At 34.1% G+C, this 144,179-nt stretch overlaps 2 protein-coding genes across 4 annotated transcripts; both read left to right on the top strand.

Moving 5' to 3' along the window:
* The first annotated feature begins 6,516 nt into the window (after nt 1–6,516).
* LOC132563272 (glycine receptor subunit alphaZ1-like) lies at nt 6,517–35,965 on the top strand. 2 transcript variants are annotated; one of them, XM_060228041.1, is made up of 9 exons: nt 7,080–7,093; nt 21,343–21,413; nt 24,752–25,120; nt 29,130–29,197; nt 31,533–31,759; nt 32,199–32,281; nt 32,809–32,943; nt 33,290–33,654; nt 34,592–35,965. In XM_060228041.1, the coding sequence occupies exons 4-9, from the start codon at nt 29,195–29,197 to the stop codon at nt 34,769–34,771; spliced, it is 993 nt and encodes a 330-aa protein (XP_060084024.1). In that variant the 5' UTR covers nt 7,080–7,093; nt 21,343–21,413; nt 24,752–25,120; nt 29,130–29,194; the 3' UTR covers nt 34,772–35,965. The 2 variants fall into 2 exon arrangements, with proteins under 2 accessions (XP_060084017.1, XP_060084024.1); XM_060228034.1 differs by lacking the exon at nt 24,752–25,120 and having other exon boundaries at nt 6,517–7,093.
* A 12,557-nt stretch (nt 35,966–48,522) lies between these two features.
* On the top strand, nt 48,523–105,616 carry LOC132563204 (glycine receptor subunit alpha-2-like). 2 transcript variants are annotated; one of them, XM_060227967.1, is made up of 12 exons: nt 48,523–48,764; nt 68,860–68,969; nt 70,640–70,835; nt 89,482–89,562; nt 93,121–93,293; nt 96,989–97,053; nt 97,830–97,897; nt 99,219–99,445; nt 100,141–100,223; nt 100,661–100,792; nt 101,332–101,717; nt 102,757–105,616. In XM_060227967.1, the coding sequence occupies exons 5-12, from the start codon at nt 93,199–93,201 to the stop codon at nt 102,958–102,960; spliced, it is 1,260 nt and encodes a 419-aa protein (XP_060083950.1). In that variant the 5' UTR covers nt 48,523–48,764; nt 68,860–68,969; nt 70,640–70,835; nt 89,482–89,562; nt 93,121–93,198; the 3' UTR covers nt 102,961–105,616. The 2 variants fall into 2 exon arrangements, with proteins under 2 accessions (XP_060083950.1, XP_060083942.1); XM_060227959.1 differs by lacking the exon at nt 70,640–70,835.
* Nucleotides 105,617–144,179: the final 38,563 nt, after the last annotated feature.

The raw sequence follows: 144,179 nt of genomic DNA, 5'->3' as shown, positions 1-144,179 counted from the left end.
GTTCGTATCAACAACGGGAAATATATTAAAATAGTTGTCCGATAACGAGTCATGTGACACTATCGAGTGACATTTTAATTTATATAACATTTCATTATCCGGGTTAGTTTTTCTCGATGGGTAATTTAATTAATCATTCGATATCGTATGGTAATTCGTGCTTTTAATTTCTTAAATGCACATTTTGATCTAGTACAAGTGTTTCTGACACCGACAAAATTATGTTAACTTTACATCACAAAACCTAGTTCTGTCAATTAAAGGATTTTACCTACTCTAAATGTTTGGAGAAGGATGATAGCCTAATCGTTCTCATGAATTTGAATGACGCGGAAGTGTTATGATCGTCATAATGATCTCATTGGGAAATATTTTATTTCCTTATGCAATATGGTGTTGGACGTCTTTGATGTTCGTAAGTATAATTCTTAGCTCTGTCGTATATAATGTTCATTTGGAAACGTAACATGACTTGGATTAACCAAGATTTACATGAAAGGTGTAGTCGATGAAGCAGATGACGCTTACTCTTCCGAAACATTTTGTCTAATTATCCTTTTACTTTACAGGAGTCTCCGTCTTATTTTGTCCGAGTTTTCAGTACGGATTTTAATTCTGTTGACATGTTTTATTTGTTTCTTTGTTATTTTTTTTTTCACTTGCGATAGTGATCTGATTATATCATTCCAGTTTATCACCAAAATCTAGATGTTATATACATTTTGTATTTTCAAAACAACTTTTTTAGACTTAAAATGACCAGATTTTCTGGTTTCCACTGAATGCATAGTGTAAGCATATAAAATTATATGTAAAATTCAATGCGTACGGTATGGTGTTGCTAGTAAAATGAACATCAAAAACGGCTACAGGACGTAGTACAACCGACACAATAATCAATGACTAAAGCTCAGTATCATGATTTTGTGATCGATCGTTATCTGATGAAGGTTTGTGATCGTTGTCCAGATTTTATTTGAAAATAGTCTGTTACCTTGTGAGCTATCAAGCTCAAACGCTTATTGTAGCTGTCCATATTGATGTTAGAAATCATTTACTGATTAAAAAATGTAACAATCCATGTTATCTACATATAGATTGTCGCTACATGTGTGATCAATATAGCAATGCACTCTAACATCAGTTTGCACTCTTCCGGGACATATGTTCTCTTAACATTAGTAAGCTATGATACTCTTGGGTTGTTTCTGTAGAGAGCGATAGTGAGTGTGACCCATGCAGTATCGAGGAAGATCATTATTCGTGTGTTAGGGATACCTTTATACATTTCTATTCATTTTTGCCTTGCTTCTACACATATTGGGCGCACGACCTATCTAAGTAGCCAATATAACGGTTGAAATATATACCAATGTGTATTGTTTCAAGTGAAAGGTGCTGAAACGTTCATAAGAGACATGTTAGATGAATATTTCATTGTCTTTAACGTTTTCTTAGCTTTTTCATATATTGCCTGTCTAGTGTTCAACGATGTTTTAAACACTGTCCTTAGAAGAGCATGCCAAGTCAGTTTGTTGCACTCAGTCCTTAGAGGAACTATTGAGTACAAACAGAGAGAAAACAAACGTATCAATATAGACGATGGTGCAAATAGTTCTACAAAATATCGTTCGAAGTAGGATCGCGTTACCGCACAATTTATCTCAAACATCAAATATATCTATTTCCCTTAGTATGACTTCGCATAGGAAGTACGTTTATCGGCCCCAGACAACAAATATTGCTGATAAAGATCTACAAGATGATAACTGCTGCACTGTTTTGCCATTGCCACAGAAGAAAGGGAAAGAGCCTTTGTATCGTGTCATCGAGTATATATCAGTACTGCGTCGTATTTGAAGCCTTCCTCTTGAACCAACGGTATGTGATCACGGATATGATAACTTCTATTGTTATTTCAGTTTGAGAACATTAAAGGAAATCCAAAGTATATTAACACAGTCTGCGGCTCATTCAGCATTCAATGTCTCTGGAGTATTTCACCCAGAAGGTACGGCTCCGTTTTATATGAACCAATGAACAACTTTTGGTAAACTAGGTTATCGTTTCTTTATTAGAAAAAAAAGAAGGAAAGAAAAAGAAAAAAATGGCAAGACCGGTATTTAAGGTATTTAGATAATATCATACACATTGCTAATCATGAACTGGTGTACCCCTAAACAGAATGAGACACCATAGTTTATCTGAATGTCCCCACCAGCAAATTGTAGTGTACACAGTACATACTGCTGAAAGTATTGACGATGAATGTGCTAATTATGACAGTATTATAAACTGGAGAAATGCTTGGAGAAACTGGTGTTGACGTTCTTGGCAGCCCGTCCTAGACACGTGTACACTTTCCCGTTGTAAGTAGTGTTAGTGTCATTGTCAGGAAACCTCTTGTATTACAGATACCAACCTGATCCACCGATGTAATCTCGTCTCACCCTACAGTGCTGGAATTACGTCATATACATGTACATAATGGCTCTGGAAGCGAGGCATGTTCTCCAGTTGTCTTGAGCTGTGCCTTTGTTTAAATCTCGGGAATGATAAAAGGCGTACAGGCATGCACATGCATGTTTCCTCTCATGTAAAACACTCGCCAGATATTCTAATCATGATACAGATATTAAGTTCGGTTGCTGCTGCGAAATGCCTCTTCTTTATATATCTATATGATACTCACCTTATATAGAAGCTGCATCTATCGCTGTGTTTCATTTACAGTGAAATTAGAAATGTATCTAATTCAATGACTTATTGTCTTCCTTTCCTTCTATCAGTCCCATCTAACTATTTTATTTTCATTCCATATACATAAACTGGAATCATATACCAAACCGTTATCGTGACATTGTTGTCTTCGCTGCGAAGAAAAATGCCCCATGAGACAGAAACTTTATAAAAGAGTATACACTGTGCACACATCACCCAATGATGTCAAATTTTCCTCACTGGCACCAGAGCAAAATTATCCCCCACCCCTTCCTCCAAAAAAAGCGAAAGAAACATTGTTTTACACCCGACTTGCATATAGTTATAGATATTCATTTTATCAATAAAATTATTCTTTTGTCGACATTTTAGAATTGTCAAATCTTTGCATGTAGATAAAAACTGACCAAACGCCATAAGCACAGACGTGTCGAGTGGTATATCAATGTATGCTGTATGACGAGTTGGATAATAAGATTGAAGATTTAAGACGCATTGCACTAATGTTTGCGATCCGATCTTATTTTAACGGCATATGAACTAATGGCAACGCTGCGCAGTTCACCTTACAACCTTTTGTTAATCTCATAAAAAAGTGACATTTGGCCAAAAATAATACGAAAAGATTATATGATAGACATGACAACAGTTTAACGAAAGACAACAAAAGTAAGTAGTTACTTATACAGAGATAACAACTAATTATTGTCTCATATCTGGTTGACTTTTTTAATGAAATATTTTACGTATTTTAATCCTATTTTGTCTTTTCCCCAAGATCTGCATTAGCAAATGTTGTTCATGTCGTTATAGACAATTGCAATAAAATTTTGATAAGGAAACACAAAACAATGACTATTACAAAGATTTTCCAAAATCTAGGAAGTTTTCAAATAGACACAATCATAGCAATGAGGAAACTGCTCGGTATCCTTGTATAAAAACTTTACTGGTAATCGTAATACTTTTACTCTGTAAAGGACATACTTTTAGTGATATTGCGTGGTGATATAAAACACAACTTAATCGATTATTTATAAACATATAGGTAAATTGATGCAACAGAAAAAATATCTTCCGGTTGTTTGGAAGCTAGATTTTAACATGCCGGTCATGTTGGGGAAATTGTAGATATGTAGGCCGAATAATTTTTAAGTGATATATATAAAATGCGGTTTTTATAAACGATATCTTAAAAAAGATATCACCGAAATTTTTGTGCTATTTTAATTTTATTTATTTTTATTTTATTTATTTATTTTTGTTTTTGTTTTTCGTTTGTTTGTTTGTGTTTTTGTTTTGCTATTTAACGTGACCGCCTCTATTGAAGTTTCTCATCGGCCATTATTGGCGTTATGGGATAACCTTGACATTTGGACATTTTTTGAACACTGAAATGTATAATCGGGCTTGTTAACAGTGTTTATTTAATTTCCTTTAGTTTAATTTAATGTCATTGTTATACAGAGAGTGTTACAGTGAGATACTAGAAAATCACTTTGATACAGATACATTGAGGACAATCAACAGGGTGAAACCTTACTAACAACTGAAGGCTATAGTCAGTGACAGCCTAGTACAACAAAATTTTTCAGTGCTGCCTTCATAGAACCTGTCTGGCCAGGACATAGATATATATTTCCGTATCGTAGGACAACACTGTGTACAAACTATATACCCACGAAGAGAACCCGATGCATGACTTATCGAACCCGGCACTCAAGATCTGTTACTGGCACATAGTGACGAAAGGGAGTATCATATGTGTCCCGATCTCTGCTGTGACTGTAACAGGGAACTTCGCCAAGACCAAACACATAGGTCAGTCATACAATGAAGTTACAGGGTTCCTTTCCGTCTGACAGGTTTGGTTCTAGTGTTAATTTCACTGAGCATTTAAATATATTTGGCGTGTGATTTATGCTTCATATAAATGTCATTGAAATTACTTAGTTTGCTTAATGAAATAATGTATAATTAATTTAGAGCAATGTTAATTCGTGTAATCACCCTACCCGCGTATTGACACCTTCATAGACCGGTTTATTACAGTCGACATACTCCCATTTCTGGCATACCTTAATAATCATGAGCTTTTTTTAACAAATGAACCAAATTGCAGTTGACTAAGCATATCGGTTCTCGTTTATATTTTATATAAACGCTTATAAAGTGTGGTAATCTTACAGTATCTGGCTGATATGTGGCATATATATAGTTTGTATTTCATTAATAGTGAGGACCCAGATTCAGTTAGGTGACACCCTTGAATCATATGCTGTATCCAGTATTGTGACACTACCCTGAATCATATCCTAAACTCAGTATTGCGACATTACCTTAAATACTATGCTATACTCAGAAGCGTGACACTACTTTGAATCCTGTGCTATACTCAGAAGCGTGACACTACCTTGAATCATATTCCATACTCAGCAGCGTGACACTACCTTGAATCATATTCCATACTCAGCAGCGTGACACTACCGTAAATCCTGTGGTATACTCAGAAGCGTGACACTACCTTGAATCCTGTGCTATACACAGAAGCATGACACTACCGTGAATCCTGTGCTATACACAGAAGCGTGACACTACCTTTAATCCTGTGCTATACACAGAAGCATGACACTACCTTGAATCCTGTGCTATACTCAGAAGTGTGACACTACCTTGAATCCTATGCTATACTCAGAAGTGTGACACTACCTTGAATCCTGTTCTATACTCAGAAGTGTGACACTACCTTGAATACTATAAAAGAATTCTAGATGGAGTAGATAACTGTTATTAGACTTGAGCTATTCATCACAAAACAATGCATTATAGATAGCCTCGAATAAAACTCGGTTTCTCAAAATTAAAACGATTTTCTCTGCAGCACAGTGGTATCAGACCTTTACCTGGGTAATAGGACATTTTTAGTGATAACTTTAAAAACCTCTGAGATAAAGCAGATGAGAACTAAAAAGGAAAAATCGCCTGGAGTAATAGAGTCCACTTTGTGTCAAAACCTCTATAGTGAGTTAAATCTTCAAAGACAGTATTCAGTTAGAACAGGAAAGACCAGAATCACTGGTTTTCTCCCAATCTAGAGAAACGAGACACTTATCCTTTATAAAAAAAATATGTATGTGAATATGTAAGGTCCGGAGAATGTTATCTGTGTGTGTAACTGTTTAACTGTTACTTTAATTGTCCTACCTGTTTGTATACATCACCATTATACTCGGAAAAAGATTAATCTCCATATAAATATTCTAAGCCAATCTTATTTGAACCAGTCACGTGATGTTGAATGTATAGAATTATAAAGGTCGACTTACACCGACAAGTAAGTGTAGACAGGTGTAAGGTAATTACTTATAACAATATCCGGAGACCGTTAGGTATGAACGTTATCCGAGTAACTCAGATATAACACTGACCCAGCTCATATAATTAGGAGCAGATCTCGTGATGATCTTTTATACATAGTAATTGTAAAGTAAACATGGCCTTTGGTGTTACTGTTATTTATTCACACAATATTTCCATGTATAGGTGATGATTTATTAACCAGGTTTATCGACAGATAGCAGATTTTTATTGGTCCCCTGCCGCCCCTCTTTGTATCAGTTCTAGTGTTATGTTATATGGTTAAAGGTGTTGCTTAATTACACTCCCCTAGGCAGTTTGTGTATTACGGTTAGAGAGGTGTGTAATTGGTGTGTGTTTTTATCCCTTTGTATCCAACATATCGATTACCTTCACACACTCTTGGGACAGCATGGGGCGCGGATTCGTCACGCTGTAAGCTTGTCTCCAGAAACTAGAAACTGTGCTTAATTCAGCTGCTGACAAGACATGACAGCTTCAGCGGCTGACAAGACCGAGCAGTATGTGCGGTTGGAGTGTATAGATATTTTAATCCACGTGACCACGGGAAAGATAAATATAGAAATACCACATGATCTGTCGACTTAACAGGAATGCTATAATATGCATATGCACATCTTGATTTTGGAAGCCATGCTCTGCTATTCCCGAGTCTGTGATACTAGTGTGCTGATTACTGTATAGACCTGAAGAGTTCGATTTCTACATTGACTGTCTCGCGAGGACAAAAAATGTAAACATTGTGTTAAGTCTTACGTGCACAGATCGTCTTGCACGTGCTGGAGATACATCATTGTTTATAATATATTTGTTTACTACGTAGTTGAAAACCTGATCAGACTGTGAGGAACAAACAAATTAACGGCTACTGTGGTATTTACTTAAAGCGATCGGTCAGTAAGTGATACAGAACCATGGAGTGGACACTTCTCAGCGTAGCCATTACTTTGGTAATGGTCGGAGAGCTGGTACAGGCAGATCAACAACTTTCAAGGTAATTCTCAATTTAACGCTCACTTAAACACTGCATTTCTTCAATATGTATTTGATAATATTAAATGGCTTTAGATGACCTCTTTTCATTTACATCAAATTTTACTTTGTATGTAAGTGTCAATGTAAACATTCCTATTAACCCTGTTCATTTTTCTGTTGTTCATATCATACCCAGTTTCATCACATTTGTGTATGGATGATTCTGTTATGTCGATATTGTACTGTTATAAAAATCAATGCAGGAAATCTAATGCGATTGTATCGAGATAAGTGAATGGTATTTATAATGTATATTTCGACTTCCTGGTATATGTAACCTGACAAAAAGCTATGATGGTATATGGTAGTAAATTTCAGTGTTACTTTTAAATACAGTTTGAATTATCTGAAAAGTGGTTGGTACTTAAAGCTATGGATCTAGACAAGAGTAAGATGTATAGTTAAAACAGGTATACATTAATACAATAGAGATATTGGAAATAGAACTATCTGTGTTAATCTATTCAAACGCATCTTTACTATGGCCGAACGTTTACAAGCAACTGCACTTGATGGCAGAAATTTAAGAAAAAAAATAACGTAGAGATTTTACAACCTGTTTTGAATCTGGCAAAGATTCATGATGCCAGTTGCAAGCAGTGAATCGAAATGATCGATATTTCACAAAACACCAGTTCTCGTATGTCACAGCAGAATGTGTATTCTTTAGAATACATTTCAAGGAGCATACATAAATATACATACAATGAATATGGTTGATTATATCTTTCGTAAACTTCCATAAAATGTTTTATACAATATCTCAAATGGTGATTCTATTCTATACAATAATCAGATTTGTCACATAATCCACTTGTTAGTAAGTGAATTTTTTGGATGCATTTTTTTTACACATATGACATTTGTGTCATATACCCTATAACGTCTTCTTCATTGGCAGAGCCAATCAGAAATCGATGGAGACGTCATAATAAAGACAACGACATAACAACATAAACTAAATATGGCACAATAAATTGGCTGTGTCCATTTGATTTTATCCTGGTTTCATCTCAATGTTTTAATTCTTGCCAGTCAAGGTTGGCAAAGTTAAAAAAAGAGACTTGTTCAATTTTTTCTTATGAAATGAGAGATTATTTAAGATCTTTTATATATATAATACATTGTGTATCCCATGTCTTCTTTTTAGATTAATGCGAAATATAAGTATTCAATATTTCAACAAAAGATCTTCGATACTATGTCAGCATATATACAATTCTTTAAGTATATAAGAATCACATACAAAAAAACAACTGAACACTTGTCTCTATACAGCTTTAATGAAGTTACATTTTTCTCATACCAAATACATTATTGGGCAAGGTAACAGAGAAGAAAATAATTTGTATCGCTACAAAAAAGAAAGACAAGATGTTATTGATAAACTCTTTTGTGAATAGCGGGTTCGAAAAATGCACTCTTTAATGTTTTGTCAAGTCAAAATACTCGCTTCACCATGAATGTTTTTAGAGACAGACATTGTTGATTAATATCAGTTCGAACAACTAATGAAAATGCATGACAATTTGACATCCTATGAACGTCGGAGGGGGTTTTCTGCTGCTAGTGTATTCAAAACTGTCCTAAACGTATGGTTTGAGGACCAAACTGAAGACTTCTTTCACAAAAGAATAGTCCGGAGGAAAAGTGAACTAGGCTATCCGTGTGGTATTTCGAAAAAGATAGTAGCATCATGCATATTGTCTGATGTTGAAAATTTGCACATCACTTTATACATAACCATCAACTCAAAATAGAAGTAAACCACATTTCTATATCTCCAAGTCTGCTCCAGCTAGGATGCTGTGGTAGTTATCAGAAAGTTATTTACAATGCAGAACTCTTTTCCCGCACTGCGATATATATCTATAGACTTGTAAATACCACTGTGCTGGACATTACCATGGACCGAACAAGAGGGATCGAGTGTACACATTTAGGATTTAAACGTATCTAGAGGGAGGCTTTGACCTGAGAATGGACTGGGGCTAGAGCAGATCATTGTAATTGGTCTATAAATAACGCATTGGTTAGTTACTAGTGTCACTTAATGGACGGAAGAGAACCCAGCTTGTCATAAATAGAGTCTAGACCAATTCGTAAATGACTTCCACTTAATTAAACATGTCATTAATGTTGTGGGATTGATGTCGGACGTTAAATATTCTGATAATGTAAATAATGCTTGAATCATGAATAATAGAAACCATAGATATAGTTATATAATGTCATACCAGCTATCATAGAAACCACATATATTGTAACATGATGTCATACCAGTTACCATAGAAACCACAGATAATGTAACATGTCATACCAGTTACCATAGAAACCACAGATGATGTAACATGATGTCATACCAGTTACCATAGAAACCACAGATAATGTTACATAATGTCATACCAGTTACCATAGAAACCACATATAATGTAACATAATGTCATACCAGTTACCATAGAAACCACAGATAATGTAACATAATGTCATACCAGTTACCATAGAAACCACAGATGATGTAACATAATGTCATACCAGCTATCACAGAAACCACATATATTGTAACATAATGTCATACCAGCTATCATAGAAACCACATATAATGTAACATAATGTCATACCAGTTACCATAGAAACCACAGATAATGTAACATAATGTCATACCAGTTACCATAGAAACCACAGATAATGTTACATAATGTCATACCAGTTACCATAGAAACCACATATACTGTAACATAATGTCATACCAGTTACCATAGAAACCAATGATAATGTTACATAATGTCATACCAGTTACCATAGAAACCACAGATAATGTAACATAATGTCATACCAGTTACCATAGAAACCACATATAATGTAACATAATGTCATACCAGTTACCATAGAAACCACAGATAATGTAACATAATGTCATACCAGTTACCATAGAAGCCACAGATAATGTGACATAATGTCATACCAGTTACCATAGAAGCCACAGATAATGTGACATAATGTCATACCAGTTACCATAGAAACCACATATGATGTAATATAATGTCATAACAGATGCCATATAAATCATAATATACATACAAATACTGTCTGAAAAAGTAATAACATAGACCAAAAAAACGTATACTACATTCACCAAACAAATTAGAAATAATTTAAATAGCATCACAAAAAGAGTAAATATAGAGACCAAGTATAGTGCAAATAATAACCACTTTTACTTCAAATGATGTAGGAAACGGTAACAGTAGGATTCACGGATTACGTACCTATAACAACCGTGTATAATGTAAATAGATAGTATCAATAACGTCTGAAAGAGTAACCATAGCGACAACTTAACATGTATATAAGGCCTGAAGGAGTAACCATAATAATGGCACATACTGTAAGTAAATTATGAAACATTAACCAAGGAAACCACAGTTATATAACTTCTGTGTCAAACATAACCATAGTGATTGAACATACTGTAAGTAAATTCTGAAACATTAACCAAGGAAACCAGTTATATAACTTCTGTCTCAAACATAACCATGGTAACCGAATATAAACCAAATAACACGTGAATTCCAAAGTAACCGAATATAAAAAGCTGACAGAAAAATTGAATATCAACCCCGAAAAATGTGTGCTATAACCATACAGGTCATATATTATGTTTATAACGGATGAACATATCATCACAGAAACCTCATTTTATGAATTGTCGCTGCATATATAATAGCATGTGTGTAACTAGTTATAGTCTATTGACAATTTGTATGCTCTTCTGTAAATATTGTCAATAGAACATCATTTCTATTTGAAGCCTTTATTTGTAATAAACATCATTGATCATTTTCACTCTTAAAGCAAGATTTTTATGTGTCTTACACGTGAATATGTATAGCTAATGTGTATGTTTATACTATATTTTAAAAACGCTTGAAGCACGTGAACGGTATCCGATGGTAACTGCTGTGCCATTTTGTTCTACTTAATCAGGTTATGTTATTTCATAGTTATCAACAAAATATGGCACTATTCGTTAACGTATGGACACATCTACATACCCATAACACCTGTACAGGCGGAAATAATATGCTGGCTGTATCTTGCTGTATTTCAATGTATGTTACCTTGGAGGCGGCTAAGAGTGACCTCTCTGTGTGATAGTGCTATTTATTGTTTGTTCTATTGAATTAAGATCTAAATTTGAAGGTTCTATTTACTAGTGTGTCTTTTTGCACATTATTCGATATTGCTGGTGTTAGACACTGCTGTGATCTGCATGCCACGTTTTACGGGAAAATGCAAAATCTGTTGATTTAATTATGGGCTAACGCACCTCACCTTCTAGACTTTGGCATGGTACACATTATACACAGGTTTGTTCTCAATCGACTCAAATGTTTCAAAAGTTCTTTTCCTTCTTTGCTTCTTCTATATAGAATTTTGTGTTCGACAGTGCTATTCACTTGTGTATCTGGTCCGTGTTTACTTGCAAGTGGACATTGTGAATACCAAAATAGATCTGCTGGTCATATTACAACATCAGGATTTTGATATTCTTTCATTTCGTGTCAATTTGTTTCGATGCTTCATTTTCTTCTCTCTGTCTCCCTCATCACACCCGTTCTTATATGACCCTGACTATTACTGGAATGTAAAATATGAATACCTAGATAATATATTTATTAAATGGTGAAGTCTTTCTGTAGTGTTTTCCTGTTTGGTAATTGACGTTTAGCGTCAATTATATTGTTCTCATTCTAGAAAGATTATAGGATTTTATCTCTAAGCACAGAGGTTTCTCTACTGATGAAGAAATGTAAATATTTTCCGTACTGCAACCCCTTGGATATTACGTTGTTTCATGAAGACATCTCTGTCATTACTTATGTTGACAAATCCCCTTATCAAATGCCGCCTTTGTATATACACGATGCCAGAACACTGGCATTCGTTGGTGTTAGTGAGACAACGCCTAGAGATTGGAGGAGTCATGGAGACGGTAAACCTGTAACCAGCCACTCACTCAGGCAAAACCCAACCAACCAACTAACCAACAATAAAAGTAAATAAATAAATAAATAAATAAATAAATAAATAAATAAAAATAATAAATAAAAGAATAAATAAATAAAAATAAATAAATAAATAAACAAAAAACAATTAACCAGCAAACAAAACAACCAACCATTGTATATTCATTTACATGCAGTATCTCAGTTGTTACATAAATGAAATTCTGGAACTGATTATGTCTTGATTCCTCTACAGACCTGTTGACGTTCTCGTTCAGTGATAAGACAACTGGACGGTGCTTGCACTGATGAGTCATATTACCTTACAGATAGATTACAGTTCTTCATGGATATTTAAAACTTCAGAATTATTAACACAGCAAAATTACACCTGGAAATTATGATATAAAAAATAACGACCATTAGGATAACTATGGTGAGTCAAGGCTATTGGTGTGTCCTACATTCAGATAAAAGGATCGAGTTGTTGGTAAAGACTCGGGTACTTTACATTGAAAGGCAAACTGTGCAGCATATGAGTTGTAATGGAGACCAGAATAAAGCGACAGGAAACAGCTTTGCTATCACTTGTGGCTGTGTAGTTTCTGAATTTATTTGAATGAATTCAAGGCATATTCTTTTTATAACGTCGTGTCGTATGCTACATGCCCTATAAATGATATTCTTGTATGAAAACGTGAATCCAAAGATACGTGGATATTTTAAAATTTCTTAATTCAAATATAAGGACCCAAGGCTTTTGACCATCAAAGCAAATATTTTTAATAAATAACATATCGAACTGTTCATTCCATTAAAAGATACGAGATACATTTGTGCCATAGTGTAAATAGTTTATTTGTTTTGTTTCTAGCAGTTTATCAGAATTTACAGTCTTCGTTGTTTTATCTATCATTACAATGAGTTACATACTGCTGGGTTTGTAATTGTCAATACACAGGAATCAGATCAATCAATAACCCCTAGTGAGATATTTAAATTATACAAGTCCCTGTAGACTCTTGTTATCGTGTTTTGTTGGGAATCGCTTACATTGACATTTAACATGGTATTGTATGAAATCATTGGGCATAGTAAAATATTTATAAGTCTTTACATGGAGGTCAATGTGAACATTAAAACTCGTTTGTCGGAAGCATTTAAGTCCTCTTTTCACTCGATTGCCGTGAGCATAAGTTGAGTAATGGACACGGTTGTGTTGTTCTGGATGTGAAATGGACCTCCTTAGTTTGAAGATATTTGTATGTGTGGTGATCTACCTCATACTACTGTCGTCTGCAGCATCATGGGAAAATGAGGCACAAATAAGGTACGGTTCATATATTTTACCAAAACTATATCTGACGGACCGGAAGTGGTTTTATCACCATTCTGTTGCGGTTTTTGCATGTATTCATATACACATGAACGCTGAGAGGATTTCTCAGGTCTCAGGTCAATTGTTGAAAGATAATTATGTTGAATTGAGTTTCAAAATGGCCACCACGGCAATAATATTGTTGACCGCTCGTAACCGTACGAAAATGCCCCCTAGACAAAACACTGCTTACTATCAGTATATTATTTAAGATAATTGAAAAGAGCGTTTCATTAATCATAATAAATACTGTCATCGTTATTGTATGTAGGGCTTCTAAGCTGGTGTTTTAAAGGGTATTGGAAGCATGCCATTTCATTTTTACCGAATTTTTTAAGTCTTGAAAGCTATGCATATAATTTAATGTATACTAGGATCCACTAGTAAGATATACCATGATTACCAATTGTGTCACATGTTTTTGTTTGTATTCAGTTGTAAATCCGTACCTATTTCTACTGTTATCAAAGTATATGGTGAAGACGATAATTTATGGAATCATTCAGAGTCGTGAATTTTAACTGTCTCAATTTAGTTTGTGAAAATTCAGTGCCTAAAATTGTGAGAAAAAATCACAGTTTTCCCATTCTGTAGTCTATCACTTGGAACTGAAATTGATTGCAATGGATTACTCTGCAAAAAATATTAATGGAAATCACGAAATAAAAACTCATTCGTTTTAACCGCGGAAGTATGTGTTAGAGACATTACTGTTTTATGTCTGTTTGCTATTTGTAGAGTGAGAGAGGTGTCTGCCAAAGCCACTCTACCAGCGGGCTTCAATATTGATTTCTAAAAAACTATATACTTTCTACACTGGTAAACAAAGTGTCTGCATTTTCAGAGTGTCCTTAGAGTACAGATCCAGAATATAAACATCAATGTTGTTTGAAGGTAGGCTGTTCAGTGTCTTTGTACACTCCATCTACGGCGAATCGCATTAACTCATCTGAATTGCAGACATGATTGAAGTTATGTTAAATATTGAAACTAATTATGTCTACTTGAAGATTACTAAAACTATCATAATTGCCATCTGTTATCAAAGTTATCAAATTCGTTTACGATCAGTCTGATCTATCTTTTTTACACAATGTTTTTTATAGTATTTATTTGTGCTCTGATTTATTTGATCGGACAGAGTCATACGTAGATATTTAAAGGTATCGACGCCATTTTTAAAGACTTAGTTAATGTTTTGTGTTGTTCCCACAAGCTTTTATAAATACCTTGTGGTATTTCTTGAACTGTACCACCGGTAGGGCAACCTAACAATACGACAATCATGCTACGACTAGTTTTAACACTGCTTAACAGTTTGTAAATTGTTCTGTTTATATAATATATATAACCTGATTGATATATTTTTATCCGAATCTGAATAGGCGAAGCTGGTGATTGTAAAACACAATTCCAAAGTGTTAAAATCGATTTATGATTGTTAGGGCCATGTTTTAGGAGTGAACATTATAACGTGCTGTTGTAAAAAATTCAGGATGAACACTATTTCATCAAGTATTAGTATATCAATCTTATTCCATTATCCCTTAGTGCAATATTCCTGTAATATCGATTTAAACGACAAGGATCAGTAAGGAAATATCAGTAAGGGTTAATCTGATGCATTTTGACTGGCGAATTGGATAAGCTGAAGAATTTTCTCATGACACAAAAGCTCTTTTTATCAATTTAGTATATTCGAAAGTTTTTCGTGCCTGCACATTTTGTAAAAATAGTTCGAAAATATTGACTTGTGAAAAATTTGTAAATCAAACTCTAGATCAAATGGTAGAGGACAAAAAAGAACATATGAAATGTTTACACGGAGTCCTACGTACAATATATCAAGACTAGGAAATTCAAAATGGGTAATGTATGGTTAGGGAGTACAGTAGTATATGGTGAGGGAGTACAGTAGTATATGGTGAGGGAGTACAGTAGTATATGATGAAGGAGTACAGAAGTGTATGGTGAGGGAGTACAGTAGTATATGGTGAGGGGTTACAGTAGTATATGATGAAGTAGTACAGAAGTGTATTGTGAGGGAGTACAGTAGTATATGGTGGAGGAGTACAATAGTATATGGTGAGGGAGTACAGTAGTATATGGTAAGTGAGTACAGTAGTATATGGTGAGGGAGTACAGTAGTATATGATGAAGGAGTACAGAAGTGTATGGTGAGGGAGTACAGTAGTATATGGTGAGGGAGTACAGTAGTATATGGTGAGGGAGTACAGTAGTATATGGTGGGGGAGTACAATAGTATATGGTTGGGGAGTACAATAATATATGGTGAGGGAGTACAGTAATGTATGGTGAGGGAGTACAGTAGTGTATGTTGAGGGAGTACAGTAGTGTACGATGGTGGACTTCCTGTCACTAACTGTTGTTTAGTGACCGTCTTGTGTGACCGTCCGTGACTCATTCACTACTTATTCTTATCGTATGTTGAGGTGAGGTCCTGTGGTTCATTCAGTTCCTGTAGTGATATTGGTGTCTTGGATCCTTTTGTTAGATGTTCTGGTATGTTCCAGCCACTCCGTGTAGAAATCCTTTTGTTAAATGACCGTCTTGTGTGACACTTACTACCTTTAAGACTCGTACTGTTTGGTGAACATCTTGTGTGATTGTCAATACATTTATATGTAAGGATAGTAGTGTTTAGTCAGCGTCTTGTGTCACTCTTACTACCAGTTAGAATTGTTGACTTTTGGTGAGCATCTGTGTAGTCTCTTCCCGTAAGGGTCCCAGATTTTGGTGAGCGTCTATAAGACTAGCTACCTGTAAGAATCGCAGGGTTTTGGCGACCTTCTCGTATCTTTGTCATTTCTCGTAGATATCATAGTGTAGGGTTTATATGTATATAAAGCGGTTACTGAAATATCTCCACCATCTGTTTCCAGTAAAAACAACATTAACGCTGTTATGTAATGCTTACAAACGTCCGCAGCAGTTTTCATCATCTCATCCACCTATTATATGAGTTTATATTGTTGTTTATATCATATCATACTTGCACAGCTGTGTTGTTTCACAATTTTGAAGCAGTCCCTGGGCTTGTTAAAAACGGTTTGCTTATTATTGAAACTAATTTTTGATTGAATATAATAAAAAAAAGTAGGTGGTTACCATGCAACTATGACCGAATCCCATTTTACTTATTTCTTTCACCTATTCTCAATTGTTGATGAAAAAATTGGATTTTGCCAAATTCGTATGTAAAATAAATGGCTTGCCCAATGATGAAATAAGGACTTTTGAGAACGAAAAATGGTTTGTAACTTTAATGTAGCCATTCATATCTGAATAAAAAATATTAAATGATCTATGGGATATCGTTGATGTTCGTACGTTATGCTGGTAGTGCATATGACATAGTAAGTTAAACATTGAGTGTCTGAGTTTTCTTCATTTTCTGCATTTAGCAGAAATTAGGATCATGGGATATATACTGTGTATAAACAGACGAAATATCTATTGTTTTGAAACACTAGGTCTTCTATATTTTTAAAGATATTTATTTCATAGTCAAAATGTTATTCTAATATCAAAGTGATGTGGTTTATTTGAAAATATAAAGTGTCAGATACAGCAAAATCGAAACAAATTGTAATATTTTGAATTTCACACATTTGCTTTGCTTGTGCTTTGTTTTACGAATATCAATGTTATCCGAAATTGATGGTGTGATGATATGGCAGGCATGTGATTGGTGCTTCAGACTGACATAACTTTGGTAGGGACGGTATATCTACGTTAAACTATCATACACCTCGCACATGTAATACATAATTCAACACATTCGTGGTGCTTAGTAGGTTATTAGTACCCATGGGGTTTTATGATGTCTGATTACATGTTTCTGTTCTTTCTCATTTACATTAACATGGTCAATAGACAGGGTATATTGAAAATTCTTGTAGTCGTTAAGTGTGAAAACAGGCCAATGGGTTTCTTACGTGATAAATAATGCACAGCTACTAGTACTTTGAAGTTGAAGTAAAGAATAACAAACAGTAGATAGCGACATGCCAACAGTTTTTTCATTCTAACTCAAATTCGATGAGATTTGGGTAAAAAACAAAAAAGATTTAAATGGCGACCCCTGAAAAAGTACAAGGTTGATAAGAACAGAAAAAGTGCATCAAGAATAGGAACATTTTCGTGAAGAAAAAAGTAAAAACCGATACAGCTGGTATATATCGTGTTAGTGCACGGTTTATCTACACATAATTAAAATCCCTTTTTAATATCATCAGCAAGCATTCTGATCATATCAATTAAATATGGCTTAGTTGTCTACTGTAGTAATGATGTTTAGATATTTTTTGGCGTGTTTCATCAATAATTTGCTCTGTTTAAGATATCCACCTGACTGACGAGCTAATTATAATACATATTATAACCTATAATTGGGACTGGTGAATGCTTTTCAGGTACCAAGAGATTAGGGGAAACATGTTCTGTCACGCATTTTGCCTATAGGTACTCTCGTCTTCCCGATGGCAAAAAGGCAGTATAATGTTAATGTAGGCTTCACTGGTTCTACATCACTACAACTGTTTGTGGAGTCTTTATGTTGTCTGCATGACAAGCGTACCATTGGGAGATAAATAATTAATTATATATATTTACTTATATTTACAGGTAAAATGTTGGCAAGCATGCCTCACTATCTAAATTACCTTATCTTTGTGGCATATGCATTCTTGTCGTAGCAATATGGGTGGGCCATATGGGAAAATAATTGCTGAACAGATTGTTTATACAATTGTTGAGAGCGGAAACTGGAATTCTAAGAAAGATTTTATCATCTGTAAGCAACTTTAAGCCTTAAATTTTCACACTACGAACGGAAAAGTAGAGAAGAATTAAAAGGAAGACAAAATCATAAAAATGATCCAATTTCTGGTTGACAATATCTTCGTCGACGTAAGTGGTATGATCTGGCAACAGACCTTTGGTATACATATTTACCAAAGGGACCTAACCGCGCCTCTCTGCTGGCTAATATATCTGTGTTCATACGAGGCTGAATTTATCGAAGAGCTTATAAAATCAGGTAACAAAGACCTGTGCAAATTCCTTAATTTCTCTTTCTAAAAAGTACATCATTTTAATTAATTTATCTTAGTAATTTTCGCGCTGATAATATTGTTTTAAAATATGATAAGCTAATTCAGTTTCTGTATCCTGTTTACATACTAGCAAAAGTTATGGAAGCGCTGTTTTTTCTTTGCTGTTATATGCCCAATTCAATATTGCTCTTAAGTTCGATAACACCAACTTCAAAAAATGTTTAGAGTTTATTGATATGGTCTTGCCTTTGAGATGTTGGTATTTTTTACATGAATTAACAAGATAAGTTTTCTTCAGTTTTCTTCAGGCCCATCGTTTATGCCAATTAGATATATATGTAAATCAAGAATACGACACAACATCGACCGCTTTCAAAATTACGTCAATCTTTTACTGTAACAAAACCAGCAGGGAAAGTTTAACACCAAGCTGTTTGATATGCATAATGCTTTCAATTTTCCTATTTTGCATTTCCATTTCTGGAAAGCAAACATTCTGCATGCCCAACTATATTATGTCACAGTTTATTTATTCAATTGCTTGCTACATATATCACGACTGTTGTGCAAGATGTCTTTAGCTGACAGGCTGATCTAAAAATAAGCAGGATTTCGAGAGTTTGACAAACATCGCACGAAAGACACCTTTTTATGCAAATGCATGCGATTTATTTTCATTTCAACTTAAGATCTAAATGACAAATATAATTGGGCAACAGAAATAGCCATTGAAAGCCTCCAATAACGAACAAGTACACAGACAGATCAATCAAACGGTCAGTAGAATATGTTTATAAATACAAGGCGAATTCCTATATGATAATAAAGGTTGAAACTCGTGCAATTTACACTACATTCTTGCTTTGTGAATATTAGTTCCGTATATCACATGTTCTAATGTTACATGAACATCATAGAAAACTGACTGCTATCAGAATTTTAAACCAGTCTAAAATTCGATGAAATCAGGTCGAAATATAGACAGGATTTGACACAGATACTCATTAAAACTCGAGTATTCATACAGACATCAACGTGTATGATATATAGACAATCCTATTGAAGGAAATTGACAGTGTATTGATTCAGATCCATACTTTATACAAAGAAATGACGATGGTATCCTATGGAGACGAAACTTTCGTTTTATGTTAAACAATAGATCAGATTTAGATATCGATATTGCATAGGTTTAGGGCTAAGAGGGTCTGACTTAACATGATGTATGTTACCACAAAAGACACCAGGTGCTACATGAATGTAAATCATATAAAAACATCATGTCTATTCTCTGTTTTCCATACAGAATAGGCAGTAATTTTTTGGTACTTAGTGAAAAATAATTCAGGGAACCTAACACATATTTAACAAGCGACAAACAAAGGAATGGCAACTTTAAATTTAGAATTATGTAGAGTATAGCTAAAAATCGATTTACCTATAAAACACGGGTTTGTTTGTCTTTCTCGAATAATGATACTAGGTCCATAACACTTTGGAATAGAGGCGACTGAGTAAATCACAATTGGTTACATTTGTCAACATTTATAAGGGTAGGATTACTTGCCCCTATCAAATAAATTTCATAATTTCTATATTTCGGGTACTAACGTCAATTATCAGAGTCTACCACATGCACTCTAAAAGATTTGTACCAGAGACACACAAAAGAACGACACCTTTCAATACAAATTTAGAATTGGATACAGCAGAGACAAATAATGAACCAAACTGCAGCATCCTTGTAGGACTCATCAGTGATCTGTTTTAAAGTTAAGTTGTTAACATATCTGAAAATTCTGAAATTTTGTCAGAGTTGTTAACATTTTGGCATGAACACAATAGTTAATATACACCTGTTCTATATCACGGAAAAGGAAACAAATCCTTTGATTTCTATTAGTACATTAACACAGAAATAACTGATGGATCAGCATTTAATCAATTGATATAATATCTATAAATAACCTGGATCATAAATAAATAAGCATTGTCAGCTGAAATTTATCTACGAATAATTACATATACACAATGTATATAATGAATTTCTGAGTTTTTTCATACCAGTGTACGTGTGCTCCATTTTGTTTGTTTGTTTGTTTTGTTTTTTTTTTTTTTTTTGTTTTTTGGATAAATTACATACAAACATAGTCATCCACAATATCAGAGACCTTTTTTCGTCATCAACATTTTCCACCAGTATTAACAGTTCGAAAAACTTTGTATACTAGCACTAAAAATAATTTAAATTAAGAATTTTCGAAAATCAATTACATTTCAGCTCTTTGAGGCTAAGAACTAGAATGAAAAACCTCAGCTGTACATTACACTTCCTATTAACGAAAAATACATTTCTCGTGCAGCTCGTTTTCCCTCATCAATATTCATGAGTTATCTTACACTCGTAACAAACAGATACGTATTTCAAGTTTTACTAAGCATCGCATGAGATTTTAAGCTTTTGCGACAAAGAAAATTACTAATAGAATATCCTTGAGCTATCAGGTCTAAAACTGGTCGATTATAGACATGTTCATTTTGTAACATATGATAATTGTTGTGAATATATAGGAATCATTATATAACACTGATAAAGATAATCGTGTGACATTTACGCCTGAAGATAACCTGTTACGTCAGAGTCGTTACAGTAATTAGCGTGTCAAATTGTTGCTCCACAGTAAATATCATAATTTACGCACGAGATTCGTCATTTATGTTTGCTTATTTGCTATTTTTTCAGACAAGATGTCCTCAATCACCTCCTCAACACTTCTCGGTACGATTCGAGTATAGCTCCAAACTTTGAGCATGGTAAGTAAAAGTATTAGGATTGTTTTAAAATTGCATGTTGGTAAATAATTTCAGGTTCCCCCAGGAGTAGTCCGTGAATTTAAGCACGATAGGTAGACAATGCGGGGTTTTCCTTGAGTAGTTCGAGAATTTAAGCACGATAGGTTGACAATGCGGGGTTTTCCACGAGTAGTTCGAGAATTTAAGCATGATAGGAAGACAATGCGAGATTTTCCCAGGAGTAGTCCGAGAATGTAAGCACGATAAGTTGACAATGCGGGGTTTTCCTGGAGTAGTACGAGAATTTAAGCACGATAGGTAGACAATGCGGGGTTTTCCTGGAGTAGTTCGAGAATTTAAGCACGATAGGTTGACAATGCGGGGTTTTCCACGAGTAGTTCGAGAATTTAAGCATGATAGGAAGACAATGCGAGATTTTCCCAGGAGTAGTCCGAGAATGTAAGCACGATAAGTTGACAATGCGGGGTTTTCCTGGAGTAGTACGAGAATTTAAGCACGATAGGTAGACAATGCGGGGTTTTCCTGGAGTAGTTCGAGAATTTAAGCACGATAGGTTGACAATGCGGGGTTTTCCACGAGTAGTTCGAGAATTTAAGCATGATAGGAAGACAATGCGAGATTTTCCCAGGATTAGTTCCAATTCTCAGGAGCGGCCCTTAGTTAATATGAATTATGTAACCATGCTATGTTTTCTTAGAAGCAGCACGGAAGTTTAAGCAGGGTAGGTAAACAATGCGAGTTTTCTTTTTTCAGAAGTAGTCTGAAATTTTAAACACGATGGTTAAACAATGTCAGGTTTTGTTAGGAGCTGCAGAAAGTTTAAGCACGGTGTGTATGTACAATGTTGTTTCCAAATGAGAGACCCGTACATTCAAGCACAGCATTGGGCAGGGAACTGAAGAACGATGAATACTAAGAATGCATGATTCTATAACCTTAAGTACCGTGTACTTAACGATATCTTAGATTAGAATACAGTCGAAGCATTGAGCATATTTAATAAACACTAATAATCAATTCGCGTTCTGCCAAACAAGAATAACATCAATATTTATGCGGGAGGAGAAATATTTTATCTCTCAATCATAGGTTTTTACCATGGTTAAAACATCGTAACATAACAATTTATTATTTAAACACCATTTTTTTTTTATCACAGCAAGTAATAATTACATCACGACAGACACAACTGTAACACAGGTGTTCAATAGACGTAGGTCAATGAAATTAATAGGGAAGTTTTCACGGTTGTCATAGTGATCCCAATGAGAAATATTTAATTTCCTTGTGCGATATGGAGCCGGAAATGTATTATGCTCATTAGTTTGCCTGTTGGTTTCGTTGTGACATTACTTACTTGGATTGACTCATGGTGTATTCGATGAAGCTTACTCTTCCGTAACACATGGTCTTATTCTCCTTGTTCTATTTCAGGAGTCCCAGTGTAAATCTTTTGATTATAATTTACCAGAGTTGCATTGAATTAGAGTTTGGATAATGGTTATGTTCGCATGTTTGTATGTTTTCTTTGTGGTATTGCGCACCGTATGCAGATAAATATCAATTATTTTACGAAAGTATTTCTTCAATATAGTAATTATTCTTAACCCGGTGTTAAAATACGAAAAAGAAAAAAAAATTTTTTATATTTGGATCAACATGAATCGTCGCCGTCGACATTGACATTTTTTTTGTTGTTGTTGTAAAAGAATGCACCAAGTAGCTGCCTTTTGAGTTCAGTTGGTGTCGTTCAGTGTTATATCGATTTCATAAGATGAGATCATAAAATTTTATTTGATCAATATTGCCGTAAAAATGAACCATTTTTTTTCTATTTGAATATCGTTTATCAGGAGACCAGGTGTTGTTAATGATGTAGTTTGAATGACTATAACATTATGATTCACTATTAAACCGAATATAGCTTGGAAACTGAAAGTTTTTTCATTAGCATGGATCAACAGATAAACAGTAGAGAGTCAGGTTAAAGCTTTTTCAGTTTGTGTTTGTCTCATGCTGTAAAGATATTTCTCCCGCGGTGTTTGAGAAATGCATATTAATTTTAAAACATTATATCTTGTTTAGTAGTACGTTTTGGAGTAATTTTGATGATAGACTGGCATTCTGTTGATGATTGTTTCCGTCATATATAGAACTGCTTTACAATCAACTCATAATGTCATGTGTCGGTCAACTTTTGTTGACTTATATATTCCGTGGTGTTTTCTGGTGTATCGTCACATGGATAATTTTTCATGTATAAACTTTGGACGAATTTGCCATACAACCAGGATGGTTACAGTTAAGGAAGCAACATTTCTTTCAAGACAGCTACGAACTGTTTGTATGTAGAATGAAATGATAGCAATTATTCATTCATGAAATATGTTATCAGTAAGGCTGATCATACAAATATCCCATGTATAGAATCATACTGCATTAGATATATTTTTAACCCTTACTTTTGGTTCATTCAGTTTATCCACGAATAAAACTGTTTTGTATGCAGTGCTATTATTCATCAATTGTTTTATGTCTACATTGTGTATCTACATTGTGTATAATTGTTCCTACAGATGGTATAAAACAAAATCAGCTATGGCACAAAATAACCAAGAGTTTCCATGAAAACATATAAGTACTATAAAGAACGGTAAATATAGGTCAACAATCTATTGGTTACGAGAATAAAACACGTTCGGTAAATGAGGCTGTTTGATATCAGCAATTCAAGCGCTTAGAGTACTTTAGATTACATTGTTGAAGTGTTGGAACTGATCTTGAAATGCCAATCAATGGCAGGATATTTGTGCAACGTGTTTCATTACATCACTTCAACATTTTGTTCAAGATGAAGATAAGATCACCAGTTTAGCAGATGGTATTCCCGACGAGGATATTATTGTGTCACGCGCACATGACGACCTTTCATTTGGGACCTATATCGGCAGTACCTAACAGACTCCAATGTCCTGATCTGGTCTTGCTTAGGGCCAATAAGTGGTTATCGATTGGTCCCTCGTGGTATGTGTACAGTAGTTTTATCGGGAGGTCGAACAGCCAGCAACTGACTAATATTACAATAATATATACGTTACAAAGTAATGTGATTGGAATATATGTCGATATTCACATTTCATTACGACAAGTTCATCGTAATACAATCAGGAAGAGTATTGAAGTCGTTAATAATGATCATATCAATTGAAATACCTAACACAATTCGGTATAATGGCTGTATACTTTCCGGCTTTTAAAATTGCATTGCTTTTTATGATCCCTAAGGACGGTTGAGTGATTTTGTTATAGATTTCTGACCTTGACCTTCGCTCTGCTAGTATTTTCAGTTTCTCGCCTGACCCGATTTGTCACAAACTAATCTACATCCATGACGAATGAAGTATGACCTAGAAACGTAAGTGACAATCTGTGATGTTGTTACGGGGCCTGATCATCACCTTATATTCCCAGGACAGGATGACCATGATTGATAGCCAATTCCGGTCAATTGGGCGTTAGTGAAACACGATTTTTCAGTAACTGAAGCACTTCTCTATCAAGCAGACAGATAAAGTGAAACCACAGAGTACGTGTTAATGTCCACAGGATAAGCCTGATGTCGTTATCCAAGGGTGAAAATAAGGCACCAAATGCAATTTACAAAATGACGACGTGGCAAACTCCATTTGTATAGTCATCGACTAGCAGTTAAGTACCTTTCCCTTGTGATTTGGTAATATCTTATTTTTTTCAGATTATCCTCGAAATCATTTATTTTTCGTGGGAATATTTTTCTTCTCTTCCATATAATATTTCAGGGATGTAGTGAAATCGACATCCTCATCTATGAAGAAAATCTAGGTTCCGCTATAACGAGAAAAGCAGCTTGACATATTTTTGCATTTATATTAAGTTGGGAGTAAAATATACGTCTTTTAGACTACAGGAAGTTAAATATACACTTAGTCCTCAGATAAGCTAGTATTCTCATTTCTGTCAATGCAGTGCTGTTGGTAATTATTTGGAAGTTCACTCAACCATAACATTCGAGTCATTGTTATTTTATGGCACATGTTTGTATCCAATTACTTTTAAAGTCTGAATAATTAGAAATAACGCTTCACAACTTTACTGAAAGTAGGATAGTGCACATAAGCACTTCCAGTTTCTGCAAGCAATCTGACAAACAGAAAAGAAAAAAACACCAATAATTGAGGATGCATCTTTCGTTATTAAACATAAATTTTCATCGACTGTTAACTGTTATCTCTTTCTTTTGATTGTGATTGCCTTTAGTAATTGAACTGAATTTGTAATAGTGACTGCTGAAATGGCGTTAAGTATCTTTTAAGAGCGAACGCAGCGAGCGTTTTATGGTTTCATGTGTGGAAATTTAAATTGATAGAAAACAAGAGGCCAATAAAACTAATAAACAGCTTAGGGCATCTGACTAACTGGAAATTTTGTGCTGCATGGACGGTAAACATCTGACTTGTCAAGATGTTAAAGAATATCCAGGTTAACAAAATACCCCCTCTCGCATGCTTGTTGAAATTCAGACATATAACCAAAATGTTCAAATATTTAAAACAAAATTAACAGGTATTTGTTTCAAAGAACTTGATCACCAACCTGTGGTGCTTGTATGTCGCAGCTGATTTAGTATTCAGCGATTTTCGTCCTCAACAAACACATAAAGCTGGGTTTCAAGAAATGCAAGATGATGAAAATTATTGGGAAAGATGATGCTGGACGTGTAGGATACTGGTAAATTGGTTCCGTTGCGGTATAATTTGTTTTATATGAGAATGTAACAATGCTTCTTTGTATTGACCAAGGATTACATACCGAGTATAAAAGCAAAACGACGTTAACTCTTCCGGAAAATCTGGTCAAATTCTCCTTGTAGTTTTTGAGGGAGACTCCGAGTAAATCTACGTTTTGATTACATTTTGTAATATTTAATTTGTGTTTGATTATGGTTATATTGACATGATGATCTTTTTATTGTTATTTTGCCGAATCAGGTTCATAATATATTCGATTTCCTGCTTATCTAAGTGTCGGTTTGAAGAGCAGGTTATATCAAAATTGCAGCAGTATGACAGGTTTATAGGTACCAAGCGTATCTAACATTAAATGTGGAGTCAGATTTACAAATATCGATGTATCGACAGAAGATGAATGGAGAAACACAAAAGCATTGACTTTAGGTTTTTAATGTTAGTTAAATTTACATTTTATGGTATTGAACACACAGTAGGTTCTGCTGCAAATTATTGTCTCAAACATATATCAAAATATTACCATTTTAAAATAATTCAGCAATTTTAAACATGAAAATTGTTAAAGTTGAAATAATTTTAAAAACTTACCAAATACATTCATTAAAAATTTGAATTCCGTAATGTCAAAAACTTCATTTACCAATTTACTTGGAACTTACATGTCACAGTTAATTCAATATCCAAGGGTCTGTTTTCAAAACTTTCAGCATTAAGGACCGCTTCAACTCGATAACAAAAACATAAATTCAGCTGTGGAGAATTTACAACTTCAATTAATTTCAGGACGACAAAAAGATGCAAGCATGCAAAACAAAAAGCGTCAGAGAATACATCAAAGAGTTGAATGCTTTCGTGAAATTAAAGTTATAGGACTCGAAGAGGGAAGGGAAAAGATGTTTCCGCTAGATTAACAACCGTCAAAGCTTTAAAATGGACAGAATTGATTTTACTTTGTAGATTGACTACTGGTGTGATTTAAAACAGAAATCAAGGAAAATAATGTATGCTTTACAAAGCCCCATTTCAATGTAAAACTCTTGTTATTCCCTATCGACTGAGACGTAGGAACATTACCTAGAGCCAAGTTCAAAGACCAATATCACTAATAATTTTTTTGCAAAAAATCCTGACCGGCGCTCTAGTGTTTTCCCTCCAGTTAGATTTTGACCATGCATAACGCACTAGACCGTCTGTCATTTCGTGTGAATTCTGAGAGGATTCCTACCGTTCGCGCTGCTTGATAGTGTTCATGAAGTTGTCGGTCAATTGTCGATATCTCATGGAAATCGTGATATTTTGAGAAATCCATTGCAAATCGAATACGTTGGGATATTTAACACCTTATTGAGGAATAACTTGGCTCTTGGCCATTCCCTAGAAATGGTAATTCTACAATAAGAAAATCGAACAATACTCTTATCACATCGCTAAGTAAAAAGCTGTACTTTTTGCTTTTAGTTGAACATGTCCTGTTATGCATTCCCAACTGCCACATAGATAATTTAGGTATAATATAACAAAGGTTTCTTAACGTATAGACGTAGTACCCCCAATCAGTTTAAAATATGCATCGAATTTCTCTTCGAGTAGTAATTTTGAACAGTCGTGGAGGCATGTCCCAAAATACAGCAAAGCTATTTATAGATCAGAGGAACAAATCTCATTCTTAACTGGAGTAGCAAATCACATTCTTCAGCGGAGGAACAAATCCCATTCATGACCCGGGAAACCACTCCATTTTTTCTCATTAAAGTGCAAAACAAACCCAATTCTTAACTGTAAATACAAATCTAAACCTAGTTTATCGTAAAGAACCTATTTAAAACCTTTGATGTTTTTCTGTAATTGTAAATATGTCTATACCAATGAGGAATGTCATCCTTTGCTCGTGTACATTACATTAATGTGCTTTGAAAAAGTAATCCATGTGCATGTTATATACAAACTAAAAATATGGTTTTAATTATTTGGTATCATCTATAATCTGTTGGTGATCCAACATCTAGAACAAACATGACACATACGTTCTTAGTCTGTAATCTACTTAATCCAGCATAATTACTATTGTAACAACCAGCAAGAGCGTGATGATTACTGGCACTCAATGTTAGCCTCTGTAAGATCTAGTGTAAGATTAAGGTTGATCCGAAAACTTCTATGCACGCGAATACTCTTATGCATAATGCAATACTACCTTATCATAGCTTAGTTTCGACTGTAAAGTACGCATTATTCTATCAATACATAATGAATAAGGATAATGATATAGATGTGTTTATTGTTCAGCACATTGAGTAAACGCACTGCCTCACACGAAATTCATCATAAAATTTAAGGATGAATCATTGATAATGATCCAGAATAGAAATTGAAATCGTGCCACCGCGTGCATTCTTATTACCTCCTCTTCATTGACTTAATCATGTTTCTACTCGCAGAAAAACTAAACCATCTCACTATTAAAGGTTTGGGACTTTAAACTATAAAATGCAGCTTTTACGTACACGTGTATTAATGATGAAGTATTACAACATTCTATTTACAGTACTTATAATGAGTATTTAATTATGAGTACGTAACTAGTCCAACATATATGGTATCTAACAAAGTATTCTTTTGTTTTCACTTTTGTGAGTGATAATAAAGATTTTTTCAAAAGATTTACTCGAAAAGTGTCCTTTATTTTTACTCTTCTGAGAATAAAGGGATTTAAGATATTAAAAAAAAAATACTTGAAAAGTACCCTTTTGTTTTCATTTTTGTGAGAATTCATACCTTTTCAAAAGACTAATTCAAAAGGTATCATTTAGCTTTCACTCTTGAGAGAAATCGGTCATTTTGAAAAGATTAACGCGAACAGTATTTTAAATGCAATGGAAGTGGTCACCATACAGCTGTTAATATTGCGTTGTCTATATTTGTATTTTAGACACAGCGACAAATGTGACGATCCAGCTGTTCGTCCGCAGCATACATTCCATACGAGAGATATCTATGGTAAGTATTGATTTCATCATGTCTCAGTGTGTTCCGCCGTATAATACATACAACTTTCTAGTAATCTAGTGACCAGAAAACGGCTTTGTCGAAAAATATTTCCATGTCTAAAGATAATGCCATTCATTACAATCTGATCAAGGTCTTTGGATAACTGTTATCAAAACTCTTAGTGTGTCTTGTAGACGTAGACACGAAAATTTATCAACAAATCATCAATTGTTTTAATTATTTAGAATAAAATTGTCAGTCACTTTAAGAATAATGACTATCTTGGTTCTTCCTGTAAATATGATTATTATCTATCCGATATGTAGAACCTCCTCTAATTAGACTCCTCAGGAACCTCATCTAGTCAAAATAACCATCTGTTGATTATATCATAATGGTAGTTTCCTCAATAATTATCGTAATTGCAAACTTGCAAACGTGCAAACGTATCATGATTTTTTTTTTCATTCAGTTGTTAATCGATATTATGGTGCTACTTCTGTTGTCCTCTTCTTTCCTGCTGAGTTTAATTGGTTCATTACAAAAAAACAAAAAACAATAAAAAAAAAAATGTCATGTCGAAATTACGAAAATCAATTCTTATTGATATTTTACGTGTAATAGATAAGACATATACTTTAGTTTAACGGATTATCAGTATTGTTTTAGCAGCAATATTCATTAACAAACGTGGAGGATTCCCTGTTTATTGCATTGAAATGACGATATATCACACAGTGAGAAATATCTATAGAGTAGCATAGCAATAATCCCCGTATCAGATGCATTACTTGTATCTTGTTTTCTATCGACCGACTAAAACACTATCAGCACACATGTCACCGACCTCATTCCCCATGGAACCTGAATCAGTGAACAGTACCTTTCAGTACGAAATTAGAATCAGATACAGTAGAGTCAAACACTGAACAAATACATCTGTTTCGTCCTTCTAGGATTGCTCAGTGACCTTTAAGTCCTATATGTTGAAAATCAAATGCGGACGAAAGAGACGTTAAAATCTATACATGCAGTGCATTAGTCGCATAGTTAAATTAATTTCATGATTTTCATATATCTGTTAATTCCGGAAGTACGTCAAGCACACGTGTCACTGCTCGAATGAATATTAATAGAAATTACAAGAAATCGATTTTGTTTAATAGTAATGTATATAAGTCAAACTGCTATTAATACTAGGCACTACACATGATTTAAGACCATGGAATAAAAACGGTTTATTTTCATAAACATTATCTTCACGAATAAAATCGACTATTTAATTGATACAGAGCACAGATCATGCTCGTTTTACTATTAATAAAAAGACATTTGCATCAAAATTTCCATTTTTACGATTGTAAACAACAGATGTCCTCTTCATCTATCTGCTTCGATGCAACCGTTTATCAATAGTAATACTGATACACTTCAACACAATAGACACTTTGACGTATCTCTAGCAAAGCCTCGTCGATTAATTAGCCCCTCCTCAACAAAAAAGTTACTTCTTGTCCGTTCCCCACAATGACATCCATGATTGCCCTAAAAGGTATTTTTGTCAACACCAGTTATTGATGCACATCACCAGTGCACTTATATGTATCAATTGCTAGTAATTTGATTCATCTTTATTTCATTCCTTCCTTTTTGATAACCTTACCTGTAATTGTGTTCGTTCGGAAGTGTATGGTTATCACTTCTTCGTCCAGTGTCCTTTTCTCACTATTCAACTCGTAACTCCCTTTCTAATCAAAATGCTTCTTTATCTCCAAATACTCTATTTCTTAAAGGTTCAAGTTTTCATTTTGATTCACAGGCGTCCTTTTTAAGTAAATTTGATATTCCATTAAACCTACAAATATCTCACAAAAAAGGGTGTGTGCTTGTCTACTTTATTGATCAGGTTCAGGAGTGCATTAACAGTCTGAATATGCGCCTGCCACCATTTATTTTACAGACATTTTCATCCAATAATGCTTACTTTCATTTTATTTTTTTGTTCAAAACTTTTTTTATATTCCAGTTTCAGTGTTATTTGATATGATTCTATGATATTCTGCCTATTTGATTGATGCGTCTGCTTACTTGCTGTTGTATGGATTGGGATTTCATAGACCATGCATGTTACTCTATTCCTTTTCTAAATTGATAATTCGATTTCTGCCAAGGTTATGAAAAATAAGGGAAAAATAGATAAGCAGTATGTCTCACATATATGCATTGTGTATCCGTTAGAATATTTTTACATGAGTGGAAAACAGTGAAATCAAAGGTAAATATCAAACAGAATTTAAATAGCTACACAAGGAAAGCTGCAAATGATGACGTCATTGTGTTTCAGGACTTTTCTGTGGATATATTTCTACGTCAAAAATGGATTGATCCTCGTCTTGTGTTCACCAATATGACTGACATCACAAGACTCGAGTTGGATCAGAAACTCATTGACAAAGTCTGGGTCCCCGACACAATCTTCACTAACGAGAAAGAGGCCGCTGTCCATTCTATAACAGTACCAAACAAACTCATGCATCTGTACCAGAACGGGACTGTGTTCTACAGCGCAAGGTAGTTATATCACAACTGAACCAGAACGGGACTGTGTTCTACAGCGCAAGGTAGTTATATCACAACTGAACCAGAACGGTAAAATATTCCACAGTTCTCGTAATTATCACATCTGTGCCAGAACGGTGAAGTGTTCTACAGTGCAAGGTGATTATCACAACAATTTACACGTTCTGGTTAGCATTGAATTTGATGGTCAGTCCTATAGAGGGGGAGGAGGTTGTAGGAGTTTGCAGTATCCAGTTTATAAACATATACTGTGGTACCATGATCATTTGATTTAGTAAATATCGAGAAAAATATTATTAGATATAACGAGAACGAATTTCTTTTAGTAACATGACATATCTTCATACTGTGAATTGTATCACATCATTTAGTGATTTTAAGTGATCGTTAGCCAGAGGTTTGAGAGGAATATATGTTTTATCTTTTTAAGGATTGGAATGACATTGAATTGCCATATGGAGCTCCAAAAGTACCCACTTGATTCACAGTTCTGTCCGTTTTACATGGAGAGCTGTAAGTGTTCTTGGTGTACCATTCATTCTAGGGCCTGAACCTAAAACCAAAATTTCCAGAAAAATGAAGAGAACTCTCATACATATATATATATGATAATATATATGATATATTGTGTGTCTCTTGAATAATCTTTACAATTTTTTTTGTCAAGAGATGCAGGTTGACGAGGAAAACATGTCATTTTTTGGTCTCCATCCATCATGATAATTTATTCTTTTCTTTGTGCGATATAAAGACAGTTGTGCTCGATGCTTGATTTTGCCCACAACGAAAATAAATCATTGTGAAATAAAATATTTTTCTTGTTTGTAATATTCCCTACGTATTGTACCCAGCAAAACAATTGTACCAAAGTCCGATAAAGAACATCGGAACCTATCTGAATCGCCAGGGACTGAGGTTTGAGATATTTTGAATCGGCTAATGGGATTGTTTTATAGATATATTTCTGAACTTTCACACACTTCATTTTAAAGATGTTATCACAGGCTCGTTATCATCAGACTTGGTTTATTTCCTTTCAGACGGATACACGACAGAAAACCTTGTATTCCACTGGGATCAAAAGAATGCTTTGGAAATTACTGATGTTGAACTGCCTCAGTTCTTCATAGAATCTGTGTCTTACTTCGACCGATGTGACAAAGACTATGGAGAAGGTATACATAGAGCACATACCTTTGTTCTTTCAAATAAAGGAAATGATAAAAAGGATGTTGATATTGTCATATAAGTTTTTTATATATATTATTCGAATATATTTTGTATTTAAAAGAAACAGCAGACTATTTTTTCGTTATGAAAGTGGTAACCAGTGGATACATTGAAAGTTGTTTTTTTTTGTTTTTTTGTTTTTTTTTTGCATATCTATATTTCAGTTTAAACATGTGTTTTCTTCCGTCTGCATTCATTTACTGGATGTTCCTAATAATTAGCATGAGTTGGTTTATTATTTTAACTTCGTAAGACCTTTTTTTAAAAATATATCATTTGGTTTTGATCTAGCTGGTATTTTCACGTGTTTGGAGGCTGGAGTTCGGTTGAAAAGGAACACCGGGTATTACGTCATTCAAGTATTCGTACCCAGTATCCTTATTGTAATTCTCTCTTGGGTCTCGTTTTGGATCGACATTGATTCGACACCAGCCAGAATATCATTGGGTGTTCTCACTGTGCTCACCATGACAACGCAGAGTTCAGGTGCACGCTCCCAGCTACCACGTGTGTCGTATGTAAAAGCTATTGACGTATGGATGGCCACGTGTCTCTTCTTCGTTTTTGGAGCATTAATAGAATTCGCTTGTGCTAATGTGACATTCAGAGGGAAAAAGAAGGTGAATGGTCTCCACGCGACGGCTCAAGAGAGTGGCGTAAGTATTGCCTATGTTCTATAATGTCTATAGTGTATTAAGCTTTGGCGAATTAAAATGATATGACTATATTTATCAAGTACACACTAAAATTACTTTATTCTTCTCCCATACTTTAAACAATTGTTAATAAAGGTAATATAGGCAGATATATATTGTGGATGTGATAGCCAGGATACATAGAAACAGTTAAATATGTGGTTATCGACCTTTTTTATACAAGTTTACAAAAGGATTGCATTGAGACTGACGAGTAATAGTTTCTTTACATAACATGGTGTCCGGACATATCACAGGTCACTCGTCAAATTGAAAGTATGTCACGGTTAAAACTTTTCACACTCTATGCCCTAAGAATTTCTGACGAGTCCTTAAAAAGATGAAATAGTTATATCATGCAATTTTATTTCATTGTTTGGCTCCACTCTATCAAACTCTAAATCTCTATTAAAGGCTTTTCCCCCCTTGTGTATCTTTTGTACAGCAATCGCTGTAGTGTACTGCTTGTCGTTAAACACGAAACATACACATTTAATCGTTTCCTGAAATCACAGTTAATGCGTTTAGAATGTTCGTGTTAATCGCTGACACAAAATTGATACCAAACTGTTTGCAGACAGATTTTAGAGAAGTTTATATCTGCAAGCATAATTGAATAAGTTACCACACAACCCGCTTTCTTTTTCAATGAGATAAACTTGTTAAAATATATCAGATACGCCTGTCTAACCACCAATTGAATAACTAAATTGCAGTTACGCTTCAGTTAAAATATATTTTTTGAAACCTTTATACGTGTACATTCATTTCTGTAATTATATACGTAGACTTGTTTAATAATTCAAATACCGTTAACTGGTTAGAAAACACCTTGCTAAGTAAATGTCTTGTTTGACATCGATCATTTGCATAAAAGCGTTATTCTTTTTATTTTCAGGATGGTGCACCAAATAAATCTAAACTCCGATTTTTTAAGAAATGTGACGACCCGAAGAGACGAGCTCGATATATCGACAAATTTTCCCGGGTCCTGTTTCCTCTCGCTTTTATCATTTTTAATTTGATATTTTGGATGTATTATTCCTTCGCACCAGACGATAATCAACGTATTACATAAACGGTTTTTGTTTTGTTTTGTTTTTTGTTTTTGTTTTTTTTTTTTTTATCTTTTTCCTTCCTGTTTACCCAATTATCTGCAGGTTATAAGAATTGTAAAGCACGATTTACCATTCCAGAGGATATGTCAACATTTGTATAAATTTGTTGCTAAGCTACCAAGCTTTCAATTTTTTAAGAAGGAAATTGATATGCATAGTTTTTTTCAATAATTGATAGATACTGTATGGCTGGTTATTTTCGCGAGTCAAAACATTTCGCGATTTTCTATTTAAAAGATCTCGAATAACATTTTAACGAATTAAAATATCGCACACTTGATGTGAAAGGACGTTTACGCACAATTTGTCTCATTTTCGCGATCTTTTTAATAAACCGCGAAAAATGGAAAATATCATCCCCGTAAAATAACCTGCTATACGGTATAATGGTTACTTTCGGAGCAGTTCTTTTGTTTTAAGATGCATACAGTGATTACTTGCTTATTTCAAAACAAAATGTGATAGACGGTCTCTATGTTATTTTCTGTAGAGACAATATATGCGTTAAGAAAATGACTTAGGGATTTCCAATATATCTGCCATTTAGTTACAAGAACCATACGGCATCAACAGTAGGTAATGTCCATTGTTTGTCGCGCTTTTCATGTTTTTGCATTTCAATGTGTGTGTAACACGATCGTCAAACGTGCGTGGTTTTAATTCTGAAATTAGGATATGTTCTATTTTAAAGATTTTCTTTTTAGCTTTTTTTTATAAGTGATAATCCATAAAATTCAACATAAATATTTGATTTAACGTCTTTCATTCATGTTACCTACCTTTTCAAAGTGTTACTTCTGAAGTAAATTTCAAATTGTCAATATGCTTACAGTATTAATGTTATGCTGTTTGACAGCTTGTATTTGTGAATATATGATGAGTTGCTTGCTAAATGTTTAACATTTTTATACCTGTTGTATCTTTTCACCGCTATTTGTGTACTTTGATATCACCTGGTACAGGTACATTTGATACTTGTTTAATGATGTTAAAAAGCTTCTTATATGATAAGATATAACATCAGCCCTTCCAAATGATCTTGAGAAACTTGCAACTTATTTAAATGAATCTTGTTTTGTCCAATTTGTATATTAAATTTAATTTTCTTCAAAAGAATGAACGTTTTAATAAACTTTTAAGATAGTAATATATTGCAGGTTGATTTTGTTGTTGTTTTCATTCTTGGTTTTATTATATACAACACAACTTATATGAACGATAATTCTTTATCATGTTCGTCACTTTCACCTTTACCGAGTGTGTAATGTTATTGGTTTACATCATGTATGTCGCTAATTATATTTATCGTGTGTATTGGTCATGTTACGAAGGAAAACGCATGAAAGATATATCTACTCATAACAACATCCAAAGCAAAAACAGAGCACAAAAAATGTACCAACATGGTATTATAATCATAATTTAAACTCAGCTTCCATATTACTAGAGCAAAATATGAACAAAAGAAAGATTAACATGACGACTCCTGAAAAAGTACACGAAGAATAAGACCAGGTGCTCCGGAAGAGTAAAAGTCTTCTGCTTCATCGACGACATCGGCCAGGTAAACCCTGGTCAATCCAAGTACATACTGTCAGGTTCTCAATTGAGAACAAGATTTACAAAACCGGAACCAACAGCCAAATAACAAGCATCACGCAAATACATAAAGTATCGCATATTAAATGCAAGATACTTGAACTGGCGATCTACGATATATCAGAAAATGTATATCGAGATTTCCTAATGGAAAATTAAAACAAAAAACTAGACGTTCAACCTTGTTAAATTTATCTGCTTGTTTGAACTCGACGACTGTCCTTAAATTTATCTTAAAAAACACACCCGAAAAAATATTAAAAAGGTGCGAAGACATCAGAAGTGATACAGAGATACTTTTCTGGAATAATGAATAAGTTCATGTTACAAAACTTCATCGGGATATATCACTGTAATAGATATTCAAGCATCTTCATGTTTTGTCTGGTACCTGTATGGCGATATTTTGAGGTGGTCCTTGAAATAAGTCTTTTATATTTATCCTTTCTTGTTTGCAGTCAGTATACATAGTATTTTAATCACTAATATTAACTGATTTTAATATGTATTTCGTCATATCAAATTATTATCATTGTACAAGAGAATGAACAGGCTCGAAAGTCAAATTGTCATTTAAAGTTAAGAATGCGGACCTCCTCCGTTTACACTGGACTACTATACACGTATCCAAGTATATTACTATGTATCCTTCTTGAATTATCAAAGGCAGAGATATTGGATATTTCGTTGCTAATTTCTTGAAAAGTGGAATTGGATATTAATTTTAACAAACTTCAAAAAACAAACACCTTTTCTCTACGAACATTTGATCTTTCGGCTTTGTACACTACTATACCTTTTTTAAAGACAAGTGAACAGCGTATTTCATGAACAGATCCTGTATATATCAAGACAAGGAGAAGTATGAAAATTATCAAATTTCTGGTTCAAAAATATCTACTTTGGAATGAGGCTTGGTGGTAAGATTTTCAAAAAGACTAATGAAATTCTCATAGAACTCAATATTGTCCCTCTCTGGACTAAAAAGCTTATAAAATCATCACAAAGACCCCGCTAAGTCATATAAGATTAACAAAAACAAAAACCACAAAAACAAGACAAATTTAGATAAATCATAAGAAACATTAGGATTTTGTGTTGCTATTATGTTTTTATATATTACAAGAAATTTATTAACTATGTCCATCAAATATTCATTAAAAAATACCCTGGAAAATGAAAGATACGATAGACCGTATGATGTTTTCTATTTTCTTATCGTGAATTTTCCGTTTCTAGATAGTAATAACCCGCCAGAAAGTAATGGGACACGTTGTATTTCCTGTTTTGGGAACGTGACATTACTTACTTTAATTTGCCAACATGATGTACATGATGGATATTGTCAGTGAACCAACAGAGACTTGCCTTTCCTTTTCTGTGAACAAATGTAGCACCAGGTATTAAATGATACTATACTGATGCCTACGAATTTGAAAGTTCAAAATCCAAAATTTCTTAAAATCGGATTAAATGCAATTTAAAATTCAATAAACGAAATTTTGCCAAGCTTATTTCATAATGTAAGTGACGGTAAAAATTGCCATGCGTGTTGACGTTGATTGATAAAAACACTCAGCGTATTCACAGTCCTAAAATGAGGGAGATAATATCCCCAAGACTCATTGTGCTTCTGAAATATCAGACAATGCAACACGATTTCTTGTTTTGAATTAAATAATTTAAACGAAATGCGTTGCTGTCTCGAGAGATCAGCGATGGTATAACTTTAACGGGATGTTTATACAATGATCCAATGCTTTTTTCCAAATGTCACTAAGACCCATCAGCATAGAATTCGTTTTGATTATCATAACGACTTAACACGTGCAAACTCAACTGTGTTTTGAAACGTAATACTGTAATGGGTTAGATCAGAAAGAGATTATCCCTGGACTGATTGTGTCGGCCTTGAATTATAGTGAAAATAATGAGACTTTAGAGATAGAAATTGTTATGCGTTAATTGAAATTTTGTATCGATCGTTACTAGTGAAAGTATAAAAAAAAATTGTATATTTAACCAATCATTCGATCTTAATAGCTAATAATTGTGCTAAATCGGCGGCTAGATGAGAGCTGCAATATGATATTGATATGCACTGTACGGTGAAATGGGATGTATTGGAAAGAAATTGATGTGATGAGTTGTGCAGGATGATTTATTTAGTTTTCAAAATAAGTTTTTTTTTAATGTGTCAGAAAATATGCTTCAGAGAACCTCAGAGGCACATTTCATGTATATCAAAATCGATTATTATTTGGAATTTCCCTGTAAAGGGTAAGTAAAAAAAATACTCCAAAGTTTACAACATGCTTGTTTCAAAGTCTGTACAATAGACAGTCTGTCTAGAGCATAGAATATGTCAATGTAAGTTTAGAATCAGATACAGTATAGTCAAATAATGGAAGAGACTGCATAATACAGCTTAGTATAAGACTGAACTATTAAGGAAAATTTTTGAAATCTGGAATTGAGGCGCTAATGAGAAGAGTTAAAATTAATCTTCTAATCACATTTATTAAGGATTCAGAAAATTTAACCGATGAAATAATTGATAAACATCTAAAAAAAAAAAAAAATAGCAGGAAATTTTATACAAATTTAACCCTCTATTCTCAACAGAAAACTACACATTGATCTATTAACACCTTGACGTCTTATTTTTACCAGACAACACTGCATCAGTGCGTGCTAGCTCATCGCTCCTCCTTCATGTGTGTAATTGATGTTTCTGCGGGTTATTTGGTCCGGATTCTTTTACGAGTGTAATTTCGCACGCGGAATGATTTAGGTGATCCAGGAATGCTGGATTACACGGATTGTTTTTTTTATAATTGATAAAGTTTCTGACGTTGTAAGTAAAATACACAGATGTGGGACCGCGGGTATTGATCTTTGTGACGAACAGATGGTCCAAGTCTGTATTTACACATACATAATACTATTAAACGAGTTTAGCCATAATGAAGACGGATGTGATCGTTTCACCAGAAGTGTTGTGGACATAGGACAAGCCAGCATAATTTGTTCACTTATCTCTAAAGAACAGAAATGTAGCTCCTGGTTTATCGATTGTCCATAATGAGTAATGAGTACTTCTGTCGCCGTTGACCATGTGCGGCAGACATGCCCAATATTATTTGTAGCAGTACAATTCGTGTGGGAAAATCTTCCTCCTAGCAATCAAAGTGTGGATCAAATAAAACCACTAGTTTAAGGTTATTACTGATTTAGAAATTCCTTAGACCTAGGGTCTGATGACATCAGTCTGAGATAAGTAGACCAGGGGACGTAAATCCTACATACTGCCTTAACAAGATTGTCTTTGTTGTAGAAATATGAAAACGATGCTTCAGTATCACACTGTTAATATTTAACGTATTTGAGTTTTTTTTTTAAATATACATATCGCCGTTTTAGATTTTTTCCCAAACAGATACAGATAAAATTTTATTTTTATGGTTTAGCATTTGAAATTTGAAATATTTAATTAAGAAGATTGTCAAGGATGTTTCATGAAAAACAAACATTTTTTTTTTCTTTTAAAGTAAAGGTTTGTATTCCTTTAGTTTGTCAAATGCATGGATATTAGATATGCATATATCACATGCAAAAATACAAATAACATCAAAACAAGTATTTGCTGTTATCATTTAACTATTTTAAAATGTGGCGGAATATCTCTACCATCGAAGATTGAATTCTGGAAGTATATGTTTTGTTTTCCATCTGATTAGTTCAGCTACAATGTCATAACAGAGTAAAGTAACAAAGAACTAGTATAAACCTTATTTATTTTCTTCGCAAGGAATTATTTTTCATTTTGCCTACTATATATATACTATAACGTTATTTCCTGGTACATAATACTGATGTGAAAATGTTTCATGTGTTATTTGGGCCAGTATCTTTCCTTGTATTAATGCCAGCACACTGCTAACACCTGCCATGTAGCTACTTAAGCTATATTCTTTGAAAAAAAGAATATGTTTTTCTCGTTATCAAAAGGAATGAAGATATTTCCTTTGTCATTACCAGTTGTAAGTCTGACTTCAAAGAATGTCGTCTCTACTAATTAGGCGTTACTAAACAACACCTGTGTCTATATTGACCTTGCTACAACGCGTATTTTTAATATATATTTTTCTCTCTTTTGGCCACTTCGGCGTTCCTTCTCATTGCCAATAACTATTAATCTGTAGGTTAGACGGACAGTTCAACATGTGTTTATTCCCTCAAGAACGTATAATATAATCAATTATACATTCCTGACACTGTTGGGGTAAGCTGGAGTGCTTCTATTAGAACATCCGGTAATTACTTCCCCGATTTGCTACCATTAAAGACTGAATTTTGTGGAAAGTTGTAATGATATTTACTTTCAACATCACCCATTAATGTATATTTATATTTCCAATGTCGACCAATGTTCTCAGCCCCATATATTTTGAATCGTGTAACAAGTTATTCGATATCATGGCGTCTTTTGGAGTTGCAATACATACGGAAATAGAATTGCATTCATCTACTACAAAACAAGAACAACACTACTGTTTTTATATCATATTTGTCCCGACATAAACAGAGGCATATAGGCTTTATAACCAGTTTGTCCTTGGTTCACTTCGTTTTTGGGTGACCCTGCTTTAGCGCCGATGACCTGAAGTGACCACCGAAGAGTCAATAGTACATTATACATTGGTACTTTTCTCTGAATCCCCCCAAAATTATTGTAAGTCTTTGACAAATTTTACAAAATTGACAAGTTATTCCGATTCAAAAGAAAAATAAAAAGTAATAAACAATTAAAAAGAGAGAGAGAGGGGGGAGAGAAAGGGAGAGAGAGAGAGAGAGAGAGAGAGAGAGAGAGAGAGAGAGAGAGAGAGAGAGAGAGAGAGAGAGAGAGAGAGAGAGAGAGAGAGAGAGAGAGAGAGAGAGAGAGAGAGAGTGAGAGAGTGAGAGAGAGAGAGAGAGAGGGGAGGGGGGGGGGGAAAGAAAAAATTCTGTCGTCATTCAAAAGTGAAAATGGAAAACAAGATCAATTTGCAAAGCTAAACCAAAGTATAGAAAAACACCCTATATAATATGATGACATAATCTGATTTAAATTGGTTTGATGGATCGAGAAATATCATGTTAGTGAATATTGATGAAATTCCTGTATAATTACCTGTTACAATATACATCTCCTCAAGATGTTTTTACTCAAAGTTTTGTCGTTTCCATTATTTTTATTGAAAATTGATTGAAACTATTGAATTCCTCATGTAGAAAAAGCGTTACCATGACCTTTATCGTCAATGTCGTTTTTGTGTTTGTCATTTTGTGTTTGATTCGAAACAAAACCTAAAAACAGAAGGTGATGAGTCAAAGAGTATGACTAAGGGGGACACGTGTATCCTGTATTTATTGGCGGTTAAATTAAGTGTTCTTCTCACGTCTTTTGTCATTGTCAAGTTGAATTGTTAGACATGACCAATTCATTCTCATCACAGATGTCAACATTGTCTGGGTTTTGTCCGACACAGAAATACCATCAGTTTATCTTAAATCAAAAGTAGACTAAAGAAGGAATGTATTAATGGGACATCGATCTATAAATAGTAATAGGTCTGAACATTACTCATCGACAGGACAGAAAACATTAAAAAAGGGAAAAAATAAACAGTTTTATGTTTTGCGGAAGCAATGAATATGAAACAATACAAATAACACACAAAAGCCATACAACAAAAGAACAACGTTTTTGAATAGATGAAGATTTAAATTCAGTTGATCCAACCAATGAAGTAAACTGCATCATACATCTGGTTAGTCCTTAAAGGACTCATCAGTGATCATTAGAGCCTAATCGTGAAACTTAGGAGTAAATTCCGTGAATTTCATACATATGATATTTCTAGAGGAATGCTAAGCACATGTGTTTCTTCTCAACTATTATATAATATTTGTACGAGTTATAACTTGCAGGTTACTGCAAACCTCGGAGACTAATAAATGACTTCAACACACAAGGTTAGACACGCTTACCAATGGGATCTTCATTGGAACAGACATATCAGAGTTTTATGTGTGCTCCTGTATATTAACTTCACTACACAACTATAAAAACAAGAAACTGGTGCATTATCAATCATCTCTACACTAGTTGATTGACAGCAATGGAAAATAAACAGACTAAGTCATTGTAAGCCGATCTGCATTCATTAAAGTCTGCGTATCGTAACAGAAATCAATGTGTATTCTCTCAAACTAGCGTTAAAAAGTGTAATTAATTAGCAGATGTATTCATTTCTATGTTGTCAAAAACGTAGGTTGATATAATGATTAATTACCTAAAAAGTCAATAAACCTTTTATTTTCTACAGAATAAACATTTACATATTGTGCTACAATGTAATTTACCAAACATTTAGTAATATAGTGAAATTATATTATCCATATATTTACACGGACGTAAACAAAAACATTTTATCGTTGTTTTCATTGATGCTGATCATCAATTTACCGTATAAAGTACATATACCATTAAATATGATATTTATTAATAGTTGTGAGTCTACTAATTTAAAACAATTTGGTTTTTGCAATGTTATTTACAGAAAACACTACACTATATATGTCAGATAACGTAGTTGATTAATAACATATCACATATACTATTTACCTGTAAATCAGACAGAAATGACACATTTCAGACAACTCTTTATATTGTGAGTTCTTTAAAGATCTTGAAATGCTATCTATAACAAAGAATGTACTTGTCAGCCAATGACACATCTATAAGGTTACGTCATCGTTTAAAATCATTATTATATAAAGTAATTAATGTTTTATGCACCTCGGCGCATTGACAAGTGTAACTGATGCCAACTTTACCATACCACAAACTCCATTCAGAGCGGTTATTTACTGACCATCAAGCATGGAAACTTATTTGATCAGGTGTTAATATGTGGCTATTCGCAATTTCCCAACAGTAATTCTTAGCGCCTTCAAAGTCCCTTATCACTGTGTCTTAATTAAATACAGGTCTTATTGCGGTTATCTAGTCAGTCCAGATGTGTACTGAAGAAGTAGGGACAACGACTATATCTCACATACGATATGCTTACCAAATCGAGAGGGGGCGTTCAAACACAAATATAAATGATACAGGACATCGCAATATGACTCTCCTTTAAAAAAATCATTTAGTAGATATGAAAGAAAATGTCTCATTCAAGGTTTCCGGGTGCGATTCATAACTTCATAACTCAAATCACCCAACATGTTTTGTTTGACAATAATTGTAACGGCTATTTGACTTGATAATATATATTTACTTTGAACAAAGGAACACAGCTTTGGTAAGTTGTAAAGGTACTGTTACATGTGCCTGATTAAATGAAATTGTGCTTGCATGAAATAACAGAATGCAGACCTGACTTATTTGGTAAAAAAATATTCACATAGGAAAGGCACTTAGAGAGAGCTCATGAAAATGGACATCAGATATTCCTTTCATAACTTGACGCCATCGAAACATGTGAAAATTATAATCGGCGAAGGATCACCATCCGAAAGAAAAAAATCGTAAACATGCTTAAATTTTCTTGTGAGATAAAGGACATTAAACAAATGAGACAATCACATCCACTCGAATTAAGTTTGAACTTTTGATCTATGAAGCCATTGTGATCATACAATATATTATTTCAGATAACTTGACGTATCGATTATTTTCCCAATCAATCATAAAATCTCTTCTGAATAATATATGAACCAAATACAGCACAAAGCTGATTTTTCACGATTCTTTGATCGTGTCATGATAAATTTGTCATGTTAATCATCTGATCAGTCAAACTAGGACATCTCAACCTATCTAATATGTATGAGAATGTTTCCCTACTTATCGCCATTGTTTCAGAAATATCACACTTAAAATAAGCTTTCAACTACGATGTAATGACCTTGAAGCAGCATGTGTCCTTTACAAATAGATCACAAATGTTGTCTCTGTTCCAGCGTGTTGTGGTATTGAACAGGTGAAACAATTTCCCAGTGACAGGTCAGACTTGACAATATATCAGGGTTAGTTGAGTAAGTATTTTTTGTAAACATCAGTTGACTCATAGAACACATCAGATATTTTTTCCCTTTGATAGCTTCAGTTATTTTCTAGTTTGTGGCTATACTATAGTTTTCTCAAGCCAGAACAATAAACTATCAGTCATGATATATTTTGTATATCCGGATGACCAGGATTGTGTAAACATCTTGATTTACAATACTCCAATTAATTAACAGGTGCCAAAATACAGGGCTGAATTATACTTTTGTATATTTGACATGACAATCAAATAAGGGGTTAGAGCAATTTCTTTGAGTCAATTATTATTTTTTAGCAATGATACTACGACTAATTGGCAAAACTTGATTATACAAAACTGTTCCAATATTAGCAATCATTACAAGGTAAAAACATTGGAGAAGAAACTTTGAGCAGTCAAGGACGGATCATGTTTTTTTCTAATCATTGCACCTTCGTTTCTTACAATTTTAGTTAAAGCATTTCTTTTTAGACCATTTCTTACTTACATGCAATACTGTTGTTGTCTCGAAATATTTCAAGAAAACATGTAATACGTTGCGGGAACAACCAATGGAAAATGTCGCACGCCCTTTCGGGCTCAAACTAACAACCTTTGGTCTTAATGCGGACACTTTGTCGCTTGATTGTAAGAAAAAATCAAATACCGAAAAATAGAGGTATGTCTCGCTTCCACGGACCAACAAATACATTAAATCATATTAGTGTGATAGACAATTCCTCTAGTCGCTGTAAAGTCAAACAAAACCATCTTAAATCGTAGTAAAATCTCGCGTATGCTCTGTATTTAATGTCTTCTGTTGTTGAAGCTAATAGGATGTACTTTTACACTGCATTCTTCTTCGCAAACCACATAAAATATCTCATTTTTCTTCTTGATGTTCTCCTGCCACTGGGTAAACATACATCTTAATCTTACAAGAAACATCTCAAATCTTTTTAGCGCAAATACATCAAATATAAAGACAGTAAATGGAACCAACTTCAATACACATGGGCAGATGCTTGTATTAATTACAATGAGTTTTCCCGTCGGATTGATTAAAAAGCGACAAGAAAACTTTACAAAATTTTCATCTTTCTCAAATCTTGTAAATCCGATGATAAGAAAGAAAACTATAACAAAACAAACAATTATATGGAGAACCCTTGAAAAAGGACGAAGAGAGTAAACCAAGGTGTTCCGGAAGGGTAAAGGTAATGTGCTTCATTGACCGCCATAAGAATACTTGTCAGCTCAAATTAGTAATGTCACATCGTTCTTCAGTTAGAAGTTTAACAACACTGAAACCGCCAGGTATGCTAACGAACATCGGACACATTTTACTGGACAGCACAATATAAAATAAAATATTTTCCAATGAGATCATGATGATTAACATAAAATGTACTATTAATCTTTATCAACATTCACCTCTGAAACCCTGTATTATAAGTTTATCTGTCAGCCTTCCATATCTTTCACAGAATTCTTACTATTGGGAACAAGCATCTAGATATCGAACTAACTGAAGGTTAAAGAAGCAGGATTGTTATTATCTAGAAATGGAAAGTTCACCGACATCATACATCTTATTGGAAATCGATATCAATATTCTGGTTGAGGTTCTTTTTGACAAGAATACATATCTTGTCATGATCGGTACTCCAATATCATCGTTGTTATTCTGGCTAAGTCTGAGAGCAGTCGTCAGATATAGAATAGCAATACAATAAGGGTCTCTGTTCGCTTGATACACCATAATGCTGTTTTGTTCTAGTTTCGCAGTAAACGTTGGATTGTGAAATGTCAACGGTGGGATTCTATGTATATCTGTTCACCGGAATGATATTTATAGAAAACGTATATGAAAAAGAGTAGCGCATGCAGCAGAGGTATAATAAATATTACAATGATTACATAACGACAACACGACGGTAACGAAACATTGCTTTTATACAATTAGTATTCATTTTAATTTGAATACCAATTACACACTAGGACAAGAAAACTAATCTGGAGCATCTTTACACAAAATAGTTTCTTTTCAATTAACACATCTCATTTCATGTTTTGAAAGTTATTCAAGTCTATCCGCTATATTTGTAGAAATAAGTATCCAATATATAGATCTTTCAACATGAGCCGGCTAAATGCTTTTCAGAAGTTTGAAGACTTTTGTAATATCAATATCAAACAAATTTTCTTCATTGTTGTATCTGATCTGAGCTTTCAACTAATCTGAAAGTAACAGCTGGAGTAAAAACTGACAGCTATTTCACACAATTAAACGCGAATTATGTAAGCCGTTCTTTACGACCTGGATATGGGCACGACTCCTCTAACTTGTGTACGATTTTGCGCTTCCACAAGAAGAAGACTTCTGTTCCTGACTAACCAGGATGAACAATATGATTATTTTGTGCTTACGAGACAAAATGCTTGTTTATGACATATACTCAAGGTCAAATATGTTACCTTGTGCGAAAAACATTGTTATTTCTTATCCACAAGATAACCATAACACGGATGTCCCCCTAGGGATTCCGTAGTATGTTTTAGAGATACTGGTAAATATGCACTTAACATCACTACGTCATAAAAAGTAGAATAAGAAGACGGAGTGTAGAGGTGTAGTATCTAAATGTACAATGCACTACCCTGACCACAAGGGACAAGGTCTTGTGTTGTTCAAAGCGTCAGAGTTTACTTTGTCTGTTGGGCGAATTCCAGTCACACCTGTAGGATTAGGCCTTTGCCCATTATCACAGTTTGAAGGTCGCAGTCACGATAATTTATTAACAGTATTGCAACTTAAATGGAAGTTCCTACTTGTGGAAGACTGAATTTTAGCTTCATTTGTTTATCGGGTGCCATAGTGCATTAGATAATTTGGTTGTCATCGTTACAAATGTTCGGAGGATACGTGCTGATATGAGTACTCCTTTGTTCCAAGAGTAGATTTTACACTTACACTTACCTATAAATATCATTAAGTTGATTTCTAAAAAATAGGTTATTCGCTCAATTTCGTCAACAATACAATATTGATTTAGCAAAAGATATCAAAATGATATAAGACACTTTCAAATGACAAAGCGTATATGCCATGTTATTTATTTGTAATAAAAACAAAATGCAATGCCAGTTTCGGTTATATCAATTCAATTTGCAGCCTGCAAGTATTACATGCAATAATGGTTTTAAAAAATGTTGTTAAACAACACCAGTTATGGCAGATAACACAGAAGAGGTCGATGTTGCCTACCAAGCCACAATAGACATGCTCTCGAAATCCTTACAGAGAAATGTGTTTCGAATTTGTTCGGATATATTATACTTTGTTTGATTAAACGTGCCTTACAATTGCAGCGCGTGTAAACTGAGTGCAAACTTATAGGATCAGTGGACAAAGATAATGCACCAATGCACACCACAAAATGCGGAGAGAAAAGGTTGGATATTCCAATTACAGATGCCGATCAAAAGTAAACGGTTCCAAAGTAATTCTTACACATTAAATTCGTTAGACGATTAAACGGCTAATAGAGATTGACTAATGTATTTTACAACAATGTCCGCAACTTTTAGATCCAGTTTAAGCAATTTCTCTACATTTAAGGAATAAATGAAGTACATTTTGTTTAATTGTATGAAACTATTATTGAATTATGTCGAGATTTCTAAACTTAATTTTGAGGAAGATTATATTAGATTATGCCGAGTGTTCGACGAATCACAATTTGTATAAAGGCTTTAATAGTGAAATGGCCATCATCGATATTCTAATGGGATATACTATCTGTATGTAAAGGATGATCACACCGATTTCCAAATTCATTAAAAAAATTTCATGCAAATGCTTGGTTATTTTTATCCGCTGAAGGTTTATAGGTTACAAGACTATGTAAGAATGGATATGAATAGATGTCAACATGTATATGTTTGTGCTTACGCATATCTACTTATCACACATGTACCCAGTCCTCTATAATATGCCCCCATGCCTTAGAAGCGCTCATCAACCACTGCAGTACTGAGAACGACATCAATAGTAAGTGACGGCAGAAAAGGTGGAGAGGTTCGCACGTGTGTGAATCCGCAGTACCACTCATTGACAGATAATCGTAGCAACATCATCTCCCCGTGCTGTACATATCGTATACGAACAAACGGACGAACATCTGGCCCCAGGCGACCATTGTTTACACCACTGGGCCAACAAGCCACTGTTATATTGTGACCCAGGATTATCTCATACACTTCCTTCCTTCTGGTAAGTACGCTGTGACTGATCATCGTTCTCATAAGTCGTCGTGTTTTGTAGCTCCGTCATGTTGTGCCTGTGTTAGCTCGCATGGATCAGACTATTCTGTAGACGATCGTTAATAAAACAGAAGTTGTATGGTTGAAATACTTAGATAAATCGCCAGTGTCTTAGAAGTGCCGATGTTAATACAAGGCATAGGTGCATAGTACCGTGGTATTGGTAGTTATTGGTTTATATATAGAAACATGGCTAGCCACGAGTTAAGACATCGTCCGCTTGTTTTGATACTGACTTTGTCAAACTTAATATGATAACCGAATGTGGTAAATAAATTAGTTATAATCAAACAATCCAACATCAATTCACGGATTATCAAGTTCACAATACTGAAAAATATACAAAATGATAGCATAACATTCCTGTTGGACAAAAGTCGACAGTATTATAAACAGGATGCTAACAAAGGCGATGAAAAGGAAACGTGAACTCAACATCTGCAGAACAGAGTGATGAAAACAGGTATACATCCACTCAGTTACCGTAGATAGCTATACTCGTTAGGCCCTGTACTCTCACTCAGGTATCGGAGATAGCTATACTCGTTAGGCCCTGTACTATCACTCAGGTATCGGAGATAACTATATTCGTTAGGCCCTGTACTCTCACCCAGGTATCGGAGATAGTGCAACTTCATATATTACACTTAAAAGTATAATGACACCTACACATCCCCGAACCAACATTACTGACACACATTCATCTACAAGAAAAAATAGAATATATTCAAGAAAACAGCTTTTTTCAGGATTTTATAAACCAGGAATAAACCTTTGAGGTTCATTTTGACTCTATCACAGCAGAGAAGACAAGAGTGTTCTTGAATAAAAGTTTATACTATTAAGATATTTACAATATAATGGGATGAAAAAGTATTCAGTAATCTATAACATAAGGACATTATTTGCAGTATTTGTACATTGTCAGTATCAGGACAACTTAGATATTTACACGATTAAGATATCAGCGGTATTAGGACATTTATGGTATTAAAAATGCAGTTCATCGACACCATAAGGAAAATTATGACATCGACAATTTAATGATATCAACAGTAATGGAAAAATTAAACCGATACATTAGAACATGCGACAAAATCAAAGTGTTCGATGATGATTATGTTGCCATGGTGATATATATATTTTTTGGTTTATTGCTGTGTTAAATGACTTGGTTTGTTATTTCTTAATATCTATCCCTTTTGTCAGTAAAATTCATCTTCATCGCATACTCCAGGCAAGAAATGAACTGGCACATTATATTTTGTTTAAAGGTGTAAAAGTTGTATTTTGGTGTCAAACAGGTATATGATCTGCTTTGACTTGTAGCACGGTGAAATTGGCCGTTGTTACGGTACAATCCTGTATATTACCAATATACAATCAGAATTGTACAACGGTTTCGTATGACTTGTGTCACATATCCAAGAGCTTGACTGTGGATATTAATTCTGGTTCATGACCGCTTTTCTGTTAATTGCCAATAACACAACAAAGTTATTTGTACTTAAATCCACAATTTGACGTAATAGGCCTTCCGTTTATGTATGTTGTTGGAAATTCTTGTCCGTTAGTGGTCATTAGACCCGGGTAGAGTAAATGAGGAACAAAGCAAGATTATTGACCCGTACGAACACTTGTTATTACCAACGGACTCAGACTTTGACCAGTCATCGATTTCACAGGAAATCGTTGAAAAACTACGACACGATAACCTCATTCAACCAACGGACTTTACATTAAACACTTATTACATAACGCACTGGAAATTAAACAGTCTGATATTGGCTCCTGGTGAAAAGATATATTAACGTCCAGAAAACTCATCTAACAATTCCCACACTAACAGTAAAATTACTTCTAATGGGAATGGAATTATATTTTCCTCACTGCGTTATTCTTTCCAAATTGATTCTCGAAATAATTTTCAAACTCGAATTTGAAATTTCCATTTTTCGTTTTTTATATATATTGATTCGTGATTAAGAGTCCTCACCGCGGTGAATTTCTGGAACACCTGGTCTTAGTCTCGTTGTAGTTTTTTCAGGAGTCTCTGTGTGAATGTTCCGTTCATTTTGCTCTAGTTTTATTGTATTTGAGGTTGGAATATGTTATGTTGACTTGTTGGTATTTTCATGTTGTTTTTATATACTTGTATAATGTTTACCGCGTTTTAGAGTTTAGATTCTAATGATATATTGATATAAACCTAGAGGCTAAATTGTTTTGTTTGTCGTGAAATCGCCAAATTAGAAAATATTTGGCATTGTAAGTTTGCCTTCTTGGACACATGGGATTCCGGTGGTTCAAAGACAGTCGTTAGATTGTATATAATTCACAACACAACTTACCTTATTGAATCAGAGTTTTCTGAAAGGCTGGGTTGGCAACAATATAATTGTGTAAATTCAGTTAGACACTACGGATAGCAAAAGAAAAAAAACATTGTTGCATGTTTTAACGATACAGGTGATATTTGATTAGACTGAAAGTACAGAACAATTCTGGGTGGAATCGTCAAAGAGAGAAAGTATATCGTAAGGCCGTAATGACATCAAATATCCGTCTGGATAATATTTGGTACAGCAGCAAACATCTCTAAACGCCAAAAATAAACACAGAAATAAACTTATCTAAAGCAGTGTCACAACTATGTTAGGTATTGATATGAGAATCTTTAGAACTCCACATAGTTAAGCATCATTGCGATAAGCGAAATATCAAAATAAAAAATGGAAGTGTTCGGCTTGTTTTTATTAGAGATTCATTGATAAAAAAGTTTAGAAATGTCTCTTCGCTTGGAAATGTCACATATTGAAAGGTAACTTGTTATACGGAAACGTTTTATTGCTTAATCTGAAAAAAAAGGTTCTTCATGAAGTTACTTCTAACAAAAAAGGCAAGAAAATACCAACACATGAACACAATCGTAAACTAAAATTCAATTAAAATAGGTCAAAATATGAATAAGATAAAGATTTACACGTAGAATCCTGTAAAGTACAAGGGTATTAACATAAGCTTTTCTGAAAGAGCAGGCGTCTTCTGATTCATTGATGACACCCACCATGTAAATCTTGGTCAATTCCAGTATGTAATGTCATGTTCTCATATGAGAACAATGCATACAAGAACGAAAGCAACAGGCAAGGTAATGAGTATTAAAAATGTCCGACTTCATATCGCTCAAAGAATATGATATTTCTCGATGATATCATTATGACGAGCGTAAGATTTTCCCAAAATTTACATCAATCTGCATCTTTTGAAACCTTGTGTCACGTGCTTGTTTGTCAGTTTACGACATCTTGCACGAAAATCGTGATAAAACAACATTCATTGATTCCAGAAAGAGAGTATTTTAGTAAAATCGATGGACTATTTGGAGCACAGGCCAGTTCACAAAGTGAGAGGTACACTAGAAATACTGGGTATTTCAGTCTAGTTTGTATGACTTTTACCACTAGGCATCTACAGGTTACAGACACATTATTGAAATGGGAACATTTGAATAAAGGGTACGATGAAGGTAAAAATTAGAACTACGCCAACAACATGACCATTTTCTATATCTCAATGCTTTACGTTAATCTACGATAGTTCTTTCATATCTATAGTTCTGATAGATCCCCAGCTTCACTTATAGATATACATATATTTGACCCATGCTTTAAATCATATTGTAATGTATGTCGTTTTTGTCAAAATATCAAATTATTCAACGTTACTCTGAAGCTTGATCTTATGGTACATTTTTGTAAAGAGTGAATGTGACATTGATTTTATATAAAATGAAATATTCAGTCATGGTAGATCGTATAGTATATCTGATAAGGTAACCGGGGAACTCTTTTATCATTTGTTTGCCGAGTGCTTAAGCCTAGTGGTGAAAGGTATTCATTGGATCAGATTCAGGACGTGTAAAGTGGTTGATGATTCTCATTGTACGTGACAAATTATGTGTATCAGATCGGGAGATCTATGTATGCTCGCTTTTGACCTAATGTTCGTTCCCTCTTTGACAGTAGCAGGAGTCATACACTATATCGACGGGGTAGTTATCATTATTTTGATTATAATATTGTGTGTGTTCTTTGACACTTAAAGGTAACCTTGTCTCCTTTGACACGAATACAGAAAACAATTTACAGGAGGCCAGATGCCAGCTGACATCTGTAAGACAAAAGAAAAAAATGTTTACTACAGCAAAACACAGGGAGATCATTTTCTTCTGTGTTGCCTTTTGGAATTGTTTGATTCTAATTATTTGGTACCTGAAGTTGCATGTGGTTACCTGATAAAACTATCAGTCATCGTGTTCTTTAACCAGTCAATAGACAACAGACGTAAACTACAAGGACTTCACAACAATTCCTCGTTTAGTTTCATCGTCAAGAACGCTTTTACAATGACAACAAAAGGGGAGATGGGTGTGGGGTTATCACACGACGACCAATAAAATATGCACAAAAGTACATCTTCATTCGAACAGTGGGGACTGTAATATTTGCTAAAGGGTTTTTTTCAGATATCTATTTCGAGTTGGAATATATAAAAGGAGATCCGGGCTGGGTTTTGCCAATATATAATTCTATGTGATAGATAGAATTCAAAAGCACGTCTAGTCCTTATTTTCCGCCGAACTCATTTCTTCCCTGAGTATGTTAACAATATTGAGGAGTTTAAACGTCATACGTTTCGGGAGTCTCAATGTGTATCTTTAATTTGTTCATATCTTGCACTAACTTCATCAAGTTTTGATAAATATTACGTTGATATGTCGGTATTTTCTTTGCTGTTTTTTGTAATGCCCTGTATTGATCACATAAATATTATGCACTTGTATCAACTGTGATTTTGTCTATTGCTGTAAACACTATCATATAACATTTTCCTGGTAACATTTGTATTTTCTGGCAGCCACTACTTTCCAGTACAACCACTAATGCTTCTACAGTACTTTTTTTACTAATATGAGTAGTATGTGATATTCTGGCTCACCTTTCCATTTTTTTTCTTCTCTTTTTTATATCTATGTATGTCACTAATTGCCTTTATACTAAGGGTAACGTATGGAACAGAGGATCGTGAATTACGGTAGAACACACAAACAGTTTGCGAGAGCCTTTTTGTGTTCAAGCACGCAATAATTGTTATGATGGCTTATGCACATTCATGTTTTGTTTGTACGCGTGGGAAGGTTGATACTTACATAACAGATGCAGGTATACCTTTCCTTTGTTAACCACACATCACACTAATTAGCCGACTCTTTCTTCACTTTGAAAAGAAATAGAGGCATACGTATATATATTTTTGGCAGTAAAAAACAGTAGCAAATCAAGCTGCATTTTGATGGGAGAAACGCTAAAGCAAAACCGTAAAACCAAGAGCACTTTATGTTTTGAAACAAAAGGTTTATAATAATACTGCATTTGTGGCGTCTTGATCGCATTCCTCTGTTGAATAACAGATCTGGTATTAACAGAACAAAACACATCATTTTCCAGTAAGTGCCTCAGACCAGTAGAATCACTGGTTCTACTAGAAATGATATTTTGTCATGGTAAAGCGATTGTACAAGAAACGCAAAAATAAATAACACCTTTTAATACAAAGTTAAAGTTTGGTATTAAAGAACCAAACAATTTATTAATTTGCATCAAACAGTTGTTTCGTCTTTTCGTCCACTGAATTAAAATTGAGTTCTTATTTGCAAACAATGAATGATTTAAGAACCTAGAGTTTTCGCGGACACTCTCTAACATATATCTGACGGCATAAAAAATCAAGTGGAATAGCTAGATCGGCCCAAATTACCGAGAAACCGACAGGTGTTTAAGTGTCACCAATATAAAGTTCCATATCCTAATAAACATTACACTATATGTGTCGAATTGTCTCCCATAACATTTGCTATGTATAAGTTATACTAATTCTTAAAGACCGTTTCTAAAAAGGATAAAAACACTAGTGGAAAACATAAAGTAAGAAGACACATATCTCGTTTTATTAGGTGGAACGGATGATAAGATCTTCAAAGACTTGTTTATAATCAGATGAGTCAAGATCATCAAAGGTTTATATACATTAAAACAAGATACGATCAACGAAAGTTTATGTTTAATAGAAATCAATTCGATATAATCAATCCCGAAGACATGTTTACATCATAATTTTAACATATCATCTCATCACACATACATATTCTCTCTCATGTGACACTTAAAAAAATGATCTTACTGAAACATAATTGATCTTGTCGTAATGAAGGAACCTTTTTTACGAGTACACCCACCAGGGATACGAGACACAACCATATTTCCGTTTTGCTATAGTTAGTGCTTCTGTTTTTCGAATAGTGAAGTGTTTTATAATAGTGTTTAAAAATAATACTTATCTGCTGAATGATGTTAAGAAAACACCTTAAGAAAATATATAGAAGATCCCGGTTGCGGTTTTGGGTAGGAATAGGATATTTACGATATCAACAATTCTGTAATTCTTTGATAACGAAGGTTAAGTGAAAACAACTAGTCTCGTTCACATTGATAAGAAATACAAACATTAATTAAAACACTACCTAGCTTCATGTTTCGCCCACCGGCGACGATTGCCGTCATACATGAACGATAACGTCACATTAATATCAACATTACCACGTTACAGCAACTATATACTGCTGATCTGGCTACTGTTTCTCCGTTCATTTGCCCTGTCCTGATAGCACCGTCAACAAAGTGCACCTGATAGGAACGATCCCTCCACTTCAGGCAATCGACTCCATAACACACTCTGTATAGTCGTATTAATGTTTAACTGCATACTAATTGCACTACAACTGTAGCAGATTTCATCATTGTATTTATTTAAGCCTTTTTTGAAGTGTACAATTTTTCGGCAGGTGTTATGATTAAGATAATTTACAACTGCTGTTGATGCTTCAATGTACAGTATGTGTTTGCAGTGTACTTGTTCTCACAATGTTGTATCTGAGAGGAGCTAGTGCATGGCAGCATATCACAATATCAATATCACGTGTGTGTTGATCTACGGGCGCCGTAATATAGAACTTTCAAAAATTTATCGGAAACCATCAAACTTAGATGATGCAACGTTGCAACATTTAAGTAGTGCTGATACTGGGTACGAGGACACAAATGACCTTAAGGTCATTTCCGCCCTCGCATAAACTTATCATTTTCCATAAGTTTTAAGTGGCCCAAAATATAAATACAGATTTCAGATTGAATATGAAACTTGAACCAATCTTTGTAATTTCTCCTTTCATAATAAAAGACGACCATGGTAACAGTTAAACTATGGTAGATGTTCTGCACACACAATCTCGCATTTATCTATATGTTATGCTTTAGAGTTTAAATGAATATGTCGTTAACATGCTGGTATTTTTTCGCTGTTTGTAGCAGGTATCTGATAGTTCCAGGCATTAGTAGTATAACATAAGATATGTACCTATAAGGTGTAATAACCAAGTAGACAGATATTCCAGTTTGAAAGTCTTCCTCTTCAGTATACTATACAAATACTAAATTGATTTGGTAATTAATCACAAAGAAATTTTCATTAGAACTCGTTATAAGATTAAGCGAGTATGTATTTTGACATGGTTAACGAACGAAAAACAACATTCTCCATGCTTTACTATTAGATAATGACTGCATATAATATAAGCTAGACATTGTAACAGTATCACTAACGTGTTCTGACAGCATGCCTATCATTATTGCAACACGACTAACAATTGGTACGCATAAGTATTTGAGTGGATAATTATGTCAATGGGTCTGCTAAACAACCACAATCCTTCAAACGAAATGTGTGATACCGACATCTGTTTAGAATAAAGAGATAATACCAAAAAACATAAATACGAAAATGCATCCATGACGTCAGTATCGTTGTAGCATTAGGAGAAAATTACCCTCTTAACATCCTTCTTCTTGTCAAGTATGCATTCATTGAATGATGTGAATGAATAAAAGGTACCATTTGGTGACGTTTAATGTACTTCATAAACGTATTGATACTTAATCATAAGAACAATACAAATGGGAAATACAGCTTGGCATATGAAAACGGAAAACAATTACACAGTTTGCTACAAGTATCTTAAAAATACATTCACCACTTAATACCTACTGAAATGACATATGTAAAAACATAATGATAAGGTGGAAGTGGGTTGGTGAAAGACTTAATCATTATGGAGAACTTAATTCCCTTCTCCCAACAATTTTCCAAGTGGTAAAATGGGGTTTACCCACGATCCTTTGGTTTGTTCATCAAGGGGAGGTAATTACTACAATAAAGCAAGCCCGATGCTTTCTCGCAAGTTAAAGGATAACATTGATTAAGGGCAAACTTCCGTGTGCATAAATCAACACCAAGAGTTTACCTGCTATTTAAAAAAAAAAAAAAAAAAAACATACTTCAAGTTACCTTTTATCACAAAAAAGCAAACACATTATACATAGCAGATACACTAGAATATCTTTATATCGTTAATGATTTCGAGACGATGAAATCACGTATGTTGAGTTTTAGTTGTGATCAGTAAGGGTTGAATATTCAACCTGAATAGTAAAGTTGCCAATTAGCTGCACCGATAATGTTGATATATATTTCTCTTTAAATGTAATATTTCAGAGCAAACTAAACATTTTCTTAATGCAGGTTTAATGAATAATTTAAAATCGTAAAACACGTTCAATGGTAGACCCTAATCAATAATCACAATAATCATGGCGGATGTCGTCGATGGAGCAGAAGACGCTTACACTTCAAGAACACACTGTCTTAATCTCCTTGTACTTTTCCGTAAGCCTCCGTGTAAATTTTTCTTAGCTTCACTACATTCTAATTTATCTGTTCCTTTCTTGTTTTTTGTCTATATTCCAGGAATAAGAATAGTGTCGCAAAAGTTTCAAATGAGAAATAATTCTTAACATTTGACTATTATGTGTGTTGTGTTGTTGAGATGTTACTATCCACTAAGAAATATAGGTCGTGATATACTTATGTTACCCTTAATGCAAACAGGACATTTCAGAACACATTAATAATTCGATATAGTATAGTCTAATAACGAATCCGAAGATTTGTCGCTTTTTCAAGACTCACAAGTGATACAAGAAGACTAAAGTATTGAAGTCTTGCAGGTTTACAGACAAATTTAAACATTTGAAAAAATATGGATGTAGATGTACATTGAGCCAATTCTCAGATTTGTTCCAATATGTTTGAGAAATCGTCTCCCAGTGTGTAATGCAACACTTTGTAAGTTTATTGCCAGTAAGAAATAAACCAATAAATCAACACACAACATACAATTTGACATTATCACCATAGTCCCCAGACGTCTTTGAGTTGAATAATCGTAAACTACAACATTATTAAAATACTGAAAATCAGTACTTTCAATGCGATTTGATAAACATCTAGTCAGACATTAGGAGTAAATGTCATACCGATGTGTGATATAAGCTGTCATTTGAACTCAAAGTCGATAAAACAAACTGGAAGTGCAGTATCAAAGGAGTAACTAACAATGAAACCTTCTTCATCAGCGAACCACACCATGTAAATCTAAGTGAAGTGACGTAATTTGACATAAATAAGGGGAAAATAATATCAGATGTAGAGAGGAAGTGACATTGAGGTCACAAGCACACCTGGGTTCTTAAAAGAAAACAGAATGTTTCCAAATGCGGTCATTAGGACGACCAAAAACGCGTCAATAAATTTCTTTAAACTTCATGTTTCGAAATCCGAGACTTTATTTTGCTAGCATGCGACATGTATCACTTTCAATCGGGGACATGCCTTGAATACGGAATCTGCTTAGATATGTTAACACCTCTACATTGGAAGGAATAACAGAGATGTTAATCTAATTCGCTTTCCGTCTTATAGTGATATTTTACTGCTGTGTTGTATGTGTACATGTATAAGAGGATGACGTAGAAAATTGATTAATATTCATGATATTTTTATCCAATAGAATCTGCGAAAAAAAAATTTTAATACTTGTTTCTGAAAAAAAAATCTTTTAGAAAATAGGATCCATTTCAAAAGACAAAAAGCTTTCATATTATTGTTTTAAGAGTTTGCTTTTCCATTAAAAAGGCGAATGTATAAAATGCTTGTAAATATATGTATGTGGAAGACATTTTATAGACAGCAGGTAATTGTTTTTTATCTGTTGTTGTTAAATATTGACTATTGCGCTCGGGAGATTTTCAAGTTCTAAATGAATTGTCTGCAGTAAACGTATTCTGTGTCTTGAACTGGTTAACTCTCTTATTGTTTACTTTACGAGAAACAGAAGAAACTAATGTTCCTATTAATGTGTACTTTGGTGAATTTTAAAGGCCGTGATCAATGTCAGAATCATATTGAGGACAGCCCCATGCAACGTATGCTTCCTCTACGTTGTAATCTGATGTTCGGAGATAAAGCTGTACTTTATTCCATACTCACGGCCTGCTAAGGTTGTCCTGACTAATTGACGCGTTAGTTGTACTGTTATATATCATTCATTATTCATTACTTTTTCACCAGTGACTTATTGAAATTTATCTATTCCATGAAAAAATTATATCACTTGTGATGTTACGATCAGAGTGGTGCATTCTACAATGTGTAGTCACTGCATCGAAACTCGTCCATTTGTGCTGTTGGGCAGCAACTGAAACATACAATGTATGTTTTCCATCAAATAGTTCCTGTGTACATTTCTGGTTTTCACTTACTTGACATATAAAAACAGTTTTGTGTGCTTTTTTTACCAGATAACAACATAAAATGGTAGAGTTAAACCTAAAGCAGCTTATTCAAAATGGCGCCGTCTTGTTTTTAATCGAAACGTCAAACTTCTGACATCTAAGAGCGCGCAAATAGTTTCCAGACGTTTTTGAACACCGTTTCATTTAATGTTTAAATCGACGGTTAAACCACCCTTTGTTTGCCATTTAAAGATGCATTAAAATGAAAATGTCAAAGTTTCCCCTTTAAAATTCAAATATGTTTCTCTCGTGTGGCAATATATCTACATTTCACTTGTGATCCGTACTCATTGAATATCCTCTATATATTGTATATATTACAAAGATTATTTTTAAAAGTGATAACTACATATCTATATCTAAATTAAATTTTTGGTGTATTCATCAAATTTCATCTTTAAAATAAAAATGTATTTTAGGTCAACTACTTATTCCTACTACAGTCTAGATCGTTGCCATGGTAAATACGATACCTACCCTCCCCTTTCTACATATGGATGCTTTATCTGTGTTTTTACGATCGTAATGAAATAATTATTCATAATAGATTTCCTCGACAGGGAATGCGGTAATCATATTTACATGTTATTTTTCACTTCATTTTTAATTGACAACATACTTTGTTATCAATTTGTAAATATTGCAGAGTTTTGGATCAGTGGTTATTTAACATGTAATAGGTTTCTATCCAAATATGCACGGAGTATTCACCGTTTCTAAGTTGTAAACCTGTTTGATTGTAAACACGAGATAACTAATTATGGACACATTGGATTTCCACGATAGAGTTTTTATTTCTTTTCAGGAAAGCAATTAGACTTTGTTGTTAATGTCCATAACACAGCTGAACAAACAACATAAAAAGTCGATCTACTAATTATTCGATAACGACATACAGAAAAGTCACGTGATATGGGTTAATTTATTCAATACAAGAAATACCCACAGTTGTTACCTTATAATTACTAATGATGATACGACCATGTATACCTGGGATGTAACGATGTATTTTTACTTTTGTGCACAGTGGTTTTGAAGATATTAAGCAAGGCAAAAAGAAATCATCCATTTATTGGAAAGTCCATAGATGACACACATACATACGGAATGAAATAGATCTATGTCCTGACATAAGACATTATTTCATTGTAAATACATAAATAAACAGTATTGTTACTCAAAAAATGAATATGAAACGCGTCGAGAAAAAGGCATTTGGAAATGTGTTGACTTATCGAAGTTTGCAGTTAATGCAATTTTACATTATTGATATCACAAGGACTGGGTCGAGGCCAGGGTTGAGGTCAAGGTTGATACCAGGGTCAAGCCAATGATCGAGGTTAGGTTTGATACCAGGGTCGAGGCCATGATCGAGGCCAGGTTCGATGCCAGGGGTCGATGCCAGGGTTGAGGTCAGATTCGAGGTCAGGTTCGATGCCAGGGTCAAGGTCGGGGTCAAGCCCAGGGATGTGTTAATGGACTATTTCCTTGAACACGTCAACAGTTGACTATTACAATTTTCATTCTACTAATAGTTTACATATATTTCTATTTATATACTTTCGCAAATGTTCACACATAGAGATGATTGATATCTCGTTATACTGTACAAACCTATGTATAGTATTTATTTATAAGGCCACGGAATCAGTTCACAGATGATGATGACCGGATACGATTCCATCAATACTATATCACGGAGTCCATCACCAGATATTTAACTCTACGCTGTTTATCAGGTCAGTTGCTTTGAGCAGTAGGAAGTCTGATCTATTGTTTATTTACAGTAAGTGTTGCCCCTGATAATGTATGATAGATATGAAGTCTATGATATTGAAGCATTTCTGAATTAACACATGTATAACACACAATATCAGATTAATTTAAAAACTTATTAGACCTATGTAAATATTCGTTTTCACCGACGAGCGTGTTGACTGAGAAGAAGCCTGCTGATTGAGATCTCAATAGTATTACCATATGCTACATTTTTAAGGTAAACTCATCTAGTTTCAATCATCGTTGAACATTAGTTTCCGTCTTTAACAAAGTATTCCCAGTAATGAGTATAGACATACCATCGCAGGAATGAAGAACCAAAATCACAGTAAGTGATCGTTTATTTGCGTTCCTCGCTGTGATAAGTGATGCAGTGCTTTAAGGCTTTAAGAAATTTCCTCAACCTTAATCTCAGCTTATTGTAAAATGATAAGTTTTTATCAGAAAGAAAATGAAAATGTCAAATAAATATCGGACACGTTAATTTATTTTTCTTGCAGACTACAAATTCTGTATTCCAGCTGAAGAGCACATTCGTCCTCTTTCTATGAGAGATTTTCTTTTCCAGACTTTTCTACATCAGTCACTTGTTTGGATCTTTTTCTAGCGTAGTTTACATGTTACAGTTGATTCGATATGCTAAGGTATGTTCTCATTATCACAACTATCAAGATGTCGATATCAGGCAGACAAACTCGCAACACTGGGTTCCGAGAGATACATTTTTATGAAAATTATTGGAAAGTCTTGCTGTCCTCGTGGTTATGTCATCGAGAAAAATTCTATTTCTGTTTGCTATATAATGTTAAACACGTTTTATTTCTATTCGTTTGACTGTTGGTTCGTTCCGTTGTTATGTACCTTGTTCCCATTTGAGAAGGTGGCGTTACTTGGAATGAACAAGATCAGCATTGCTGGCGTCGTCCATTAAACAGAAGACCCAAGTTGTATTGATATGATTGTATTGGGTTTTTTTTTTTTTTTTTGTTTTTTGTTTTTGTTTTTGTTTTTTTTCGTATCAGCTTCACACATTCCAGTGATTTGACAATAAATCTGTCCATGATCCTCAGTTTCTTATCTGTGAAGTAATGTATTTTAGAACCACTGTTCGCGTTTTTAACTTTTTGACTTTTTCATAGTTTTGTTCTCAATCATGTGGATCATGTGACGCATCATTTTTATGACGTTTTTCATAGTTTTGTTCTCAATTATGTGGAAGAATTTGACGCTTCTCAAATACTCAGATATTAAGATATTAATTTATAATAATATTAAAGGTGTTTGCATGTGTAGAATCAAATATGCTTTTTCGCGAATCTATATCTTTCCAAAAAGTTGTCATATTTGCAATAGCCGATATTTACAAACGACATGAATCAAAGCCTCGTTGCAATTTAGATTTCACATACGTCAATGACAATATCATATATTTTCTTAGGCCTAAGTATCATTCAATATTGTATTGTAACATTTTTGACGAACCTTTGGAACAGTGGAAACTTGATGAGCATGTGGTACAGTATAAACTGAATGACCCTGTAGTAAACTAGAAACTTGATGAGCATATAGCAGAGTGGAAAGCCTACCTCAATAGGAATTACTGTCGGGCAAAGGACAGGCAGTCAACCGTACCATAAGTTGGGCTATACCTCGATTTTCTCTCGTCGAAAAATCAGCTTTGACAGTTTTCCATATAGCTGTATAATAAACGTCATTCTCTTTTCTTTATTTTCCATTTCTGGATAGCAACCTCCCTGGTTTCCCTGCCTTTGATGTTTACATATCGCAGTTGGATTGGCATTAGAGGATGTTATCAGTACTATGAAATCAGTGGAATGTGACAACAGCTGACAGATAATTGTTTTAAAAAGCAGGGATTGAAGAAATGAAACTTGGATATTCTTATGTTTCATGGTCGCCAATATGACAATATTTTCTCCTGCGAAATGAAGATATTTGTTTTCGATGCCCGTTAGTACAATGTAAACCTGCTGTTTTTGTTGTTATCGAAGTTTCGAAATAGATTGTGTTTTGATATTGATGAAACATGTGAGGCAATATACTGGTAAGATAATCAATCAGGCAATAATCTCGTTTCCATCAATAATATTTTTGTACGAACATAGAGGATATTGGATTACAAGTATGGAATTACTTGCTGTCAACTTAATTCAGTTGAAATGCACATGCCTGCTGGACGTGTTTCTTATCACGATTCCATGCTAGGTGATCCACTGCTGTTTGTTTTCTTGAGAAACGAATCTACCGTATGTTCCATTTCCGACATTCCTATTAAAACAAACATTTTAAAACTCACAGAACAATTTTGAGGTATACATTTCTTTTATTCTAATGGCAAATGCTTTACAGTGAAATTAACTTTCGGCCAGATTGTTCACAGGAGGTCAACACGTAAACAATTGAGAAATATACCCAGTAAAATGTTGATTTTATTTTAAACCGCGACAAAAGGTCTTACAAAATTGTATGACCTGGATGTAGTAGTTCGAACAAGCCTGTAACATATAAAAACTAAGAGGTTGATCATGTCTATGAGTACTTCATGAATATTGAACAGAGTATCATCTGAATACTTAATTGTAGTTTTATGAGTCTGTTTTAATGTATTTGTTATGTTTATCATGACTGAGCTATACAAGATATCATTAATAGTTAAACGAGACTGTGCTATATGCGTTCTCAACAGACGTTCAATGAGGCTGTATAAAAGTGGCGCATATTCCGTAGTAGTTTCAACAAGACTGTGATATAAAAGAACTCTTAATACCTTAACAAGACTGTGCGATATAATTACTTCAAAGTAGTTAAAGACGTCTGTTCTGCATGTGTGAGTACTCTGCTGTAGTAGTTTTATCAATACTTACTGTGTGAACGCCCCATTCTAGTACTAGTTAAGACTTTATTATGTGAATATTGCGTGGTTTCAACAAGACCGTATTGATTTGGAGTCCATGACTCGGATAGCCAGTAAACTCGCATCTAGTGTGATTGTTAATCGTTTACACGTGGACCGATTTAAGATCTATCTCTGCTAATGGCTTTCCAGCATCTGATGTATTCCTAATGTTTGTAGGTCCAAGCTACATCAGCACAGTTTCTCTGTTTGTATAGAACCAATTGGTATAGTAATAAATGTGTTAGGCTGTAGTGATCGTTGTCCTAGACAAACACAGGACGGCATATCATGCAGTCAATCTTTTTCCTGATCATGGTCGTGTGATTTTGGATATGTACAACACAGTAACCGTCATTTATAAGGTTTGTCAATCTAATTCACCTATTTAGCATTTCTTAAATTTTACCTGAACATATCGCTTATTTTGAATGTTTTACGGTAGTTAAATTTGATTTGAAAAATGATAAATCAGACTTATTTCCTTAATGACTAAAGAATAACTTAACTCTTAAATTACACATAAGGATTTTACTAATCTCACTGTTGCACACTATGGTATCTATAGTAATAGAATCTTTTAAGTACATTCACATTCATTTTTATAAGGAGAACTTTTGAAGACTTTAGATTTACATATATGATATGGTATGTACTATTTTACTTATACGGTTCCTAACCAAAAGTAACATGACCTGTTAGTAAGTGTGGTATATTATATCAATATATTTAAGTACTGTACTGTAGCTGATTCAACATATGAGTGGTAATGAGGTGTGTGAATGTTTCCAAACCGACAAATATTCTTCTGTTATAAGACGCCCATTTCTCTTAAAGCCTAAACCAATTTCAATGTATGTTATAACTGTTGTTGAATGGTAACATGATATTCCATGCAAATCAAAATCATGGGATGCCGAATTTGAGAACGTCTCTTGTGGTAAAACTATTAGATCTTAATTATGTGAAGTGATACATGGTTGAACATTGATAATTTGGGAGAAAGAAAGTGTATTGCCCCGTGCAAGATAGAAACTGATGTTGTAAAGGGTAAGATTACTTTGGGAATAATATCGTAAATGCATATGAACAATATACTTATTCATCTCCCATAGGATACTTGAATATGTATCTTTGCATTGATAATGAATAGGTCTCTGTTAGAAATTAAAAAGTGGCTAATGAAAGTATCTTGAGATAACAATATCTTCACTTGACCTTATTTTGACTGTGAATTATCCACAAGTGTTAAAAATTCCATGCTTCAGCTCATCCGCTGAAACCAGGACAAACGTAATGAATAAGCGGTCCCGCTGGTATTAACGATATATATATATAAGCACCCATATGAGTGTTAACCAAACGTTCACCTCCTGAAGGATGGTAGTATCTTTTACTTATGTTTACTATTGTGATCAATTCTCTGTCGGTAGTTGTTGTAATGTTAGAACATTTTATATCGTTTTAATGTAAAAATCGCTATTAGGTATACTATTGCACATTTCACAACAAGAGATTTTAGACATTAATTGTTTTATTGTAATTCGTTCTTACGTTGAATACATATCGATACATATATCAATAACCTAAATTCTATCACATCCAAACTTTGACTCTACAAGAAAATATGACATTCATGCTGATTTTAAATGATATATATGATGAAATTCAGGGAAATACTGATAATTAATTAAATTGGCATCGAAAAATCGTTCAAACATTTGTATGTATCATATTTGAAGAATAACCATTATAATGGTCCATGGACATCTCTAATGGTTACATATCATAACATCATCAATGTCACACACAACAGAAATCACATATCTGTCATTCATGCATATCTTTTAACCTTGAGAAATACTATGTGTGAGATATTGATTGTGAAATGTTTGATAAGAGACTACTTTCCCGCTGGCTTTTATTGACCTGTAACAACAATACGATATGAAATAAAATACGAAACATATTTAGGATGATAGCATGAATACATATGTGCCATGAAGGTCAAGGTTTTGTGCCCAGAACAGATCTTCATAAATCAGCCTTTAAAAATATACTGTAACATATTGTATGGTCCTATTCAGAGATAGGCTAGATGTGAATGGAAATGGTGGTATTATGTCTACATTATACATGTCAACCCTACAAACTGCTGCTTAATTTAATGAAATTTTAACATGTTAATCACAAATTTAAGTGCAAATACATGTTTCAATACGTACGGAATACCATAAATTTGTTGTGACTTTGTATTGTATGCACAGAAAAAGAGACTTTGAATGAACTAATGTTATACGTCCGTTTAGCTATTTACGGCGGCAAAACAGCGCACAGTAGAGAGAACGTTTTAATGCAATTATGCAAAAATAGATGCATCTTGCGTATCAACATTAGCTTGCACATCAATTTGGTTGTAATCCTTGGCATAACAAGTAGTTAGATGAGTTCCTATGACATTGTCTTTATCGAGTTTATACAGCTAATTACACTGTATCTTTGAAGATACCAAATCATCATAACATCAATGTGATGTAATCTTTTCTCCTGCTGCGCCCACGCAATTCCAGGAAATTCTTATATTAATAAACATTTTTCTTTCATGTATTTATTACCTTTCGGAAATTGTTCTTTCAGCATAAATGCGAATAATTGTTTCCTTATAAATAATTCGAGATCAAACAGACTTACAAAACTGTTAACTATTTTGTGTGATTAAAATGACTGCCATTATAACCACGATTTTGATTCTGTTAGTCGTACACCTAGCTATCATTATCCAGCAGAGATGGTTCGAGTTAGGCTGCTTTATCAATACTGATGTTACACATTTCATGTTCAAATTGACAATTAAACAGACTTCTATTTAAACATCCATAATGCATATCGTGTTCTTTCATGCATTGACTATGTGAAAATGAAGAAAAAGATGAAAAATGTGTTTTTCACAGAGATCTTACATAAAGGCATAAGAGAATAAGACCAGATATTAATGAAAAGTAACTTCTCTTTGTCTTGTGACTTTAAGTCAATACCATTAATGCCATGCTCTCAAAAACGGGAATTGGGTTAAGAACGATGGACTGACCTGACGTAATAGCCATCATCATATGTGACAAATCTTTACTCTTGAGATTTTGTTCTGATACTACGGTATAAAACCATTTACCATTTTACATTAATTTATGTATTTCTCTATATCCTTCTTAGATGACGCTTCATTGAACAATCTAATATTTTTTATAACTTTTCATACATAACATTAGGACAATCACTTTGTACGACTCCTGCTCGAACAATGCTTAAAAGAACTCTGCTGCTAAAGGAATATGCAATATATTTCGTTAAGAAAAAAATCTCATAAACTGTTACATATATTGCTATATATTATAATATACTAAATATCATGTGTTAACTTACTCCCGAGTTTATCACGATATCTATATGATAAAACCTAGATGATCATTATATAAACATTTACATCCACATTACGTAATATTCAAGATACTTCATCAGCACGTTAAAATCAACTCTTTCGCGGATTTTTTAAATTCCCATAACGAATTATGAAATTTATTATGAACTAACACCTGCGTTTCTAACTGCGACATGTAAATTGTTTCTCCAAAATCTATTTAATAATACAGATTGCCCTGATTACACATGTAATTTTAAAAAAAAAATGTGTCATAAGATATGGTAAAAAGCACCTGTATGTCCATTAATATATTAAAGTATGAACCGTATATCTGCCACAACATCTGTGTTTCCGTATTACCACATGTACTTCTAACACCGACAACCAAGCGTTGCTGAACTATCATATCTACACAACACACATGTTAAACACACCTTACTGCACTTGTCTTGCTGTATTTATTAACTATTAACAATCTTCTGGGATATTGCACAGAAGACAAACAGTGAACAGCTCCTTTCAACACTCATTATTTATTAGACAGAGTACAGCCAAATAACTGGTAAAACTGCATCAGTTGTTTCGTCCTTCAATGACTCGTCCGTGATCCAAAGAGCTTTCATAGTTGAAACCGAGGAGTCGATTAAGGAAATCCGTAATTGGTCAGCTAAAATAAGCTATAAAATGATGATGAATATAATAAATAGAATACAAAGGGAAAAAAGGAAAATTTAGTAAAGGACAACGATGTGGGAGGTGTGCTTACCCCAATTTCAATAAGTTTCATAATTTTCGATATTGAATAATTTCAAATGAATGTCGTGCAGGTAGGTACATTTTAAACATCGCCACTATTTGAATCAATTTGAACGAAGCATGTAGACATTCTGCGAAAGAGAGTTAAGTGAACGGCCTTTTAAAAGATAAAGTTTGTTTCAATACCTATGCACGTAGACACACATTCATTATGTCAGTCCTTTCGATATTCTTATTCATTAGGCGTGTTTGTAAAATCGTTTGATCAATATAAACCAGTGTACACGAAGTACGAGAATGTTGTTTCTTTTATAACATGGACGTTCTCACTCAACTTTACTAAAATAGTATTTCCCTTTTTGTCATCCAGATTTGAATCAGTATCGCCACTCTGTGAGATACATGGTGATGATGACGTCATTGAACACATCATACAAGACTGTGAGAATTCTGCCCTAAACAACACCGCCTGCTTAGACAGTAAGTACAAACTTTAAAAAGTCTGATGTTTAATATTTTAATGAAATATTTTGAATATATTTAATGTGTAAATCAATATTTATGATTCAGTTGGTAGTCTGATGATGATAATGTTTTTATCAATCTTGTCACCTGGAATTTATATTATACGATATTTTATCTATATATAACAAGTGGCATACTGTCTCTCATGCTGCTGAGTAACTATACCACAATATAGTGTCTATGACACCACTTTTGTTGCAATGCTACGGCAAAAGCGTCGCTTGTATATTGGATTCAAAATCATATTGGCGTATCTATACAATTAACCATCCCGGTACTTACAACTGTAAAAGAAATAAGGCTTCCGGATAATGCTTCGAGAGGACATGACAATGGGAAAGTCTAGTGGAATGAAGAAAATTCATTTCAATGCAGACTATGAGTTGTGATCTATACTCCATGATATTAATCAATAGAGATAAAGCATTGTCTTAACAATAGATTGCCAATCAGCGATCTGTCTAATAAATATCAATCAGACAATAAAACAGTACCAAGTTGTAATTGGATGATACTGACCGGTGGCATTCGTAGCTGGCTCGCATCACAGTTACTATAGTGATGCATGTTTTATTCATAAGATGTAAAAAAGAGTCATGTTCCTTTCAAAGAAAACTTGATCTAACAATAATGCTATACAACTCAAATTTATTCCTAACTGTCTATGCTTGATCTATGGTGGTAAATCACATAGAATTCATTTCCGTTTTCAGTAGTGTACACAAAATCACTTTATGATATAATCATATACGATGGAATCAGATATGTTGTGTCATATATTCACCAATTCAGTATTTTTCAATACGGCAAATAATGCGACAAAGTACACCAACGCTAATCAAATTTTGTTTTGAATAATTCATTTTATGTACCTGATGTTCAATATGTCTTAATGGAACTGGTTTGAAAACAATGATGAAAAACACACCAGTCTTAACAACGAATCAAAAAAAATAATGAGGAATCGTTGTCTGTGGATGGCAATCTAATCACTACAGAAAAGACTCCAGTGCGCATGTATCAGCTGGGTAATCATAGGAGCAATATAAATGCAACCTGTAAGGATTAATGATTGACAAGTTATGTCCTCTGCAATTGAAATGCACGAACGTTTTGATGAAATATGCACACATAATCAAAAGTTTGTTCCTGCCACGGTTGCAATCAGCTCTTGAATTTTGAGCTTTATGTGGTATCTTAGTGCAGCCCTGCGTATAGTGTAACTTACTTTAATCGTTATCAAAATATTTTATTTCTACAAACCGAAATCCCCATGAAATGTTTACCTATTTGTAGGAAATGATGTTAAAACCTTCTTGGATTTTACAGATATGAACATATACAATATACGATTCCAATTCTACTTTCGTTTTAGTGGGATTTCATTTTTAATCAACTCTTTCATAAGCAATGAATATTTTTCGATATAATAAGAATCTTGAATCTTGTAATTTCGATTTCTCTTCTTTTGTTCTCTCCTTTTCAAGAATGACATTTTTCTACATGACCAATGACGAATTGCTGAGTAAGGAATCAAGCCTTCGCCAATCTCATTATACCATGTTATGTTTTATAAAGCAATTTTTATAAATCTCTTTGTCGTCATTCGGGTTGGTTGGTTACAGGTTTTCCGCCTTCATGACTCTCGCTATCTAAACGACGACCGTATGTGTTGGGATCGTTTGGTCGCAAGTTGTTTGTCTTCACGAATCTTGCTAGGTGTTGTCTCACAGACAACCATCAGTCATCTTCCGGCTGTTTGGTCGCAAGTTGTGTTGTGCGTCTCCGTGTCTCTCGCTAGATGTTGTCTCACCTACAATCGTAAGTTTTCGAAGTAACGTATATTTAATGTTTTAATCATTTGAATAGAGAGAAGCGTGCATTAAAACGTGAAAGAAATTGAAGAATGTTCACTGTGGTCCTTGTTCCCTCTGATATTCTAGGTGAGATATGTGATTAAATATTCAGGCACCCTATGTTTTTCACATGCGTTAATATGTATAACGTTGATGGACTTCCCGGAGTGTTGATCACGAGAGACACAAACGGTGTATAGATAGTATGTACACATGCCTGATTTATGTATATGGAAATATGGCAGAGGAAGTATTCACGTGCTTTAATGACTATCATAAAATTTATTTTTAATCAATGTTCTTCACATTTATGTCCATTATATATACAGCTGTTAGACAAACGATAAAAATGTTTATCAAATATCAGCATGGAGGTATAATTATACTTAACATTGCAACGCATTGTAGCCACGTACGTGAATATAAATTACAGGGCAATCGAAACCGCTATTTCTATGAAAAAATTACAATTGAAAATGTCTATACCAAAATATTTGAGTTCAGTTTGGGTGAATTACGAGTAAAGGATAAAAATGATATTTAGGAAGAGTATGCTTGGCATGTAGCACAGTGTTATGAACAAGTCTTGTTCATATGATCGAAAGCTAAATCATGAATTCCTTGGCGCGACATTGAAAAAATGTTTCGTAAATGTAGGCAACCGTACATGCTTACGATTACTGAAAAATAAAAGGACAGAAAACTTATGTCGTAACTTCGCAGGAAGCGTTTCTGACATACATGTATGTGCTAAAGAATAGTGATTGTGCTTCGCCAAAAAATGCGAGGTTTTATTTTGTTTTGCATTATAAAAGGTTCGACTAACAGCGTTTTCTCGACATAAGCAACAATCACGAGATGAAAAGAAGTAGGTATTTAGATGGTATATAGTTTTGTCTGTTTGTATTGATAGCTGGCAAAAACTGCTGCACTGCAATGTAGAATAAAAATGATATCGGTACACATCGACATCCTGATTGATTTATGATTTATGCTTTATGACTGATGTTTGACAAAGATTACCCAAAAGATACTCAATGGTGTAGCAACTTTAAATACTTTAGAATTAGATACAATATAGCCAAATAATGAATTATTAGACAAACGGTTGTTTCGTCCTTCCAGGACCCATCATTCATATCAATAACATTAATTGTGTAACCTAGGAGGCGACTGAGGACAATCAAAAGTGACCGAAAGAAATGTCAAAGTCTAATTTCATATTTAAGATTTTTTTAATTCAATATGTATTTGTGAATTTTGAACCGTGCCATCAATAGAATGAATAAAATGTGGCACTACACGTCCGTAGGGTGTTTACCTGTAATTATGGTGATTATAAAGGGGCACAAATAAATGGCACCCTTCAATTTGGAAACAACAAAGAATATACGAACATTTCAACAGAATATTTATTCTAACTCTAAGAGGAAAATATGAACAAAGGACATATTTCCATAGACATTCCTGAAAAACGTAGAGAATAATTAGATAAGGTACTTCGGAAGAGATTTCTGCTTCATCCACGACACCACCATATAAATCTCGGTCAGTGCAATAAGTAATGTCACGTTCCAAAAATAAGAACAATGTTAACAACAATGGAACCCACATTAAACTAATGAGCATCAAACACGTCAAGCGTTCTATAACACAAAGGAATATAAAGAGATCATCATGACGACCGTAAGACTTCCTAATAATCTTCACTGACCTTCATCTCTCGTTTGTTGCCTGCATCTTGCACGAAAATCGTGCTGTCGGGAACAAGCCCATGAATATCGAATTATCTGCGACTGTAAATACCAGAAGTTAGGAATGTGAAAATAGATAGTCCCAAATAATGAAGTTTGCTGTATCAAGATAGAAACAACGAATTAATATAATTAAATATTCACCGGAGAAAAATCTTCTAGACAAGATAGGTAGAATAGATGATTTTAAAGTATAGTCAAATGATGAGATAGCAACAAAAGTGAGATGTAATCTCACCTCACGCAGTCGCGTGACACAATGGAATGTACTCGCCTTTCACTGAGGCGTCTAGGGCCAGATTCAGAGATAGAATGAGGAAAGTTAATCGGTCACCTACAAGACCACATGACTTCCCCTGAGTACTCAATTTAATTCCATATTGAGACTGTCTCGATGGTCTGGCCAACAGGAGTCATTAAAATAGGTTGATATTCTTTTTCATGATTTTCCGGAGAAGATATGCAAGCAAACAGTAACATTAAATTTGTTTGTACATACAAATATGGCAAATAAAGCTCTCTGGTCATGACGATGTATTGGATTAAGAATGTCTTTTATTCCCAATCATGCCACAGGCATTTTACAGTCTGACTTGTGTATCTAGCTATTAAACGAAAGACATATGTTTGATATAGAAAACTTTGTCGAGTTACTATCATATATTGTATTTTCAGTCAGTATTGATTATAGAACAGCATACACATCACAGTACTATCGTTCGTGATATAAATGCAGGTATATTCAGGAATTTGAATTATCAAATCTACCATCGTCAATGATGGAAACGCTTAATGTTACCCATATAGTGAAGAGTTAAAGTGTGTGTTGTGATCGATCGATTGATATTGTGAATACATGTATACATGCATGTGATACTGTAGGTAACATTAGCATCAGGCACCAGTAAAGTACACATGAAGTGGTGGGTTTTACATTTCTCGGTTGGACGTCTCGGACGGTCTGTGAGGTGACCTATTGTTGCGTGTAGGTGGATCATTATTGAACATCCTTCGTTATGTTTACATGTTGTCATAGACATTCGTTGCCGATGTCCACTATCGTCAATTTGGTCCGTTGTAGAAAGAATAAAAACACATGTAAATCGAATAATAATTCAAACTCCGATTCAATAAAACTTGTGCAAAATATTAACAAAATAAAGATCTGCACAGAAAGTCCTGAAAAATACAAGAAGAATAAGGCCGGGTGTTCCGGAGGAGTAAACATTTTCCTCTTTATCGACGAGACCCGTCATGTTAACCCTGGATCCTAAGTCAATCCAATTCAGTAACGTCACATTCTTAAATGAAAACAAGGTATACAACAACGGAACCAACTGGCATCGAGCATCAAAAACTTCTAGCATCACATCACTAAAAAATGCAATATTTCTCATTGAAATCGCTGTGGAAACTTCCCAATAATTTTCATCAACCAGCATCTTTCGAAATTCTCTGGGGAGTGTTTCTCAGTTGCCGACATCTTGCATGAAAATCGTGACATAGAAAACAGATCTTTGAATAACGAATCAACTGAGACATGATAAATACCATAGCCAGGGGATTCAGGCATGTTGCTATCAAGAAATAGACATTTCACAATAGGGAAAGTGATATAATCACGCTTATCATGAAGCTCTGTTAAAAGCTGTAAACGTTGGTCTCCTTGTAAAGAAAGATTGAGATAAGCAGCAGGTGTAGACGAATCTGTCGTGTCCTTGATTTTCAATTCTGAGAAGTCATTAACGAATACAGCCATGTGAAACAACCTTCCCGTCATGTGGGAAATGGTGTTGTAAACAAACATGTATGTAATGGATTTATAAAGACGATATACAATTTTGTTTTAAACCCCTCTCCTCATCACTATCTACAGTCTACATATCTCAGGTAAACAGAATTACTTTGACTATAAAAATGTAACACATAAACGAAATACCATATTTATAAAACACAGGAGTCTCCGTGTAAATATTTTATATTTTGCCCTGGTTTAATTGAACTATAGTTTGTATAATGATTATGTTGACTTGTGGTATGTTCTTGTTGTTTAGGCACTACATTCTTTCTATGCATATTTATGTTAAGAACAGTATTGTATAGAACCAGGTAATCGTGTAGTATTTTTGATCCAGATAACTGTATCTGTATTCGATTTCAGAGAGACGATTAGTGTTTGTGTTAAGATAAGGCCGTTCAGCACAATTGCACACCAGGTCTTCTGTTATCTTATTAGATTAATTTAAACTTCAGGATGTAATCGTCACACTCTATTGGTCTTGGATTACGATATGAAGACAACACATTTATAGTAACGTCGACCACTGTTTGGTTGGCGTATTTATTTTCAGGACAAGGCTTGCCATTGATCAATTTCCAAATACGATTAAAATGGATTTATATTTCTAGCGTTTGACTATTTACCGTGTAAGGCCATGAACTCCCAAACTAGCGTGCAATATAAACTACTTGTATACATAGTTATAATTGCCGAGCCTGTTTGAGTCACTAGGGATTATGACCCGGATTCAACCCATTCTCAGCGTTCATTAAGACGACTTTCCAGAAGATAAGCCGCCTTTTAACTAGTGAATATAAAGCATTGAAGGCGCCATCATCCAAAGAACGCATTCTTCCTCATGAGGATAACTTTTCTAGAAATGTCTGTACTTTGGGATGTAATTTAATCCCAAGAAACATTGAGGCACATCACAGAAGGTAAGACTCTCTAAAGCATATATTCCGTATATTATATTGGTCTGATCAATTTTTGGTTTGGAAAGACGTCCGAAATAATTTTGGTTTGAACAGAATCAATTTTGAATATACTGATGTTATATGATTGATTTCCATTCCAGCACAATGCGGTATTAAGCATATGGAAAAATCACGTGCTCTTATAGCATGTACATACCTCACGCTTCGAGAGCAATCACTCCCTAAGTTAAGTTATATATATCACTGACAATTGACTTTTCGTTCTGTTTCTTTGTTATTATTTCATTTGCCCTGTTAATTAACTATGCATGCGTCATAATGGTTGTTGGAGACTTTAAGTCATTCCTAAGTAAACCGGCAGGTGGTCTTGGCTGCGCTTCGCGCAACATCTTAAGACCAACAACATGATGTACGGCTATTACGTGTTCAATTTTATTGGTGTAAACCAACATTTTTAAGACCACTGTGATGGTTATTTTCGTTTTATATGCCATTTCTTGAGATCTTTCTTGGAGGTAGAACCAGCTTGTTATTTTTATTATCATTTTATATTCAGTTACTATATATCTTATATTGATGGACAACAGATATACGGCAGAACAACGAGTTAGAATATCATACTATGCTGAACTTTGTTTTGGCGTTCTGCAGTTAAATATTCCGACAGGACTGGAAATTTTAAAGTATATTCTAGTGAGAGAGAAATATGTGTGCTTAAAACGAATGGAACTTTAGTAAGCAGCTGTGGAGTCCAAGCGTTGAGTGTTAGAAGGATCAAGCAGCTGTATGCTGCATTAGATTTAATTAGTTGTTTTGCTATACTTTCTTATATTCAAATTTTCATAAAAGGTGTTATTAATTTGTGCGTCTTTTGCACAGTCTTATCCAGATGCAGGTGATACCTGTCAGGGGATGTTTTTAAAATAAATTATCTACGTTTTAATTCATTCAAATAGTGGCAAGATTCAGAACTCACACATGTACTTGACGTTGTTTTAAAATTATCTGATATATATTAACGATATTTATTTTATCAAATGATTAGTGTAACAACCTATCTAGATTTTACAATTCCTTCTATCCCTTTGCATTTTCCTCAGTCGCGTCTTAGGTTTCAAAATTGAGGCCCTTAACATCACTGTCGAGTCCTAGTAGGACGAAACAACGGCATGATGCAATTGAATCCATTATTTGGGTCTACTGTATTTATCTCTAAAGCTGTGTTAAAAGGTACTATTCACTTGTAACACAGGGAATAGGATGCAAGTTATTCCAACATAAGTCACCACAATAACAAGTACAATCGAATTGCTTTCAGATTTACGTGCCAAGCGCTTTTACTACCCATAGAGCTGAACAATCCAAATAAAACAAACTGGTGCTTACTTAAGCTGCATGTTTTTCACCATTCCAATTAATCTGAAACATCTGGTCTCTGGTATTGTTATATTAGCACAAGTGTCTGGATAATGACGGATACAGGTTTGATAGAGGGGAACTAGGGTATTTGTACGTCTTTAATCACATACTGTGGTATTTAACCCAGAGCACATAAAACAGCAGACAGCATATCTACGGGGCATTGGTAAGGTTTCAAGGTAGATACCTGTAGGCACTATTACTTATAAACATACCGTCACAGAAGGCAAACGGATCATGTTTTATTAAGGTAAGTGAATGTTGAATAATGATACAGACAGGATTGTGTAAATAGACAACGGACTTTTATATACAGCGGTTTCCCTGTCTAAATAGATCATTTTGTGTCTGTAATGGTTACTTTGTCAGACCGTTAGAGCACTGGTTAACTGCTCTGAGAGCTATTTGTGGGAGCAGTATCATTTCATGATGACATGTATATATGTATGTAAGATACATACTGACAATGGATTTAGCGTCTTCTTTAAATGAAAAAAAATCATTGAAAAGGGTAGATATATTCGAGCTTCATTCCTAGCAGTCCAATACATATTAATGTGATATCTGGTGAAAACGCTAGTTCATGTTGCTCAATTGTCGGTTGCAGTTTTCGGCTTTTTACTGAACATAAAGACATATCATGTAGTCTTCATGTTTTTGGGGTCTTTTTTCAGTCACTTTACGGATGTACGTCAACTCAGTTGAGTTTAGACTATAGATATGTGACATGACAGATACTATTAAGTAATTTGAACGAGTACAAACTGTCTTCAATCGTCGAAACAAAATACAAATTTTGATAAGAATGTTGATCTTCTATGGTTAATTTTGAGATCGATTTTTATCTACTCTTCCATCGTAAACTTTCCGGGTACATTGACTTTAAATTACGTTACGTTACAGAAAGATCCTAGATGTTTTTGCATTGTTTGAAAACTTTTATATTGGTTAATCGAACGCTGTTGGCTTTGTTAGTTTCTTTTTCTTTTTTTTTTCTTTTGCTTGTTTGGTTTTACAGTTAGCTTGTTATTCGTAGATTTGTAAAAATGTGTATTTTGGGTATTTAAAGCTCAAGTTAGGAAATTTGAGTTGGTGAAACTCGTGATATCACATCGTCGACATCGGCACCTAGTAGAGAGGATAGCTACAGCACTGATGGCCTTATTTGACATGTGAATCAAATAACAGGAGAGATATAACATAAGAGGCATAACATTTAGTCTCTTCCATAGTCTTTATCTGACCCATATTTAGTGTCTGGTTGACCTATATTGGAGCTTAATAATTCCCTATGATTAGTTTAAGATGGACTTGAAGTAATCACAAGCGCTACATCAAACACACACCACTGATTATTGTGAAGATGTGTAGCACATGGGACACCTTAGAGTCTGACAATGGCCTACATCATATGCTTGATTGATCCAGTGTTCGAGGTAGTTTATATGTACAATGGTACTGAACATTTATCCATGCGTTTGGATGTTGAGGTGTTGAGGTAAGATATGTATTGTGTGATGCATCCATTGTTTGTCGTTTGAGATTATTTCATCGTACAAGGATGTTGCAGAAATCTTTGTCACTATACTTTTAATGAGTATAGCGGACAGAAATAACGTGCATTATTGTGCAATGTATATGCCATGTTACCCCGACCATTGAGTAGAGTACTTCGTTAACTTCTAAATCTAAGTAAATATTGATTCATCTTCATTTGTACTATGTATATATATCTACAGTTGAGAATATTTATCAGGGATGGGAGGACACCAGATGCATTTTTTTTAAGTTTCTGGGTGATAATGCTCTTTCTAAATCTAGTACAATAATTCATTGTTCTGTCTTCAAAAAGTCGGGTCTAATCCAATTTGTTAATGTTTTGGAGGTATTTCTATAAAAACTTGTCAACCGTCGTTGACTAGAGAACTGGTTAGTAATTCATGTATATTGAATTCAACTTGTGAAGAATTTGTCACATGGTCTAATTCTATACATGAATGACATTTATTTATCCGTGGCTGAAAGGGAAATCCGAAAAATCAATAAATGGTGCTTTAAAAAGTCGTCATGGTATCTTATGATAAGAAGAGGAGCACAATAAGGACGTATGACGCTTAGCTTAATTAACAAATGTTTGTACGAAACTGTGATCATGATATTATTTTAAAACACTTAACCGTATGAAACATAATTCATGTTCTTGTCAGATCCGTCTACAGTTAAGTCATCAAATGACACTTTAAAAGCATATGTATCAACAAAGTTCTTAAGATTCTGAGCCACAGGCTAATGAAGGACACATATCAGACTGGTCATATTATGTTTCTGTATATATGTCGATATTTCATTTCTTGTTTATGTCTTTTTGCACAATGCTTTGAGTTTGCTGCTGCTGAACTCGGCTTATTAACGTACGCCCCGATGGTTGCCGATATCTGTAAGCCACGTTTTGATTAATTGAACTGTGGCACTGTTTCAAATAATCAACCGATGTTTAAAACAATTATAAAACGTATTGAATTACTTTACTCGTGCACCGCGTCTAGATTTTACAATACTGTACCTCTAAATTTGTATTGTAGAGTTTCGTTCAATTGTTTGGGGTTTTTTTTGTACAATGTATAATTCGTCAGGGATGCTGCAGGTCTAAATTGTTGAAGTCTAAAAGGCGAATGAGGAAAATCGAAATTGGCCGAGATATTTGTCAAAACACCCAGAGGTGTTTTAAATCAAATCAAATGAATCTTAAAATTTCGATATTGAATAATTTGAAATTGTGATATATAGCTAACCATTCGAGAACCCTGAAGACAAAATCATGATTTACCGACTATACTGGTTCTTTTTGTCACTCGTTTTGAAGCTGCAACCCTAATTTCTGACAAGGAAAGCATCTTAATTTTTAATCGCACTCTATTGAAATACATCTCACCATCATTATCCATTTCTAAAGTGATGTCCGTTTGTTCTGTGGCCTAAAAAGTTGTCTTGCATACCTGAAATGACATTTGAAGGTTTTGAAAGTTATATTTCAAGTTTGCTTACTTTCATAGTTAAAGCAACATGTATCATCCGGTTTGGGGTAAATCTATACCACAGCAAAGCAAGGATGACAATGCTATGGTTAAAGGGCGCATTCTTATTGCAATAAACCATACCATGTTAGAGACCATGAAATACCAGAGGGTGCTTTGAAACATTTATTATCTTAACGCGAACTTTGAAACATTCGAACATTAGAGCCCGCAATAAAGAGTTTATATCGAATATCTAATATCTCGTGGATATTGAAAGACCAGGTAACATTTTGATCCTCCAAAGGGAAAAGCATATAGCTTCAAACAAGATTTCGATACATCCTTCTGGTTTCTGTGGCGTTTGACAAGAGTAAATGGACGATTTTAATGTCTTGACAAATTGATTTTATAAACATTAACTTAATTTGTACTTACCTGAGTTAGCCAACAGATACACAGATAAATGCATACAATCTAACGCTTCTAAGACAGGAAAGATGATTCACTTAATACCACACATGTCAATCACTTTTAACAATAACATAATATTTTTTTCTAAAATTTCCATAATATATTACTTATGGTATATGTCATCAATTGCTTCATGGACCGGTTAAAACAAAGCTAGATGTCATGAGATATAGATATCAAATTAATCATTAAGAAACATAAACGCACTCTCGTCAATGTATCTGTTTTGCTGCAGAAGAGTACAATGACAGGAATAGCGAATAGTTTATTATACAAGTTATCTAAATATTTTATCTGTGCCTGGAATATTATAGCTAAACGGAACATATGTGGTTCAGTTACAATGAATATTGTGAATTGTCATGAATGCAGACTTTCACCCTGTAAGATCACGCAAAGAATATCTTGTGGGAAAACTCTCCATCTTTTTTATTCATCATGGTTCATTTGAAGATAAGAGTAACGGAGACATTCCATTGGGGTTTGACATGCTGACAAAACGCTCAGATCGCTTATGTGAGTGTCGTGTGTGGTAGACGTTTCCCTTTACTGCTGTCCCAACGCTGTCATTAATCCGTAAAAGAAAACCAATATTTCTTTTTCGGATGTGATAACAAATAATTTAATGGTGACATTGTATGATCAAAGATTACTAAACACTTTTTCATACTCGGCATTTTTAAAACAATGCTACCCTACAAGAACAATATCTTTTTCTATAAAAATATTTTGGAAAAATTTCTTTACGTTTGTAAAGAAATAATTTTCACGCCAAACAATCGACTTCACTTTTTTTTCTTTTTTTTTTTTTACTTTTTATTCAATGCATCTTATACTTTATCATTGTGAATGTAACAACACATCTTAATCATTTCAACGTCATTTTACAAGTTAATAAAACAAATCGCTTGTTTCGCAAGTGTCAAGTAGGAAAATAGATGAAGTTTAGAGTTATTATTTATAACTGTGCATGCTATACACATAGAATCATATTCTATATCAGTCGACACATATCTATTAAGAAAAAATAAAAGTCATCTGGTCTTGCAAATCACACATTGTCATCTTAAGGAGTCCGATGTTTTCTATTGATGACAAAAGGCCATTGTCTATCACAGAAATACGAACATTTTTATTTGGAGAAACTCAATCTTATACAAATCGGTACTAACAACAAATTCCAATAAACAATAACACCGATTTATATCAATGCTACTAAAACAATGAATGGAAGATCAAGAGTGTTATATAGTTCTGTTTCCGAGGAAACAAATTTGTTCATCGATTTCGTCCGACGGATTAGTCGGTGGATTGAGAAACTGCGTCATCCTATACTTAGATATACTTATATAACTATACTGTACGTAATAACAATAATTTGAGAAATTAGAAGACAAGAGAAAATCAGGATGGTAGCACTATTTCATAGAAAACAATTTTACAATGAAGCAATAACAACCATATTAACAAAATAATAACTAAAACTCCAAATCAACCAAGCAAAGGTAAAGTATGAACACAGATCCTTGGTTCAACGACAGCAGGTATGCTCATTCATGTGGATATATATATATTTTTTTTGCTTTGCCACATTTATCTTTGTTGTTATGTTATCGATATTATGAACGTTACAATAGGTCGTTCCGTTCCAATTGTCAAATGATATAATTGCGGTATTACATTTGTCTTCGTTCGTACGGATTGTGTTTATTTTACTTCAGCAAATTCTTCCTTGTTTGATAGGAGACACACATACTGTTAATAAGTGTAATATGAACACACATACTGTTAATAAGTGTAATATGAGTCATCTATATGTAAGAAAGATTAAATAGAGGATAGGCCATGTCAGTATATCAACGTTGCTCTAACAACACTCACATCGGACCCTTTATCTGTGAAAAATCTCAGTTTTTTTTTTTACATTATTAATTTAATACTATTGATTTTGGCACTAATGTTGTTAGTGTAATTATACAAAACCTGTAACAATAACACTCCACGTTACAAGTGTAATGTTACAGTCAATCTTGTTCATAACGACCATTGTTTCGTATATCTTATATATAAGAAATCTTTTTACTGGGAAGTTTTATGCTCTACTGTCAATTAAGTGCAAATGATGGCATTAAATTTTATATACTCTAGATTACACCACGCTTTTACTGTTATGTTATACTCTATAAGGTAATGTTATACACTATCAGGTAATGTTATACACTATAAGGTAATGTTATACACTATAAGGAAATGTTATACTCTATAAGGTAATGTTATACTCTATAAGGTAATGTTATACACTATCAGGTAATGTTATACACTATCAGGTAATGTTATACGCAATCAGCTAATGTTATACACTATCAGCTAATGTTATACACTATAAGGTAATGTTATACGCTATCAGCTAATGTTATACACTATCAGGTAATGTTATACGCTATAAGGAAATGTTCTGTGTTATACACTATAAGGTAATGTTATACACTATCAGGAAATGTTATACACTATCAGGTAATGTTATACACTATCAGCTAATGTTTTACACTATCAGGTAATGTTATACGCTATAAGGAAATGTTCTGTGTTATACATTACAAGGAAATGTTATACACTGTAAGGTAATGTTATACACTGTCAGGTAATGTTATACACTATAAGGTAATGTTATACACTATCAGGTAATGTTATACACTATCAGGTAATGTTATACACTATAATGTAATGTTATACACTATCAGGTAATGTTATACACTATAAGGTAATGTTATACACTATATGGAAATGTTATACACTATAAGACAATGTTATATACTATAAGGAAATGTTCTGTGTTATACACTATAAGGTAATGTTATACATTACAAGGAAATGTTATACACTGTAAGGTAATGTTATACACTATAAGGTAATGTTATACACTATCAGAAAATGTTATACACTATCAGGCAATGTTATACACTATAAGGAAATGTTCTGTGTTATACATTACAAGGTAATGTTATACACTGTAAGGTAATGTTATACACTATCAGGAAATGTTATACACTATCAGGTAATGTTATACACTATAAGGCAATGTTATACACTATAAGGAAATGTTATACACTATCAGCTAATGTTATACACTATCAGGTAATGTTATACGCTATAAGGAAATGTTCTGTGTTATACACTATAAGGTAATGTTATACACTATCAGGAAATGTTATACACTATCAGGTAATGTTATACACTATCAGCTAATGTTTTACACTATCAGGTAATGTTATACGCTATAAGGAAATGTTCTGTGTTATACATTACAAGGAAATGTTATACACTGTAAGGTAATGTTATACACTGTCAGGTAATGTTATACACTATAAGGTAATGTTATACACTATCAGGTAATGTTATACACTATCAGGTAATGTTATACACTATAATGTAATGTTATACACTATCAGGTAATGTTATACACTATAAGGTAATGTTATACACTATATGGAAATGTTATACACTATAAGACAATGTTATATACTATAAGGAAATGTTCTGTGTTATACACTATAAGGTAATGTTATACATTACAAGGAAATGTTATACACTGTAAGGTAATGTTATACACTATAAGGTAATGTTATACACTATAGAAAATGTTATACACTATCAGGCAATGTTATACACTATAAGGAAATGTTATACACTGTAAGGTAATGTTATAGGGTAATGTTATACACTATAAGGCAATGTTATACACTATAAGGAAATGTTATACACTATCAGGTAATGTTATACACTATAAGGTAATGTTATACACTAACAGGTAATGTTATACACTATAAGGAAATGTTATACACTATCAGGTAATGTTATACACTGTAAGGTAATGTCATACACTATCAGGTAATGTTATACACTATAAGGTTATCTTATACACTATCAGGTAATGTTCTGTGTTATACACTGTAAGGTAATGTTATACACTATAAGGCAATGTTATACACTATAAGGCAATGTTATACACTATAAGGTAATGTTATACACTATAAGGTTATGTTATACACTATCAGGTAATGTTATACACTATAAGGTAATGTTATACACTATCAGGAAATGTTATACACTGTAAGGTAATGTTATACACTATCAGGTAATGTTCTGTGTTATACACTATCAGGTAATGTTATACACTATAAGGTAATGTTATACACTATCAGGTTATGTTATACACTATCAGGTAATGTTATACACTATAAGGTAATGTTATACACTATAAGGTTATGTTATACACTATCAGGTAATGTTATACACTATAAGGTAATGTTATACACTATCAGGAAATGTTATACACTATAAGGTAATGTTATACACTATAAGGTAATGTTATACACATTCAGGTAATGTTATACACTATCAGGTAATGTTATACACTATCAGGTAATGTTATACACTATCAGGAAATGTTATACACTATAAGGTAATGTTATACACTATAAGGTAATGTTATACACTATAAGGTAACGTTATACACTATCAGGTAATGTTATACACTATCAGGAAATGTTATACACTGTAAGGTAATGTTATACACTATAAGGTAATGTTATACACTATAAGGTAATGTTCTGTGTTATACACTATCAGGTAATGTTATACACTATAAGGTAATGTTATACACTATAAGGTTATGTTATACACTATCAGGTAATGTTATACACTATAAGGTAATGTTATACACTATAAGGTTATGTTATACACTATCAGGTAATGTTATACACTATAAGGTTATGTTATACACTATCAGGTTATGTTATACACTATCAGGAAATGTTATACACTGTAAGGTAATGTTATACACTATAAGGTAATGTTATACACTATAAGGTAATGTTCTGTGTTATACACTATCAGGTAATGTTATACACTATAAGGTAATGTTATACACTATCAGGTAATGTTATACACTATAAGGTAATGTTATACACTATCAGGAAATGTTATACACTATCAGGTAATGTTATACACTATAAGGTAATGTTATACACTATCAGGTAATGTTATACACTATAAGGTTATGTTATACACTATCAGGTAATGTTATACACTATCAGGTAATGTTATACACTATAAGGCAATGTTATACACTATCAGGTAATGTTATACACTATAAGGTTATGTTATACACTATCAGGTAATGTTATACACTATAAGGTAATGTTATACACTATCAGGTAATGTTATACACTATAAGGTAATGTTATACACTATCAGGAAATGTTATACACTATCAGGTAATGTTATACACTATCTGGTAATGTTATACACTATAAGGTTATGTTATACATTATCAGGTAATGTTATACACTATAAGGTAATGTTATACACTATCAGGTAATGTTATACACTGTAAGGTAATGTTATACACTATCAGGTAATGTTATACACTATAAGGTAATGTTCTGTGTTATACACTATCAGGTAATGTTATACACTATAAGGTAATGTTATACACTATCAGGTAATGTTATACACTATAAGGTAATGTTCTGTGTTATACACTATCAGGTAATGTTATACACTATAAGGTAATGTTATACACTATCAGGTAATGTTATACACTATAAGGTAATGTTATACACTATCAGGAAATGTTATACACTGTAAGGTAATGTTATACACTATAAGGTAATGTTCTGTGTTATACACTATCAGGTAATGTTATACACTATAAGGTAATGTTATACACTATCAGGTAATGTTATACACTATAAGGTAATGTTATACACTATAAGGTAATGTTCTGTGTTATACACTATCAGGTAATGTTATACACTATAAGGTAATGTTATACACTATCAGGTAATGTTATACACTATCAGGTAATGTTATAAAATATAAAGTAATGTTATACACTATAAGGTAATGTTATACACTATCAGGAAATGTTATACACTATGAGGTAATGTTATACACTATCAGGTAATGTTATACACTATAAGGTAATGTTATACACTATCAGGTAATGTTATACACTATAAGGTTATGTTATACACTATCAGGTAATGTTATACACTATAAGGTAATGTTATACACTATAAGGTAATGTTATACACTATCAGGTAATATTATACACTATAAGGTAGTGTTATACACTATCAGGAAATGTTATACACTGTAAGGTAATGTTATACACTATAAGGTAATGTTATACACTATAAGGTAATGTTCTGTGTTATACACTATCAGGTAATGTTATACACTATAAGGTAATGTTATACACTATCAGGTAATGTTATACACTATAAGGTAATGTTATACACTATCAGGAAATGTTATACACTATCAGGTAATGTTATACACTATAAGGTAATGTTATACACTATCAGGTAATGTTATACACTATAAGGTTATGTTATACACTATCAGGTAATGTAATACACTATAAGGACACACCAAGACTTTCTCGATTTGCTATTAGTTTATCTTGAAAAAGACACAACTCAAAACAACAATGCAGACAACATATTTTGAGAGAATTGACTGTATGATAATGAGAACGTATTCCTTATTATCGATTTAAAATGCAGTCAACAGTAAACGATTGTCAGCTCATAAAAAAGACGTGATCATTCAAACCGGTCTCTGGTTCAAGTTGACATATTACATTAACAGAAGAATGTTTTTTTTCCAGTATCAAGTTCTGAATCATATGCACATAACATCAGTGCACCTAGACATGTTTCATATTATATTGTTACAATGCCTTGCTTAAGAAATATTTATTGTATTAAACCAAACTTTCCATATTATATGTCGCAAACAACACGACCCTTGAGAGTTCTTTTCGCAGGATTTTCTAAGTACTTACTTGGAAATATTGATTTCTATTCTAATGAATCATTCTGATATGCTTACTTTATTTAGAATTTGTCCCCGGTGACACTTTTCTAAGCAATTAACACTAAGATTCAATAATAGACCCTGTCCTATATTGCTTGACATTCAATGACACGTGGCTACCAAAAGCATTTTTAAATCAACGAGAAGAAAATACGATCCTGTCTAAGCGTTTAATGTACCTTTCAGACGTAGATGTAGACCTTACATTTTGTACATGAACAACAGGACAGTGACAGACACCTTGCCTAGACTTCAGCTCCTATTGCAGATATTTGACGACACAATGTCTTGCGATAATGAGAAATGCATCGATCACATTGGAAGAGCATGCGATTTAACACCAAGGACAACATTTTACTTCCACTATGATCAACAAGAATAATTTACCACTAAATTGCTCAATAAACCTGACGTTTTCGATTTCCGTACTATAGACAGTGTTGTATTCGTCTCTGATGATAATTTATTGAAAGGCTTTCTTTGTAAATAAAGTTGTATGACAGTACGAAGTTTCAAGGCATCACAAGCTTAATAAAGCCGAAATAACCAATCTTTATCATTTTATTGAGAAATATTTCTTTTAATACGTATCAGAGTTAATATTTATGCTTATCTCAATCATTGTCCATTAAGAATTTGGAGCTACAATAACGATTCCCAATTAACGAATGTTCTGTCGTTTGTATTCCACATCATACTGACGCGGCCTCACCAATACGTTTATCGTTCCAGTAATCGAGATATTGACTTTTTTTTAAAATTTGCAATCTATTCCCGTCTCTTTCTGTGTTCATGAAACGGAAAGTTATTAATTATTTACCATTGTTTTCATTCAAATATTTTTTTGATAGAATATGAAATGAAAATGTTCAAAGACCTGAGATCCTTCGTTACTTCTCACCATAATTCAGCGTTTCCTTTTGGCCAGACATGTGGCAATGTTATCAGAAATAAATTTACTTTGAACATTTCGATTACAATTTTTGGAAACCTCTAACTTTATCCGCTTTAACGCATATCGCTTACCAACCAACAATGACTGCTTCTAGAAGGTTTGCGTTTTAACCTCCAAATAACAACACTAAGAAAGTTAGCATTATTTGAAATATAAAAACCATTTCTGTTTCTGGAAATTTCTATAAGCTAGCATGTGCTAGTTTTGAAAAATACATACTGCAACGGTTTTTTCCCCTGATGTGAACTCCACTCAATTGTACATATTCTTTTAACCTTTAACCTTAGGGATTTAACTTCTTTATGCTTGTGAAGATTATAAAACGTCTTGGTATCATAGTCCTATAAAAGCAAACTGAAATGTTCAAGAATAAATCCGGAAAATTGAACGAATGTTTTTTTTTTTTTTTTTTTGTGATAGAACATGAGCTAAAAATATGTTTTAATGTGTTGGTTATCATAAAGTCATGTTAAACTATTTCAGCGTACTTTTCCAGCCAATTACTTGGAATATAGACAACTTCCCATTAAAATAATGCACCTCTTCCTTTTTTCTTTTTTTCAGTAATTAGATTTACGAAATATTCCATACAATTTGTTCGTATTAGTTATAATTCGGATACACGAAAGTTCTGGCGCATACAAAGAGAGATTGGGGATTGCATTATAAACACGGCGTCGGTTCTTAACATAGATATTGGCCTAAATACGCCCTGATATAACGAGACTTTGAAGATGTCTTCGTTGGATAAATAACTGGCATTAAGGTAGATGGAATTTGACTACCACTCCGGCGACCCATTTGCAAAAACCTGATGGAATCTATTAACATGCGTACTACCTTTTATACTTAAGTCGTAATAAATGCGTTTAGGAGAAACCAAAGACTATGACTAACAAGAAATTATGACATGCAATTACTGTAGGAAAGGTACGGTTTTGGCAGAACGAAACGAGTTTTATATCGCATTTGCCAGTGTTTCTAACAGCTTGAATAGTTGCACAGATGACAATAAATACAATACACTGTAACAGTGCATGCTTAGGTGAATGTAAATACAATTAGCGTAGCACTGGGAATCGGTATCGGATAACTAATTAAAGATGTCTGCTGAATAGTTACAACATTATGCCACACTGATGACATGAACAACTCAGTAAGCATATCATGTCACATGGGGTAAGTGACACACGTTCTAAATAATCCACTGAATAGCTGCCTAAGTGTCAATTTATATCTGCTACGCATTGGCCAACATCACATTCTTCTTACCGAGCAACCATTGTGCATATTCCTTTTACCTAACTCTCCCAACTCAATACGTTATCGGATGCCCCGCCTAAACAGAGAGAAGACATCTGCTTACTTCGATTTTTCATTTTGTATTTTAAGGAGGTTTCTGCAGTTAGAACTGCTCACAGTACAAGGGACTGCGACGATATGTGAAGACTTCATACACATTGTAGCAGAAAGGTAAGAGCATAACCAGTCATGATGAATGAAGACTTGTAGTTTCAATAGTGGTGCAGCGTCCAGGTCCTAGTTGTTCAAAGGCTGCTTATCCATAATTAGTGGTTATTGAACATTTTGGAGACAAACTTGAAAACATTCTGTACCATTTTATAAATATAGATTTATTGCTTTAGTCCAAATTGTTATATTTTTAATATTTCTTTTTTCATAAACACTATTATGTTTTTAGTGACTGTGTTTTGATTTTGTAACTAACCACTGATTAAGTCTTAACCTTTGAACAATCGGGATCAGGTCTTTCAAAGAGCCAGGTATGTAGAATATGTTATGTATCATTATAGTTAGTTTTACTTTTTCACTTGTACTTCCTTGATAACAGGTATATTACTATTAAAGTATCATTGCTAAATAACATTACAGCATTACATTTACGCCTATGTCTATTGAACTTTGAATAATTAAAAACAGTGTAATTGTATATAGTAAAATGTTGAACGGGTATAAAACAAACAGGTAAATAACACATTTTCGAAATTAAAAAATAATATGTTTAATTGATATTTCTTTTTCTGAAAGCATTTATGTAACAAGATAATAATTTATAACCATATTAGAAAGCTTTCTCGTGTGTAAAACATGTCAGTGGCGTTGATCTGGACTCACTTTTGTGTTAGTCAATCGTTTGATGTGTTTCCAGTTATTGATATATACTAGAACCAACGTCCCATATAGTTACATAAGATGTCTCAAAGGTCGTGCAAACGCATCTCATACTCACTAATGTTGGATAAAAAGACACGTAGAAATTGATCTATATGAATTGTAAAGGAAAGCATGTGCCCTATTAATTGATTTTGCTATTGGGTTTTGAGATATTAAACGAAACAGTAAACCGAAAATCACAACTTAATCTAATATAAACTCCACGTGAAAGATATCCTCATTTTGCAATCAATAAAATAACCATTCGAATTGGAGAGGAAAACATTATTGAATCCTTTTTTAAGAAAACGAGACAAGAACAATTTTTCAAAATCTTTATTTGTTTTTTTTTTTTTTTTTCAATTTTTTTATTTGAAATATTTTTCTATCAAATGTTTATTGGAATTCCTCAATAACTAAAATGAAGAGATATAGTTTGAAAATTAACAATAGGACAATACTACTGCAGATGACATCATTTGTTATAATGTTTTATCATTGTGTTATGTATTTATATAATGAATACTCTGTTGAATGATGGAGATGCGTAGTTTTGTTGGCAACACAATATAGTCGTTTAAGAATGTAACAGATTTTACTCTAACATCAATTATAATTATATTATTGAACAAACACTAAATTGTGGTGTTCTTGTGACATATACATATACATATACACGAAAGTAATGACGTCAACGATGATGGTCCTATCACCAAGTGGTTGCAAGTTACGTACAAAGTCATGTTGCTTCTGGTACAGTGTATTTTGTCCAAAATGAGGTAAAATTACTACATAATGTCAAATCCTAATTGTTTTCCATTGACTATAATGCAGTCATCAAATAGAATGGTAAGCAAATGTTATTAACCAATACCAGTGGTAAATGAGAGGAAAATAAGTGACGTTTTTTACAATATGAGAAAACGGTAATAAAGGGTTGATAGGGTGCCGAAATCATTCAAGCGTTAAACGCTGCATGAACGGAAGAGCTCAGTGAAGTTTTCTTTGGGGGAAATTATCCCCAGGTTGTTATTTATCAACTTTACCATTATACCCCGGCTTTCACAAATATAGAGGGAGATGGCTGTGGGCATGATCCAGGCTGTAGAGTCTCGAGGTCTACTGGCGTAGGCATTTTGGTTGCAATTTCAAAACCATGTATCGTTTGTTATGTCACTCAAATCAAACTGGGTCAACATTCGATCGTCCTCGAAGTGGCCGACCCAATAAAACGACCGCAAGTCTTGGCCACCGTATTTGACTATCGATTCCTTACCACTGTAGATATGGCAAGTATATTGTTAGGGCGTCGTGTGTCTTCCCAAGCAGTTCGAAAAATATTGAATGGAAGTTTACCTTTTAAAAGTTCGACATTGCTACATTGGACGCATCATGTTGCGACGGCTTCTGAATAATCGCTGTAATTAGGCTGTCGTTGGGCCTTGAGACAATGGAACAATCTTGGTTTCAGACGAGTACCAATCATGACCGCAACACGAAAGTCGTAGAGTGTGGAAGCGATGAGAGTCGTAGGACGGGTCCTATTTGTAGGCGGAAATGTTATAGTTTGGTGCGGTAATAAAGGTTGGGGGAGGCGCCAGCGCTAGAGGACACTAGTCCCACCAGCAAATCTTTCCTGTGGTAGAATAACATGCATGTGGTATGTTGGCGTTCGAAATCACCTGATTTGTCACCAGATGTGAAAGTTATAAGGCAACGCGTGGCAGAACGCCAAAATCAGCCGTGAAACTTACGGAAACTTTCTGAAGCCTTGAATAGAACAACACCTCGCTTTGTATTATCTGTCTATTTACGATTTCTATGCGACGGCGCTACATGGCTATGTACTACACAACGGTGGTCATGCCCGTTTCTAATGCTTTTCATTTTAGATAAACTAAACGTCCTTACACGTCAAAGAAAACCGACGTTTTTTTTACATTAACATGAGAGCTGTTTATCCAAATTGGTCAACTGCTTTATTCATAATTAGTAAGGATTTCTTAAGGGAATATCTAGTCAATTATAGCTTATTTACTTATTTACTTATTAACTTATCTATCTTTTAGTATTTGTTATTCACAAAGGTGTAAGGAAATCGAGTGTTTGAAACATAATGGCTTGTATTGGGAAACGTTTTCTCTGGTTAATTATGAGTAAACAGATTTCCGTTCGCTACACAAGACAGTCATCGAAGCGTAACACATAGACACAGATTATTCAATAGCGATGAACGACCATCTAAACAGATATTTCGTCATATCTCATTAGACATTAATAAGTGAAATGGGTTTGATGTAGAAGCGTTATCTCTTTAACGCCATAAAATAGTGACGTCACAATAGACAACATGAAAATAGTGACCTCACAATATACAAGACAGTTTTTGAGGAATAGGTTGTTGTAGGAAACATACAAACGTTTCTGTTTACCAATATAAAACACTATATTATATATTAGATTAAAAATCATAGCATATGTAGATGAGGAAACATGAAAAATAGAATACCAGGATTTCTAAAATATATTTCAATATTTGACAAAATATAATTAGTGATGTTTTAGGTGCTTCAATACCATTATGTACAATAGACAGATAAAGATATATTGTGACTTTAATCAGCCTCCACAGAAAACGGGTGGGGGGTGTTATAGAGCATTCACTGTTTTTTTATCCAGTTAAAGTAAATAAACGGTAAATTCGTACTGCATGCTCAGTGCAGAATTATATATCTTCGGTAGGTACTTTGGCTCTAAATAGTTTACTAATTAATGAATTATTACGTGGTATTTCGTGTTGTTATTTCATACCAAAAAGATGATAATTTTTCTCCGCTCTCTATAATTTCGTTGTAGAAAATGATCCTGTAAGGAATCACTGCATCCAAAGTCTACGTGAATCACCAACAAGTAGTCAGGACAGTTAACTATCACATGTTAAGGATGTTGACCGTGGCCATGGAATGGATGACACTACCAGTGCTTATTATACTCATGGGTTGTTTCCCTGGCATCACATGGGGGACAAGGTCTGCCCACGAGGTTTTAGCTCATGCTAGGTGGTGTACAGTTACTTATCCCTACCCCACACTGTCTCACCTCTGGTTGCTAACCAAAATCACATTTAAAATAATAAAATTGAACTTTGTTCAATTCCTTCAACAATCTTAATAAAAAAAAAACATGAAGACATTTTACCTAATTTGGCTCTTGAATTCAATTGACCTGAATATTTTTGTCTTCTGGAACCTCTTTACAGTAAACAACAGTTCACGTTATTGTTATATAGCAATATAAAACACGTGCATCTGAAATAGTGATCATCTCGGACAAACTGCAAATATTTGGAAAGAGTTAATGATACACATTAGTGTATATGATACCGATTTCTGACAGAGGTGAGACAATGTGACACTTTTTTTCGTTTGATTCTTCATAACGGTGAACAAGTGTTTCTGATATACTTTCTATGTATATATATTGGCCGTAATTATCCCGTCACATTACCTGATATTGATGTTGTCATATGCTCTACACGAAAAGTTTATTATTATTATTATTATTATTATTATTAATTATTCATCATTCAAAATATTATTTGATTTCATCTCCTTTTTTTTTTTTTTTTTGTCATGTGCAATATTACATTCAACTCCCTATTATCTGTATATCAGCAACACTGTGTTATCATAGCAAAATGTTCACGTAATCTTTCCTCCGAATTTCTAATTATGTAGGCATTGCATACACATTCTTGTAGGTCATTTTCCTGTAAGACTTCTTATTCCGTATCAACAATGATACATATGTATATAGATAGAGTATATATTCTTGCTATACATGCATTAGTTGTTTCTCTTAGACAAGATTTGTAGACAATCACAATATTACATAACAATAATAATTTGCTAGAGACGTGTTTTACAGAGAAGACTTGATCGTTCAACAAAGTCCGGACTGAACGGATGACGGGTTTGTTAATACTTAACCACAATACGTAAGGATAAGATATCAGCGTTTGGCACGGGTGAAATTTATTTTCATAATAAGATAAAATGGATATATGCTTATTTTTTATCAAGCAATGATGGACGTTTATCCCATAGGTATGACTATTTCAACAGTCGGAAATTTATAAACGTTTTGTCTTCAAGCAATTTATCCTTCCTTCCTGCAAAGAAAGCATGTGTAGCATATCTTCTCATGTTTTATGATTATCTAAAATTTATGTTTCTTAGTTATGCTAAATATGTTTGGTTGCAAATCATGCTATGAATAAGTACAAAGCAGATTGCCAAATTGAATATCCTTCTGCATTTAAACGTGCTCTGAGCTTTGTTCGCATGCATCATTACTGCGTTTTTACATCAAAATTTAACTTTTTGAACCATCATTTTTCGACGACCATGAATACCTGAAAGTTAGCCTGTTAGTTCCGTCGTTTTGATGCGAGAACGTAACATTGTTTACTCCAGTTGGCCAAAACTTTAATGACGGTCATCGTCAACGAAGCAGAAGAGCTACTCCTCCAGAACATATGTTCCTATTTTTCCTGTACTTTTTTACAGGCGTCTCAGTGTAAAATTTTCTTTTGTTCATATTTTGTCATGATGTTATTGAATTTAAATTTGAATCATCATGAATGATCATGTTCAAATGTTAGTATTTTCCTGAGCAAAATTACATAGAATTTTAAGAAGAGGCTGTTTAACCATGATGTAACAGTTATAACAGCTTTGATATTACAGGTCAGACATCGCTTTCAATTGCAGAATATTGGACCTGTCGATTAGTGAAATATATGAACATCCAATATATGACATACTTTTAAATATCTCATTCCCAATTTTTGAAGCTAATGAAAAATAAAAGTTTCTTGTATCGGTTAATAGGTGATCAGAATATAGGAATACAAACGAGGCATGATTATTAACAGTAGGTGTAAAGGGCATTAGTAGTTTTTACAATATATTTGACATAAAAGTAGCCCTATATTGATATATATTTGATAACACCAGATATAGCATATTTGCAATTATTATACATGTACCAAAGACAAAGTATCACTAAAACAAATTCAGTTAAGGGATCCGTACGCCTTGCCAACTACCTTCAATTAAACAACAAACGGCATACTAACTAGACAACAATCCTAATTTCTATGAAGCTTTGCACAAAATGAATATCGAATTTAGATTTACACTGAGACTCCTTAAAAAGAACAAGGAGAATGGAGAATAAGACCAGATGTTCATCAAGGGAAAGCGTCTTCTGCTTCATCGCCGACAACATTCTCTATGTAAAGCTTGGTCAATCCAAGTAATATCGAGCTCCTTAATGAAAGGAAGGCAAATTAGAATGAAACCATCAAGGTATTTATGTCTCAATTATATCCAGCTTCATATCACACAGAAATATACCTTCCCCATAATCTTCATCATCTCGATTTTTGAGTTTGTCTGTTTGTTGCTGTCCTCTTATAAAAGATCATGATATTGGGAAAAGGCCCTGAGTGTCAGACTAACTGCTATGGATACTTTTAAACACTATAGATTAGGGAATACAAGGTGTTGCTATCAAGAAACAAAACATTCATAAGAAGGAAATTGATGCCAATTATACAGCTTGATGGAAAGGATTGATGCACAGTTGATTTTCGACGGTTTCGTTTTTCCAAAAACATCTCATTGATTTCAAACCTTGAAGTCGCTAGCATTACTTGCATTGAAAAATGCTTTCCACCTGTGTAAACAACATTTAACGAAAGCAAGCATTGTATAACAATATGAATCCTCCAAAAACAGTTTGTTTCTACCGATGTTTTTTATTTCTTTATATAAAGTTTATTATATACTAACAAATCTTTAACACCTGTTTCATTTTCTAGTTTGTCTGCACCAGTAGGAAATCTATCACATACATCAAGCCTTCTTAGCTAATTTCACTTGTTTGATTTAGTGCTTTTTACTATTGAGTAACAAATACCTATTTGATTTATTGCGTTTGATTTTGAATAACACCAAATAGATGCTTTATTAAACTGTATCAGTAACATTTGAATGCCATATATAACAGGTTTGCACTGCATTTCTAATTTAATTCCTTCTCTCTTAACACTGTTCTTATATTTTGCTTTTATTTATTTTACGTTTTAGATACCATATCATAGTTACAAAACTAGAAATGATTTCTTGCATTAACATAAAAAAAAAAATTCAGAGTGTAAAATATTTGGTGATATGTATGCAAGCATTATACAATTTTAGAAAATAGAAGCACTACCCTCGATTATACTTATAAACTTAAACTAAAAATTCTTATGATTGGTAACTTTATCTTATCGACTCTATAACATTAATATAAAGAATATATTCTGTTATCAATACATTATATGTTATCAATCCATGTATGTGTACTTTATACATTGCAAAAATTATCACACAGTAAGAAACTCGAAACCATTTATAAGGTTAGCATTTGAATATTACGTCAATTAATGCATACATGTGTACTACTATACAACGTTATACTTATCATTTAGCTGTCATATGTCCCTATCAGTGTAACTCAAAGTAACACGTGAAATGTTGTTAGTGTAATACAGAGCTTTAAAACATAATCAAGGGTTGTTTACTGTGCTACGTGTTGATGACTTATAAAACATTGTAATGACCAAACTTCTGTTTAAGAAACCAATGGTTTATTGATATATATGTTATTACAGGGAGCAACTTCTCAATAACATTACGGCAGGATACGACCCCCGGATACCTCCCGGATACGAAACGAGTAAGTACAGCTACAAAGTTGATGAAACAGTCCGAGTATTAATAAAGTTCGTTAACATACAGGTGTTTATAGGAAATCGATCTTTTATTAAGTTTCTGTATTAACTAATATATTTTCCCGGCATTCTACTAGTATCTATTGATAAGCCTGTCCCTGACTGTGACGTTAAATTAAAAAAAAAAACTTCGCTGTACTTAAATAACCCTTCCACTTGACTTAAGTAAGAATTGACTCCTCGGCTCTTGCAGATAATATGTAAAAAAAGGTATGTAGGAAAAACTTGTCCAAAATTGAAATTCTTTAATAACCATTCCTCTTGATTTTGAGTAAATGTAAGTATTGTCCAAAAATGGAATTCGTTAACAATCCCTCCACATGACTTTGAATAAAAACGAATATTGACCCTTTGGTTCTTGCAGATAATATGTAGAAAAAAGTAAATATTTTCTACTTGTCTAAAAACGGAATCGTCGTTCTTAAACCGTTATTGTAATTTTAATGCCCTACCCTCTGGTTAGCACTAATCTGCTGATCATTTCTTGTTATAACAGATACACCAATATCAATTTGGGACATTCATAAAAATTTAGTTGTAGTTAATCTTACTTACTACGCACAGGTTGAACATGTGTAATACATAGATGAAACCAGTTTTACACACTGATGAGAGATGTCAAATTTACATTTTATTCTTATTTTGAGTAAACACTTGATAAGATGCATGTGATATCAAAGTGTTTCTACTTAGGTTACATTATGATTCTATTTTGCTTCAGACACACCTGTCACAAGTTATGTACAACTTTATATCTTGTCCATCGACTCTGTCAGCGATTCCACCATGGTGAGTCTGATTACTTATCAATTATTAACATCTGTCCCTTCTATCTCTTACAAAATTGCATTTATAAATATATTGTCAGTACCAAGTTATCCCGTCATATACTTTTTATAAGTTGTTTGGTTATAAGCAATGTTTTGGTATAAACACGATGCAATAACATCAGTCAATCAGTGGGGTATATCTCTGGTAGTCTTTATTTGTAATCTAACTACCTGGCATAATACATATTAGTAATATTTGGATCATCTTTGTACTCATCTAAGTCAGATGGAATCTTGCATATATGTCTCATTCAGAACACTTTTGTAGTATCATGGTTTCTGTCAGTTGAAATAATACGTGTTTGTAACTTTCGGAGAACCTTTGTAGTCTTTATATCTGGATGTCAGTCAGTCAGTATATTGCATATGTTCAATATTCGGAGCACCTTTGTTGTCTTTACCCGGATTCTAATCGTTTGGCATATTTCTTGTTTGTATCATTCGGGGCTTCTTCGTAGTCTTCAAGATAGCCACTGTACATAAAACAGCAATATCCATTCGGATAATGTGGAAGTGATGTTGAAGTACAAAATGAAGGGTATTTTTAAAGCAGATAACTTGATTTGAATAGATTTGATTGTATGATAAGTATTTTATCTCTGGTATAAGTGTCGGATTCAGTTGAGTATGAATGCTTCTACGGGGAATAATCTAATATATTATTGATGACCTGAGCAATCGGCCTGTCAATGCTTCCGATCCTTTCCGATTCTAATTTCATATTTGTTTGTCATTTGGGACGATGCTCTTTTTTATTGACACAATATTATTAACCTATGAGACAAATAATTCGTGTAAATCTTTTTCTCATAGACGTGTGTTTATTAGCGTCTGACACTATGTAGCAAAAGAGAGTGATCACTTTATTCCCTCGTGTCCTAGTAAGCCAACGTGTACTCTTAATTATTCTCATTTTCTCTGAGGCGTGTATTGAAGTGACATATTAAGTACTTGGCTTGAGCTTACACATCAAATATTAAAACCATCAAGATAAAAAAAGTTCTTGCTTTAAAACAGAAAGGCTTTAATTATACATGATGTTCAGAAGTATAGAATGTCTGGGATTATGTTGACAATTCGTATTTTCATCATGATGTTGTTTCGTATTCAAGGTCAGCATTCGAGATTTTATTATGGAAGATAATAACTTGAGTTCTAATATATTCAACGAAATAAAATGAATACGGACAAACAAGTATTTCATTAGCGAATACGTTATAAATCAGATTAATGTAATGACAGAAGAGAATTAAGCATTGCAGTTTTTTATACGGTTTTAGGATTTCGGCATGAGTATGTTCATCAGGCAGAGATGGAATGACGAAAGACTAAAATATACTACCATTGGAGGTCTGAGTCATCTCGAACTTGACACCAAAATGATTGGAAACATTTGGGTACCCGACCTTTATATTGTTAACGAAAAGAAGGCGTCATTCCATATCGTTACAGTTCCCAATAAACTTATGCACATCTATCCTAATGGCGATGTGTTTTACAGTATGAGGTAAGTTGTCTTTTCTACTAGAGACCTGTTGTATAGTATTAGGAAAGTCAGTGTTTTCTAGTGTTACATATAACAATCTAAAGCCGGCAAGAGTGTTTGCAATTAAAGGTAGTATCAGATTGCAACAAGAATTAGTCATTTATTCTTGGAGGTAAGCATTTTTTCTCGTCATGAAACAAATGAAGTTATTAAATAAATGATATAATATTCAATTAGACGCAGTGATTATTATTATGTTGTAGCATGGCTCATTAACTTTTACATAAGAAAACATGAAAAGAGAGTACTTCAATATTAACCATTCCTTTAAGAAATAACAATACAGATTAAATAATTGATGATTCATGTAGACAGCAGGTCCTGATTGTTCAAAGGATGGTTAGAGATAACTAATGGTTAAGGAAAATTTTCAAATATGAATAATACAAAGTTCGGAACATTCTTTTTCATTTAATAGATATAGCTGTGTTGAAGCTAGTCAAATTGATATTCTTTTAGTGCCAAATTTCCTTTTTAATTTTTTTCCCATTGGCAACAATAGGATATTTTTACTAATCACTAATTACCTCGGACTAATCCTTGTGTAACCTTGGCTCTCTCTGATATTAGATTGACCACTACTTGTGATGGCACTTTACATCAAACTTTTTATTAACACAGTGAAACACGAATGATAACTTTTCTACTTTTTATAGGGTTTCCGGTCGATTCGCCTGTAATATGCATCTCCATAAGTACCCACTTGATGAACAGAGATGTTCCTTAAGGCTGGAAAGCTGTGAGTAAATATATACCAACACTTACACGTTATCTTTGTGGTACGAAGTTCAGTCACCTCGTTTCATTATGAATTCACCAATGTTTTCACGCTTTCGTAAACTGTCAAATTGGTCCTTTAACAGCGGATAAAAGAAGACGACTACTTGATTCATAGATAACGACAATAACTTTGTGATATTTTTTAAATATAAAATGTTCATTGATCACGTCTTCCAAAAAAATAATCAGTTTCTTTACGTTTTAACAAAACTCCGAATAGGAATATGTTGAAATAGTAGCCGGGGATGAGAAGACATAGATTGTGTTCAGCGTTTCCACGCTGTGAATAATGCATGTTGCATATGTATATATGCTGAATACCAGTATAAAAATGGCTGAATTCCCAAAAGACAAACATGAAATAGTTAATGTCTTCTGTATTCAATTGCTTTACAGATGGCTACAGTGTGGAAACATTGCTGTTACGTTGGAACGATAATCCAGTTGAAAAGTCGCCAAAACTATCTCTTCCACAATTCGAAATGGGTGACATTACAGATCACATATGTGATGTAACGTACGCGGGAGGTAAGTTGTTTGCATCATCAACGTGTCCGATATTAAGTATATGAAGTCAAACTCCATAACAGAAAGGTCTCTAACCTGCATTAGTAACATCCGGTGATGAAATAACATAATCAAGTTGTACAACCTTACGTATCACACCCTAACAACATTCAAAAACGGGTGTATTTCCTTTCGAAGTACATGTAAAGATGATATATATTCTCATTTTACATAGCAATATTGTGGGGTCACGATAGCTCAGTCGGTTAGAAGGCAATCCTTCACAACCTCGGCTAAAACTCCGAGGTTCGTGGACCGACGCTCTCTACCCTAGGAGGTTTGTGACTTCGAGGAGGTGAGAGCGGGACCGGTCAGTTCTGTGGTGGATGTGACTTTCTGCAACACGAAACCCTTAAATGCTCTAATACATAAGACACTGCCTCGAAATTAAACAGGTCATTTACGGCAAAACAAACCCAGCAAAAAAAAACAAATAAGTAATATCATACAAGCCTTGTTTTTTTCTGTCAAATTACAAAGGTTGGTTTTAACTCTTTCAGTGAATTACACATGTATCACGATGTCACTGAAGTTATCAAGGAACTACGGATATTACATGATTCAGGTTTTCATACCCAGTATCCTCATAGTCTTTCTGTCCTGGGTCTCCTTCTGGCTCAACATCGAGGCTGTTCCCGCCAGGATATCTCTAGGACTTTTAACTGTGCTCACCATGACAACACAGAGCTCTGGTGCACGTGCCACATTGCCACGTGTGTCATATGTAAAAGCTATCGACGTATGGATGTCTATCTGCTTACTTTTTGTGTTTGCCGCTTTGATTGAGTTTGCCTACGTGAACGTTCTCGCCAGAGTAGAACAAAGGAGGCGACAGACCATACGAAGCAAGGGTCCGCCACCCATCGACGAAGAAAACGGCAAAGGGGTAAGTCATTTGTCGTTTTCTGATCTAGCTGTGATTTAATTAATTTATCAATTTGGTCGGTTACCCGATAATTAATTATTTAGACAGCTCGGTGTTGATCTTGAATATAATTACAACATTATGTTGTTTTGTTTTCTTTTTCATTTTTTCTTTTATAATCTAGTTTTACATTTGACAGTATTATAGTACAAGCTACAAAATACACACGGCCTACCTCAACAATATTACACAACGTTTGTGTATGAATACATCTTATTTATTTACAGAAGTATAAATGTAAATAGTCATAAAATATGTCTGATAAACACGTATTCTTTTTTTAACTTTTTGACGTCACCAACATTCAAAAGCTCCCCCTGGTGTTAAGAATGGGTTTACCAGATTTATGCTTTATATGATTTGAGTAAGATGTAATATTGACAGAAGTAATACAGTTTACAGCCATGAGACGCTTGGTAAAACGATGGGAGGCATTAGGAACGCTTCATAAATCGCTGGGAGGCGTTATAAAAAGTTCATAAAACGCTACAAGGCATGTCGGTTCATAAAAATCCGCCAGGCTTAAAGAGCCTCGCAGCAAAATTTGGATGATAAACAATGTCTACTATTTCAGTTTCTGCTTCTGTTAACGACATCGATGTAGATAATTCAGATGTTTGCAGTTGTGTTTGGGGAATCAGTAGAACAAGAAAAAATGGAGATATCATTTCCGTCGTCGATCGGTGCTCATACCAAAGCCTGCTGAGAGAAAAAAAGCTATGGGGTGCTCTATAAGTATATTGGATAATAGCTGGTCTCTCAGTTTTACTTATTAATGATCCAGACTATGCATCTCAGTCATGTATTCATCAATCAACTTAGTAAAACTAATAACATGTCTATATGTCTTAATTGGATGGATGACTTCGCATCAGGATATGCTTGAACTGATTGAGGATGTCATGTTAAGTTAACATGGTGAAACCTACACAAACTGTTATCATATGTATGAATGTATGTTCAGGTGAATGTATTTATGATTCTCATATTTCCTTTTCAGGAGGAAAGTTCGGGTCCACAGAAAATGGGGAAGTTTTTTAAGGACGCGTTACGAAGAGAACGTGCTAGAAACGTAGATAAATTATCAAGAATAATATTTCCTCTCATATTTGGAATATTTAACTTATGTTTCTGGACAGTGTATATATTCTGGCAGCCCCAAGAGGTGATAGACGCAGACGCTGAAGTGATGTTAGAGGGCTAACCGAATAGTATTTGTTTCAATATACTGTAAACATACTTAATTTGGCATAATCAAATTTTCGCGCATAACATCATTTTCTGGCAGAATACCGCAATAACAAATTTACGAATCTACAAAAAGTATATGTAAACAGGACACAGAAACGCCAAACAGACTAGATCATTCTTTAAGGCAACACTTGAAGCGAAAAAGATGATGTTACCTCTAAAATATGTACGTTTACAGTAAATTGTTTCAATATTTTCTTGATAGACTTAACTTCAAATTGAAATTCAGCTTACAAGTGCTAAATTTCATGTACTGATTTTTTAGTAATACTCTCTTTTACCAAGGTATATCATATAAATGATTCGATGAAGCGATTTCCCATTATTTCTCTAACATGTGTGAAATTAATGTAATAGTGTTGAAGTGCAATATATTGAACCCAATAAATATAGATTTGTCATTTTATCTATCTGTACCATTCAGCAATCTGTCATCAGTAATCATCACAACATAGCCATATAGTATCAGAAAATTTCAGATCTCTTACTCAATAAATATTTCTTGATTATTTGTTACTGTTTTGATATATGACCTCAGTAACTGTTTATATCTGTAGCCATGTGAATCTATCAATGTCCCGATAAAGTTATATCACATCAGAGCTATTTAGGTATTAAGCTATGTAAATTTGCATCGCATTACGACTATCTGCCTCTGTATAACTACAAACTATATAAAATCAATATACACTTTTTATATCTATCTGTAGGAACATATCTAAAAACACATTTAACGAGAAAATACCAATTCGTCAAAGTATTTTCCACTGGTGTTTATGCTAGTGTGAAGCCACATCGGTTGCGTACATTTCGCAAACTGTTGTAAAAATTGGAGCAATGTCTTTCCATTTTTAAATTTACACTTTACTAACCACAGTTTTTCAATGTACCTTAAAGTTTCAGTTTCAATCCGAAACCTATTTATCCGAGTAAATTTGCTGTTAGAAATAATAGCTTCTGTCTAGAGTTCGGACGGACTGGTCCACATGGATATCACCAAGACGATGGTTCAGTGATAGATATAGCTTACAGAGGTAACAAATTATTATTTAATATTGTAATATAATAACATTCTAATAATGAATGGAATGGGATCACGATTAAACTCCAGGAATCACCGAAATTAGAATTTCATCTGGACGCTTTATATCAAGGTTGTTAATTTTTGGTGATGCGGCTCCATCAGCTGACTGTAATTGCTGAAGCATGAAGGAGCCATACTTCGAAAAACTACTGTGAACCCCGTTATTTATTAATAACTAGGTATAAGTATACGTTTACCATTAATGTCATTGAATCACTGTAACAAAACATTATGTTAGACAAGTGTTAAGGGCATTGAACCAATTTATCTGATCTATCTGATATCGGGTAACCAAGGACACTGACTGAAAATAGGCTTAAGTAAAGCCACAACATTGAAGAATTGCCTTAAGATATCATAAGAACATCTTACCACAATTTGTACATGCGAATCACTTTTTTCTTTTACTACTGTAGAAATTGTTATCTTGATATTTCCTGGAAAAAAAGATTTACATCTTTACAGACCTGACCAAAATCCAAATGGCACTATAGTCTTGCAATTTTCTTCTTCTAGTTAGGACCACAAGATGGGTATTAGTTTAAATGTAGACATTGTCCTTTTGACTCGTGCCTTCAACTTCAATTGGTGTGTGGTACAATTGTAAATTAGACACCAATATGCATATTTTAATCGCCTTGCTACTGCTGGTAGTATTTTTTTAAAATAATTACATTTTCCCTGAACATTTCAAGTTTAACTCTACCATTGGATCTCTTTATTATGTTTGAATCGTGATAACGAAGTTGAGTGCCATATTGTGGATGTAGCATATATGTGCTAATTGTGCTTAATACAGTAAAAGGTGTGTAAATAAAAATGCGCTAATACAATGTTAGTATTTGTCAATTTGTATCGACTTTGACTTTGCCTTTATAATATGTGTGAAATGGTCAAAATTATTTCAATCTAAAATGCCTTTATCATATTTGCTTTCAACATATCATTTCCCGTAGTATGACATCATATTGGTATGGATCGATAGATTGTAATCCTATCATCCAATCATCCCATAAATTATTTATAATTATTAATAAAGTATTTGTTCTCAACTTTTGACAGGTTATACTACTCCTGCTAAATTCAATACATAAAATATAGTATTAGTACCAATCTTTAACTACAACGATTTGAAACGATTTCCTTCAACATTCTATTCGCTTGATATTTACATTAAATACATTAAATTAATTGAAATACAGCTGAGCCTCGTTAACTCGAACTGTTCTAACTCCAAGACCTTGTATAAAATTCGAGATATATCGTCGGTCACGGACAAATTTCACACCAAATAATCGAACTTGCTTAAATCATATGCTCTCATAACTCGAAGGTTTCCCATGATCCCGCCGACTTCGAGATAACGAGGTTCGACTATACACATACTATTATATATATCAACATTCGTATTGACAGTGACACATGTTTTCCATAATGTATTTAATGATATAAATGACAGTGTTAAACATTTACCAATTTTTTACAAATGCATTTACTGAAAATAAATTTTCACGAACAACCAGTTTTTGCTTGGCTTTTTTTATTTATTATTTGGTAATTGTAGCAAAGATAATAACAATCTTGTAACTTTTGATTTTGAAGTTTATTTATCTCACAACTACCCTGTTATGTGTGTGATGACACAATTTTGCTATGTAGAATAAGACTAAACGAGCCTATGAATGGCTAAAAGTTCCTATTGTTTATGACGCAATATGTTCATGACGTCATCTGCATTATGACGTTACCAAATATAGAGATATAGAATGAGATTATCCCAAGTCAACAGTGATTCAGATGGGTATTGACAGAGATACCAGAAATACATAATTAGTGGATTGAGTTCTTAAAATGAAGAAAAAAATTAAACGATAAAACCGCAGCAAGTTTTACTGGCCTGTACAAAGTAAAATTACATATACAGTGACAAATAAGTGTTGAGAACATATAGGACAGTACCATATTTAAAATTTCTTACAAGGAACTTTCATTCTTGGTATTACGTGATGAATACTTTTTAATATGCCCATGTACATGAACGTTGTTATGAAATCATCAAAAATATTAAAGTTATGAATGAGAACGTGCACCTCCCCTTCTGGGTTCTGACATATCTTACCATCAATTTATATTTTCCTCAGTGGCATTAATTTCTTGGAAAATTACACGAAGGTTCTATTTTGTCATTGTGTCCAGTCTTCCTAGAATCGGTCAATATCATCAAACTCAAAGCCAGTAAACATTATATAACCTCTACACGCTACACGCGGAAAAATAACTTTTGTTCTTACACAGATAAGGGAAGAGAATGCTCTATGCTATATTTTATTCAATCTAGAAAAATTCTGTCATTTTTTAATTGGGAGTAGGGAGGAGGTGAGCTTTATTACTTGAAATTATACCAAAATATTCTGTTGCAAAATGTATTAATAGACTGCATATTCATCCATGTGCAATAGTAAAACTTCGATAAAGAGCCTTGCCCGGCTTTACATTAATTGCATGAAGATTTCTGATGAGGTGTATCAATAATACTTTGGTCTGTTAAATCTATCAAGAGTTGGATACATTTCTAATGATACCCCACAGTACTTACAACCAGCAACGTTAGCTCTGACTGCAGTAGGAGAGTGAAAGATGGTAAAGAAGTACGGAATGGTAATAAACTGTGCTACAGGAACTTAATTGGTCGATGATTAAGGAACAATCACTAAGAATTTCTTATTGCCTTCAGGCAAGATTTAATAGTCACGTGCTGTATCAGTTTATGTAAATTTCACTCTTGCATCACACGATTCGGTCAATACATTTTCCCAGACATCAAAATAGGCGAATATTCCTCGAAAGAATGGGTAATGGTTGATATGCAACCAATAGAATGTCTGATAAACTAGTTCAGATTAATAGTCACATTACACAATCTGAGAGTAAGTTAAAAGCAAAGCAATGCTTTATGTGATTATAGATATTTCCCAGGAAACATATTACCGATATCATTCTTACACGAGTCCACGTTCTACTGCTCTCCGTACGTCAAATATGCAACAATGTTATGGCATAAACTTGTCCGAGGATATCTCAGTGTTCACATTGGTTCGATAACAGACTGAAAGGACCATCCTTAATGCTTTACTATCGTCTGTGACTGACATCATTTCCTGTGTTTTGCATAAAGCATTTAACGGGAGCCATATAGATAGTAGACTGCACAAATCTAGCAATAAAGGTCACGTATTCAACGAGCTTGATAATTTCCATATCAAATAATATTTTCGCTACGAAATAAATCGCTTGATATTATTTCCATAGGGACAACATACATGGTTACCTTTGAGATAGAACAGTGAGATTTGTCGCTCTACAGTCCCGCCAAGATTACCATTCTTGGATAATGTACAATTTCTGTGCCGAACCACACTCAAATGACACTCAATTGTAGATAACCCTTTTTTCGAATTACCTACAGAATAGTTTTCAATTTTGAGTAGGAAAACATTTTCTATAGAAATTTTGTCCAAAAAAATTTTTTTGCGATACAATCAGAATATGTTTGTTTTGTTTTTTTAGGGTTTTTCGAAGTCCATGTTTGTGATATACATAAAGATGTTTGAACCAAATGTCTTTCGACAAATCCTAGGAGGACAAATCAGCTGTATGTTGTGTGGTTTACGGGCATCATGAATACCGACTGGATAAGCGCAAAGTTTAATGAAGCGCATGCGTTAGAGCTCCATGTTGAATTTTTCTTTATCTAACTGGCATTCAAAATACAACTGAAGTAGTTCAGTTCATCATTTTCACTTCAAAGGGATGCAATCTCGATTGTATCAATAAAGTCCTGATAGATTCAATCAACATTAATTTTTAAAAGATGTTACATCTGTGTTTACATTCATTTGATATCTTCTCAAATCTGCTTACAATACAGGTTTTAATTAGCCAATCAAATATCATTTCCGGCCTAAAGTATTAAGTTACACGTATAATTATGACTTTGTATCGGTTACACAGTTATATTGTTTTCCGTTACTATAATGTATCGACAAACCGACTCCTGTATCACGCTCATCAATATCCGTTTACTGACCTGGCCCCACTTGTATAAAACATCTCAACTTGAGATTTCCTCAAGTCGAGATTTTCCTCAGCAGATATCTCCTCAAAAACGGCTTGTATAAAATTTTCTCAAGGAACAGGAGGAAGGCATCGGCTAGGATGTCCTGAAATTCCTTGAGGAATTTCATACAAGGTATTTTCAAGGAGATATTAACCGAGGTATATCTGGGCTTGAGGAAATCTCAAGTTGAGATGTTTTATACAAGTGGGGCCTTAAACACGAATAGAAGACATCTATCACAGCATATATCAGCCAGCTGATGGATGATGCGGTCACCTTACCTCGGTAATTATACTTTACCGAGAGACTCGGCTGTCACAGATAAGTTCCAGCCGCTGTAATGAACACTATTGTAATGTGAGATCAGCCCTATTGATATTGACTGATTGCTGTCCCATCTGCTTTAATACTATACATGTACCCTAAGGTCGATCATCCTGTACCGAAATGATGTGTCCCAAGCGTTTTGATCTACAAAAACTGTGGTATGACATGAAAACCTTGCCTGATGATTTAGTTTTCACCTTTGATGCCAGTCACATGACCTTGACCAGTGGATGGCAATCCATCAGGTTACGTCGATCAACAAATGCTGTTTTGATTTTTCACTAACAACCATTATAATGTATTGAACAATCAAACAGCGTATCCGTTTTTTTTTTCATTTTTGTAATTCTTGTCACGATGACAATGCGATGGACTCTGAAATGTGTGCATTTTGTATAGAGAGTGAAAGCAGTATTTGAAAAGGGCCACAGAACACCATTTTAAAATGTTGACAAGTCACATTATTTTAAAATCTGGATGAGTCCAACCGGAAGAAGCACGACGCCCTATATATATATAAAAAAAAACAAAACAGATTAACATTTCGGTTCACATTAACGTGTAATTCTGCTCTATTTCATATAAAGTATCTCTCATAATTTCAATATATTTTTATGATTTGTATTTATCTTGAACAACTATTCCTGTCTTAAAATACGGATCGTGTGTGGAAGTAGGTAAGCATTTTTCACGAATAAACAAAATTGTTGTATATCCATTTTCGCCCTGGACCGTTCATTGTGTTTCTTACTGAATTGAGGTAAATACACGCTCCTAATTACGTCATGAACTGTTGATGCTGCGTAAGGAAGAGGACTGTTTAAACGCTGTGGTCCGTAAGTATCTTTATTGCCTGGAAGAAACCAAAGACTGACGTAATTGGTCAAAGCATACAACCAGTTTATCACAGCAAACATTATCGAAACTCCAGGGGTTACACTCACTATGGTTCTCTGCAGAGAGCGAAAGCGATTATAATCCTTGGAGTATTGATAATGCACAGAGAAATAGGCATTTGTAAGAGATAAGACTAATTTTAGGACCCAAAAATGAAATACGGCATTTTTGGGTCCTAATAATTTGACGAATTATAGGGAAGGGATAATTCCGATTAAATGTACCAGATGTGAAGATATCAGTGTTTTTATTCACTGTCCTATGTGACCTCTATATAGCTATGTAAACATAGATCGATTCCTAAAATTCTCTAGTTTGGCACGAGCTCAGGCCGTCAAGCGCGTATACAACATTGTTGTATGTAAGCGTCCTGAAGTATACACAGCAAGTTATTCATATAAATTTCAAAGTGTTATTCATAGCAACAAATGCATTGTTACCTGCCAGCTATAATTAGAAATTTGAAACGATGTCAACGACGCTAATATGTAAATGGCATTTAAATATATCATACACATCACCGGTGTGTTCGGTAACGTTCCTGACAGCTTGTTTGGCATTCTGGTCAAATGTGTTACTCACCTGAGATCAAGCAATTTTTTTACGACAAGTTTAAAACTTTTCAAAGAGGAACATACATGATTGGAAAACCAAAACACAGACTCGAATTTAACAAAAATATAGGTGACATGGTTACACAGTACATCATTGATTAAAACATGTTTAGATGATATTCCTAATAAACAACCATGCACTCCAGCAAACATCTATTTAATGTCATTTTCAAAACCAAATGCATATGCATTTTCTTCATTCCTAATCATGTTTTTTTTTTAAATTGATAATGAAAAGGTTTATCAACTGTAGTGAAATAAACATATTGTGTGCAATGTCAGAAAGTATGAAAACCAACGTTGTAACCAGATGTAATTGACAGCTGCTTTGATTCCTAAACAAAATCTTTGTTGGGTGTATCGCCCCGTCTTCTTGAGACAGGATATCTATAGCCGGTGGCTACCTCACTGAATACCATACGGGAGGTCCGTAGCATGCCATACGGAGCATTTGTTGTAAATTGTTGTTATCAACGATATTCAGGAATGTTTAAATCACCAAAACGGCTATTAAGTAGAATTCATAGAGGAGTAGTATTACAAGTGTATGACCGAGTCCAAAATCACTTACAATTATGCTGCAGGTGGAACATATATACTTAAGAATGCATTGAGAAAGAAAACAGAAGCATACACAGGTCTATTGAATAAATATATGTTAACCAGAAACACAAAAAACGCAGAAAAAAAATAGAGATCGATGACACAAATTGCACGAGCACGTAAGAATGGACCACCCTGGTATACAGCGATCGCCATAATGATGTATTATGATCTGTGTTCTGTATATTGTTTAGAAGAGAACTTCACATCCGAAGGGATTCGCATCGGAATGAGTTCAGTCAATATCAGGTTATCCTGACCGTCTGTGAATAAAAAGTGAATATAAATTGAAGATTTAAAGGTTATAAAGTGTCTCATATAATCAAACGTGACATATATCAGCAGTAACTTTTAAAAATTCACCGGCAATTATGTAAATTCTTCTGATGTTTGAAAGTTATTGTTTCTCGCTTAAAGTTCGGCCACTGGTGCATTAAAATCATCTTCAATACAACTGATAGCTTTAACATATAAGACGGGGTGTATCGCTTTAAGAAATGTGAGAAAACACGTACAATGTATCAATCACAAATCTATCTATATGGTTGTATTTACGTCTAGCTAACAATGTTCGGACTGCGACTAAGCTAGATTTTTATTAACTGAACTAGGCAAAATGCAATGCAAAATAAAACATGGAAAGCCAGTCATACGAAGGGAAATAACTCGCTGTTTATTCACGAGTAACCAACACTCGTAAGTTATCTGCGTGTTACACGCAACAAAATTAGTTATCATTTGTAAATTTTTATGTGAATGGTCAGACGAAGTAACCACATTCTCTCATTTTCGTAGAGCGAAATGTGAGAACATTGAGTGAGGTTACTGGGATCTCTGGTTCTAAATATTCTTAAAACTTGCAGCGCCTGACACTCATACTCATCATTAGCACATTCCTTAATCATTTAAACCTTGGAGTCGAATGAGGAAAATAAAAATTGATCCGAAATAGATGAAATTGAAACTAAATTGCACTAGCCCCAAAATTAAATTTTCAACAATTTATGGGGTTCATCAATTTTAATTCACCATATTCAGTTTATGAATGCACGAGTATACATGTAAGCATAGAAATATCAGCAACTCAACTCATTTCCAAAATTAAGTTTTTGAATGTTATGAGTTTTAATTAGTAAGTACAAAAGAAGAGTTTTCTTTATCATTCTGCATGGGTATATCAGAAAACCGTCTTCAGATACTAATTCCAGTTATGTTTAACGAATAAATAAATAATTCTTGTCTTTATAACGTTTCTTTGCCACTAAAGTAAAAATTCCTATTTAATTCTATGAAGATAGTATCATACACTTTCATTACTGGTAAGACAATTTCCAGTTCCATCTGCTGAACAAATCTTTTAACAGCGATAATGATTATTTGATCGCCTTATTGAATTTCTATAATGCCAAGTAATATTGTACTTTAGGTGTCGTCTATTAAGCTACATACGTATTTGTAATGACGTCACCGCTTGTGTTACGCTGTTTTCTATTGGCTTGTGAAGCTGCTTAATAGTTAATGAATTAAAGAAAATAATTGAAGTTTTAACAGGGAAATATACTATTCCTATAATTCATAAATGACATGACTATACTTAGCCATACCTAGTGGGCTCAACTTTTTACGTTATGCATCTTTGAGCAGTTGTTGAATAAGTAGGTGCGCACTCAACATCAGAGTAAAAAATATGTATCCGGAAGGCACTATGAAGTTATGACAAACGGCATTTACTTAGTTTATATCTTTGGGCATATTTAACTTTACATATGTTTACCTGATTTTGTAGTTGTTATGTCCGTTTATAAACATAAGTTATATCGAGGGTAACGTAGGGGTCGGCTCGCCCCATATATTTAAGCCTTTATTGTATCGTAGATCCGCAAAAAAAACAAAACAAAACAAACAAACAAGAGCAAAGACATTATTTAATTTTCCTGGTGGTTTTTACATTTCAATTAATTATGTTGCTCTACTGCATCTTATCTCTAATTCATATTGAGACGTGTTATTCACGTGCGTGTCCACAATTAGTACAGAGGGGAAAGATGAAGAAAGAGCTGTACGTCTAGCCGCCAAAGTATTTCCGAAGATAGACGCCGAAAGAAATCTTACTTGACAATATAAACATGATCACTTAGTTTAAATGTGCAGTTTGTAACAGAATCACCCTCATAAATATTTAGGATAGAAATGTTTTCTTTCGGTATCTACATTCTTTAAACATGCATTTTTCAAAATGATGTAATGAATTTAGCAGTGAAATGTATGGGAATTTAACCTAATTCTTGTTTAAAGCTCTTTACTTCTGATAGTGTAAGATTAAAACACCACATTGACAAAATACATTTCTGTACGATTATACATATGCTATAAGGTTAAAAAACTATTACTTACTTTTGCTATTTTTCAATGAATCAAGTTGAGGAAAGTTTTCGAATTCTGTATACGTATTACTCAATTATTTCATCTTTTGAATAAACAACCAGTATAAATAATTTCTTTTCCATGTCTGTACTCCAGACTGAGGTGTATGTAACGTGCATTACTAGTCATATGAATGCAGTTCCACCTTTCTTTATGGGGCGCGGTGATAGAGTTCTAAAGGCGCCTGACCGTCGTCATCACTAGCCCTCCACATCTGTGTCTCCTTTAATATGTTTATGTCTCAGATGTTATGTACACAATGGAGTATTCAATATCGTTAAAAAGAGTTTTCAATATGTTTACTGTCAGACATTATGTACAAAAGAGAGTTTTCAATATGTTTATTGTCAGACATTACGTACAAAAGAGAGTTTTCAATATGTTTATGTCTCAGATGTTATGTACAAAAGAGAGTTTTCAATATGTTTATGTCTCAGATGTTATGTACAAAAGAGAGTTTTCAATATATTTATTTTCAGACATTATGTACAGAAAAGAGTGTGAAATATGTTTATCTTCAAGACATTATGCACACAAGAGAGTGTTCAATATGCTTATGTCTCAGACATTATGTTCACAAGGTATAGCGTTCAAGACATTTACATTTCAGCCATTTCAGACATTAATACAACAGCTCGCACTCATGGCGGGTGTCGTCGTCAATGAAGCAGAAGACATTTTCTTTTCCGGAACGCATGGTCTATACTGCTTGTACTTTTACTAGATTCTGTCTGTAAATGTTATTTTCGTTCCTATTTTGTCATTTTTTTTATTTCAGTGTGGATTATGACACTGTTGACATCTTGGTATTTTATTGTGTTTATGTAACTGTTGACACAGATTCTGCATAATTAGAAATAAATCGAATTCTGTACTTAGTAATACAGTATGTAATTCCTCAACTTATTTATTCCATATCCAACGTAACAAGGAACTAGCACTTCCATACATCTAAACAATTTGGCTTCTGTTAATATTTTAATGAAAGTGTATCTTTATGCATCAGTGAGATGTGCTATGAACCTAATACAAAGTGTGAGGCAAGTCTCTTTCTACATAGGAAGTACCTTGTACATTGTGATCATTACTGTGTTTCTATCTTTTATTTAAATAGACGGAGAATTTGAGTCGTTCTTGCACCTTTATCAGGGAAAAGTACTGGGATGGTAGAACATGCTCAATACACCAATATGGATCTGTATGTGGTTATTTCGCCTTCCTACATGGCCCCTACCTTCTTACCTGTTCGTGTAGAACACACGATTGGACTGCTGGACACAGATTTTGACAGATGGTTAGTGTCATTTGATCATTATCTATAAACTAAGCCCCCTGTCCTGTCTAATAAATACATGTACAGTAAAATGTCTTCTACAGCATTATCATAGTTTCATAATCTTATAACATTATTGTAATAATGAAAAATATGGAAGCTCACTGACCATTTTACATTCTACTTTGGAGATAATACATGAAGTTCACAACTATAGGTTCCCTTACCTATCACCTTAGATATATAATCGTTTAAAGAGTGAGGAATAATAACAGAGACCATTTGTAAAATGATTTGGAAATTTTATGTTTAAAAAGGTGAGATGAGTAAACGTATATAATTTGATTTTTATGAACCATACACATTTAAAAGGTATTGTTAATCAAAATGTTTCAGAGGTCCAGATTCTAGATTGATGTATTAAGCTGATATCAACTAAATAGAAAAGCAAGATTTTTGTTGGAAAATTTAGTGAATGATTTCATAAATAAAATACAAAATAGAAACTCAGTTAAGGTCTTTTTATCATCTAACAGGTTACACGGGTAAATCTTGCTGAAAATCTCCATGAAAATCGTCACTTTGGCATTATGTGGTCTCTATTGTTACGTCACAATGTAATATGTACGTATGTGACGTCATCTCATGATGACGCCACGTCGGATGATATTTCACATCTGTCACTAGCAATATATATATATATTACCTGGGTGTATTCCCTGAATAAGAATGCAAGATTTAGTAGTCAGACAAGAAAATGGAGAACAAGTGCTCACATACAGAAAATTTAAATACTATTATGCATCCGTAAAAACAGAAGTGACAAATTAGTAACTTTTTAAAATGCATTTATTTCGAATTGTGACAATATAAACAAAACAATACATTCAATTCAAAAAAAAAATGGATTATGATATTGTTAGTCTTCTAACATGATTGTAAATAAATAAACAATTTAGGCGCTGAGCGTCACCGACGAGACTCCGAAGGACAAACACTACTTGGACAGCTTCAGACTCTCTCCTTTGTTGGACTATTTTTATTCTAACCTTCAGAATTTGGATTACATATCCATAACAAAGACGTACTAACACACAAACACCTCATTCACATTCCCACATACAGCGGACATTCACGAACGTACAAAGATTTCAACATTTATATAAAATTCTAATAACTTTGATAAACAGATGGAGTTTATCGGTCAGAATGACGGGTATCATAATAAAGACAAAACAAATTATGAACTTCCAATCTACCAAGCAAAAACAACTCAAAAGCTTTTCAAGCTTTTTGTTTAACTCAAAAATGTCATCCACTGAAGACATTAGTCACTGTGTTGTGATACCAACACCTACCAAAGGGGAAGATTGTACCAATACCCCAGCTTGATAGCAAGATAACTGCAGATGACGTCAATAGGAGGAGCTCTTGTTTGCGTTGAAAGAGAAACGTACTGGGAAACCCACCCAACTTATTTCCAGTTTCTAAACAATGGAGGTATCAAGCGTAAGGCAAAAATCAGAAATGGAAATTACATTTAAGTGGGTAAATATTGCCTACCTTAACCTTTGACGACAAAAGAAAATATCTTTCGTCGTATCTTGTCGAGGTTGTGTTTTGAACAGTTCGTTTCTAAGAGCGGTCGTCATCTGGGCCAAACCATCGTCGCCAAGGTCACATGCGTGTTGTATTTTGCTATCTTGTCTGTACTTGTTCTTCCACAAACAAATTCGTTTGAAAATAACAGCGTCTGAAAAAATGTAACTGATACGTTTAAACATGAAAAAGCGTACCCTATATTTAAAATCTATTTTGTTCAGATTATCAAAACAAAATGCTGACTTCACTTTTAGCGATCTGTGTAGGAAAAATATACGGTCTATTGCCAACGAAAATATTGTAGAACCCATCATTTCTATCCTTGAAATAACACAAATCATAACGAATACATTTTTATCTATATCGTTCTACATTCTGTTCATTATCAGCCCGGGTTCCTTATAACATTTCCTGTCATCCTTTTCCATAACCGTTTAGTTTAGATGCATTATATATCATTATAATACTAGTATATGAATGACTTAATAAAGTTTGTAAATGCAATCGTATCGTCTATCATGTTTGCCATCTCTTTGAGGAAATTAATATGTTGATATGGAATTTTATACAGGATGGGAAAATCAGAAATTGAAATTATTGAGACCTAAATCAGGGAAAATATTTGAAGAAAAGCTAAAAACAGTGCAATCAGTCAAAAATTGAAAACAATTTAAATGGAATTTTACTCACATGATTATCATTAAGAGACACAGCTACAAATAATGCTGATATCTGATGGTAACTGTTGTGCAAATAAAGTCATTTGTCATATTTTATCAAATATTGAATTCAGCCTATCTTATCAACTGCCATGCAAACACAAACTGCTATACATCATTAGAAATGAAGACAATTATACCCTCAGGAAGTATGTGTATAAACAGGAAGACTTATTACACATAATAACTTTAAATTTGAACTGCACAATTTGGAAAATAAGCAATATTGTGAAATATAAAGATATCTTCTGTCTATGTAATATGCAAACAACTATCGTTTAATGATATAAGAACTTATATGAGAACTGAAATACAAAGAAACAAAGAGTTTACAATGCCTTTTAAACTCATTATTACATACATAATGATAATGATGTCAAAAAGTTTGAATGTGTAATTCATACAAATATACATGGTGTATGAGAAATCTCATGAATAAACAGTATTTGGGAAAAAAACATATTTGCTTTTTGTTACCATATGTTATATACAACAGCTCTTTTGTTTGCACTAATTATCGTTGCGCTAATGTCTCAAGACATGGTGAGACGTTAGAAATCCCAATGCAGTATATTAAGTATGTTGTATGTGTTTATATTTTTCTGTTTTATTTATTTCAACTTTTAATGCACGCACAACTGGTAGAGCGAATATCACTGTTTTTAGTGTTACGTCGTCTTCCCAAACCAAAGGACGATGAATCCTCTTCACTTGTTGTCGATTTCAATGGAACTAGTCCGCAGCAAAATGATTTTAACATTAACATAGAATGAATTGTTTAATCTAAGTAATTCCATTTTGAATCATATCTTTAAACTCCCCTGTGTTATCACTTAAACACAAAAACTTCAATGGTTTCAGTATAGAGTGAATCATAATATTCTGACTACAGATTCCTTCTTATTCAAAATTTGTTCAGTTATAACTCATCTGTATACTTTGTAATTCTGTGACTTAAACTATTATACATATTTTATGGGAATGCCAAGAGGTTCAAAATCTTCTTCATAGTTTGGACATTTTATTAGACTCACTTGTTATTCCCTTTAATTTCAATAAAGAATCATATCTTTTTGGATTTCGAACAAAAAATATAAAAAACGACAAGATTGATTATGAAATACTCATCACTATAAAATAGTACATCTACAAGTTATCATGTCTTCAAAGCTCCTTGAATATAAATGCACAAATTAACACAATAAAAGACCATTAGAACGTTCATAAGTATATAGCAAGTTCTAAGTTCCACCCATGTTTCTCTCTCTCTCTCTCTCTCTCTCTCTCTCTCTCTCTCTCTCTCTCTCTCTCTCTCTCTCTCTCTCTCTTTCTGATGATTTGTGGAAGATAACTGATGTTGATAGATGATGATGATGATGATGATGATGATGATGATGATGATGATGATGTAATCCACATGAATTGTGTGTGTTACTATCTATGCTATGTACATGTACTCAAAAATCTTGAAAAAAAAAATACAAAAATACAACAAAAAGCAAAAATAAAAAACAACAACTGCAAATTAACATTACTATGAAGCTAAAGGATAATACATTGAACTTTTTGCTATAGATCTTTGACAATTGTTGCCAGTTTCCGAACTTTTTGCAACTATTTAAGTAGTAACGTAGTTATATATAATTTAATATTTTTTCTTTATTCTTATTTTATGTATTGATTTTTATCTTTATAAATGTTATTTGATTGTTATTTTTATATACGAATATCGATTGCTTATAGCATTAAGTGTAAGGCTGGATTATCTGTAATAATTAAGCTCCTTAGATAAATGTGTTTAAGATTTGATAACATCTAATATATCACATAGGAACGTTTGTTTGTTTTTGTTTTTAATTAGCTCTACTCTTACAACCATACATTGAGAGAAGGAAACTTGCAGGATTGATCATTTTCAATTTCATAGGAGTGTCCCAAACATTATATCCTAGCTGGTTAATTACGGACATTTAACAATTCTTCTTGGTCATAATAAATGGATGTCTAAAAAAGTAAACAATCCGAAATAGTTTTACTTGCTACGATTTGTGCCACAATTAACAGTGTTTCTATATTTTATAGTTAAAGTACCACGTAAGTGCTTAAACTCAATATTTCAGTAAATTCTGTGTATTTGTAAGGTAAATTCGACGTTCAGAGAACACCACATGAACGTATCTGTAGGTCAGTATTTATGTATATGTGTCAGACACTGGGACAGACAGATATACCTGAATCTCATATCATATATACCTTGAATTTATACCACTCAGTTCGAATCTGTCCATGTCATTTCAAATGCAGAATCAAAATATTTCTCCTCGTTCAAAATGAATTCCATAACTGTAAATTTCATGTTTTTGTCGAATGTCCGCACGTGGTTATAATAGCGGCCCGGTAAGGGGTCTTTGTAAATAAAACGTTTGTAAAAATACATATCAAGAGAAAAGCACGTGCAACCTCTCGTATCTCCAGTAGCAACCAAACAACGAACTACCGACAGTGTATACAAATGTTAAGATATAAAATATTTGGAATAAAGTAATGTATTATCACACGACAACTATCATTTATTTATGATTTGTTGCATACTGTTTATAGAGATACCGTTGTGGGGCGTGGCATACTCTTGATTCAAATACATTAAGACCAAATGAACGTTGTATATGAACTACATACCTTCCTTTGTGCTATCAAGACATCGGTGACGATTCATATGTTAGAACATCTATTCTACATTCTTATTCTGTATTATCCAGTAGTTTTCCAATACGTGTTCATTCGTTTATTTTAAATATTTAAAACCGCTTATGGATATAGATAAACATCACGTTAAAATAATCAAAGGGGTTGCACTTTTTGTCTTTTAGTCGTTTAAGAAAATCATGTTATGACCTAAATTTAAAACGCGTTGTCTTTTTTTCAAATTATCCATCTAAGATGATGTTATCAAGAAACTCTTCATGGTTGCTATGTATGTCTATGGTGAGCTAAGTCACTAAATATCTTGAAATTTATTAAATGCACGATTAAATTTAGTTTATTGTTTGTTATTCATTGGACGCTGGAGTGACAAACATGAAAATATTTGTAAGACAAAGACGAGTTGGTAATTATCCAGTCAGACAATGCTTTTGTTAAAATATGACATTGTATTGGTAAGATATTTGAAATAAATTCTATTTACATATATGAATATTAATTGCTATCCCGGTATTTATCTTATACCTGTTTGTCACAATTATCAAATCGATTGAACTAGCTGTTCTACAGTATGTCAGCAAATCTATGTGCAAAAAAGACAAGAAAATACTAGCTTGGAAGCATGACCATAATCGAAACTCAAATTTCCTAAAACAAGGACAAAACATGAACTAAAGAAAGATTTACACGGAGACTCCTGCAAATGAACAAGTAGTTGAAGACCAGGTGATCCGGAAGATTATGTGTCTGTCGCTTCAGCTGTATGATACAGTTTAACTAACTCTTTGGCTCTACTGTATCATAGCATCACTGACGAGTCCTAGATGAACGAAACGGGTGAATGATATATTTTGATTTAATCCTTAGCTTTATCTAACTTTTAATTATTTAAATGTGCGGGAATGATCACAATCCATAAAACATGAAGTATGTGAATCAGTACTCAGAGGACCACCTTCCTTGATGTTTCAAATCCCAAAATAAAGAGTTCAGCTTGTTTTTTTTATCTTGGGAGAATGGCTATAATATGATAAGGATTTTTTTTTTTTTTTTTTTTTTTTGTAAATTCATGGAAAATCACCTTCGAATAATTCACCATCATCATGAGGACGCTGTACGGTCGTCATAGTGATCTCATTGAGAAGTACTATATTTCTTTATGCGCTATGAACCATGGCGTGTTTGAGGCTAGTCAGTTTGTCAGTTTTTTCGTTATTGTATACCTTGTTCTTACTTGGATTGACCAATAATTTACATGGCAGGTATTCTTGATGAATCAGAAGACACTTGCTCTTCCGGAACACCTGGACTTATTCCCCTTTGTACTTTTTCAGGTGTATATTTCCCATAGTGTTATTGAATTTCAGTTTGGATTAAGATTATGCTACCAAGATGGTATTTTCTTATTATAATTATCCATGATGGAACACTAATTGTATTTCAACTCGAGCCAGTTGATGTCATAAACAAAAACAAGAGAAATTAATGTTAATGTAAAATGATCAAGTTTTATTGAAAAAGCTCATAAAATGACTCTCAATATCAATATTATATATGCATGACCTATTCTGATTTACTCATTAACATAGTCAATAATTTGTCTGTTGATGTCATGGTTTTCTAACAGTGTATCCGCCATATTTAGACAGCGGTAAGTAGTTATACAATGTATATATATAGAATCCAGTAAGTAATATCGACGGTATGGTCCGATATTGGTACTGGACCTTCTATATATAAAATCTAGTCGGTAATATCGACGGTATGGTCCAATATTGGTACTAGATATTCTATATACAGAATCTAGTAAGTAATATCGACGGTATGGTCCAATATAGGTACTGGATCTTCTATATATAGAATATAGTAAGTAATATCGACGGTATGGTCCAATATTGGTACTGGATATTCTATATATAGAATCTAGTAAGTAATATCGACGGTATGGTCCAATATTGGTACTAGATATTCTATATAAAGAATCTAGTAAGTAATATCGACAGTATGGTCCAATATCGGTGCTAGATCCTAACAATGTTTTTGTCCGCTATAAAGGGCCTTCGGCGTCCATCGGCCGAAGTGATTATCGAGACACCTAAATTTACACCACCGCTCTCGATTTAGATTTATAACTTTTGTATTTGTTTTATGTTTTATGTATGTGATGTAATTTGTGTAATATTTGTGTCTTGGTAAGGGGCAGATTGCCTCGAACATTTAACAATTCGCTTGTCCGTACTGTTGTTAGTACTTAATTGATCATATATATATATATACACACACACAGTACGTGAAGATATCTATCTACACAGCACAGGGTCGTTAGCTGTTATTCTGCTGATACTATCAACTACTTGTAAATGACTGTAAATACCTCTTCCTTTTCAGACAAAAAATGTAAATGTGAAATGTTAAATGACGGTATTTTTGTAATATTTTAGAACAATTAACACATCGTTAGTGGCCTATAGCGTTAAACTACGTATATAACATTTCTATTTTTAAAGTAATTTTAAAAGTAACACTTCATAGTCCAAAAAAGTACTGATTGGAGCGATAGGATACCGGTTTATGTCTCCCAAAGTCCATCAATGGTTTTTCGTAATTTTTTGCACTGAATATCATTTTCAAATTTTTGTTACACGTAAAGCAAATTTATTGGGTATTAAAATATAACAATCAGTATAAATAATCACTGGGTTATATCTGTACCGAACATTGGACAAAGATGGGGCTCCTTCGGGTGAGTACATACATATATAGAGGATATCTAATAGTGTCTTCAGTAATAACAAATATATTTCACATATCTGTGTAATATGTTAGTATCTTTCACGAGTGCTTCTATATTTCACGGTGGAAAATGTAATAAATATATACACTGTAGAATATTTATATCTACCATGTTTTTTCGTGTATTTGTTTAATAACATATCAGGCCTCTCAGAGATATATCTACATAAATATTTCACTTCATTAGCTAACGATATTATTTGTTTGTTAAAAATGGCAATATTTATTTTATCTGAATTATTCCAGAAATGATGATATAATTTAATAATAATATTTTTATTTCTTTACTGATTTTTGAGCCAGAATAAATGCAATACCAAACTATCAGTTATACAGATTTACAAAGTTCCTGACTTAAAACAAATCGAACCCAGTCGGTATATTTACTTACAATACTAGGAAAAATGAAATTATACTTTCATCTGACTAACTTCGAGTGTCTACACAAAAACGCATATTTGACAATTAATACCCAAAGCCTTGCTTTATATATTGTTAATTATAAACGAATAAGTGTAGTTATTTTGCTTTAAAGCAGTTAATTACAGTACTGATCGTTATGACAATTTTGGTTTAAGTATACTTCCTTTGTAGATGCGTTTTAAGACAATATTTTGCTCCTTCGAGATGATTTTACAAACAATCTCATTTTAATTGGAATATCTTTGCTTTTCTTTTTAAATGACACAAAATGAGTCTGTTATCTGAATTAATATATTCTGTCCGTTACCTATGTTACTGCTGTCTGTCTGTTACATGTGTTACTAATGTCTGTCTGTTACCTATGTTACTGGTGTTTGTCTGTTACATGTGTTACTGGTGTCTGTCTGTTTCATGTGTCACTAATGTATGTCTGTTACCTATGTTACTGGTGTTTGTTTGTTACATATGTTACTGGTGTCTGTCTGTTTCTTTTGTCACTAATGTCTGTCTGTTACCTATGTTACTGGTGTTTGTCTGTTACATGTGTTACTGGTGTCTGTCTGTTTCTTGTGTCACTAATGTCTGTCTGTTACCTATGTTACTGGTGTTTGCCTGTTACATGTGTTACTGGTGTCTGTCTCTTTCTTGTGTCACTAATGTCTGTCTGTTACCTATGTTACTGTCTATATGTTACATGTGTCACTAATGTCTGTCTGTTACCTGTGTTACCACTGTCTGACTGTTGCCTATGTTACCAATCTATCTGTTACCTGTGTTCTTGTTTCTATGTTATATGTGTCATTCGTGTCTGTCTATTACCTGTGCTACGCTGTCTGTTACCTTTTATTTCTACAATATGTATGTTACCTTTGTTATGGTGTTACAGACCAGCCTTATTGCCTTTTTGGCCAGCATTATAACGTTCTCAGAAGCAACACCCTCCTGTAGCGGCAGTACATGTGGATGTATTTTTACGGCTAATGACATGCTTGATCCAAAAAATGTTGTTTCTGAACCAATACGCACATCTGAGTTTGCAGACTTTCTGTAAGTTACTGTCATTGCTTGATTACTTACCAATATTTATCATTTTTCATTATATATATATATATATATAATATATATAGTAAATCAAGGAACAATGAAAACACTACACCATGTTAAAATTAATTATTTATTGTCATTAACATTTTTTCTCGACTAAATACACCTTTTCGGAATTTAGTTGAATTAAAAAAACGTTAGTTGACTACATTGTCTCTTTTAAATACATAGGTATATAACGGTGTCAGGAGTGTTCGGATAATATGAATGTTCGGATAATATGACTGTTCGGATATTATGACTGTTCGGATAATATGGCTGTTCGACCGCGTTTTAGATAGCTCTACTCTTTCGTTGTATGACTTTGATGAACCGCAATTCATCATAAAGCTCAATTTTTGCTTCTATTTTAGATTGTACGACTTTATTTACAGAGTTAGCCAAGGCACTTGCCTCAAATATCACGCAATCTCTGTGTCCACAATAATAGATATACGAGCGTATAATTACATAAATCCGTTCGGACACCAAATTCAAGATTCGAAATTGCGAGTCTGAGTCAAATAACACATAGTTTGTTAGGATATCGATACACGACGTGAATATAAATTGTTTATTTTGAAATTTCCTTAAATGTACGATCAGGCGACACAAACGCCAAAAAGCAAATTTTCTAAAAATGCTCCCCGAGTATATATGTGTTCTATTAACATAAAGTGTTGTGGGTGGTACGGTAATGACATTCACCTTTAACTTCGACATCCGGGGTACCTGCCCGACCTCGTGGGTCTTCCCCGATTACTTCTATATCTTCCCACAGTAAGGTCACTAGTACACTTCCATCTTGTCCAACAATAGTAATTAAAATGAGTTAAAACAACTTTGTTTTCCAATTACTGTAAAATGTTAATACTTTACATAAAATTTTAGGAAATCTTGAAAAGCAACACAGTATTCAGAATGGTGAACACACGAACCTACTGTAATGTAGTCTTTTAACAAACTATACTGAGAATTGACAATTACAGCAATAGCAGTAACTCTGGAGAAGTTAACTATAAAATAATTCTCCAAACGTTTGGACACAGTTGACCAGGTTTTTTAAGTAGTGAGTGTGAAAATTAACATCGTTACATGACATCAATAAAAAATTCTCAAAATACAGGGACAATTTTTTGTCTAATATAGACAGAAAGAGAAAATATGAATAGAACAACTACAAATACGTACAAATGATATAAAAGATAGGTACTGATCACGTGTATCATGACGTCAGTCCATATCGGATTTGTTAATTTCCTGTTGCTGCGATGTTTACTCACTTTCACAAAATTTCGCTCTATTTTCACATTTTTGTCTCGACTTTCTTTGAAGAGCTGATCAACACAGAATACAACCCACATGAATTCTAAAACTAAATATATCATTTAAAATTAGTTTAATCTAATTTTGGCACAAAAAATAACATTATTTATCATTTGTATTTACAGGTATAGATTGTATAATGATCTATACACAAACTGGCTGGCCTATGTTTACTATCAAACATACGATCGAAGCGACGTGGATATTGATGAAAGGTTAGTATTTGAATGCAGTAAGGGTTCTTTCGATACTGTATAAATGTTATGGTGTTTTGCTGTTTCTTTCTTCATGACTGACAAAAACTCATGTACATTATTCGTCAACATGCTGTTTTCCTTACGGAAACTGGTCAATTTATCTGCAGCGATAACACCATAGTCAGAATGTTGTTTAAGAAAGACGAACAGCTTAGTTGACCAAATAGGACGTTCTTCTCTTGTATAACCGAACAAATACGCCTGTTTAATCTGTGGTACTCTCAGACTGACCAAATACGCCCGCCTAGTCTCTCGTATGGTAAGAAGGGCCTAATAGGCCTGTTTGGTCTCTCCTATGGTCAGACTCACCAAATAGGCCTGTCTGGTCTCTCTTATTGTCAGACTGACCAACTAGGCCTATCTGGTCTCTCTTATAGTCATACCGAACATATATGCCTGCCTAGTCTGCCATCTGATCGTGACACAGTGGTAGATAAAGTATAGTGACGTAGTTGTAGATGACGTGTCGTGACACAGTGGTAGATAAAGTATAGTGACGTAGTTGTAGATGACGTGTCGTGACACGGTGGTAGATAAGGTATGGCGACGTAGTTTTAGATGACACGTGTCGTAACACAGTGGTAAAAGGTATAGTAACGTAGTTGTAGATGACACGTGTCGTGACACAGTGGTAGATAAAAATAGTGACGTAGTTGTAGATGACGTGTCGTGACACAGTGGTAGATAAAGAATAGTGACGTAGTTGTAGATGACACGTGTCTTGACGCCGTGGTAGATAAAGAATAGTGACGTAGTTGTAGATGACGTGTCGTGACACAGTTGTAGATAAAGTAGAGTGACATAGTTGTAGATGACGTGTCGTGACACAGTGGTAGATCAAAAATAGTGACGTAGTTGTAGATGACATGTGTCGTGACACAGTGGTAGATAAAGAATAGTAACGTAGTTGTAGATGACGTGTCGTGACACAATGGTAGATAAAGTATAGTGATGTAGTTTAAGATGACGTGACGTGACTCGGTGGTAGATAAAGTATAGTAACGTAGTTGTAGATGACACGTGTCGTGACACAGTGATAGATAGAGTATAGTGACGTAGTTGTAGATAACATGTCGTGACTCGGTCGTAGATAAAGTATAGTGACGTAGTTGTAGATGACACGTGTCGTGACACAGTGATAGATAAAGTATAGTGACGTAGTTGTAGATGACACGTGTCGTGACACAGTGATAGATAAAGTATAGTGACGTAGTTTAAGATGACGTGTCTTGACACAGTGGTAGATGACGTATTGTGACACAGTTGTAGGTAAAGTATAGTGATGTAGTTGTAGATGATCGGTATCGTGACGTAGTTGTAGATGACGCGTGTCGTGACGTAGTTGTAGATGACGTGTCGTGACTTGGTGGTGGATAACGTATATGGTAGGGTTGTAGGTAATTTATAGTGACAGAGTTTAAGGTGACGTATCTAGGCAGAGTTGTAGATGATTTATAGAAATGACGTATAGTGCCACAGGTGTATGACGTGTCGAACAAACAATGATAACAAGAATATGATAATAAAACTTTGCAATGTGAATTTTGCTTTCGATTATTTGCTCCAGATATAGCTTTGTCGAATCTTTAATTTTTACTCTAAAGTGACAAAAGTGTTCAAGTTCAAAAGCAGCAACGTTTTTCATTTTGTTATTTCAGTGGTAGAGCCATTTGTTCCACAAAAAAGAAAGATATCCTTGGATACTGGGCAGATAATGGACATACACTCTGTTGGGTTCTCTCGCCAAATATATTTAAAGCTAAATGTTCTGGGTAAGAATGAAACCAATGACTGAAGTAACTATACTTATAATACACCAAAGTTATTTGAAATGTAGAACGTTCATTTCGTAAAATAGTTGTGTTGTATTGTATTGTATTGCATTGTGTTGTATTGTATTGTATTGTATTGTATTTGTATTGTATTTGTATTGTGTTGTGTTGTGTTTGTTGTGTTTGTTTTGTTGTGTTGTGTTGTGTTGTATTGTATTGTATTGCATTGTGTTGTATTGTATTGTATTGTATTGTATTTGTATTGTGTTGTGTTGTGTTGTGTGGTGTTGTGTTATGTTTGTTGTGTTGTGTTGTGCTGTGTTGTATTGTAATGCGTTGTGTTGTATTGTATTGTAATGTATCGCATCGTATTGTATTGTATTGTATTGTATTTGTATTGTGTTGTGTTGTGTTGTGTTTGTTGTGTTGTGTTGTGTTTGTTGTGTTGTGTTGTGTTGTGTTGTATTGTATTGCGTTGTGTTGTATTGTATTGTAATGTATCGTATCGTATTGTATTGTAATGTATCGCATCGTATTGTATTGTATTGTATTGTATTTGTATTGTGTTGTGTTGTGTTGTGTTTGTTGTGTTGTGTTGTGTTGTGTTGTGTTGTATTGTATTGTAATGTATCGCATCGTATTGTATTGTATTGTATTTGTATTGTGTTGCGTTGTGTCGTATTGTATTGTAATGTATCGCATCGTATTGTATTGTATTGTATTGTATTTGTATTGTGTTGTGTTGTGTTGTGTTGTGTTTGTTTTGTTGTGTTGTGTTGTGTTGTGTTGTATTGTATTGCGTTGTGTTGTATTGTATTGTAATGTATCGCATCGTATTGTATTGTATTGTATTTGTATTGTATTTGTATTGTATTTGTATTGTATTTGTATTGTGTTGTGTTGTGTTTGTTGTGTTTGTTTTGTTGTGTTGTGTTGTGTTGTGTTGTGTTGTGTTGTATTGTATTGCGTTGTGTTGTATTGTATTGTAATGTATCGTATTGTATTGTATTGTATTGGAACCTGTTCCAACAAAAATGTTAAATGACATTGGGGTAGGCAGGTAAAGTTTTATCTCAACATGGTGATAAATGTACAGCATGTCTGATGGCAATTCTTTGGTGATAACATGAGAAAACGGAAGTAGTAGTGAAAACCAATGTTGAATATCAACACCGTGATGATTAAAATCGAAAAAGTTTAATATTAGTATGATAATAACAACGAAACACGTTTAATATCAACACGCTGGTGATAACATTAGAAACATCTAAAACATCAACGCGACTGAAAAAGCAAAAAGTATCCTTAATATCATGATTAAAAGGAATAGGAAGTTTGCTATTAAAGATGTATTCATCTGGTGTTTTGACCGGAAGTAAGGCATAATTCAATTTGAAATGAATTCCAACATAACATCTCGGACTCTGGTAGTCTTGTACACTTTGATATCTAGAGTTGTACATATAAACTTAAAATGGAGATTTTTTGACGTTTTGAAGAAATTACACATTACACAAAAAGTCGACTAAGCGTGATAATAAGAAAATACCAACATATCAGCATAATCATAATTCAAACGCAAATAGGACCAGGTGTTACGGAAAAGTAAGCTTACATCCGCGATGTAAACCTTCTTCATCAGTTCAAATAAGTTATGTCACGTTCTCAAATGGTATACAACAACGGAACCAGCAGGCAAACTAACGATCATCAAACAAGTCCAGCTTCATGTCGCACAAAGAAATAGAATATTTCTCCGTGATGTTGCTATGGAGACCATAAAACTTCCCCAGAGTTTCTATCAACTAAGACGACTTGTCGCGACTTCTTGCTAATGTCACGTGCAATTCTGCCACCAGTTGATATTCATATATACTTAACAAATAACTTATTAATTAATAACTGACTAGACGACGAGTTTCTAATACCACTTTTGATATATCGACTTGTTAACAGAAATATGATCAGTGTGACATCAATGTATGTATATATATAGTTATTACATTTTCTTTACGTCATTTTGTTATAATGCAATCTTCTAGCATTCCAATGATATTTTTTTCTGTAGTGAGAAGTGTTGTGGGCCAAATACAAGGTGTGAGCCAAGCGCTTATGTAAAAAGAAGATATCTCGTCTACTGTAACTATTACTTTGGCACCGGAAGCAGTTTCAGCCTTAATGGTCTTACTACAGTAAATAGTGATGAGTTTGATAGTACTACCCTGGCAACTCTCGACGGAGACGACGTCGGGTCAGGAAGTGGTTGGGGAAGAAGAAAACGGTCCTGGAGCAATATAGGTTATTTCGTCTTACGACAAGATCCATTTCCGCTGGCCTGTGTGTGTAGAACATGTGACTGGTAGTCGTTTATGTATCATCGTGTCCTGCCTGATTGATTGAGTTCATGTAATAAAGCATGTTTAAGCAGTTTTGTTTATCCTTATCTTTACATGTCTTTACGTTCCGGGGTGTGCTTTTTGTTTACACTTCGGTCATCCTCGGTCCCTATCGTCTGTCAAGCGTATCGCTTCCATGGCAGAGTGAAACAAAGGGCAGTAACTCTGGGAGATCAGAATGGCTTCGATAAACGTCTGGCAACTTTTCACGCAAAATAGGAACAAGCTGTTTCGATATTACTGACGGGCTGTTCCGTCAGTACGAAACTACAATTTTGACCTTTTAAAGAGGAGTAAAACGCTTTCAAAATGTAAATATAATACATTGTGTGTGTGTGTGTGTGTGTGTGTGTGTGTGTGTGTGTGTGTGTGTGTGTGTGTGTGTGTGTGTGTGTGTGTGTGTGTGTGTGTGTGTGTGTGTGTGTGTGTGTGTGTGTGTGTGTGTGTGTGTGTGTGTGTGTGTGTGTGTGTGTGTGTGTGTGTGTGTGTGTGTGTGTGTGTGTGTGCGTGTGTGTGTGGTGGTGGTGGTGGTGGTGGTGGTGGTGGTGTGGGGGGGGGGGTGAGTGTGTGAGTGTGTGGTTTTGTGTGGGTGTGTGGGTGGGTGTGGGTGTATGTGGGTGGATGTGGGTGTGTGTTAGGGTGTGTGTGTTTTGTAAACTGATGTGTGATCTTCGCTTTTGTGTCGCCTGCAGAGCTGGCGGACATTTAGGGATCACTTTGTCCGTCGTCACGCGTCGTCGTCGCCGTCGTCGTCCGTACGAAAGTTTTCCGGACTTTTTTCGGTAATGCTTTGAGTTATCGAAATGAAACTTGGTATATGGCTTCTTGTTGCAAGGGTTCAGATTCCTGGCTGTCTGTGACTCTTCTTGGCTTGAGTTACTCCCCTATGAACTTAGAAAATTCTCTAGGAATATTACTTTGCGCAGTTTTCCCTTTATGCTTCAAGTTATAGAAATGCAATTTGGTATTACAACTTTATGGTTGATTGTTGCACATCCAGTTCAATTTCTGGGTGACCGTGACACTTTATGCAGGCGACACATACAGTTCCGAGGAACTCTTGTTACAGATATTTCAACATGACGCGATCACGTCATTTAAATGTTTTGTTAAAATACAGGTATAATACAAGTAAACAAGAAGACAATTTCTTATACAAATCGTGTTTTAAGGGTGTAAATGCTTTATCGCTTTTGTGTGTAAACCTTTATCGTCAATTCATATTGATCTGCATGGCAAACCGGCTTAGACTCTCCATCCTCGATACTTCTTTGGTTACGGTCACTTCATCGCTCATCCTCGATAATCCAGGGGTTACGGCCTCTTTCCTTCTCTACATCCCAAGGACATGTCATGGCAAAATGGAAGGCACAAACGAAGTAATTTAATTGGTTCCGAGAGAAAAAAAACTGGCCAATCACAGACTGATACGTTCCTTTTGAAGATGACAAATGATCGGCACCTAACTTCAAACTATTACAATATATCATAATGGCGCCCTGAGATTCGTTTGATGTACATTATACAATCTTTGAAAAAACTGATAGAGAAACGACATAATAACAATGGATTTATATAAAAATGAATGCTCAAACGAGATATGAAGTTGACAAACCCAATGTTTTGCAGGTACTAGATTGCATGTTTTATGTATTATTTTGGGTTTTGTAGGCGACGGAATTCGTCATAAATCAAAGTTTCAAACCTGGTTCACGTGTGATTCTTGAAAAGTACAGCAATTTCCCGAAAACTTACCTCTTGTGTGGCCAGCAGGCTTAGTACCAATATCCGGTGTCGTTCCCATACGTCTTTACTCTCTTCCATTGTTGGACTGGATAACATGGAATTGGACATTGAACATGTATCTTTAACAAACAGATACAATATTGGCAAATAACAGAAATACGTATTTTTTACGTTACAATTTAAAACACCTTGAGCCGTGCGTTTTGCAGGAAAAACACACAACATAGCATTAAATGAATAACTATGGTAAACCTACCTTGTTTTTTTCCAGTGTACAGACATGGATTTCTACATTATAAGCTTTGCTAATTCCAGTAATTTCCTTTAAAGATGAGTTCACTAGTCAAATTTTACAAAATCTACGACAGGTCACCACATGGCAGGTGTTTTACTAGTCAAGCAATTAAACGACCAAGACTGAGCAAACATAAATAGATAATAGTCATATGTTATTAAGCCTTTTCCAAGCTCTTTATTGACAATAAAGTAAGTCATGCTTAGTGTCTGGTACTCATGCATATGTTTCGGGATATATGCGATGAACTGCCGAGAGTTTGTTGTGTTTTCAGTTTTATTATATTTTTCAATAAATATTTGGATAGCTGAGAAATTCCGATCATCTTCACGCATCTTCAAAGTCTTCAGGTACGTGCAATCTTGTAACACACAGGTGAGTTTCACTTCGGGCGGCTAATATTGAAATGAAAACGGTTGGATTAATTGACTGACAAGTTTTCCGTCTCCGCTACTCCTCCCGTGTTCAGGCCTCGTCTCACCGACCTACATCATTGTTCTGGCGATGTTTGACAAGTTAAAAGGCCCTACTCGATTCTAAGCAAGGCTTGGTCTAAATGTCGATCAATTCCTTAAATACGCTGACCGGAAAATATCGTTATCAGAGGGCACCTCCGAAGCATTTTGGAAACGGAAACTTTTCTTTATTATTTCAAAATTCTTTTAAATTTGTATTGTCAGCTTTAAAGTTCCGCGTAAGTAGGACTTCCCCAACCAGTTGGTACTCAAACTATATTAGTGAATTTTGCGTAAATATAAATACATTCGACATTCAGAGAACACAACATGCACTTATCAGTGTCGTTTACATGTGTCAGACAATTTGGTTGACCGGATATACATGAATCTTACATCGTACTTACCTTAAATCTATACCACCCAATAACATTCTATAAATGTCATTTTATCTATATAACTTAAACATTTCGCCTCCTTTACAGTCTATTCCAAAATTTTAAACACCACCCATCTCATGTTTATGTCGACCGCCACTGTCCTCACGCGGTTATAAAAGAGGCCCAATAAAGGGTCTTCGTCAATAAAACGTTTGTGAAAATAAAAAGAAATGACCACGTGCCATCTCTTATATCTCAAATAGCAACCGAAAAACGAACTACCGACATTGCATTCAAACATTAAGATATGCAACATTTATGATAAAATAATGCATTATTTCACAGCTCTTGTTTAGTAATGTTACATACCGTTTATAGAGGTATCGTTGTGTGACGTAGCATATTCTTGATTCAAATACATTAAGACCATATGAACGTTGTATATGAATTACATACCTTCCCTTGTGCTGTCAAGACATCGGTGACGATTCATATGTTAGAACATCTATTCTACATGCTTATTCTGTATTATCCAGTAGTTTTCCTATACGTGTTCATTCGTTTATTTTAAATATTTAAAACCGCTTACGGATATAATGAATATCACGCCAAGATAATCTAGGGAGTTTTTGTCGTTCAGTTGTTTTTTTAAAAAATTTTGAGTTAATTTTTTCAATTTAAAACGCATAGTCTGTTTTTCAAATTATCCATTTAAGATGATGTTATCTACAAAACGCACTTTGAAAATGTTTTTGGAACTAATCTATATTCACTTAGTTGAAACAAAAGTTGGTTACGAGTGATACATGTTTGCTATGTATGGCCATGGCGAGCCAACACACTGACCAAATATCTCGAAATTAATGAAATGCAAGATTAAATTCGATTTATTGTTGGAGTGAAAACATGAAAAGTTAAAAAAAAACAGTTGTTAATTATCCGATCAGCCATCATATTTTTTATAATATGACATTGTCTTGGCATTATATTTGAAATAAATTTGTTTTGCATATATTGCTCTAAATTAGGACCCTGGTATTTATTGAAAACCCTTTAAACGTCACCAAACCTTGTTATGTACATAAGATTGTCTGGATGAGTCAATGCCGTCATTACGAATCTTGCGTTAATTTTCAAAAAAATTGCATACATATATACGGTTTATATGAGCTGGCTGACTTGTTTTTGTCATACAATTAATCTAAAAGCTTATAAATACAAAGACCTTTGAAAAGCATTCCATTATACTTAAAGATATACGAATGTCGTCTTTGAACAACAAGACACTTTCTAACCACGCCCATCGTATATATGTATGTACCAGCACTGGAAATGGTGGACACGACAGACTCTTCCACAATTGGCGTCTTACCCTGATTTTTCCTTCAACAGCTTTCCACCAAGCTATATGATAACCATGTTGATTTTCATTTCACTATTGTGAATATTCAATCCTATATAGTAACACTCCACCTCCCCTAGTCTATGGTATTTATTTGTCGCAGTTTATTTTTTGGGGTTAGTTCCTAGTAGCCTCCTCGGCTTCACTGGTGCGCCTTGTGGCTGGTTGTATTCAATCATGTTCTTATCCTTGTATTAACCAAGAATGGCATGGCAGAAGTCGTTGATGAAGCAAAAGCCGCTATCTTTCCGGAACACCTTATTCTTACGCGAATTCTTTTTCAACGGCCTCAGTGTAAATCTCCTCCCTATGAATGATCACTGTCCATAATACAAATAAAGTTTGTTACTCGGCGGACTACCTTCCTTGATATCTAAAATCCCAAAATAAAGATTTCAGCTTGTTTCTTAATCTTGGAAAATGGCCATTCTGAAAAGAAATTAGTGGAAAATGGACCTCTAACAAAGCAAACAAGTCTTCAAAATGTTTAATTACAGAACAATGTCAAATATAGAATTTAAATGATTTTGTTTTGAATTTTTATTTTGTGATTGCGAGGCAGCTATTACCTTACGTCTTCGTTCTCTTACTACATAAGATGAACGGCGGTACAAAGTCATGGTGTCGTCCAAATCAAAGAAGAAATATATGTAAGAAAAAATTCTATTCTAAATACCTCGAATTTAGCAGTAAAGTCTTCCAACATACTATTGGAACACCCATGGGACAAAACTGTGCCCCTTATTTGCTTACTGGTTTCTGTATCCATAGAAGGTTTCCCTATTGTGAATTTCCCATTTCTGGATAATATATTCCTATATCGCCAGCCTATGGTGTTTACATCTCGGATTTAATTTGATATTTATGGGCCTGTTTCCATTATCACGATCTTGTAGTCGTCAGCTGACGGACATACTTGTGAAATGATTTTAAAAGGTGTGAGATGAAAACATAATGGGGAAGTACTATATTTCTTTGTTCGATATGAAACTTGGCATGCTTGATGCTTGTGAGTGTTCCCATTCGTTTCGTTATTATATACCTTGTTCGCATTTGAGGATATGACATTGCTTACTTGAAATGACCAAGATTTACATGGCAGGTATTGTTGATGAAGCAAAAGACGCTTACTCTTACGGAACACCTGGGCCCGTATTCATGAAACCATTTTCATGCTCAAGCATAGATTTTGTGCTCAAGCAATTTTTTTTTATAATTCACCTAAATCATATAAAACAATACAAATGTCAAATATAAACATTTAATATAACTTTGACTTTAAGTCCTTTCAAATCTTTTTTTTTTAATCTTTGGCGAATTTATTTATTAATGTTTAAATTATACAAGATATAAGACTTGAGCACAAAATTCATGCTTAAGCTTGAGAATGGTTTATGGGCCCTGATCTCCTTGTACTTTCACAGGATTATATGTTACTTAGTGTAATTGAATTTCAGTTTTGATTATGATTATGTAGATATGCAACACAGGTTTTGACGTCAAAAGACAGCAACAAGAGAAATGAATATATATTTAAAATATGAGCCATCTTGATTTATATGGCATATATGGCCCTAAAAACTGACCAGATTTTTCATGCAAATATACAATATTGAATAAGCTCTTGGAATGACTATCAATATCATCTGCGCATTATGTAATGTTCTGACATTTATAGAGACTATAAATGCCATATCTTGCTAAAATATTAACACATGTATGTAAGTCATTTATTGACGGTTCAAATATCAACGAATGAATGTATATTCATGCAGGAATATTTTAGCATTGGCCCGTCAACATATGGCATTTACAGTCTCTATAAAATGCCAGAACATTACATGTAGGTATACACAGTACATGTTGATATTTATCGACACATCACAAGGCTTTCTTCAGATACAATCTACTATCTTCCTTTTCAGGACTTAATTGTAAAACGACAGTATTTTTAAGTAGTTTAATGCAAGACGGTAATGGCAAATAGTTTTAAACTACGTTTAAGGCATTTCTAGTTTGCACTGTTGCACAGTACTACTTCACAGACCAATAAGGCACTGATTGGAGCGATAGGACAACGTTTGATGTATAATTTTGTCCATCAATGGTTTTTGGTATTTTTTGCACTGAATATCATTTTCAAATTTTAGTTACACGTAAAGCAAATTTATTGGATGTTAAAATATAACAAAACAGTATAAATAGTCCCTGGGTTATATCTGTACCGAACATTGGACAAAGATGGGGCTCCTTCGGGTGAGTACACGAATATATAGAGGATATCTAATAGTGTCTTCAGTAATAACAAATATATTTCACACGTGTGTCTAATATGTTAGTATCTTTCACGAGTGTTGCTATATTTCACGGGGGGAAATGTAATAAATATATACACTGTAGAATATATATATACCTACCATGTTTTTGTCGTGTATTTGTAAAGTAAACATCTCAGGCCAATCAGAGAGATACCTACATAAATCTTTCACTTCATTTGATAATGATATTATATGTGTTTTAAAAAATGGCAATATTTATTTTATTTTACATATTCCAGGAACGATATGTCAAATAAAAAAAAAATCATGATTTCTTGTTATTTAAGAATAAATGCACTACCAAACTATCAGTTATACAGATTTACAAAGTTCCCGACTTAAAACAAATCGAACCCAGTCGGTATATTTACTTACAATAATAGGAAAAATGAAATTATACTTTCATCCGACTAACTTTAATTGCATTAGCAGGCATTTGAAATTTCTTGATGGGGTTCTGTAATAATTTTATCACTTAAGTACAATGTATCAACGTAATTTATCAAAGAAAATAATTAAATTAACCTTCAGCCTTCACAAAAATACGTATTTGACAATTAATAGCCAAGTAAATGTAAACGAATTAGTACAATTTACTAACTTGTTTTTCTTGTGTATTTTGCTTTAAAGCGGTTAATCATTTTACTGAAAAATATAACAATTTTGGTTTAAGTGTGTTTTCTTTGTAGATGCGTTTTAAGACAATAGTTTACTCTTTCAAAATGATTTGAATTAGAATATTTTTTTCCAAATTACACAAAAACGTGTTAGAGTTATTCTAAAATCTTCACAAACACCATGTGGAATTAAGAAATTTAATACACTTGTCAAATTTACAGTTCATAAGACCTTAGTGTCATCTACATAACTACGAATCTTTGTACTTTATAAGTATGTTACATGTGTTACTGCTGTCTGTCTGTTACCTGTGTTACTGCTGTCTGTCTGTTTCCTATGTTACTGCTGTCTGTCTGTTACCTATGTTACTGCTATCTGTTACCTCTGTTACTGCTGTCTGTTACCTATGTTATTGCTGTCTGTTTCCTATGTTACTGCTGTCTGTCTGTTACCTGCGTTACTGCTGTCTGTTACCTATGTTACTGCTGTCTGTTTCCTATGTTACTGCTGTCTGTCTGTTACCTATGTTACTGCTGTCTGTCTGTTACCTGTGTTACTGCTGTCTGTCTGTTACCTGTGTTACTGCTGTCTGTCTGTTACCTGTCTTACTGCTGTCTGTCTGTTACCTGTGTTACTGCTGTCTGTTTGTTACATGTGTTACTGCTGTCTGTTACCTGTGTTACTGCTGTCTGTTACCTATGTTACTGCTGTCTGTCTGTTACCTGTCTTACTGCTGTCTGTCTGTTACCTGTGTTACTGCTGTCTGTTTGTTACATGTGTTAATGCTATCTGCATGTTACCTGTGTTACTGCTATCTGTTTGTTACATGTGTTACTGCCGTCTGTCTGTTACATGTGTGACTGCTGTCTGTTTGTTACTTCTGTTACTGCTGTCTGTCTGTTACCTGCGTTACGCTGTCTGCCTGTTACATGTGTTACTGCTGTCTGTCTGTTACATGTGTTACTGCTGTCTGTCTGTTACCTGTGTTACTGGTATCTGTATTTTACATGTGTTACTGCTGTCTGTCTGTTACATGTGTTACTGCTGTCTGTCTGTTACCTGCGTTACGCTGTCTGTCTGTTACATGTGTGACTGTTGTCTGTTTGTTACACGTGTTACTGCTGTCTGTTACCTATGTTACTGCTGTCTGTTTCCTATGTTACTGCTGTCTGTCTGTTACCTGCGTTACTGCTGTCTGTTACCTATGTTACTGCTGTCTGTTACCTGTGTTACTGCTGTCTGTCTGTTACCTGTGTTACTGCTGTCTGTTACCTATGTTACTGCTGTCTGTCTGTTACCTGTCTTACTGCTGTCTGTCTGTTACCTGTGTTACTGCTGTCTGTTTGTTACATGTGTTACTGCTATCTGCATGTTACCTGTGTTAATGCTGTCTGTTTGTTACATGTGTTACTGCTGTCTGTCTGTTACCTATGTTACTGCTGTCTGTCTGTTACCTGTGTTACTGCTGTCTGTTACCTATGTTACTGCTGTCTGTTTCCTATGTTACTGCTGTCTGTCTGTTACCTGCGTTACTGCTGTCTGTTACCTATGTTACTGCTGTCTGTTTCCTATGTTTCTGCTGTCTGTCTGTTACCTGCGTTACGCTGTCTGTTTGTTACATGTGTTACGCTGTCTGTCTGTTACATGTGTGACTGCTGTCTGTCTGTTACATGTGTGACTGCTGTCTGTTTGTTACATGTGTTACTGCTGTCTGTCTGTTACATGTGTTACTGCTGTCTGTCAGTTACCTACGTTACGCTGTCTGTTTGTTACATGTGTGACTGCTGTCTGTTTGTTACATGTGTTACTGCTGTCTGTCTGTTACCTGCGTTACGCTGTCTGTTTGTTACATGTGTTACTGCTGTCTGTCTGTTACCTGCGTTACGCTGTCTGTCTGTTACATGTGTGACTGCTGTCTGTTTGTTACATGTGTTACTGCTGTCTGTTACCTATGTTATTGCTGTCTGTTTCCTATGTTACTGCTGTCTGTCTGTTTCCTGCGTTACTGCTGTCTGTTACCTATGTTACTGCTGTCTGTTTCCTATGTTACTGCTGTCTGTCTGTTACCTATGTTACTGCTGTCTGTCTGTTACCTATGTTACTGCTGTCTGTCTGTTACCTGTGTTACTGCTGTCTGTTACCTATGTTATTGCTGTCTGTCTGTTACCTGTGTTACTGCTGTCTGTCTGTTACCTGTGTTACTGCTGTCTGTTTGTTACATGTGTTACTGCTATCTGCATGTTACCTGTGTTACTGCTGTCTTTTTGTTACATGTGTTACTGCTGTCTGTCTGTTTCCTATGTTACTGCTGTCTGTCTGTTACCTATGTTACTGCTGTCTGTCTGTTACATGTGTTACTGCTGTCTGTTTCCTATGTTACTGCTGTCTGTTTCCTATGTTACTGTCTGTCTGTTACCTGCGTTACTGCTGTCTGTTTCCTATGTTACTGCTGTCTGTTTCCTATGTTTCTGCTGTCTGTCTGTTACCTATGTTACTGCTGTCTGTCTGTTACCTGTGTTACTGCTGTCTGTTACCTATGTTACTGCTGTCTGTCTGTTACCTGTCTTACTGCTGTCTGTCTGTTACCTGTCTTACTGCTGTCTGTTTGTTACATATGTTAATGCTATCTGCATGTTACATGTGTGACTGCTCTCTGTTTGTTACTTGTGTTACTGCTGTCTGTCTGTTACCTGCGTTACGCTGTCTGCCTGTTACATGTGTTACTGCTGTCTGTCTGTTACATGTGTTACTGCTGTCTGTTTGTTACATGTGTTACTGCTGTCTGTCTGTTACCTGTGTTACTGCTATCTGTATATTACGTGTGTTACTGCTGTCTGTCTGTTACATGTGTGACTGCTGTCTGTCTGTTACCTGCGTTACGCTGTCTGTCTGTTACATGTGTTACTGCTGTCTGTTACCTAAGTTACGCTGTCTGTCTGTTACATGTGTGACTGCTGTCTGTTTGTTACATGTGTTACTGCTGTCTGTCTGTTACCTGCGTTACGCTGTCTGTCTGTTACATGTGTTACTGCTGTCTGTTACCTGTGTTACGCTGTCTGTCTGTTACATGTGTGACTGCTGTCTGTTTGTTACATGTGTTACTGCTGTCTGTCTGTCAGTTACCTGCGTTACGCTGTCTGTTTGTTACCTGTGTTACTGCTGTCTGTCTGTTACTTGTGTTACTGCCGTCTGTCTGTTTCCTATGTTACTGCTGTCTGTCAGTTACCTGCGTTACGCTGTCGGTTACATATGTTACTGCCGTCTGTCTGTTACTCGTGTTACTGCTGTCTGTCTGTTACCTGCGTTACGCTGTCTGTCTGTTACCTTATATTTGTACAATATGTATGTTACCTTGTTATGGTGTTACAGATCAGCCTAATTGCCTTTTTCGCCTGCATTATAACGTCCTCTGAAGCATTATCCCCCTGTCTCGGCGATAAGTGTGGATGTATTTTTACGACTACAGACAAGCTTAATCCCAAAGATATCGTTACTGAACCACTACGCACATCTGAGTTTATAGACTTTATGTAAGTTACTGTCATTGATTGATTACTTGATCGATTTATACCAGTATTTATCATATTTCATTATATATATAAATATATATAGTAAACCAAGGAACAATGACAACTCTACATCATGTTAAAATTAATTATTTATTGTCATAATCAATTTTTTCTCGACTAAATACACCTTTTCGGAATTAAGTTGAATTAAAAAAAACGTTGGTTGACTACATTGTCTCTTTTAAATACATAGATATATAACGTGGTCAGGAGTGTTCGGATAATATGAATGTTCGGATAATATGACTGTTCGGATAATATGACTATTCGGATAATATGAATGTTCGGATAATATGACTGTTCGGATATTATAGCTGTTCGGCTAATATGGCTGTTCGACCACGTTTTAGATAGCTCTACCCTTTCGTTGTATGACTTTGATGAACCGCAATTCATCATAAAGCTAAGTTTTTCCTTCTATTTTAGATTGTATGACTTTATTTAAAGAGTTAGCCAAGGCGCTTGCCTCAAATATCACGCAATCTCTGTGTCCACAATAATAGATATACGAGTATACATTTACATGAATCCGTTCGGACACCAAATTGAATATTCGACATTGCGAGTCTGAGTCAAATAACACATATTTTGTCAGGATAATGGTATACAACGTGATTTTTGTAAATTTAACGTGAAATAACTTTACGTGTGAGGTTGGACATCACTACATTTTTAATGCCTGTGTGTTTAACTCGGTTTAACTTAACTACAAGGAGAATAAATCAGACTGAATCCATAGATGGCTTTTTTTATCATATATATTTCAATCGAACCCAAAGATTTTGCTATGTTATGGTTAAACATAAATTTTCATAATGTTTTATGAAACATTCAACCATCAGTTAAGCATTTTTAAAGTTTCCAAACGTAAAGTTTGTTTGCAATGACTGGGCAAAACATGTTTCCATATCTTAGATACATCCCTGACATGACTTCCTGCCATTTTTTATGTATATAGTCTTCAGTATAAAGGAGGTACTTTTTGCCAGATCCCTTAAGTTATATTCCGTAATATAATATAACCTGTATATTTCAACATTTCATTCAATATACGATCAGGCGACACAAACGCCAAAAAGCAAATTTTCTAAAAATATTCTCCGGGGACTATCACTATTTGGTAGGACCTTTGTATATCTTTGTTCACAAATTATAATAAATTGTAATAAAGAAAAATGACTCGCCATTTCTATTAACATAAAGTGTTGTGGGCGGTATATTAATGACACTCACCTTTAACCTCGACATCCGGGGTACCTGCCCGACCACGTGGGTCCTGCCCGACCACGTGGGTCTTCCCCGATTACTTCAGTACACTTTCATCTTGTCCAACAATAGTAATTAAAATGAGTTAAAACAACTTTGTTTTCCAATTACTGTAAAATGTTAATACTTTACATAAAATTTTAGGAAATCTTGAAAAGCAACACAGTATTCAGAATGGTGAACACACAAACTTACCGTAATGTAGTCTTTTAACAAACTATACTGAGAATTGACAATTACAGCAATAGCAGTAACTCTGGAGAAGTTAACTATAAAATAATTCTCCAAACGTTTGGACACAGTTGACCAGCTTTTATAAGTAGTGAGTGTGAAAATTAACATCGTTACATGACATCAATAAAAGTTCTCAAAATACAGGGACAATTTTTTGTCTAATATAGACAGAAGAGAAAATTTGAAAAGAACAACTGCAAATAAGTACAACTGACATATAATTTAGGTACTGATCACGTGCATCATGACGTCAGTCCATATCGGATTTGTTGATTTCCTGTTGCTATGATGCTTACTCACTTTCACAAAATTTCACTCTATTTTCACATTTTTGTCCCGACTTCCTTTGAATATCTGATCGACACAGAATACAACCCACTTAAATTCTAAAACTAAATATATCATTTAAAATTAGTTTAATCTAATTTTGGCACAAAAAATGACGTAATTTATCATTTGTATTTACAGGTCTAGAATGTATAATGATCTATACACAAACTGGCTGGCCTATGTTTACTATAAAACATACGATCGAAGCGACGTGGATATTGAAGAAAGGTTAGTATTTGAAGCCAATATTACTTCTTCTTTCTTCGCCTTGTCATTCTAATTTCAATACTGTTTAAATAGTTTCTTTTTGTGAACATCAACGATTTTTAAAATAAGTAGCTATGTCTTTTAAGTTCAATGTTAGTGATATATGTCGACCTCAGACACATTGCTCTTAATAAGTGGAACTTTAATGTAGCTAAACAGAATTTATTAATGCTGTTTCCTCCTTAATAGCTGACAAAAAGCCATCTACATTATTCGTCAGCACATTGTGCTCCTGTCAATGTATCTGCATCTAGAACCAAACAGTCAGAATGTTGTTCCAAAAAAACAATGAGCTTGGCTGACCGAATAGGTCTGGCTAGTGTCCCGTGTTGTCAGACTAACCAAATAGGTCTGCCTAGTCTCTCGTATGGTCAGACTGACCAAGTAGGTCTGCCTGGTCTTTCGTATGGTCAGACTGACCAAGTAGGTCTGCCTGGTCTTTCGTATGATCAGACTGACAAAATAAGCTTGCCTAGTCTCTCGTATGATGAAACTGGCCAGATAGGCCCACATGGACTCTCTTCGGGCGTAACTGACCAAGTAGGCATATAAAATTGATCAAATAGGCCCATCTAGTCTTTCGTCTCGAACAACTTAGCTAATAGTCCTGTCTAATCTATTACCTCGTTTTGTAAAACTGTCCAGATTTGCACGTCTGATCTCTCGTATTGAAACAAATGATAAAAACTCATTGCCTGCGCTCTCGCCTGGTAAAAAACAAATGAAAATGGAAAAGGAAATCAATGATGGCATGACAAAGAGGTGAATGACATATCTCGCTATAGTGGTGGATGGTGTGTCGTGACACAGTGGTGGATGGCGTATCGTGACACAGTGGTAGATGACGTATCGTGACAGTGGTAGATGACAGTGGTGGATGACTTATCGTGACACAGTGGTGGATGACCTATCGTGACACAGTGGTAGATGACGTATCGTGACACAGTGGTGAATGACATATCTCGACATAGTGGTGGATGGCGTACCGTGACACATAGGTGGATGGCGTATCGTGACACAGTGGTGGATGACCTATCGTGACACAGTGGTAGATGACTTATCGTGACACAGTGGTGGATGACCTATCGTGACACAGTGGATGACGTGACACAGTGGTGAATGACATATCTCGACTGGATGGCGTATCGTGACACAGTGGTAGATGACGTATCGTGACACAGTTGTAGATGACGTATCGTGTCGTAGTTGTAGATGACGTATCGTGACACAGTGGTGGATGACGTATCGTGACACAGTGGTGGATGACGTATCGTGACACAGTGGTAGATGACGTATCGTGACACAGTAGTGGATGACTTATCGTGACACAGTTGTAGATGACGTATCGTGACACAGTTGTAGATGACTTATCGTGACACAGTGGTGGATGACCTATCGTGACACAGTGGTGGATGACCTATCGTGACACAGTTGTAGATGACGTATCTTGACACAGTGGTAGATGACGTATCGTGACACAGTGGTAGATGACTTATCGTGACACAGTGGTGGATGACTTATCGTGACACAGTGGTGGATGACCTATCGTGACACAGTGGTGGATGACCTATCGTGACACAGTTGTAGATGACGTATCTTGACACAGTGGTAGATGACGTATCGTGACACAGTGGTGAATGATATATCTCGACATAGTGGTGGATGGCGTATCGTGACAGAGTGGTAGATGACGTATCGTGACACAGTGGTGGATGACGTATCGCGACAGAGTGGTAGACGACGTATCGTGATACAGTGGTAGATGACGTATCGTGACACAGTGGTGAATGACATATCTCGACATAGTGGTGGATGGCGTATCGTAACACAGTTGAAAATGACGTATCGTGACACATTGGTGGATGACGTATCGTGACAC

This window comes from Ylistrum balloti, unplaced genomic scaffold (genome assembly GCF_031769215.1).
Source record: "Ylistrum balloti isolate Yb309-2 unplaced genomic scaffold, AGI_CSIRO_Ybal_v1 Utg369674, whole genome shotgun sequence".
NCBI lineage: Eukaryota > Metazoa > Mollusca > Bivalvia > Pectinida > Pectinidae > Ylistrum > Ylistrum balloti.
Note: the sequence above shows the minus strand (reverse complement) of the source record. Positions and strands in the feature narration are given on the sequence as shown.

Bases quoted from the DNA above. Each gene is read 5' to 3' on its own strand.
- LOC132563204 (XM_060227959.1), top strand. From the start codon at position 93,199: ATGTTAAGGATGTTGACCGTGGCCATGGAATGGATGACACTACCAGTG. The intron at 97,898-99,218 runs GTGAGTCTGATT...ATACGGTTTTAG, and splicing joins CTGTCAGCGATTCCACCATG to GATTTCGGCATGAGTATGTT. The intron at 100,224-100,660 runs GTGAGTAAATAT...ATTGCTTTACAG, and splicing joins TTCCTTAAGGCTGGAAAGCT to ATGGCTACAGTGTGGAAACA.
- LOC132563272 (XM_060228034.1), top strand. From the start codon at position 7,014: ATGGAGTGGACACTTCTCAGCGTAGCCATTACTTTGGTAATGGTCGGA. The intron at 7,094-21,342 runs GTAATTCTCAAT...CTATTTTTTCAG, and splicing joins GCAGATCAACAACTTTCAAG to ACAAGATGTCCTCAATCACC. The intron at 32,282-32,808 runs GTAAGTGTTCTT...ATTTCCTTTCAG, and splicing joins TCCGTTTTACATGGAGAGCT to ACGGATACACGACAGAAAAC.